At 43.1% G+C, this 144,179-nt stretch overlaps 1 protein-coding gene, 1 non-coding gene and 1 pseudogene across 3 annotated transcripts; 2 read left to right on the forward strand and 1 right to left on the reverse strand.

Annotated features, from left to right (window-relative positions):
* Nucleotides 1–4,403: 4,403 nt before the first annotated feature.
* On the reverse strand, nucleotides 4,404–96,739 carry SLC1A3 (solute carrier family 1 member 3). Of its 2 annotated transcripts, XM_047766984.1 has the most exons (10): nucleotides 96,613–96,739; nucleotides 94,735–95,006; nucleotides 70,866–71,003; nucleotides 27,382–27,586; nucleotides 23,383–23,425; nucleotides 19,649–19,941; nucleotides 16,995–17,228; nucleotides 16,286–16,480; nucleotides 9,464–9,598; nucleotides 4,404–6,732 (listed from the first exon to the last, which is right to left on the reverse strand). In XM_047766984.1, exons 2-10 carry the CDS (start codon nucleotides 94,913–94,915, stop codon nucleotides 6,528–6,530), a joined length of 1,629 nt encoding a protein of 542 aa, XP_047622940.1. In that variant the 5' UTR covers nucleotides 94,916–95,006; nucleotides 96,613–96,739; the 3' UTR covers nucleotides 4,404–6,527. The 2 variants fall into 2 exon arrangements, with proteins under 2 accessions (XP_047622940.1, XP_047622949.1); XM_047766993.1 differs by lacking the exons at nucleotides 70,866–71,003; nucleotides 94,735–95,006; nucleotides 96,613–96,739 and adding an exon at nucleotides 70,420–70,471.
* Nucleotides 83,254–83,364, forward strand: LOC125113826 (U6 spliceosomal RNA). The gene has a single exon (XR_007131614.1). It is a non-coding gene; the product is annotated as a U6 spliceosomal RNA (small nuclear RNA).
* Nucleotides 96,740–105,472: 8,733 nt separating the features above from the next.
* LOC125111846 (60S ribosomal protein L31-like) lies at nucleotides 105,473–105,878 on the forward strand (annotated as a pseudogene).
* Nucleotides 105,879–144,179: the final 38,301 nt, after the last annotated feature.

Consider the following 144,179-nt stretch of genomic DNA (forward strand, 5'->3'; position numbering starts at 1 on the left):
AGGTCAAGGTACCACACAGTTGGTTAAAAGCAAGTCAGGGACTAGAACTCCCGTTTCCTTGTCCAGGTAACCACCCGACCATACAACCAACAGGTTATTTTCCAGGATTAACCAAAACAGCCCAGGGACCTGGGAGAAACAGCTCATGAATTCAGAGGTACCAGGTGTGGATTCAGGCCGGTTTGGAGTCAACCATTACTCCGAAGCCAAAGGCCTTTAAGTTTTAGGAAGCATGAAACTATTATTAGTATAGCTGTGTTTTCTTTTTCTTTGTTTCTTTGTTTCTTTGCTTCTTTCTTTCTCTCTCTCTCTCTCTTTTTTTTTTTTTTGTCTTTTTAGGGCCACACCTGCAGCATATGGAATTTCACAGGCTAGCGACACCAGATCCGAACCACATCTGCAACTATACCGCAGCCCACGACAATGCCAGATCCTTAACCCACTGAGCCAGGCCAGGGATGGAACCCGGATCCTCGTGGATACTCGTTGGGTTCTTAACCCGCTGAGCCACAATGGGAATTCCTAGCTGTGTTAGTTTCCTACACATGTAGGAAACACATGTAGATTTTCTTGACTTTTTCTACTTTGGCTAATGGCTCACCATCAGCTTAAATGAACCAAAGTCTCCCTGAGGCCCTGTGTTGCCAAGGCCATGGAATTTGGTGACAGTTTTCAGACTTGTGTTGCTGATAGAATCTTTTGAGTGCTAAGTTCTCCCCAGGGCAGACCCATCATCAGTTCCTTTTGGGGCTAAGATGACCTTGGATGGTCTTTATTTTCTTCTGCTATGTCTACAGGCTCCTGGCTGGCTGCCTTTAGGCTTTTTTTTATGATCCCCTGAAACTACAGAGTTGGAAAGGAAATGCAAACGCTGTCATCAGACACCATTTTCTTTGAGACCCACTACTCTCTGTAACCTGGCAGCCCATGTGTGATTACTGGAAAAGAACTTATGATTCTAAGGGGCATATTTTGTGCTCCGAGCCCTGCTTTTTTTGAATCCTTCAGCCTGGGCTTAAAGAAGGGGCTCTTGTGGGAATGATGCCCATCCACGGAGGCAGATTTCTTCCAAAGACTTTGAAAAATGCCTCCTTCCCAACTTTACAATGACTGGAAAATGATGATCTTTGGGAAGTGCAATATGAAAAGAATATGGGTGCTTTTCTAAAAAGAACACCCCAAATGAAAAAAATATGTTCACATTGGAAAACAATATGTGGATGCCAAATCATTCAGCCTTGTAATGGATTACAGAAAATATTTTATGTTTGGAGTTGGGGGCAGGGAGTTCTCACAGGAGGAAGGAGTGAGAGAAGGAAAGGGGGGGGGAGAGGAGAAAAAGCAGATGTGAGTCTGAAAATATTTCAAGTGTGGATAACTGAAATGCCATTTACTTTAAGATTGTTCTGCGAAGTCTTAAAGTGATTGATCAGGCTTTTTAAATGCAGCCAAAAGATTTACAAGCACACAATGAGTGATAAGGCCCCCCAAACAAATAAATAGTAAGACATATTCTCAGATCTGAACTGCCTTTTAAAGCATGTTTTTGCCTGCAAAGAAATATTAAAAATTAGGATAGTTATTTTTAATAATCACACAAACTATTTCACCTATACTATTCATTTCCTCGAGGCAAACAAATTGTCTTGAATTTGTCCTTTTGCTTATTTGGAGGGTTGCCAAATTAAGGAAAAGGTACAGGTTGCCCCACGCAATATTTTGGGACACAGTAACACTAAAACATGATTTGTTACCTTGTTTTCAGATTTAACCTATATCTTGTATTTTACCTGACAGCGCTATTTGTATGTGTATACTCGGTAAAATGAGACTAATTCCAAACTGAAGGTTGAGACATCAGTTCTTTGGGCACAGTGAGGGAAGACCAGCTAAAAATGTTCCAGTGCCACTTTCTGAGCACCTGTTCTGAACGCAGGTAACATAAGTGATGCCACTGGAAGATAATCCAGAACAGGATGGCATCCAAAAAAAGGAGATGCGAGGGGAGAGAAGCAGAGCACAGGGAGACAAAACAAAATACCCAGAAAGGAAGGGGGAGTTCCCATAGTGGCTCAGTGGTAGAGGAACCCGACTAGCATCCATGAAGACACAGCTAGATCCCCACCCCACTCTGCTCAATTCCTGGTCCCGCTCAGTGGGTTAAGGATCTGGCGTTGCTGTGAGCTGTGGTGTAGGTCGCAGACTCCGCTCAGATCCCTGTTGCTGTGGCTCTGGCGTAGGCGGGTGGCTACAGTTCTGATTTGACCCCTAGCCTCGGAACCTCCATATGCTGCAGGAGAGGTCCTTAAAGAAAAAAAAAGAAAGGAAGGGGATTTGGGGAGAAGTAGGATAACCAGAGGGCAAAGGGAAACGGGGTGGGGGGGAATTTTAAACCCCTTGATAGCTTTCACATCTCTATCTTTTGCACTGCCAACCTTGGAATTCCGTCCTGTGCTCATTCAAGTGAGATCGCGAAGGAGTTCAGTTCCTTCCTGCGAAGCGCTCCGGGCTCCCCCCGGTGGCTATTGTGGGTATCGCTCCCCCGGACCCCGTCTCCTTTAGCCCAGACATTTCTCATCTCCCACTTTTCCCTCTGAACGCAACCCATCAGCTTCCTCCTTTCTTCCTTCCCCGCTTTTTCTGACGGCTTATTCATTCAGAGTCTGCTTTCGGTATGAGGCCTCCCAACCGCTCTGGCATCCCCGGAACAGACCACACAGAGCTGGTCATTGTTGCCCCAGTTCTGGGACCACCCGGGTGGGAGAAGGGGCAGCGCGTCGTCGCGGAGGCCGCATGACTGACAGCAGCGTCAGGTCAAGTGCCCAGCGGGCCACCAGGAAGGTCGGCGTGAGGCTCCCTCCCCGTCCCCACTCCCCTTCCAGCGGGAAATGAGCCCATCCTTCAGGCTCTCGCAATTGACAGGGCTAAAACCTCTATTTTTCAACACGCTGTATATAAATAAAAGCTTACCAAAAGGAAAAAAAAAAAAGGATCTTAATGGGAAAGTGAGACTTCTCAGCTTGGAAAGGGAGTTCTGCTTGGGGTGGAGCAGCGGTGCTGAAGGGGTAAATATGGGAAGCACGTAGACCCCCAAATCCTCACGGTGTAAGATTTTTTTAAATGTTGGGAGTGTAGCCACTCATCAAACACACACACACACGCACAAAAAGTGTTACCGGAAAATTTTTCAGTTTCATTTGTGAGCAGATCTGGGACGACCACGCAGAGGGATCTAGGCTTGCTTCCCCCTCATCTTGGCCACACCCCGACAGGGCTGCCAGGTCCCTCAACTCTAAGGGCGTCTCCAGATCTTCCACAGGCTGATGACCAGAGTCTCAAGTGAGACTGGAGGTTGGAGGGTGAGGGGAGTGAGGCGGCAAAATTCAGCTTAGGCTGTGGAAGAGAAGTAAAGTGGTGATTGCAGGAGGAAGTATTTCTTTGAGGTGGATTGACTTTTTTTTTTTTTTTTATGGCAGGTCCCTGATTGCTTCCGTATACAGATATCGGACTCTTCAGGGTGGCCAGGGCTGCTTTGATTGCCCCAGGCTGTGAGCATTTCCCCAATGAGCCGTTGAATAATAGATGCTTTGTAAAAAGTTAAATTGATCAGTGACTTGCCAATTTTTTAGTCAAAAGAACCTTTTGAGAAATTGATGGAAATTAAAGATTTCTCCCCCAGAAAGAGACAAATGAACAAAACTAAACTTTCTCCACAATTTCAAGGGCTATTTGAACCCACTGAGGTCCTCACATGGGCCATCTTGGGGTCTGTGAACCATACTTAAGTGCCACCTTCTTCTGGGTGGCTGCCACCTGTCCGCAGAGTCAGATGAAAAGGTCTCCAGATACAACTTCAATCTGGGCATCCCATGATGTTGCCTCTGGATTCTTTATTAAACAGCTTGATGGGGGAGAAAAAGCAGCCTACCAGCACACTGGCTGTTTCTGAAATATCCCTTGGGATGTCATTCAGCTCTTTTCACACATGGCAGGTGATAATCACATAGATAAATCTACCGAATTTGAAGGTCAGACAGGACATAACTTTTTTTTTGCAAGAGCCAATGGTGGCATTACACTGTTCTAATTAATCCCAACATGGAAATGATTCCATTTATCTGAGAAAGTTGAATCTGAGGTGACCAAGTAAATGCAGGCTATTAAGCAAAGTGCTTCCCACACCAGCTCTGGTTCTAGGAGTTGAGCAGGGAGAGTGTGTCCTTATTTCTTTTCTTGTGGCTGGCTGCCCCAGCCGGTCCTTCCAAGATTTTACCAGTTAAAATTGGAAAAATAAAGCCGCATGACACCCTTCCTCAGCATTGCCCTGAACTCCATTGCGACATTTCCATGAGTGAAGATTTTATTTTCCTGCGGGCAAAGAAGAATAACAACATGCCAAGGTATAATGTAAAACTAATTTGGTTTCTTTATTGAAAACACATCTACAAAGTAATGCTTCTCAGTCCACACCGGCTGCATGTAATATGCAGAGCCCGTGATGGGCTGGCGAGAGGGTCATCCCGAAGGACCTGCTTTCCGTAAGAAATGGTTAGTATATAAAAAAAAAAATCACACTGTGTAACAGAATTAACCTGACACGATTACATTTTGCTCTACTGGTGTCATAAGATCACAGCCTTGTACATTAACTTCTGTAGTGTATTTCCCAAATAGAGCCTTGACATTAAATTGTTACTCCACCACAGCCTAACGTTAACTTTTGTACACACATAATGCTCGCGATCTATATAAAAACATCTCTAATTGTGTATCAGAGGATGGAGGTCTAGATTTTCAGTCTGTTAGCATAATTAAGTCCATTCTTCACCATTTACATGAGTAATTCAAACACAGCTGGTATTGTCTGACAGCTCCCACTCTGCATCTTTGACTGGATATTCCTTAGAGTACAAATATTAATCTCCTTTAAACCTGGTAGCTGCCTCACCTGAAACTAAGGCCTCTTTTTTTCTCCCCTCTTGGAACCCCACTGATGTGGCTTCATACTGATGCTCCTTCTACCATTTCTCCCAGGGACACAAACAAAACCAAAATAATTCCCATTCCAGCTGAAGGTTTCGAAAGATTTGGTGAGTGGAATTCCAACACAAAGAAATATCCTGTTTCTCTCATTCTAAGAACTTTTGATTATAGTAAAAAAAAAAAAAAAAAAACTTTTTCAAATAAGAGACCACCCATGCAGCTCATGGGCCTCTAGTAGAGAGAGCTCATTGATTTGACTTGAAAATATATGTGACCTTATATTTTGATTTGCAGACTTCCTTAGGGAATGATTTTTGAACTGAAGAGAAAAAGTTTCAGGTTTTTTTTTTTTTTTCTTTTAAGAATCTCTCCTTCTAAAAAACTCTTCCTTAAAGATGACGTATAACCTTGGTATTCTAAAATCCTCTCTTTATCACATCAACCATGCTCCATTCTTTCCTGGCTGGCTCTTTAGTGTTCCATAGTAAGACCATGAGCATGCTGGCTAGTTGCTAGTCTTGCGTGGTATTTTCTAAAGGTCTATCATCAGTTGAGGAGTGGTGGGAGACACTCTTCCTAGCATGGTTCCCTTTAGTTTGGGAAGAGTGGGTAAGAAGGGAATGGATCCCCTGTTGGGAAGATCAAGGCAGAGTTTGGGGGAACACATCCACTCCTGGAATGGCCTCCAGCCTGCTGACTCTGCCATTCTGGACATGGAACCTGGTAAACTGCACAGCCACCCTGCCCCTCCCTAGAAATGGTCATTCCCAACAACTCTCTTCTGAAAGTCCCATGCTCTGTGGAATACTTGCCATGGGATGTTCCAAGGGGGAGTAGAGGGCAGGCTCTTCCATGGCGCCTCAGTACCTCTGGGCTAGAATCAACCATAAGGACATCTAGGCAACTCGTTCCTTTTGCAGATGAAAACACTGAGACCTAGAGATGAGACTTGCCCACAGCCACAGGGAAATTTCACTTTACATGCCTCCTCACGGCTGTGCTAGTTGTGTATTTCTATTGTCCTGCTACTGGTAAAATAAAGACACAAATCTCAAGAGAATGGGAGGAAAAAAAAAAAACCTCTTCCAATGTCCAACTGAGAACCCACTGCTTATCAGGTTGCTGTGTTCTGATACTAAAACTGAATTGTATCCTGAAGGATTTTTAAATTTTGAAGGTTGATTTAAAACTATGTCTTCAGCTTACTATTCGTTTTGACGCTTTAATTTATAAGAATAATCACATTTACAGGATTGTGTGCCACATCAACTTTTAAGATCCAAGACCATTTCTGATCGCAGGACCTTAATAGATAAGACTAGCATGACATGATGGAAACATTTCAAACGTGGGATGAGAACTACACATTTGGGCCACTGCAAATACCTCCCTTGTTTTGGGATGAATTCTTCCCAATCCTATCAGGGTAGAGAGGAAAAGGGAGGTAGGGGGCTTACTGGAGAGAATGAGTTGTAACGAGATGGAGACATGTCATAGCGGTTTTCAAACACCGGGTGCTCAAGGAAACATTTTCTTATGTCCGTCTACATCTTGGTTTCACTGTCGATGGGTTTCTCGATTTCGCTTTCCTGGGCAATCAGCTGATATGGTTTCTTCATTTCATTCTCTTCGATCACTGAGTTACCCATTTCGACATCCCGGTTCTTCAGTTCATGTCGGGACAAGTGTTCAACAATGCCGGCTCCCAGGGAGTCTCCCAGGACATTGGTTGTGGTGCGAAGCCGATCCCTGGGGAAGGGCGGGGAGGAAGGAAAAACGGGGCTCCCATGAATATCATGTGATCTCGGCTGGCATTTTGGACCAGCCAGCTAAGTCACTGGGGGCATCTCTTATAATTCTGCTTGGTGTAGTTACCAATCACATCATTCCACGATAGACACATAGCATTTAAAAATCACAGTTACTAAGAGTTATAAGGATTGAAGTTCCTGTCGTGGCTCAGTGGTTAACGAATCTGACAGTGAGGAACCATGAGGTTGAGGGTATGATCCCTGGCCTTGCTCAGTGGGTTAAGGATCCCGAGTTGCTGTGGATGTGGTGTAGGCCAGCGGCTACAGCTCCAATTCGACCCCTAGCCTGGGAACATCCATATGCCACGGGTGTGGTCCTAAAAAAGACACACACACACACAAAAAGGGTTATAAGAACATATAATTAATTTTCAGTTACTAGTTAATCAATGATAGGAATGACTCTTCCTTTTCTCCTTTTATTTAAAATTTCTCTTTGGGGAAGTTCCCGTCGTGGCTCAGCAGTTAACGAATCCGACTAGGAACCATGAGGTTGTGGGTTTGATCCCCAGCCTCGCTCATTGGGTTAAGGATCTGGTGTTGTGTGAGCTGCAGTGTAGGTCACAGATTCAGCTCGGATCTGGTGTTGCTGCGGCTCTGGAGTAGGCCGGCAGCTGTAGCTCCTATTAGACCCCTAGCCTGGGAACCTCCATATGCAACAGGTGTGGTCGTAAAAAGACAAATAATAAACTAAACTAAAATAAAATAAAATTTCTCTTTGGTTCTCTTTTCTTACCATTCACCTTCCTTTTACCTGAAATTCTCAACCCCTGGGGGTCCCTGAAATGAAAACAAGTTTCATAATAATGTTAAGATGTTGGGAGTTCCCGTCGTGGCGCAGGGGTTAACGAATCCGACTAGGAACCATGAGGTTGCGGGTTCGGTCCCTGTTCTTGCTCAGTGGGTTAATGATCCGGCGTTGCGGTGAGCTGTGGTGTAGGTCGCAGACGCGGCTCGGATCCTGCGTTGCTGTGGCTCTGGCATAGGCCGGTGGCTACAGCTCCGATTTGACCCCTAGCCTGGGAACCTCCATATGCCATGGGAGCGGCCCAAGAAATAGCAAAAAAGACAAAAAAAAAAAAAGATGTTACTTGCTCTTAACCCTTTCATTTTCTCATGAAATGTCTGGTGGAGTTTGGCAAAGACTACAACACAAGAGAAACCACAACAGACTGAATGTAGAAGCAGTTAGTTTTGTATCAAGCCAGACATTAAGATTTGCAAAAATATAAAATAGTATCATTCTTTTCCCTAAATTTTTGGTTTGGAAAATGGTATTTTTTTTTTCATAAAAATGTTATATGTGATGACATGTAATGAATTCATTATTGTAATTGCAGCATATGGAAGTTCCCAGGCTAGGGGTCAAATGAGAGCTGCAGCTGCTGGCCTGCATGGCAGCCACATCAACGCATCTGCGACCAACACCACAGCTCTTGGCAACGCCGAATTCTTAACTCACTGAGCAAGGCCAGGGATTGAACCCACATCCTCATGGATCCTAGTTGGGTTAGTTACTGGCTGAGCCACAAGGGGGAACTCCTATTATTGTAACTTCTGAATGAATTTAAGGTTAAAAAAAACCTCTGTTTTTCTAACATGATAAGTATTGATAGATATGACCTCCATAGATAAAAGCTTTTGGCGTCCTCAATAATTTTTAAATGTAAAGGGACCATGAGACTAAAACCTTTGAGAACCATAGCTTTAAACTACAAAAGTACTGACTGGGGAGCCAGACAGTAGGCTGAATGTCTTCCATGCATCACTGCATTTAATCCTTGTAGCACCATGGGGAGGGAGATGACTTTGCTGCCCTCATTTTATAGAGGAGGAAACCAGAAGGGCTGGGGTACCTTGGCCAGTGTCACACAGGGGCAAGACACAAACCCAGACCCAAGTGACTGTGGCACCCATGCTCTCCACTGACCACCCTCCCTCCACTAATCATGTCTTGAGCACAGAGTTCTTCATGGTCATTAAATCTACTTAACGGCATCTACGTGGACCCTGGCACCTGCTGTACCCTAAGCTTTCACCTTGGGCACCTTGGAGGAGAATCTGTTACTAAGTGGAAAGGAAAGAAAAGTGACAAAAGACTATCAGCTGGAAGGGTGAGGGGCCCTAGGGGTTAGGGTCGGAGCCTATTTTCTTGGAACTTTCCCCAGAGTCAAACATCAATTCCACTTAATGACGCCAGCTCTCTTCCCACTGTCTGCATGGCCACCCCTCTCCCTGTGGGGGTTCAGAGGGGACCATGTGTCTGGTATTTCGCCATCAGAATGGGAGGCACAAGGAGAAAGCCTGAGCCAGCCTGGGAGGCCTGCTGTTCTGTTCCAGCCGCTGTGGAGACGTGTTGTGCAATTCAGAAATGGCTCTGCTGATGTATGTTGACTTTACAGGCAGCGGGTTTCCCAATCCCCGACTGGCTTTATGGAGTGAGAAGTGTAGCAGCCAGATGTGCCCCACAGCCTGATAAGGCGGTGAGTGTGCACGGCATTCAGGGCTTGGTCTCCAGATAACGGCAGGGTTCGGGCAGGGAGGACAATCTAATCACACGCCGAGGTCTTTGCGGGACCATCTGGCAGGGGTGCTAGGCCGCTGGCACCCTAGGATGCCAGAGGGGGCCCCCGAGACAGCAAGCTGAAAGCAGCTTAAGTGGTACTCACAGGAACCAGTCCACCGCGATGATGAGCGTGATGTCGTCAGTGGGCAGGCCCACGGATGTCAGCACGATGACCATAGTGACCAGGCCCGCCTGAGGGATCCCAGCTGCCCCAATACTGGCCGCCGTGGCTGTGATGCTGTTACAGGAAGTCCCCAAACAGAAAACATTTGGTTACATCTCTCCCCATAGAGAGCAGACCCTTTAAAACATGCATCGTGGCAATGCCTGCCTTGCTCAATCAATGTAAGAGGATGTACTTTAGAAAAATGTAAGTGAAACCCACAGCAAATATAATACTCAATGGGGAAAAACTGAAAGCCTTCTCACTCAAATCTGGAACAAGACAGGGATGCCCACTCTCACCACTGCTCTTCAACATAGTTTTGGAAGTCCTAGCCACAGCAATTAGACAAACAAAAGAAATAAAAGGCATCCATATAGGAAGAGAAGAGATCAAACTGTCACTGTATGCAGATGACATGATACTATACGTAGAAAACCCTAAGGACTCAACCCCAAAACTCGTTGAACTGATTCATAAATTCAGCAAAGTAGCAGGATATAAGATTAACATTCAGAAGTCAGTTGCATTTCTGTATACCAGCAATGAACTATTAGAAAAGGAATACAAAAATACGATACCTTTTAAAATTGCACCTCACAAAATCAAATACCTCGGAATACACCTGACCAAGGAGGTAAAGGTTTATGCCGAGAACTATAAAACTTTAATCAAAGAAATCAAAGAAGATGTAAAGAAATGGAAAGATATTCCATGTTCCTGGATTGGAAAAATCAATATTGTAAAAATGGCCATACTACCCAAAGCAATCTACAGATTCAATTCAATCCCTTTCAAATGACCCATGACATTTTTCACAGAACTAGAACAAACAATCCAAACATTTATATGGAACCACAAAAGACCCAGAATCGCCAAAGCAATCCTGAGAAACAAAAACCAAGCAGGAGGCATCACTCTCCCAGACTTCAAGAAATACTACAAAGCCACAGTCATCAAAACAGTGTGGTACTGGTATCAAAACAGACAGACAGACCAATGGAACAGAATAGAGAACCTGGAAATAAACCCTGACACCTATGGTCAATTCATCTTTGACAAGGGAAGCAAGAACATCAAATGGGAAAAAGAAAGTCTATTCAGCAAGCATTGCTGGGAAACCTGGACAGCTGCATGCAAAGCAATGAAACTAGAACACACCCTCACACCATGCACAAAAATAAACTCAAAATAGCTGAAAGACTTAAATATACGACAGGACACCATCAAACTCCTAGAAGAAAACATAGGCAAAACACTCTCTGACATCAACATCAAGAATATTTTCTCAGGTCAGTCTCCCAAAGCAATCGAAATTAGAGCAAAAACAAACCCATGGGACCTCATCAAACTGAAAAGCTTTGGCACAGCAAAGGAAACCCAAAAGAAAACAAAAAGACAACTTTCAGAATGGGAGAAAATAGTTTCAAATGATGCAACTGACAATTATTATTATTATTATTCTGATAATCTCTAGAATATATAAACAACTTATATATACAACCCAACAGGAAAAACGCCAATCAATCAATGGAAAAATGGACAAAAGACCTGAATAGACATTTCTCCAAGGAAGATATACAGATGGCCAGCAAACACATGAAAAAATGCTCTACATCGTTGATTATAAGAGAAATGCAAATCAAAACTACCATGAGATACCACCTCACACCAGTCAGAATGGCCATCATTAATAAATCCACAAATAACAAGTGCTGGAGGGGCTGTGGAGAAAAGGGAACCCTCCTGCACTGTTGGTGGGAATGTAAACTGGTACAGCCGCTATGGAGAACAGTTTGGAGATACCTTAGAAATCTATACATAGAACTTCCATATGACCCCACGATCCCACTCTTGGGCATATATCCGGACAAAACTCTACTTAAAAGAGACACATGCACCCGCATGTTCATTGCAGCACTATTCACAATAGCCAGGACATGGAAACAACCCAAATGTCCATCGACAGATGATTGGATTCGGAAGATATGGTACATATACACAATGGAATACTACTCAGCCATAAAAAAGAATGACATAATGCCATTTGCAGCAACATGGATGGAACTAGAGAATCTCATACTGAGTGAAATAAGCCAGAGAGACAAAGACAAATACCATATGATATCACTTATAACTGGAATCTAATATCCAGCACAAATGAACATCTCCTCAGAAAAGAAAATCATAGACTTGGAGAAAAGACTTGTGGCTGCCTGATAGGAGGGGGAAGGAGTGGGAGGGATCGAGAACTTGGGCTTATCAGACACAACTTAGAATAGATTTACAAGGGGATCCTGCTGAGTAGCATTGAGAACTTTGTCTAGATACTCATGTTGCAACAGAACAAAGGGTGGGGGAAAAAAATGTAATTGTAATGTATACATGTAAGGATAACTTGATCCCCTTGCTGTACAGTGGGAAAATAAAGAAATTAAATTAAAAAAATAAAAAGAAAGAAAAATGTAAGTGAATCTGCAAAGAACACATTGAGCCAATAATCATATTAACTAGTATTTATCAAATGCCTATTATGTGCCTCCTGATATGTTATGCATGGCTTATCTCATCTGCTCATCACAACAGCACTTAGGAAGTTGGTCCGATCATTACCATTACAGCCATTTTTTTTTTTTTTCCCCTTTTTATGGCTGCACCTGCGGCATATGGAAGTTCCCTGGCTAGGGGTTGAATTGGAGCTGCAGCAGAAGCCTCCGCCACAGCCATGGCACATGGGATCCTTAACCCACTAAGCGAGGCTGGGGATCAAACTCACATCCTCACAGACACTGTCAAGTTCTTAACATGCTGAGCCACTTCTAAATGAAGGAACTTGTGCCTATGTACTTCTTTCACGTACCCCAAAGTACTCTCCAGTCTAAAATACTGTATAGTTACAGTAACAATTTGTTTCTAATAATTCCTCTCTCCCAGCAGAGACTTGTAAAGATACTGAATTTGTATGGTTAATGTGGTCAGAAAAAAAAAAAACCAAATTATTAATTCAAAAGCAACATGATTTACAAAAAGTTCTGTAGTGTGATCAATATCTTTTACAGAAGCAGCGTGCACCTGGTTCGTTTAATGCCTATTTGACAGGCTTATGTGAGAGAGTAGAAATGTTTTCTAACTAGTAAAGTATCACTTAGATACAAAGTGGTATTAATAAAGTAATAAGTCTGTGGAAGAGACTGTTTGTGGTTCCCCCAGGTGGCTTCCCTCGTACAATGCGAGAATTTTCAGCTGGTGTATGGCCATTCACAATGAAGACTGTATATATTTCCCAGGCTCCCCTGAAGCTTAGACTATGTTCTGGCCAATGAGACACATGTGGAAATGATTAAGCAACTTGCAGGCTGTGCCATTCTTCTTTTCTTCTTCTTTTTTTTTTTTAATTGATTAAAGTTAATTTTTTTATTTTCTTTATTATTTTTTATTTTATTTTATTTTTATTTTTTTGCCATTTCTTGGGCCGCTCCCGCGGCATATGGAGGTTCCCAGGCTAAGGGTCAAATCAGAGCTGTAGCCGAGGGCCTATACCACAGCCACAGCAACACCAGATCTGAGCCACATCTGCGACCTACACCACAGCTCACGGCAACACCGGATCTTTAACCCACTGAGCAAGGCCAGGGATCTAACCTGCAACCTCATGGTTCCTAGTTGGATTTGTTAACCACTGTGCCACGACAGGAACTCCAATTTTTTTATTTTTAAATTTTTTATTATAGTTGATTTACAATGTTCTGTCCATTTCTGCTGTACAGCAAAGTGACCCAGTCATACGTCTATATACATTCTCTTTTTTCACATTATCCTCCATCATGTTCCATCACAAGTGAGTAGATAGAGTTCCCTGGGCTATAGAGCAGTATCTCATCATTTACCCACTCCAAATGCAATAGTTGGCCTCTACTAACCCCAAACTCCCAGTCTCCTCTCCCCCATTCCCTCCCCTTCCCCATTCCTCCTTTCTCATTGGCTAAAATTTGGAGCTATTCTGGACCACCTGGATGATAGAAACGCAAGCTTCCGTCCCTTACATGTAGAACATCTACCAGTCTGGAAGGCTTTGTGGAGGTGAGCTGCCCCCCATGAGAGAGAAATACAGTTCTATCTTATTGAAGCCACTGTTAATTTTTGTTGTTGTTGTTGTTGTTGTTGTTGTTATTGTTGTTGTCGTTGTTGTTGCTATTTCTTGGGCCGCTCCCGCAGCATATGGAGGTTCCCAGGCTAGGGGTCGAATCGGAGTTGTAGCCACCGGCCTACACCAGAGCCACAGCAACTCGGGATCCGAGCCGCGTCTGCAACCTACACCACAGCTCACGGCAACGCTGGATCGTTAACCCACTGAGCAAGGGCAGGGACCGAACCCGCAACCTCATGGTTCCTAGTTGGATTCATTAACCACTGCGCCACGACGGGAACTCCCACTGTTAATTTTTTAAGGTTATTTTTAATTCTATCACTTGCAACCAAAACCTTTTCATAAAGCAGGGCTTTTCAACCAGTACGCCAACGTATGGTCAAGAATAGGTTGCATACAAACATAGGCTGAATTATTGATCTCCTAGCTCCAGTGTAGCAAGACCCTCCCAAGATCAGTCACCTCTGGCCATGATCAGCCTCATCTTTTTATCCCAATGCATCCTACAACTATTATTATTTTCCAATAACACAAGATATATACACAGAGTCTGACATAACTTATTTCTAAATAAACATATGTATATACACACACACAATGTGTGAGAATTGATCTATTTAAAAAGAGAGAACTCTACCCAATATTCTGTGATAACGTATGTGGGAAAAAAACCTGAAAGAGAATGTATATATATGTATGATTGTTGTACAGATATCACTTTGTTGTACAGCAGAAATTATCACCACCCTGAAAATCAACTATCTTTCAATAAAACTTTAAAAAATGAAAACGGGTCTTTCCCTATCATCAAAAAGAAGTGAAATAAATATTCCTCCTAATCTTGTCCCTTCCAAAAAAAAAAAAAAAGAGCGAGAGGCTGAGGCATAACAACCAAATATAAACTATAAATCTGGATTTGATCTTCATCTGGGGGAAAAAAAAAAGCTACAAAAGACTTTTGGGGGATGAGTGGGGAAATTTGAATATGGACTAGACACTCTGGAAGTATTATTAAGAATCTTACTCTTGTGGTTACATAGAAAACCATCCTTATCCTTAGGAGATGCATGCTGAACTATGCACAAATGAAGTATCATGAAGGTAGGTGGGTGGTGGGGGATGATGGGAGAGGAAGGAGAAGCAAAAATGGCAAAATGCTAACAACTGTTGATCTAGGCAGATGTTTATTGTAATATGCTTTCAACTTTCCTATATGTAAGACAATTTATAATAAAAAGTCATGAAAAAATCTGACTTACTTCAATCTCCGAAATAAATTGCTAGTAATTAACACACACCATAAAGAGCAGTGTCTGATCTGTATTGTGAGGCTTTGCCTCCATTATACTTATTGGTTTGCTGTGTGCACTGACTTTCATTCAGCAAAAAGAAGGGATGATATTCACGTATGCACATGGATATGCACAGACTGCCTCTAGAAGAATACGAAAAAAACTAGCGAGCAACAGTGGTTGCCTCTGTAGAAGGTGTGAGAGGGAAAATTACCTTTCACTAGACACTTAAAAAAAAACCTATTATTTTAATAAAATTTAATAATAATTTGTTTTAATATTTTTCTAATTAATTTATTTAATTGATAATTTAATATTTATTTTATTCATTTAATATTTAATTATTTATATAATATTTATATATTTATATTGTGTAGATTAAATTATCATTTAATCTATAATTAACATTATATAAATATAATTATAATATTTCTATAATATTATAAATTTATTTAATTCATTTAACATTTAAAAATAAAATTATTATTATAATAGTCCTCAAAAATAAAACTCTCAACCTCTTTGTCAGTGTGGTCTGTCAGCTACTTTATAGGGCCTAAAAATTAACTCAAGAGAAAGGTCAATCCAGTTTTCAAGTATATTTTTATTTTCTAATACTGTCAATAAAACTAATGAATAATAAAAGCTAAAGTGTTAATGCCCTTTACTGAAGGCATTAATCTAACACTTTATAAATTTAAGATTTTTTAAAAGAGAAATATTCAGAGTGTGTATGTGCAAATTTTAAAAAGAAAGAGCTAGATATATTTAGACATGCGTACTGATAAGTAAGTATATCAATAGTGCAAGCAGTACATATAGTATGACTCCACTTTAAAAAAAAAAAAAGTGTGTCTATGTCTTTGCATAGGAAAAGGTCTTTATACACAAAATAGTAACAGTAGTCACCCATAGAAGGATGGGGTGATGATAATGTACTTTATACATTTCTATATTATTAGAAATTCATTATTAATACATGTGCACATCTGTAGTCAAAAAAACGAGTAAAAAATCTCCAAATATCAAAAATAAAACTATTTATGAGTTCCCTGGTGGTCTAGTGGTTAAGACTTGCTTTCACTGCTGCAGCCCGGGTTAAAACCCTGGTCTGGGAACTTCGATCCCACATCAAGATGCTGGGCGCCATGGCCACCATAAAAATTAAAATTAAAAAACAAGACTACTCTTACAAACCCTAACCTCCTGTTTATATCTGATTTCCATCCACCCTCCATGCCCAACCAGTTTCTTCACTCAGTCCCAGATCACCATCTCTTCAAGTCATTCTTAAGACAGCGATGTGTAGAATTTTCCTTGTACCTGATGGTGATAATCTGTCCAAAGTTCAGTTCGAAGTTGTTAACTTGAGCAATAAAAATGGCAGCCAAAGCCTCATAGAGGGCGGTCCCATCCATGTTAATGGTGGCCCCCACTGGGAGCACGAATCTGGTGACACGTTTGTCCACACCATTGTTCTCTTCCAGGCACTTGAAGGTGATGGGTAGGGTGGCAGAGCTGAGCACAGTAAAACAAGGCATGTCAGCTGACCATCCTGACAGTTCAGACCCTGCCTGAACCTTTGGTATTTTGGACAGAGCGTTCCTTCCTCTCCAAATCCTAAGTTAAAGGGAACTACGTCTGCACTGGTATAAATATGGGAGCAGGATTGGGAACAGCGGGTCCCGTCACTGGGTCATTTGGCAGCTTTCCTGCTTTTGGTTCCTCCATGAAGCATTGCTTGTGATTACTCCCTGTTACAACAGCTTGAGAGTGGGCAGGAAAGGTTACAGCTGGTTTCCACTTTGTCCCCTAAAGGGGTACATATAGGGGTATATAGCCAGCCAGTCCTTGAATCCCAGCTAGATCTGATTAGCCTCAGAGTCAAAAAGCCAATTCATATGCCTGGACATTTACACTCTGGAAAAAATTCAGCCCCAACCTCCCGGCTCCTCCCAACCTGAAGGCTCTGATTCAAAGTCAAGTCTGAGATACAGGTGCTGATAGGAGTGAGCAGGGGACACATACGTACCTGGAGGAGGTGCCTAGAGCTGTGACGAGTGCTTGCAACAACCCTCCGATGAAAACCCATGGGTTTTTCCGTGTTACCAAGAAGTAGAGGAGGGGCAGGACAATGACGGCGTGGATGAGTAAGCCCACGATGACTGTCACTGTGTACATGGCCAGCTGTCCCCCAATCACTCCCATGTCTTCCATCTCAACAATTTTCCCTGCAATCAGGAAGAGGATGCCCAGAGGGGCGTACCTATGTAGAAGCAACACACGCACAGTTGGAAGTCTGATTTCCAACAAGCTATGCCACAGAAATCACCACGTGATAAGAAAAAAATCAAAAGAGTTGATTTCCAAACTTTTCTGCCCAGGATACTATAAGGACTTGCAGAAAGGGTGAACTTCCTTCTGTTTTTTTTTTTTTTTTTAATATAAATGTAAAAACAAATAGTGCATCATTAAGCTTTCTTTAAGAGTTTCTCTAGGTCACAATTTTTTTTCTCCCATCCTAAACCATGAAAAAAAAAAAAAAAGGCGGGTACCGATGTTTTGTTACTCACCTTTTTTCCTCACTAACCCTCCCTTCACTGCACCTGGGTCACTCTGGGGGTCCTAAGATGCCATCTACTCCCCCGCCCCCCTGTTCCCTTGCTAAGTACTCTGAACAGTCAGAATCCACCAAACCAAACCCCCGACTTCTGGGAGCATCTTCCACTTTGGAGCCTGATTCTCAAGCTAAAGCAAGATGCACAGGACACCATTTCAGTGTTTTAGATGTGCAATCAGCTCTTTAAATCAAGGGCCACTTTTATGGTCGTTCCCATATTACACACGACTTGCAATATTACATCGTATTCATCTTTTTTTTTTACTCTAAGTGGAAAATGTATGTTATAGGGCAAACGTGAAACTAGCATCATTTGCCATAAGTAGAAGGCAACCATAGAGTAAATTCAGAGCTATTGAAGTTAATAAGGTACGAGTATGTACCACCACAATCGGTTATAGGTGTTCTAATTAAGTACCGATTGCCCCCTGGGCTGCTACGCTATTTTTGATTGTTCCTCTGTAGGCTCGGCAAGAACAAACAACTGAGACACGAAATGGCTTGTACACAGGGAGTCAAGGCCCCTCTGGCCGGCTTTCAACTCCCTCTGTCTGATGTGTGCGCTAACCTAAAACCCGACTCACGTTACCAAAACCAGAGAAGCCAATGACCCTGCAGGAGCAACAGAAGGGTCTGCAGGAAACTGGGTGGGACGTATTTCGGACTGAAAAATACAATGGTTCTTTTAAAAGTCCTTTCAAAATCTAGGCCAGGAAATTAGAAGGGTACCTGTTTTCAGAAATGTAATAACTCAGTGTTGAATGCGTAGGAGAATGTACAGCTAGAAAAGCTGCATGTGAGGTTCATTCACCAGCCTTGTAAAGGCTTCTTTCATAAAAGAGGTGAAAGGTGGAAGCATTTTAATAATATGAAGATAAATGTCCACTTTCAGCTCTGCCAAGATTTCCACGGCGGGCCTCCAGGATTTCAACGGGGATTCCTGTGGAGACCACATTCTGACCGTGTTTGTGCCCCCAAGTTCATATCCATCTTACACAAACTCCTAAAAAATGGATTTCTCTGGGCTTTGGTGGCCATAAAGACAAAGGATATGTTTAATCATGTTGGTGAGTGCTTTTCTTAGAAATTGAGGCCTTCCTGCCTTGGGTGCCAAGACGTCCGGATTAAAACTAAAAGATAAAGGGAAAGCAACCCTCAAAGGAGGCTTAAGCCAATCATATCATTCCCTCCCTGCTAGGAAGAGTTTACTTTGCAAGGTCAGTGTTCCTCTTTGGATTTAGTGCTTTTTTTTTTTTTTTTTTGCTCTTTAGGGCCACAGCCGTGGCATATGGAGGTTCCTAGGCTAGGGGTCGAATCGGAGCTGTAGCTGCCGGTCTACACCACAGCCACAGCAACGCAGGATCTGAGCTACATCTGCAACCTATACCACAGCTCATGGCAACGCTGAATCCTTAACCCACTGAGCAAGGCCAGGGATCGAACCCGCATCCTCATGGATACTAGTCAGATTCTTAATCTGCTGAGCCACAACGGGAACTCCTAAACCTCACATTTTATTTTTTTCCACAACATCTGTGGCTAAAGCCTGTGGTTGATTTGTTTAAGAATGTAAGCTCCAAACAAGGTCCTACTGTATAACACAGGGAACTACATTAACTATCTTATTAAAAAACTGTAATGGAAAAGAATTAAAGGAAAAAAGAAGAATGTAAGACCCAGGATACCCTTGTCTGTTTTCCATTCCTATGTCCATAGTACCTGCCATCATGTATCTGGTATACAGGAGACCATCAATAAATATGTACCGAATGAATTAACTAATTCAATATAAAATGAGGGAATGAGGATGGGATCCCATCAGCGCGGGAATAAAGGGTTGAGGTGACACCTTTCAAAACCAAGGGAGCAAACTTGGGAAGAGAAACTTGCAGATATGTTCAAGGCCACCGCCAGCCCAGAGTCACTGATTTTCTTGTGCTTCCCCAAACGAGAGCCGTGCCACTGGCCATCCTGCCTGGTGGCATCTTCCTGAGTACAGAAGACATGCTGATGGCAATAAGCATCTTCCACATAGCAAAAAAAAAAAAGCAAAGAGAAATACCTACCACATTATCACGGCCACCAGACGCATGATGGCTTCGTTAAGCGAGTCAAAGAACTCTCTCAGGGCCTGCCCCTGCTCCTTCATGTTTCCAATCACGAATCCGAAGCACATGGAGAAGACAACGAGTCCCAAGGCATTCACCCCGTTCACAGACCCTGGGACTGGGACTAACTCCTCCTTGATCCTCGTCAGCGTCTCCATGGCCTCTGACACATTGTTTACCACGGCGCCCACAAGTGTGTCATTGGGTTGGATGGGCACTTTAAAGCTTTTCTTCTCATAGTTGGTTTTAAACTTGAAAATAAAAGGCACAATAGGGATTAAAGGTAATTTTTTGTTTCTTTGCAACTGCTGGAATTTTCTATAATGACATACATTACCCATATTTCAGAAAATGGTGTTGTAGAAAGTATCTATAAATCTCTATCTATCTATCCATCCATCATCAACTTATCAACAAGAAACCTTTCCTGCTTCCTCGGCACAAACACACACACACACACTCAAATACATAACAAATTTTAATAGGAAAGTGGTACCTGGTTGAAATAAACATACATGTTGGAATAAACATATACACGGGTTTTTGCTTTTTTTCTGGAACCCTAATAAAATGACTACGATGGGCTTTTAAAACACTGTAACTTCAAAGAGTCACAATAATCCCTTAACGCTCTAGGGTTCATGTTATGGGATCAGGGGCAGCTTATCTAACATCCCTTTGCTCATACTGCACAGCTGTGAAACAGGGATGGCTGTGCTGGTTCCACCTCACAGGACTGTTGCAACGACCAAATTAAACAGGATATAGGAGAACAGCTGGGAACTTCTAAAGCCCTATACTAATGTTGGCTAGTGGTGCTCAATAACAAACCACTCAGGACTAGACTTAGTTGGAGATTTCAGGGCATATGAAAAAATGTTAAATTTCCAAACAACATTCTTCAGGGCATTTCTGATAGTAGCAATTCCTGAATAGCTGATTGATTAATAGTTGACGATGAAGCACACTGCGCGTCTGTTGAGGACTTTCCTGTTACCCAAGAGATGGTCTTCCCCCCATAGCTTTTGCAGAGATCCCCCGAGACAGTAGAAGTTGAGTGTCTTACTGTTGCCATTTGAAACAACTAAGCCCATCTGCCTTGGATCTTAACAAGAACAGAATTCCTGGCCATCATGATGGTTCTAAAGCACCAGAGAGACTATAAGGTGTGGATGTTGTCTGGATCTAGTGTCTAGGAGAAGAAAGGGTGGCTCTACTCGCTGGGTCCATTCTCTACCAAGAGTATATGGGAGATGTTTTTGTCCAATGGGAAACCGCTGTTTCCAAACAAGGACATGGCCAGCTGCCATACTGTGGACACATCCCTAAGCAATCAGTGGCACTGGTGGTAATTTTAACAAAGAAATTGACCCCTCTTGGTCTTTGTTCCAGTCAACTCTCAAGTCTCTAGTCTATCGGGGTGCTTATCCACTTTATGGATCGTCTAGGGTGAATTCTCAATCCATATTAGCCTCTCCACTTTTTGGTCTTTTTAGGGCTGCACCCACAGCATATGGAGGTTCTCAGGCTAGAGGCTGAATTAGAGCTGCAGCTGCCGGCCTATGCCACAGCTCCCAGCAATGCCGGATCCTTAACCCACTGAGTAAGGCCAGGGATCGAACCTGCGTCCTCATGGATACTAGTCAGATTTGTTTCCACTGAGCATGAAAGGAACTTCCCAATTACCCTTTTCTATACCTCCAACTCTTTCCTCTTAGACACAATTTGCAGCCTACACAGAAACTGGAGCCTCATTTGCATTCTAAGACAAATAGATCTGGGAAGATACATTTGCTTCCCCTTCAAAATCCTGTAAATGCATCCAAAACCAAATACAATATATCTGCATGAGTCAGCACTTTTCCCAGCACTGCTAGAAATCAGCATTTTTTGATGGTGCCTGGTGCCAGCTGACTAACTGGAATAGTCAGCCCCATGGTGCAGGGCTTGGCTGGGTGGATTGAAAGGGGTTTATTATTTATGGTTACAGTTGTGTTGAATAAAGAGAGATTTTGCCCTCTCAGGCCTTTTTTTTTTTTTTAAAGAAAGAATTCTGTGTGAATTTTGCAGTGTGTGCATGCATTACTTATTTAAACTGGTCAATACAAATTTTAAAAAGAGAAAAATAACAAAGTGCAAAACATGGTCCTCTTATGAAGTCCGGGTTTGATTTTGTTTGTTTTATAGATCCCAAGCCCTAGGGCGAAGTGACACCATCTGGGGAAATGTTTGGGAGCTATTATTTAACAACCAGAATGCCTAATTGTTTTCCTTTTAATATTGTGGGCAACAAAACATTTTTTTTTTCAAGTGAGGTTGAATGAACTTTACTAATTTTATTGCCTAGTAGTAAAATGTATTTGTATCTCCAACATAGAGAGGGGGGCCTTTTATTTTATTTTATTTTATTTTATTTTATTTTATTTTATTTTATTGTCTTTTTAGGGCTGCACCCATGGCATAAGGAAGTTCCCAGTCTAGGGGTTGAATCGGAGCTGCAGCTGCCAACCTACACCACAGCCACAGAAAAGCCAGATCTGAGCCGTGTCTGCGATCTACATCACAGCTCATGGCAATGCTGACTCCACAACCCACTGATCGAGGCCAGGGATTGAACCTGTGTCCTCATGGATATGAGTCAGGTTCATTACCACTGAGCCATGACCAGGAACTCCGAGAGAGGGGCCTTTTAGAACTGAACCTCACTATGCCTTCCTGGAAGGTGTCTCATCAGCCTGGATACTCCCTTCCAGGAGAAGGAATAGATTGCAAAAGCAGAAAGAGGATGGAATTTGGAGTCAACACATGCATTTGAATTCTAGGTCTGCCTTACTACGTGTGAAATCTTGTGCTATACACCCCCTCTGATTTATCATAGATGAAGATGATACCCACCATATTTATGGGAGGGGTAAATAGAACATTAGTGCTTGGCTCACAGCAGACATTCAATACATGTTGGTGGCAATCCTTTCTTTTCTTTTTTTGTCTGATTTTTTTAGGGCTGCATCCATGGCATATGGAGGTTCCCAGGCTAGGGGTCCAATCGGAACTGCAGCTGCCAGCCTCCACCAGAGCCACAGCAACACCAGATCCAAGCCGCATCTGCGAACTACACCACAGCTCACGACAACACCGGATCCTTAACCCACTGAGCAAGGCCAGGGATCAAACCTGTGTCCTCATGGATACTAGTCAGATTCGTTTCCACTGAGCCATGACGGAAACCCCAGTAATCCTTTCTGATGTGCTTCCTCCTTGAATCCGTAAGGTCCTTAAATAGACTTTTTAAAAAACCCATTGATTTGTAAAACCAAACCCAGAAACTTGATAATCTCCCAATCTTTAAACCAAGTTGTAAATGTTATTTTATACTGGAGTTTGCTTGCTTGGTGAGCTTTTGTGTGGGGGGATGTGGAGGTGGGGAGAGGGAGTGTCCTGATTAGACTTCCTAAGACTAACAGGGACTTAACGATCCGTTTGTATGCAAGACATATAGTGTCTGGCAACTAATAAGCCTTCACTACAAGGGGAGACCCCACCCCTCCCAATTCCCCAGGAAACTCTAGTCATTTCCATCTGGTTGGCAAGAGAGACGTGTTTCTTATTGCAGAAAAATGGGAAAGAAGGAAAACAGAGAGCGCCACTCTGGGATGCCAAAGAAGGCGGATGAGTGGCTATAGAGTATTTACCTGTTTAAAGCAGGCTTCCACCAGATTTGGAGGGAACATATTCCTGCAAAGAAAACAATGGTCACTTGAAAAATTTCCCAGGTCATAAGTTAGGTCCCTAAATACTTTTTCATTGCGTCTAACGTAAAGATTGTATTGAATTAAGCAGCAAATAGAAAAAGAGAAAGATTTTGGTGGATTTTATGAAATGGGACATAGGTCACCCTTAAGTGTGGCCCATGAAGTTCATGTTTTCCAAGGAAGTCCCCAGTTCAACCCCTCTGTCCTTTTGTCAGATAATGGGATTTTTTAATTCAGATATCAAATTCTGCTCCTAGGAAGAACCCAAAGGAGAATGGAGATGCCTTTTATCTTAAGCCTTCTGGTTAGCTGAGGTCTTATTCAAGAGTGGCCACTTTGGTATTGTGCCATGTGTTAAGGGACCAAATATTCCAAATCAAAAGTCATGGTCAGGAGTTCCCATCATGGCTCAGTAGTTAACGAATCCGACTAGGAACCATGAGGTTTTGGGTTCGATCCCTGACCTCGCTCAGTGGGTTAAGAATCCAGCATTGCCGTGGGCTGTGGTGTAGGTTGCAGACGCGGCTCGGATCTCGCGTTGCTGTGGCTGTGATGTAGACTGGGGCTGTGGCTGTGGTGTAGACTGGCGGCTACAGCTCCGATTCGACCCCTAGCCTGGGAACCTCCATATGCCACGGGAGCGGCCCAAGAAATGGCAAAAAGACAAAAATAAAAAAGAAAAAAAGTCATGGTCAGAGTATGAGTTTGTTCTCCACAAAGTCTCCCAAAAGCCCTGTGGTGGATGAAAATAGTGACTCTGAATTACTGGAGCTTCTGAAGCTCTTTGGCGACCAACAGGGAGATGGCCCACAAAATCTGAACTTGAGGCCTATGTGGCAGGGTTTGTCACTTCCTCAGAGCAGTGTTTGAGTTCATGGTGGGGAGGAATAAGAGGCAACACTCTTGCTGGGGAATCTCTAACTAGCTGTGTGACCTTGACTAATTCATGGCACCCATTTATTTTTTTCTTTTCTTTTTCTTTTTAGGGCCACCCCTGCGACATATGGAAGTTCCCAGGCTAGGGGTGGAATAAGAGCTTCGGCTGCCGGCCTTCACCACAGCCACAGCAACACCAGATCTGAGCCGTGTCTGTGACCTATACCACAGCTCACAGCAATGCCGGATCCTTAACCCACTGAGCGAGGCCAGGGATCAAACCCGCATCCTCATGGACACTAGTCAGATTTGTAACCTGCCGAGCCAGAGGGGGGCTCCCATGGCACCCATTTAATTTTCATTTAACTCGTCTGTTACAGAGGAGATTGGATTAAAGTATCACTAGGGCTCCAAGATACAAGACTGTGGGAGAAGCCAACAGGCAGCTGGAGGGCCTGAGATTCTAGCAGTTGTATGCCAGCAACCATATTTTAAGGCTATAAGCTCTTAGCTCTTTGTTCCTACTTAGACCTTCCTGTTTCTTTGTCCTTCCTATCTATGCTTTGCAGGTCTGTTTCTACAAACCCTGATAGAAATGTGAGTTTAGGAGATTCCAGGGTAAATGCTCAAACCAGGTGATGGGGTGGGACCACAGTGGTGTCACACACTTATCACTGGGGCAAGGATGGACAGAAACACACTGTGCATTGGTGGATCAACTCGACAAGGAATGACAAGGAGTAAAAATTATACGGAAAGGGAATAATAAAATATTCCTAATCCAAACTACCTGAGGATAAAGTTCCTGAAAAAAAGAAAGTAAAAAGCCTTAATTAATTGAATGAACTAAATAAAACTATAGCCATTGGGTGACACTTTGGCATGAGATAATATAGAGTAGTTTGATTCCTTTAGATAATTGTGACTAAACTCCCTGGAAAGGACCTTCAGGAGGAACCATGGGGCCACCCTGTGCTTACCTACGGAGGGTACAAGGTCACTCATGGTAGGAATTGAGAGATGCTGTTGAAAAGAACCTTTGTTGCTCAAATCTCTCTTACTTCCCGGCTACAGATCCATTCCTTGAGATGGCATGTGAAATCAAGTCCCTAGGAGGAGTTTCTTTCTGATGATCAACGGGGAATCCTTTAGAGCAGTATTTAGGTTTGGCAAACCAGTGGCTTTGCAATTAAGTCGTGAAGAAGGGGGTTGGGGGGGTGGTTGGGGGTCTAGAGAGGACAGCCTGGGTGGGCTACTTGCTGGAGGAATGCTGAGCAGGTGGGGAATCCGGAGACCTGTGCCAGGATACGTTCCATGTGTGATCCACTCTCCATCCTGCTCTGTGTCCTGGAAGGCTGACGTCTTTCTTTCCCTCCTGGCTTCCCACTGGGTTTGTCCAGTGGGAGGCGCTGACAGGTCACAGGGCAGTGGGAGAGAGCCAGCTCTCTCTCTGGCAGGTTGGGCAACAGCTCCCTCCCTCCAAATTACAGCTAGAGCTTCTGTCCTCAGGGCTCCATCCAGTTCCAGTAATAGCGCTCATCCTTTGCCCGTCAGAGCTCCAGGTGGTAACAGAACAGCTTCCTACTGCTGTTAGTCCCCTGGTGTCTCACCAACCCTTGTGGCTTCCCTTAACCCTACCAGCAGTTCAGTGATCCTTTCAAGCTTGTCACAGCTTCCTGCCAGGACCCGAATGATGAGAGGCCAGACTCAGAGAGAGAGAGCAGGCAGAGAGGTAGGTGCCATGAGCAAACGTAAGCTTACTTCACACTTTTGGGTAAAATGGGCTCTCTCATCAAGCCTATGTCAAGTATTAGCTAAGGTTAATTTGTAATCGGTGTACAGTTTGTATATAAAACAATGCTAAAGAAGCCATCTTTTAATCTTTATTGCTGATCTGCCAAAGCCTTTCTCATAAACAAAAGGAAAACCTTGGAATAGATACGATCAGGCGGTCTCTGAAGTTTATTTATACAACAAATAAATGGTTGTATATAAGGGATGATGATACAGCTCACAAGTTCCAAACTAGACGAGGCCAATGCACAGGCTATACTTGAACCAAAACTAGCCTTAGAGGGAAAGACTTGAGAAAAGCAGGTGAAGAATTATGAAAAGGCATTATGCTAATGAAGTAAGTCAGACAGAGAGAGACAAATACTGCATGATATCATTTCTACCTGGAATCTAAAAAAATACAACAAATTAGTGAATATAACCAAAAAAAGAAGCAGATTCACAGATATAGGGAACAAACTAGTGGTCGCCGTGGGGAAAGGGTGGGGGAGGGGCAATATATTGGTAGAGAATTAAGAGGTACAAACTACCAGGTAAAAAATAAGCTACGAGGATATATTGCACAACACAGGGACTATAGCCCATATTTTATAATAACTATAAATGGAGTATAACCTGTAAAAATCGTGAACCACTATATATTGTACACCTGTAACGTATAAAATATTGTACAGCAATATACTTCAATAAGAAAAAAATCAGGAGTTCCCATCGTGGCACCATAGAAACAAACCCAACTAGGAACCATGAGGTTGCAGGTTTGATCCCTGGCCCTGCTCAGTGGGTTAAGGATCCCACTGTGAGCTGTGGTGTAGGTCACAGACGCGGCTTGGATCTGTTGTGGCTGTGGTTGTGGCTGCGGCGTAGGCTGGCGGCTACAGCTCCGATTCGACCCCTAGCCTGGGAACCTCTGTATGTCTCGGGTGTGGCCCTACAAAAGCAAAAAAAAAAAAAAGAATGATTAGTATTCCGAGGTGAGCAGCACAGTCAAGAGGACTGAGTGATCAGATTCTGAATCCTAAAGGCAGAGCTCTTAAATCTTTATCTTCTCCTTGATCTTCTCACCTCTTTCACATGAGATCAGAAAACAGATGGAGAGCAGAACACAGATCCTTACTTGAATTTCTGTTAGAAAGAAGTAACGGCGTGACCTTCATTTCAAGCCCAGCAGGGCTGGTTCAGTCCTCTTCAGGGGTCTGATCAGCTCCTCCAGGAGGAGAGGTTGGGTGGTCAGAATATACCCTAACCGATGGGCTGGCAAGGACGTACCTGATCAAGTCCAGGAAGGCGTCTGCAGCTGTCACTTGTACAATTTTGCCTTCTCTGTGCATGTTTTCCTTTGTGCCCTTCCCAGGATGGATGATGATGACAATGATTATGCCAATCACCACGGCAATGACGGTGGTAGTCATGTAATAGACTACGGCTCGCATCCCCATCTTCCCTGACGCCTTACTATCTAGGGCCGCCATTCCTGGTGAAGGCAAACAGAAGGAGAATTTCAGGAAATCAGTTCGGTGGGATTCTCCGGTGGAAGGCAATGGGAAGAGCATTTCCTTCTACACTCCCCTGCCCCCTTCCCACCCAGCCATGGCACCACATTGAATCAGGGGATCACATCAGGTGGAGGAAACAAGCCACAGAAGGGCTGGGTAGCAGCTGTGTCCGCAAAACCTGTGCTCACCCACGTTTCTGCCCCCAAGAGCTGATTTCACATGGCTTGCTAATGGTTTGAAAGCGTGGACTATCAAATTCTTTCCTAGGTTGCAATAGGTGAGGAAGCTATCAGTGTGAATCAGTGAAGTGTGTGTGTGTGTGTGTGTGTGTGTGTGTGTGTGTGTGTGTGTGTAAGAAATACTTTAAAAAGATTTCTGGCAGGATAATCTAAGCATATCTCAAGTTTCAAGCACTATGGTGACCCACACAGATTAATTGCCGTTAAATTCTTTTACAAGAATTATTTTGTGTATGTACTTGGTAGTCTTTTTTGGGGGGGGATGTTTTTATGTAAAATTTAAGCTGTTATTCTATTTACCTCCCAATTTATCTTCGATTTGCATTTAAAGTAGGCCAAAGGTCTCAAAGAGCATCTCTGTCATTTCATTTTATCTCATCTGATCAAAACATTTTTAAAAGAATCATGTCGGTGGGGTTCTTCTCATTTTTGCCCTCTGCCTTCCTCCACCTTGTCCCACAGGCCTGGGGTGGGTGCCTTATCTCCCATTTAACATTCTTCCCCTTGTTTTCAGGACATCTTCAAAGAGTACCTCGGGGAAGGTATAATCCTCAGGAATAGAGGAGTCCTGCCTTTGAAGGTTCCCTTAATTGCTCCAGCAAAGGGAACCCATCTCCATACCTCTTGGGATGGGAAAAAAAAAAAAATTGGAAAGGACGCAAAATTCTCAAAAGATTAGGTCATCTAGAATAATAGGGGCTCTTCTCTTTCATTAGCCACGTCTTCACTTCTCTTCCTTCTTTGTCCTCCCCAAATCCACTAAAACACTCTGTAGTGTGGATGTAGTTATCCAATTATGACATTATCCAAATATAACCTCATCCAATGATAGTTAAGCAAACGACTATCTTTACTATTTAAAAGTGTCATTCTATAAATATTGTTAAAGGTTACGTTGTATTTCTGTGATCAGTATCAGATTTGAATAGTGGTTCAACATGTAGGTAGCAACCCTGTTCATACAAATGTACTTAGAAGAAGGTAAAGTATTGAAAAAAATAGTGCCCATGACTGCCCAATAACTGCCCACATCTTGAGACAATGATAATGAGCTTATATGAGAACTGAAGCCACGACTTTCAAGTTATAATTTTGTGTGTCGTTGAATCATATCATTCATAATGTTCGTAATAAGCACTCAGTCCTCCATGTGTTCTTATTTTTAACAACAACCTTTAAGGCAGATTCAAGGACAATTAAGCAAGGTCTTGCTGAATACCAAGCAAAAGCGAGGGGAGCATAAATCCAGTTATTATGTTGCTGGATTTAGTGTGTGCCTTCTGCCCCCGAGAAAACCAACTGTGGCTCCCACAGTGAGGAGGCCAATTTTGGCTTTCATGCATGAACTTAGCTTCTTTCATCCTTGCCCTGGTTCTTGAAACCCAGGGCTGAAACCCACTTATTGGGGTGGCGCCACTTCCACACTCCACCGTCATTAAAAATGGGCTAATCTGTTCTCAATCCAAGTGGTCCCATTCCCCCGCCCCCAGGTTCATTCTCAGGTCTCCATCACATCTCCACATGTCTTGGCTTTCCTGTGCTTGAAATCATTTCTCCCAGAAGGGGCCCACTCTCCTTCCCATCATTGCCTGAGCTTGTCACCACTGAAGCCTGCAATTCTTCGGCGGGTGAGTGGTGTGGGCACAATAGGCCGGATATCTCTGCTGGCGGGGGGGGGGGGTACCAGGCAGCAGTATTTTCTTCCTCCGAGATGCTTTCTTTCCCTCTCGCCTTCTATTCTGTGGTGCTGTTCCGTTCTCACGCCAACTCTTCTCTGACGCTCCTGCCCACTATTCCCGACCTATAGCTATTCAGAGAGAGCGCTAAGTGGTGAAGGCAGAGCACTGGAAACCAACGGGGCAGACAAAGGAGGAGGCTTAAGTCTCCCTCCCTCCCACCACGGGGCGGCAGGGGAGGGGGGAGAAAGTTATTCCAGCATCCACAGCTACAGGGCCATCGGCTCTAGAAAACAAAGTTTATAGGTGGTTTTTTTTTATTTTTTAAAAAGAATACCAGTATGAAAGTATTTTCTCCATAATTTCTAATCCTGTAATACCTGAAGACAAACCTTGAGGCATTTTTTTTAGCAGTGAGCCTAGAAGGAGAATTAATAGTCAAATGAGAGGCCTCGCAACCTCTGATATTGGACCCTTTTCCTTTGTTTGTTTGTTTGTTTGTTTGTTTGTTTGTTTTGGCCACACCTATGGTCTGCTTAAGTTTTCGGACGGAGGATCGAACCCAAGCCACAGCAGTAACCAGAGACACGTCAATGACAACACCAGATCCTCAACCTGCTGAGCCACCAGGGAACTCCTGGTCCTTTTCCACTGAAAGAGAATAAAGCAGCAGCTGTGATTGTTTCAACCAAGGAAGGGGTGTGTGTGTGTAGGGGGTGGGTATCTTCCCTAACCATTTATCTGTTAGGTCCTTCCCCTAAAAGGGGTCTGCAGTCCACTGGGCTGCTTGCCCACTTCTGCTCTGAGTACCTCAGCACCCCCCTCCCTCCACCGCCTCGTCCTTCCACCTCGAACCACTCCCCTATTCTCTGAGACAGGCTTGTAAAATTAAAAGGGACCACCAGAAGCAAGCCCACACGCTGTCATCAGGCAACAGCAGGACGGATGAGGACACTCTGACACAACACAGCCTGAAAGAGAAGGACCTTGATGCTGATGGAAATAGGAAAATGGAGAGAGGGTTCTGGAAGGCAAAACCTCACATGAGCAGCCTGTCATGCTTCCTTTCTCGCACACAAATTCTGTGACCATCTCTCCTTTCTCCTGCCTCCCGAAATTCCAGACAAAGCTCTACACCAGAGGCTGCACACAAATGTCAGAGTGTCTGGGCATCAGGGTAAAGTACTAAATCACTTTGCAGAAAAGGGAACTTTGGCAGGAAGGGCCCTAAATGTTTGAGAGGGGGAAAGTTGGCATCGAGCCCTGTCACTTTAAGATACACGGAAGAAAAGGCACCGGGGTGAGGGGAAAAGAGGAGGTCACTTGGGTATGTAGGTACTTACGGGCGTGTGTTATGACAACTATGTGTTCATCTAAATACGGATTTGAGAAACGCATTCCAGATCAAATAGTAAAGATAATGATCTTGACCGGTCTCTTTTCTTCATTTGATCTGGGCTTAGCTAAACCAGCCCCATTTAAGACATCCTGACATCTTTATTATAAAAACAATCTGTCCTCAGAATTGAGATCCTCTTGAAACCCAAAGAAATATTATACAGTCTATTGCTACAAATGCTATGATAGTTTTCATTACAATGACATGTTTGTAAGTTTTTATGTTTTGTATATTTTGAGTTAACTTTTGTGCTGGTCCACTGACTCACTCACCACACTCTCCCTCTGATCAACGGCACGTATTCACGATGACTGTTTGTTGTACATATTATTGATATCATTCCCAAGGTAAAGATCCAAGAGACCAGAGACATTAAGTAACTTGCCCAGTGTTGCACAGCTAGTAAACAGAAGTGGCAGGATTTGAACCCACACTCTCAAGAGAGTAAGTATGCTTCCCACTATCCCTCAATTCTTACGGATGAGCCAGGAATCACCCACATTTCATTTGCTTGTTTTCCATGCTAGCGTTCTCTAATGTTCTTGCATTCGAGTTCAATGTTGAAATGAACCACCTGGCTGGAAGAAAATTCCATGGAGGGAGGTAACTGTGGAAAAACTCTGACATTACCCACCTTGAGGAGAAGTGGGAAACACTGGTCCCCAGAAGGACTAGCTAGAAAGCTGATCAGTTCAAATTTCTCACCATTTATAGAAAAATAGCCCAGAGCATGTTCTGATGGTGAGTGGAGGGCCATGGATACTTGCTGGCTTTGGGCACCTGAGTCTTACTTTCTAAAAATCAACTCATCAATAACCAGTCATCAAGAAAGTAATCAATCATTCACTTCTGCAAACCTGTAACATGCATTTTAACAAGTTCAAAATGATATTTTCTAGAATGTAAAAGATTTAGACTTTGTTTCAAATACCTGGGTATTTTAGGCAGCAGTCACTTTGAAGACAGAGGAAAAAAAAGAGAGGTATTTTTTTTTCGTTTTTTGTTTTTTCCTTCTTTTTTAGGGCCACACCCTGGGCACATGGAAGCTCCCAGGCTAGGGGTTGAATAGAAGCTACAGCTGCCAGCCTATGCCACAGCCACAGCAATGCAGGATCCGGGCCGCATATGTGACCTACACCACAGCTCACAGCAACGCTGGATCCTTAACCCACTGAGCGAGGCCAGGGATTGAACATGAATCCTAATGGATACTAGCCGGATTCCTTTCCAATGTGCCACAAGGGGAACTCCCAAGAAGAGAATTTTTTTTTGATGCACATGGGTCAATACGCATTTACCTCTTTATTTATGAAGACAGTCTTTTTTTTTATTTTAATTTTTTTCCCACTGCATTCACAGTATGTGGAAGTTCCTAGGCCAGGGACTGAATCCAAGCCATAGCTGCAACCTACACCACAGCTGCAGCAACACTGGATCCTTAACCCACTGTACAGAGCCAGGAATAGAACTGGTACTGCCAGAGAAACCAACCAGATTAACCCATTGTGCCACTGTGGGAACTCCCGTGAAGACAGTCTTTAGATAATCCGTTTACACAACAGGTAGGCACCAAATTCACATATTTTGGGGGGACTGAAGTGGGAAAGTATTTCATAAACATGTGCATGGAACTCTGTAAGTCTACTGTAAATCAGAGTGCTCTGGTATAATATTTGGTATGACTTCTTAGATACATGAAATATGTACTCAGTCAAGCATTAAAAGACAACATATAAATAATGTCATGTCCCCAAGGTATTATTTGCTTGGATTTTATTCTCCCATCTGTTAAAAATCTGTCTTATATATTCATGCATCTCAATCTATTCCCCCCATAATTTCTCCCTCTAGTTTTGAAAAATGGAATCTAAAGCCGTCTGGTATGAATTGTCTTTCCATTCATCCTCTTGGAGCTTCATTGTTCTTCTGAGACCACTGGACTAGGCCCAGAAAGAACAGAAAAGGGGGATGGCAACTGCTGACTTAAGGGTATTGTTCTGTTTCAGTTTTTATTTTATTTCAGAGGTACTCCTTCTCTGCAGTAGGCTTCTCAAAAACACTCATCTAATGAAAGCTGCCTGTTCTCAACCCACCTAGAGTTTCAAGCTGGGCAAACTTACAAGAAAATCGAGGGCGAGCTCTGGTATGTACCGTATTCATTTGAATACAAGGTGATTTTTTTTTAATAAGAAAGTCAACCTGAAAAAATATGATATGCTTCATATTTGCAGACTACAAAATAAAGCTCGTGTGTCCTAAAGCAGCAGCCCATTGCCGGAGCAAGGGTACCCCAGCACCCCCAGCGCGGACCAGGAGCAGGAGGGCAAAAAGCCCCGAGGTAGGGCTGGGAGGGGGTGGGAGTGAGCATGAAACAAATCACTTTAAACTTCTGTCTAAAAGCTTTTTTTCACTGAAATACTTTCTTCCGACTTCGTAATAGACTAGATGGGACAAAGGTAAGAGTCTCTGATTCTAGGGGTTCTGGACTGGAAGGCAAATTTTTAAAAGTTAGGTTAGAAATTACATCACAATTTTGCATCGCAATTAGCAGAATTTAATCTAAGAGACAATACTTCAAACTACTTAACGCCAACTTAAGGCATTTTTTTTTTTTAATTTTTATTTATTTTTTGTATTTTTACCTCAGTGGCATGTGGAGGTTCCCAGGCTAGGGATCCAATTGGAGCTACAGCTGCCGGCCACAGCCACAGCAACGCCAGATCCTAGCCTTGTCTGTGACCTATACGGCAGCTCACAGCAATGCCAGATCCTTAACCCACTGAGTGAGGCCGGGGATCGAACCTACATCCTCATGGATACTAGTTGGGCTCGTCACTGCTGAGCCACAATAGGAACTCTTGGCATTTTTAGAAGCACATTCTGTTTTAAAAAGTGGCACAGTGATTAAGAGTTCAGGCTCTGATGTTAGAATACCTGGATTCCACTTCTAGCTCCCAGGAACTCTGTAAGCCTGTTTCCTTATCTGTAGAATGGGAATAAGGAAAGCTCCCTCACGGAAAGGGATTTTTGTACAGAAAGCACTTAGCTTTGCACTAGTAAGCATTCAACAAATGCTGCTATTAATTCATCAGATAAATAATAAACAAGCTACTCTCTAAGTATTATTTGACCTCTCTAAGCCTCCATTTCACCCGGATAAGAAGATAAGAATACCTATATTGCACATTGAGGGGAAACTTACATAAAGAAGCCACACAGGGGAGTTCTCATCGTGGTACAGCGGTTAACGAATCCGATTAGGGACCATGAGGTTGCAGGTTCGGTCCCTGGCCTCGCTCAGTGGGTTAAGGATCCGGCATTGCCGTGAGCTGTTGTGTAGGTCTCAGACACAGCTCGGATCCCGCGTTGCTGTGGCTGTAGTGTAGGCTGGCGGCTATAGCTCCAATTTAACCCCTAGCCTGGGAGCCTCCATATGCCGCGGGGGCAGCCCTAGAAAAGGCAAAAAGACAAAAAAGAAGCCATACAGACTTCTTAACCCATGTGGTGCAGTGGGGTTGGGATCTGGCATTGTCTCTGTGGTGGCTCTGGTTGCTGCTGAGGCACAGATTTTATTCCTGGCCTGGAAAACTCCATGTTCTGTGGATGCAGCCAAAAGAAAAAAATAGAAAAAAGAAGAAGCCATACAAAGCAGGCCCTTTGTAAATGCTAGTTATGCTCCTTATACAACCCTCTCTACTTGAGTTTTAGTTCTAAGAGCAGAACCGTCTGCTTTATTCATTGACGCAGCCGCCTTGCCTAGAACAGCGTCTTCACAGGAAGGCAACCAATAAATAACTTGTCAAATAGTCATTCTTACCACTGTTGTTGTTAATATGCTGGCAGGAGGCCAGAGATTTTAAAAAACATTTAGCCTGAGTTCTTCCCTGAAGGACAAGCGCTCAAGTTGCTTGCCTTTAAAACACTCTGAAACACAGGCTCGCGCATTTTGACGGCCCTTCCCCTAAATAATCCAAGAGTGAGGTCCCTTCTATCTTGAAGAAGCAGAGACAGACTTTGCGGGGGAGTGTGTAACCCAGCATGGCCTGGGCCTTTATTTCCAGAGCTGGGAGGTCCTCAGAGAGGGTGGCAGGAGCAGAGACCCGCTTAACTTTGCTCCTCGCCGCAGGGGTGGCCCTCTCTCTTTCCTGTCCCTCCCTGCCCAACTTCTTTATTCTTTTCCCTGCTCTTTTTTTTTTGTCTTTTTGCTATTTCTCTGGGCCGCTCCCGCGGCATATGGAGGTTCCCAGGTTAGGGGTCCAATCGGAGCTGTAGCCACTGGCCTACGCCAGAGCCACAGCAACACGGGATCCGAGCCGTGTCTGCAACCTACACACACCACAGCTCACGGCAACGCCGGATCGTTAACCCACTGAGCAAGGGCAAGGACCGAACCCGCAACCTCATGGTTCCTAGTCGGATTCGTTAACCACTGCGCCACGACGGGAACTCCCCTGCTCTTTTTTTAAGGGGGGGGGGGGAGTGCCGTGCATGGGCGAAGGATCGAGATGGAGCCCACAGCTTGGCACCAACCTAAGCTGCAGCAGTGACAATGCCAGGGCCTTAACCCAGAGGCACACGAGGAACTCCTATTTCTCCCTCTTTAACAGGACTCGTTCTTGCAGACGAACCTGTGTAAGTAATTGCCAGAGTCCCATCTGTTCCCATGTTAACAGAAAAATGAGCAAATAAATGGAAAACTCAATGTAAAGAAGGGACTCCGAGAGGCAGTGCTGACGATAAAGGTCATGAGATCCATTTACTGGGTCATGACTAGTATTTTTATGCTAATGAAGGGAGAACAGAAAATGACAGACTATATACCACATGGGGTCAAGGTAGTACTGCACGCTGTTTCGTGAAACTGTTTTTAGCTGTGTGTGGCCAGGTCGCGGCTTAAAATACATTTATATCATATTTATAGGTGCTGATTTTAAAACGTTTACAAACCCTGGTATATACCCCATTCGGTTAACATCACAGGCTTTATTTATTTATTTACTCATTCATTTATTTATTTTCTTTTTAGGGCCACAGCTGCCGCATACGGAGATCTCCGGACTAGGGGAGAAATCAGAGATGCTGCTGTCAGCCTACACCACAGCTCTCTGCAACATGGGATCCATGGGATCCTTAACTCACTGAGTGAGATCAGGGATCAAACCTGCGTCCTCATGGATACTAGTTGGGTTCCTAACCTGCTGAGCCACAGTGGGAACTCCCAGTAGAGGCTTTTTTGTGTGTGTTTTGTCTTTTTAGGGCCGCCCCCATGGCATATGGAGGTTCCCAGTCTAGGGGTCCAATCGGAGCTGTAGCCGCTGGCCTACACCAGAGCCACAGCAATGTGGGATCCGAGCCGTGTCTGTGACCTACACCACAGCTCACGGCAATGCTGGATCCTTAACCCACTGATCGAGGCCAGGGATCGAACCTGCAACCTCATGGTTCCTAGTTGGATTCCTTTCTGCTACGCCATGATGGGAACTCTGTGGTTTTTCTTGGTTTGTTTTTTTGGTTTGTTTTTTTATTTTTCCAGTATTGGCTTTAAAAAGGAACCACGAGCTATGGTGCTCCCTTCCTGTCGTCTTGCCTCTGATCACCCTGACTGCCCACCCACCACACCCCAAGACCTTATCCCTCTCGCTAGCGGAGACGAAGGAACCGAGGGTGCGGATCTCTGGTATCTGGTCAACTCAACAGAAATGCTAGACATTGCAGTGAAGGAAGACGTTTAGAAAAGGTTTGTGTCATGGAAATTTGAGCAAGGAAGGCTTTTATTTGAATCTGTGATTCTTAGGGAAGAGTTAAACTATCTTCACAAAAGAGCTGAGAACCACTGTGTGGAATTCATGGTCATGACATCGCAAGTATTCGCACATGGGTTTTCACCCTGGCCAATGTTTCCTTCCCATTGTAGCTGTTCATAGAACCACAAAACTTGGCATTTCATTCGCCTATAACACCACTTAGTTTTATGAGGTTCTATTGCTTGAGCGTGACAAGGAAGCTTCCTTACAAATTTACTGCTAGTGATGGCAGATAATTTGTCAGGCCAGTTGATGTTTTAACGAGACCCTTACGACTGGTCAATGCAAGTCTTTCCTTAAGCTCAAGAGTTCACTGGCAGAACGAGGTGTGGAAAGGTAAAAGGCAAACACTCTCTTTCGAAAGACTGTTACATAGAAGAATCAGCGGAGCAGACATTATCATCAGTGGCAGAAAAAGTCCTATCATCAATCACCTTTTATTCCCACTCTGGTAGGACTGAGGCACGCCCTTTTCCCTGGCATCCTCGAAAAGGACCTTCCACAGAGGGGCGCAGGGAGGAGAATCTGAGGCTCAACTTTGTTTTTTGGTCTTTTTTTTTTTTTTTTTGGTCTTTTTGCCTTTTCTAGGGCCGCTCCTGCGGCATATGGAGGTTCCCAGGCTAGGGGTCCAATCAGAGCTGTAGCTGCTGGCCTATGCCAGAGCCACAGCGAAACAGTATCCGAGCCATGTCTGTATCCTACACCACAGCTCACGGCAACGCCGTTTCCTTAACCCACTGAGCAAGGCCAGGGATCGAACCTGCAACCTCATGGTTCCTAGTTGGATTCATTAACCACTGTGCCACGATGGGAACTCCTGAGGCTCAACTTTGACTGCTGCTCCCTCTTCACATCCAAGAGCTTCCAGACCCTTCTCCTTCACCTTGGTGGCTGGGGGGATGATGGGGGTGGGGGACGGGCGGGGAGAGACTGCTTCCCCTGGGGAACCGTCTGTGAGGTCAAGTTTGGTCTTCTCTACACTGGTCTCCAGCAGCCAATCAACCCATCCCATCAGTCTTTCTCAGCAGCATCTCGGGAAACTCTGCCAAGGGCCGGCTCCGAAATCCACTTCTCATGGGCCCCCGCTGCCGCCCGTGCGAGGCCCATGGAGAGGTGATTTAGACACCCCGTTACTCTGCACGCTGGCCCGTCTGCGCTCACGGTATTGGAATGTGCCGCACAATATGCTTTTTTGAAGAGGAACCAGGGAGTAATTCATCTTCTTTATGTGTGCTAAGCAGAGCAAGAGGGAGAGGCGAGCGGGACCCAGGACGAGCTGGGGAGTAGTGATTAGTAACAGCTGACAGCCTCAGACCAAGACCCTTTCTTTGGTTACCTCATTGTAGCCGCCGAACACAAAGGAATGACTGTCTTCTCGCCAAGACTTAGAAACCCAGCTGAAAGGAAAAGCGTGGGATGGGCATCGGGGGCCAGGGGCCCATCGGAGCCGCTCTTGGTTATACCTGGGAAGCCTGGCTTTGCAAAGAAACCTCTAGGGTGTGGAGAGATGCACCCACAGGCGGCGGACCCTCCCGCAGCACCCCCGCCAGGAGCGCCAGCTTGGATGAGGAAAGTAGGTGACTGCTCACAGCCCAAAGGGCGCGCAGGGAGCAGCAAATGGCTCTGGTTTAATGAGAGGAAGTTCTTTGAGGGCCAGAGGCTCCAGCCCCCTCTGCTCCTTTTCCCTGAAGAATCATGATTTATAACCACCCACCGGATGAGCTGCTCCACAATTTCGCCAACAGCCCTCTTTACTCGGGGTTGGCTAACTGCTCCGGAAACGACCTTTATGTTCTGGGCCCGTGCGACCTTCTTAAGAAGATGGTGATCAAGACAGCACGTTTTCTAACTGGCAGGATGCTGAATGGGATTGAGTTCTACCCCTGGGCCAGACTTGTCCCAAGTGAATCAAAGGAGGTCATCCGTTGACTGCAAAACATGTCAGACTCAAGGGGTGCTCTTTCTTCTCAGGGAAGGCCTGTCCCTCACAGCAGAAAAGGAATTGAAAGACTGACAGAAACTGAAAGCAACATATGGACATTAAAACCCAAATCCATCTGGCCCCGATTCCCAGAACAGTTGAAGCAGAAGTGTGACTCCAGGCCTTGACATGAGGCTGGACAGCAGCGGAGATTCCTGGGGCCAACGGAGGCATACACACCGTGTGACCCAGGGTCCACCCCGACCCCGCCAATTCCTCATCAGAAGATTCTGGAACCATACCCTACCTGAGAACCCTGAAAAGAACTGAGGTGAAGTCTGTGACTAGACACAGAAATGAAGATATTTTTAAAAGGTGGATTTCTTAAAAATTAAAAAAAAAAACAAAAAAAAACAAAAAACGAGCATGAAGTGTGTTCACCTCAGCTATTTTCTGAATTACATTCAGAATGTAGAATCTTATCAATGATATTAAAAAAAATAATTTCGAAAAATTTAAGTCCATGTTTTGACCAGTTTTGAGAGGGTGCAAAATTAGGTCTTTGGGGACGGAGGTGGGGGTTGAAGAAAAGGGGAAGAGAAGATTGTGGAGATAAGAGAGTTGAGGGAATGACAGATAAGAGGAGAGAGAAAAGAGAAGGAGAGAGAAAGGGAGACTTAAAAGCAGAGACGTATGGAATGGAGAAAAGGTTCAGAAGGTGCTTTTATCTCAGGCAACATATTTCTTGGGCTGTGGCCAACCCACCCCACCCCCCTTCGGTCCTGATTCGTTTTCTCAGCATTTAAAAGTTCATCAATTGTTCTTATCTAATCTATAAAGGAATAGTCGCACCCAAGGACTGGGAGATTATGCTCCCAACGACCCGACTCAAACAATAAAACACTATCACCTCACAGAGTGAAAAAGACTGTAAGCTCTGGAACTGCTTGCCTTCCCTCATCTCTGCCTTAAACCTAACTCAGAGAGCATTCTTTCCCTGGAACAGGAAAAGCTGCATTTTTTTTGCCCCCAGGCCAAGGGCGACCATGGGACTGAATTATTCCTGATATATTCCACAAGAAGTGAAGCAACCCTTTACGGCTTGTTTCCACAAATTCTACTTTAGTTTTGTAACATCAGGTGCATATTTTGATTTTTTTTTTTTTTCAATTGCCCCAAATTCTCCACAGGTCATTCTGGGCAGGCCCTTGTATCAAACTTCATGTATCCTGAATAGACTTCAGTCTTCTAAGTGGATGTCAAAGAAAAGACGTGGAAATGTTTGGTTGATTTGAGGCTGATATTACATGGGTTGGATTGGTAATATTCTTCTTTTTTTTTGTCTTTCTGTTTTTTTAGGGCCACACCCTCGGCATATGGAGGTTCCCAGGCTAGGGGTCGAATCAGAGCTGTAGCTGCCAGCCTACACCACAGCCACAGCAACGTGGGATCCAAGCCACATCTGCGACCTACACCACAGTTCACAGCAACACCAGATCCTTGATCTGCTGAGCGAGGCCAGGGATCAACCCCGAAACCTCATGGTTCCTAGTTGGATTTGTTTCCGATGCGCCATGACGGGTACTCCAGTAATATTACTCTTTAACTTGGACTTTGGGGATAGGGTGGGTAACTGCAGTTGTCAGTGTCTGGGGAAAAACCTAACTAGTGAATGAGACTATTTGGGTAAAATCTGGTCACACTAAAAGGCAGAGAAGAGAGAAAGAGCAGATGAACAGGGGACATTGCTGTTAAAAAAGAGGATGGGATAAAAGATTTTATAAATAAGGTAAAGCAAAGCAGGTACAAAACACTGATTTCAAATGACTAATTCGAAGGACTGCGACAGCCCCATCACGAATAATGGAAAGAGGCAGTAAGGTGGTAAAGTGATATTAAGGGCAATTTACTGCTTTTGAAAAAGTGGCTATATGAATTGCTTCTACAATTAAAATTTTCTCACGTATTCATTCAACTTTCTTTAAGGACCTTTTCAATGCTTTGGTCAAAGACACGATCATCAGGGCCCTTGTGTATTTAGCAATAAGTAAGACTTAAAAACAGACTATTTTTGTTTTGTTTTGTTTGTCTTTTTTGCCATTTCTTGGGCTGCTCCCGAGGCACATGGAGGTTCCCAGGCTAGGGGTCTAATCGGAGCTGCAGCCGCCGGCCTGCACCAGAGCCACAGCAACGCGGGATCCGAGCAGCGTCTGCAACCTACAACACAGCTCACAGCAACGCCTGATCCTTAACCCACTGAGCAAGGGCAGGGATCGAACCCGCAACCTCACGGTTCCTAGTCAGATTTGCTAACCACTGAGCCACGAATGGGAACTCCAAAAACAAACTGCCCTGAACAAATACAATGCAGAAAATTATCCAGCACAGTGATGTGGTTCGGAATGGGGAGGAAACACGGAAATGTGTTGGTAGATAGTGGAGGGAAATGGTTGTAATAAACAGTAGAGTTTGCTTGGTTTGAATCCTGGATCTCTCACTTACTAGCTTGTGACTGGTCAAGAGATGTCACCTCTCAGGGTCTCGGTAAATAAGGAATAATAATAGTATTTACATCATGGGCTTGTTCTGAGGATTAAATAAATGCAGCCTGTGATGGCTTCGAACAATATATGGCACGCATCTTAACCATGATGATGGTGGGGGTTTTTTGCCTTTAAAAAAATATATATATATTTCTAGGTCTGAAAGACTCCTTGGAACACCACTGTAAAATATGAGCTCTCAGGAAGTAAAATTAAACCCTATATTTCTAGGCACATGCTAAGCACGTCATCGGATTTAATCCTCCCAAACAACCTCCATGGTTGGGATTTAACAAATGCCATTTCCAGATTAGGAAACAGGAAGGCAAAATCATAAATTCAGGACACACAGCTAGTAAGTGGCTCCTGGCGGCATCTGAACTCAAGTCTTTCCACCCCCAGAACCCACTGTGTATTTAATCCCTACACCGACTGCCCTAAAGTCTTCTTTGCACCAAACTTGCATCAACTCTTGCTTTGCATTTGATTTGCCTAATGGGGAATTCTGACAAAAGTCTGTTTAAATTCATATTTGAAAGGATGCCAAGTATCATAGTAAAAAAAAGTTGTGGTGCACGTGTTGAAAAGTAAAGCAATGGTGATGACTGGCTTCTGTCAAAGCAGTGAGCAGCCTGCACTAGACTTAGTCTGATATCTTACTCAATTGGAGAGTCATGACATGATGGCTTTATTCAAAAGTTGATATGCGGATGGATATCCTAAATGAACAAAGAAAAAAAGAAACCTCAACCATGGGTGACTGAACACTGCAAGGACCTTGGGTGATTTCAGAACGCCCATGTCTCCTGGTGAAGCTGCAGCATCTCCTCTACCCTGTACCCTCCAGAGTGTCAGCTGTCAAACTTTCTCTGAGCCTGTCCAGGAGGGCACTCGCTACCTCCTAGGCTAGATTGTAATTGGATTGATTGGTAATGCTAAAGTGTGTTCGTTACCTTAATTTTGTGGTCCATGAAAAAGTCTTTCCACCACATGAACTAAATATTCTCCACAATTTGCCCACACATATGCACTTCACTTCTGATGTCATGGGGGTTTATCATTTAATCATTTGGTGAGAAGATGACTCATCTACTCAACTCATCTACTCGAGAGTAGGAACTATTATTTGTCCATTTGCATCTCAGCCCGAATTACACTGATGAGTTATAGTAAAGGTTGGGCAGCTTCAAATTTTTAAAAGATGGTGCCTAGGAGTTCCTGCTGTGGTGCAGTGGGTTAAGAATCTGATTGCAGTGGCTTGGGTTGCTGCAGAAGCCTGGGTTCAATTTCCCGGCCTAGTGCAGTGAGTTAAAAAGGATCCTGTGGTGCTGCAGCTGTGGTTCCCACTCAATCTCTGGCCTAGAAACTTCCACATGCTGTAGTGTGGCCATAAAATAAAAAAATTAGAAAACAAAGCAAGGTGCTTAGAAAGAACTGAAGTGTGTGTGTGTGTGTATGTGTATTTTAACTCCTTTCTCCTGAGATAAATTTTTGCTTCTGGAAGAACACAGAGCAAATCTGGTCCACACTTATCAGAGGGACCTTGGTCTTCTTTTCTCCAGACTAAATACACATCATTTCTCCAACTGATCGCCATGCATGATGATTTTCAGATGTTCACCGACCTGTAATCTTTCCCACTGCCCACCTGTCAGGGCCCTCTTGCTCTGAGCCAAACCTCCTTTGCTCAGCTTCACTTCCTAAGGGTTTATCCAATTCTTCCAGGCAACCTAGATGACTCAGTATTCCCTAGACATGCCTTGAACTTTCCTGTCTCTGTGTCTTCGCTTTTAAGGCTTCCTTTGCTCTCATCCTCATTTCCTGTGGAAATCCCACTTCCAGCTCCCTGAATTCTCACAGCATTTTTGTGTGTGTGTGCTCCTTAGCTTCACAGCCAACTTTGTTTTACAGTCACGTGTGTAACCTGTTGGGCTCTCCATGAACATTTTCAACTCCTCGCGGCTACAGACCGGCAGTATCTCTTCACATCTTTACTCTACACGCCACTTCGCACAGCACCTGCCCCAAACAGGAGTCCGACAAATGTGTCTTGGATGGGATTCCTCACCCTCTTAGTGGCTCCTCTGCTTCGTCAAATGTGCTCCCGAACATATTCGGTACTAAACAAACACTCCTGATGCTGCAGAGTACAGTGAACTATTAATAATTCTACTGAGGAAGCACACGGCTATATTCATTCTTTTTTAACCACCACATCCTACTGTTGGTTCACATTAAGCTTTTAGTCACATGAACAGCTGCCAAGCTCAGTTGCTCCCTATCCTGTGATTGCACAACTGCCTTTTAAATCTAAAAGCAGAAATGTGCATTTATCCCCCGCTCCACTTCGTCTTGTTGGTTTCCATCCAGCTTTGCAGCCTATTGAAGTCATTTTGAATCGTGCATATAAGCATATGGGGTAAAAGCCATTCTTTGGGGTCACTTATCATCTGAAAACACAATGGAGGTGCCTTCTAGGTCTTTAGGTTGTTGATAAAAATATGAAACAGGACAAGAGCTTTTTTAAGTACGCTAGGGTACTTTACTAGGTATCTTTCCAGACCGTCTTAAGCCACTCATTAGGTCTAAGTATTCAGTTTCAAGTCTACTTCACTGTTTCATTAGCTTCTATTTTATTGTCAAAGGTTTTACAGAGGACCCTGGATTTTCAGAATAACCAAAATAAATTGTATTAGGAATTCCACAGCCAAATGTTATTACAGGAAGGGAGTATTTTTAAATATAGGGAACTCTTACAAGATGTTCTGTGAGACTATAATAAGTCTGACTTTGTAACTTTAGGAAATAACTCTTCATAAAAGCATCAATAGTATCAATCTTGAAAATGACACATTGATAAATATCTTTATTAAATGGGCATGTCATATCATTTGGGTAGAGATGTAAATATATCAAGGATTAATACAAGTAAGTTATTCATAAGAGAAAGAAATAGCGTCATAATCATTTTAGGCTTCAGGGAAGTTCATTGAATAATTCGCTGGCAAACAATTCTGGATTGTTACATTGATTACTTAAAAAGTCCATTATTTAAAAATGTGTGCCTTTAATTTACCTTCATTTTTGCTCCTTCTGCAATAACATTATCAGCTTGTGGTTTTCCAGGTGATAGTTCTTCAATTCTAAATATACAAGACAGTCTGTATTTATCACATACTTCTAGTGGCTACCTTAACAGGGACTCAATAGATATTTTGTTGAACAAATGATGGAATGACCCATCAAGTCACAACATAAGCAGGTGAAAATAATGAAGCAATTGTACTCAATGCACAAAGCAATGAGTTATTCATGTAACTTCTTCTGTAACTCATCAGTGTAATTCGGGCTGAGATGCAAATGGACAAATAATAGTTCCTACTCTCGAGTAGATGAGTTGAGTAGATGAGTCATCTTCTCACCAAATGATTAAATGATCAACCCCCCATGACATCAGAAGTGAAGTGCGCACGTATGGGCAAATTGTGGAGAATATTTAGCTCATGTGGTAGAAAGACTTTTTCATGGACCACAAAATTAAGGTAACGAACACACTTTAGCATTACGAATCAATCCAGTTACAAATCTAGTGGTCACACCACATAAGCGGTTGCATGGCACTACAGGGAGGGGGTTTTTGTGACAAATAAATCTAACTGTGAACAGACGTTCCACCACTTGCTGGCAGGGACACCTTGGGAAGTTTCCTTGTCTGAAAATAGGGACAATAATAACAACCCTGCAGAAGGAACAACACATATTCAACGCCCAACAGGTTTTTATACTCAATAACTTCTAGCAATTATTATACAGGTGAAATTTTAAAAGGCAATGACCAGTCAAAGAATAAAGCTGCACTCAAGAGCATCATTTTGCCTCTTGAAGGTAGAAGAGAGGAAACACGACCTGAATGGCAACATCAGTGTTCTCATACATTTTCAGCTTCGGATATAAATCACATGCTAGCCAATTTTCGAGGCATTACGATGTACCTGGCTCTGTCCCAGACTAAGTAAACCATGTAGCACTGTCTCTAATTTGCACACATCTTAATGCTATGGAAGCTTGATTGTAGAGAACATAATCCCACCGGGAATCTGCTAACACCCTTGGAAACCAAGTCTGTTATCAAAAAGCCAAAATTAAATGCTTCAAACTAGGGCTAGGTCGTGGCTAAGGAGAACAAGTCCAAGAAACCAAGGGGCTCAGTAATGCACAAAATGACACCACTAGTTAGTGGTGAGGCTGGGACCGATCGAACATTTCCCCACGGCCTTTGCAAAGCAGTTTAAAGCTTTGTGTTCGTACACCGATTTGAAACCGGTTAAGAGTTGTCCCAGTCTTGGAAAAGTCAAGAGCTTTTTTAGCAGATGGGTTTTTTTATTCTAACATAGAGAGTAAAATGGTTTTCATTGTTTATTCAGGGTCCAGGTAACACTGACGAGCTGCAGTGAGCATGCCTTAGGAAGTCGCAAATCAGCTGAAAGGGGATGCAGTAACACATGCGACACGATCTCTGAAACTGGCTACAGATGACATGGGCCAAGACGGAGAAAATGATCCTCTCTGGGCAGACGTGAGATGCACAAGCAAGGAAGGGCCTTTCACAGAGTACTCTCCAGCAAGGAAGCCAAAGAAAAGGCCTATGAACATGATGTTTACAGCACTGAAGCAGAATTGCAGACTGGCAGTAAATCACTACCGCGGGTCCAGTGCCTCCAGTGCACAGAGAGCAGGCTCACAGCCACATCTCAGCTGAGCTTGCCTCCGGGTTCCCCACTTGGCAGAGATGACAAATATTTCTATTACCATCACTAACCTTAATTTCCACTTCCTTGATAAGCCTTGAATGCCAAAACCTTCCCCCATAGCAAGTCAGTGCTGCAACAGGTATAAAAACTAGTCCGACATGGAAACAGCCTAAATGGCCATTCATCTGTCAATGGACATTTATTTACACCCACACCCACACCCACACACACTGGAATACTACTCAGCCATAAAAAAGAAAATAATGCCATTTGCAGCAACATGGATAGAACTAGAGACTCTCATTACTAAGTGAAGTAAGTCAGAAAGAGAAAGACCAATACCAGGTGATATCACCTATATCTGGAATCCAATATGAGACAAAAATGGGGAGTTCCCATTGTGGCTCAACAATAACAAATCCGATTAGTAAGCACAAGGGCATGGGTTCGATTCCTGGCCTTGCTCAGTGCTTTAAGGATCCTGTGTTGCTCAGATCTGGTGTTCCTGTGGCTGTGGTGTAGGCTGGCAGCTACAGCTCCTATTTGACTCCTAGCCTGGGAATTTTCATATACTGCAGGTGTGGCCCTAAAAAGACCAAAAAAAATTTTTTTTTAAATTAAAGAACAGGAGTTCCCGTCGTGGCACAGTGGTTAACGAATCTGATTAGGAACCATGAGGTTGCAGGTTCGATCCCTGCCCTTGCTCAGTGGGTTAACGATCCGGCGTTGCCGTGAGCTGTGATGTAGGTCGCAGACGTGGCTCGGATCTTGCGTTGCTGTGGCTCTGGCGTAGGCTGGCAGCTATAGCTCCGATTCGACCCCTAGCCTGGGAACCTCCATATGCCGCAGGAGCGGCCGAAGAAATAGCAAAAAAAAAAAAAAAAAAAAAGAGAACAGTTAATATAAGGCACAAATGAACTTATCTACAGAAAACAAACTCATGGACATGGAGAACAGACTGTGGTTGCCAAGGGGGTGAGGGGAGGGAATGGGATGGACTGGGAGTTTGGGGTTATTAGATGCAAACTACTGCATTTGGAGTAGATAAGCAATGAGGTCCTGCTGTATATAGCACAGGGAACTATATCCAATCACTTATGAGGGAACATGATGGAGGATAATGTGAGAAAAAGAATATATATGTATAACTGGGTTTCTTTGCTGTACAGTAGAAATTGACAGAACATCGTAAAGTGACTATAATAAAAAAAATTAAAAAAAACAAAAACAAAAAAACTGGAGTTCCCGTCATGGCGCAGTGGTTAACGAATCTGACTAGGAACCATGAGGTTGTGGGTTCAATCCCTGCCCTCGCTCAGTGGGTTAAAGATCTGGCGTTGCCGTGAGCTGTGGTGTAGGTTGCAGACGCAGCTCGGATCCCGAGTTGCTGTGGCTCTGGCGTAGGCTGGTGGCTACAGCTCCGACTGGACTCCTAGCCTGGGAACCTCCATATGCCGTGGGAGTGGCCCAAGAAATGGCAAAAAGACAAAACAAACAAACAAACAAAAACCAAAAAAACTAGTCTGATAGCTCCAAAGAGTGTATTCCAAAGCACCAAACAGGTTCTTATCACAAATAAATGGTATATATATGTGTATGTGGGTATGTGTGTGTATAGAGTCCTATACCTGCCACTACATGGCCCCTCTTCACCTTTTCAGAATTAAATATCTCCTCTCTCTGTGGAGGAAGGACCTCGGTCCCAAGTCCCTGTGTCACAGCTCTGTGACTTCCTTCTTCAGCACCGAGCATCACTGCCTGGAGGCGCTCAAGGCTGAATGAATCAACAACCTCCACTAGACAATAGCCACTGTGTATGACTCAGAGCACAGAAGCAATGAGGACAAGGAAGGGAATGAAGCATGAAAACATATGGCAGATGCTGTCAGGACCATTTACCGCGTATCCAGTGAAAACACAGAGCTAGATGAGGTTTGACGGGAGAAATAAAAGAAGTGGTGCAGCCCAAGCTTGCTGAGCAGTGTATCGACAGCCTTATGGAGGCCACAGCACAGGAAAATGCCTCTTGAAATGCCTGGGGACTAACTTCCAGATGAGTAGAGATGTACAGTTTCTAGCAGGGAGATCAACTCTGTAAAGAAGGTGGGTGGGATCGCCATCCCTGGGGAATCAAAACGCAAGATACTCAAGTGCCCCTTAACCTACTGCTGAGCGTTCGGAAGCAGGAGGACATTTCCACGGGCTTATCCAACGCCACTGTGGATTTTTCTGGACGCACACACAGTTTAATCTATGCTCCCGAACAGCCCTTGGAGAGGCCTAAGGATCTCCTTCCGAGGAAGATTCTGACATTAAAGCAGATTAAGAAGAAAACGTGAGGGCGTTCCCATGGTGGCTCAGCAGTATCGAACCCAACTAGAATCCATGAGGATGCAGGTTTGATCCCTGGCCTTGCTGAGTGGGTTAAGGATCCAGCTTGGATCCTGCATGTCTCCGGCTGTGGTGTAGGCCAGCAGCTGTAGCTTGATTTGACCCCTAGCCTGGAAAATTCCATATGCCGTGGGTGTGGCGCTAGAAAGCAAAAAAGAAGAAGAAGAAGAAGAAAACATGACTTTTTCCTTCTTTCTTAGCGAACCATTCTTGGCTCGTTTGAAAGAAATGTATTGAGCACTTACTGCGTGCCAGGCCCAGAGCCACAGAAGAAATAACACCCAGTGCTGGCCCTCTAGGCTCACCTGCCCACAGAGCAGTGCTGGGGGCTCCACGTTCCGGGGACCTGGAGAGAAGGAAGGTGTGTATGGCAGAAGAAAAAAAGAAGAGCCCTGGGTCAGGGGGTCTGGGGTCTGGGGGGGCAGGGTCTAGGGTGGGGGTGGGGCCATAACCTAGAAGCTGGAGCTCTGGCAATGCTTGACTTTGCTGTAGGGACAACTGGAAAAGCACATTTGGGAAGAAGGAGCAATTTTAGTGCCAAATCAGAGCTGCCTGTGCATGTTACCAGACTGGACTCTGAGAGCCAAGGATTTAGTAGCGGTGTCGTCAGATCCAATAAATAGGTTAGGAGACCTTGAGAGGGCTACGTGTGGAGTCAGAGGTTAGGTATTTCTGTGACCACTGGAACACATCGAAGGCAGTGGAAGGTTTTTTTTAATTATGAGACATGAAAATATCCCAAATTTTGAAAACCAGGACCCCCTCCCTCTGCTGCCAAACACTTAGCATCTGTTCAAATCTATTAAGAACCATTTCCTCAGGGAGGAACATGAAAGAACTGCAAGCAGCTGCCGGGAGATGTGCTAACAGGGTATGCCACTTCCACGCTGCAAATTTACGTGGGTACGGATTCGTTAAGGAAGGTCATTACTGACCACGTACATGTGGCAAAGTGGCCGAGGAATAATTCACTCACAGAGCCCATGTGAGGTCAGTGCCTCTACGAGGTCATAAAGCAGCATAAGTATAGCTCAGAAAATGCATTAAAAGGCAAACTAGCCAATCAATCTGAAGTCTCACACTCAGTTTACGAAGCTGTACCTATGCTCTCCAGTGGAAGCATTACGATTGTCAGTACCCTCACGCTCACCATTCCAAAGCCTGAAATTTACTGCAGCCGGGCCAGTGGCTCTATTCCGACTTTTCCAGGTTTTAACTTCGTATTGTTTACTGGTACCTAAGAATTGTTCTTGGTGACGTTTTCGTCCACTGTGCCTCCTAGAGTCACTGTGGCGGGGGGAAGAATAATAAAGCCATGTGATAGGGCCGCGTTAGTAACACACAGCTATATTGGGTTACTTGCTTTTTACTAAAAGTTTTAGGCCAGTGCTTGCTCCCTGGGTAACTCTGGGAATTCTCTGGAGGCGAGCAGAAGACGTGAATCTAGCTCTTTGTGTCTGTAACTGTACACCTGCTATTGACGCAAAGGATGAAAAGAAAAAATGCCAAATACACATTGTTCTATTTTTAAGCTGCTGTACTCAGTTCCAGGGAAGGGAAAGATGCCTTTTCTCCCCTTGAAAGTTACCGAGCGCCAGCTATTCTGCTGAAGTATAAGTTCAATTTCCAAACTTTGAAGACAAATGATCTTAAGCACGGAGGGAGAAAGTGTGGGGGAGGGGAGGCGGTGCGCACGCGCATACCAGTTGGAGCTGTTGGTGCCAAAATAAATCTTTCCTCACATCCGGAAATGCCTATCAGGGAAGCGAACTAACTGGCAATCAAAAACTTCCATGTAATGCTCGCTGTTTTAAACAGCTCACACTCTCATGTCCTAGGGCAGAATTGCATGCTGTGGCTTTAGAAAGCACGCCACCAAATATTAACTGAAGACTGAATCCGTGAATCTTTCCAGGAAAAGCACAGCAAAGCTCTTTTTGCCTGCTTAAAAAATCCAACTGCATAAATTGGCAGTAGGGTGCAATATTTCTCTGAGTCATGAGTCCAAAATGCTGGCTTTTCTGGTCTGATGCTGTTCAAGGGAAGCAGTGAAATGGTTTCAGGAGGAGCTGGGTCACCTTGGAACTTTGACCCCTTTTGCTTCATTTATCAACCTCTTTTGATAAAAGCGTACACCACTTTTTTTACACGAACATGGAGAGTTTTGTGACATTTTCTAAAAGTAATTGGAAGACTTTCTGGGCTCTCAAAAAATGACAGTTGCAGCCCCAGGGATGGAGGGTCAAACGAAATGGTCTCTTGCTCTCATGAAACTGACAGTTGGCTGGAAGAGGTGGAGAAGGACAATGGAGCCACCTGATGACACAGCATGGGGAGGTAAGGTTTCCTGCAGCAAGTGACATCCGAAGTAAAAGCTGAGGGCAAGGTGGGGTTTCAGGTAAAGAGAAGAATCCAGGCAGACATGGGGGAAAGGCAGTGAGAAATGAGATGGAAAGAGATAAGTAGAAGCCATACAAGTCATGCTTGGAATTCTGCCCTTTATTTCAGAAACAGCATGGGGAACAGGTTCAGAGATGAGTTTTAGCAAGAACACACTGTCTTCATATAAGAAAGGAGGTCAGAAAAGGGGAAGTGGAGTTCCCGTCGTGGTGCAGCGGAAGCGAATCCGACTAGGAACCATGAGGTTGTGGGTTCGATTCCTGGCCTCGCTCAGTGGGTTAAGGATCCAGAGTGGCCGTGAACTGTGGTGTAGTTCGCAGACGTGGCTCATATCTGGCATTGCTGTTGCTGTGGACTGTGGTGTAGGTCGGCAGCTGTAGCTCGAATTCGACCCTAGTATGGGAACCTCCATATGCTGCAGGTGCAGCCCTAAAAAGCAAAACAAAAAAAAAGGGGGGGGAGTCCCTGTGGCATTGGGGGGTAGGGGGAGGCAGGGAGACTAGAGAGGGCCTTGTTGCTGTAGATTAGTATTGACATGGTGTTCTCTGGACCAGGTGGAGCAGTGGTCAAAGCTGGAAGTCAGAGTTAAGGTAGAATCAAGAGCCTGGGGGGGAGGCGGGGAGGGGAACAAGAGGAAGATCAAAGTTTCTGACTTAGCCCCAGCTTTCTACATTTCCTTTGACTGAAAAACAACAATTTTTCAATAGTTTCCTACTCTGTCTAAAATTATAATAGCTGAACTCTCCATGTTTACAGCCTTTCACTGGGAATACCTTTATTCTTCATAATAAGGAACCAGCTCTGTAAAATCTTAGTAACTTGAAAGGGACCAGTGGGTCTTTTCCAGGCAGGGAGGCGGGCTCAGCATTATGAAGTCCTTCCTGTGCCTTTGAGCTTATTTTGCAGATGATTCTAGTTTGCATACCCCTGGCAACACCTCAAGTAGCTCTCTGGCATCTTGACATAAGAATTTTTGTGAGTCTAAAAAAGTAGAGTTTGCATTGTCAGAGGCGGCCTAACTCAAGAGCCTGTGGCCAGCTGAGTTTTACCAGCACCAAAGAGCAGTGTTATGAAGCTCTTTGGGGCCTCTTTCCACTAGAGACTTCTACTGTTTATATCTATCTGTGACTCTCTTGACCCAAAAACCATGGTCTAGGGGACAGAGGAAGATGTTAAACCACAGTAGGGAGGTGTAATCAGCAAAATCCAGAATGTGGGAAAAACTCATTTTACATGACAAAGAGCATGGCCCTTTCTTTTTTTTTCTTTCTTTCTTCCCTTCCTTCCTTCCTTGCTTCTCTCTTTCTTTCTTTCTCCCATATGGAAGTTCCCAGGCTAGGAGTCGAATTGGAGCTGCAGCTGCAGGCCTACACCACAGATCACGGCAATGCTGGATCCTTAACCCACTGAGCGAGGCCAGGGATCGAAATCTCATCCTCATGGATGCTAGTCAGGTTTGTTTCCGATGCACACAACAGGAACTCCCAACATGGTCTTTTCAACAAACAAACACATTGCAAAAGAAGAGTGAGAAAGAGAAAGATAGAGAGAGGAGAGAGAGAGACAGAGACAGAGAGAGAGAGACCCCAAGACAGATGCAGAGAAAGCACCTCTAGGTTATGAGATTTAAATGATCGGCAAAACAAATTCAATTTATGAATGTGGCTTGATTCAAACCAACACATGGTAAAAAGAGAGGAAGAAAAAGAAATGGGGATTTTTGAAAACTGATTGGATGATATTAAGAGATTATTGTTCATTAAACAAATGATAATGGGCATTACGGTTTTGGCATGGGAAAAGAACTCTTCTCTTTTCAGACATAGATGACTCTAACAGAAACTAGACTTTCCCTCAGACTATAGGAAGTCCCTAGCCTGTATCCAGAAAAGATGACTTTCACTTTCATCTCAGAGCTAGAGGTCAGGGTAGAAACAGTGGACAAGGTCATCCCACACTGAATCTACTTTCCTCACCTGCCTCTTCGCTAAGAGTTGGATGCCTCCGATAAAAACAGCAAGGTAGATTGATAGTCCCAAACTCTACGTTCACATTTGCCCAGCCATTTAATCCTGAAAGCGAACTGAAAATGCAATCAATCTTCCTAAAAGTTTGAGTCAAATTTTAAAGGCACCAAAGTAATCTATGGTGCATCATTTTATGATTTATTATTTTTGGAAAACACACACTTAGGCTCAATAGGGAAGGCACATCTCCCTCAAGCGTTGGGAAGTAGGAAAAATGAGTATCAAAGCATATATCTCCAGAGAACTTTTTTTTTTGTCTTTTTGCCTTTTTCTAGGGCTGCACCCATGGCATATGCAGGTTACCAGGCTAGGGGTCTAATCAGAGCTGTAGCTGCTGGCCTACACCATAGCCACAGAAATGTGGGATCCAAGCCGCATCTGTGACCTACACCACAGCCCATGTTAACGCCAGATCCTTAACCCACTGAGTGAGGCCAGGGATCGAACCCACAACCTCATGGTTCCTAGTCAGATTCATTAACCACTGAGCCACTACGGGAACTCCTCCAGAGCACTTTTATTTGTTTTTTGTGTGTGTGCATTTTTTTATTTATTTTTTTTTTATTTTCTGACCTCCCCCATGGCAAGCAGAAGTTCCTGGGCTGGGGACTGAACTTGAACCACAACAGTGATGACACCTGATTCTTAATCCACTGAGCCACCCAGGAACTCCTTTAGAGCACTTTCACACAGTAAGTTTATAAGGCTCCTTCTGCCACCCCCTCCCCCCAATAAAAACAAAAACAAGAGATTCTATTAGTTACTCTTAATGACTACTAAGAAGAGTGATTTTTCTCTCCCACGTAAGTTGGGGTCGGAAAAATTGAGAATCATTAATCTGGACCTTCCTTTAGGGTATTTTCTCAAAATGAAGTTTGTCGTAATATTTTCAAGAGTCAGGAGTTGGTTGTAGAACAAATCTGTTGGAATAAAGCTGTGAAAAGAGATAGGAATACCTTTCTTCTTTTTTTTTTGTCTTTTGTCTTTTTAGAGCCGCACCTGCAGCATATGGAGGTTCCCATGGGTCCAATCGGAGCTGTAGCTGCTGGACTACACCAGAGCCACAGCAACACAGGATCCGAGTCTCCTCTGCAATCCACACCACAGCTCATGGCAACGCCAGATCCTTAATCTACTGAGCGAGGCCAGGGATCGAACCCACGTCCTCATGGATGCTAGTCCAGTTCGTTAACCACTGAGCCATGACGGGAACGCCACAATACCCTTCTTTTTAGCAGACAAATAACAAGCAAGGCCAGAGCCCTCCTCTTTATGTCACTTTTCTATCTTGATCTTGTCAACCAACAGAAATTAGAGGTGCATTTTTTTCTTTGAAAAGCCGAAAATTAGGAATTTAAACTATTTTTCAAGATAGAGATAATGAAATTCTCAGAGAATCTACCTGTGAGCCAATCAGATAAATTTAATCTGCTAGGATCCGACTCGTAAAGTTCATAATCCATCACACATAAAGAATATAGTATCTGAACTGTACAATTAGGACTATTTTTTATTCGTAGCCAAAAAAATGTATTTGTGGTGTTTTCTGGTTAGCACTTTTTTTTGGCCGTACCCTTGGCATGCAGAAGTTTCCTCACCAGGATTGAACCTGCACCGTGGTTGCAGCAACGCTGGACCCTTAACCCTCTGTGCCACAAGGGAACCTCTGTAGCGTTTTCTTAAAAAGATTTCTGTTTTTCTATTTTTTTCTTCTATTGAAATCTTAGCACCTCTTGAACCACAGGTCATTAATGCAGTTAGAGTCAAGAGAGAGCAAATCCTGTACTTTTTCTCCCTTGAGTCTTTTCACAATATCTGTGGTTGGAAAGAAAAACAGAGATTCATTATCTGCGAAGATCAGTCCTACAGCATAGCACAGGGAACTATACTCAGTGTCATGTAATAACCTATCATGGAAAAGGATCTGAAAAAGAATAATATATAAAACTGAATCACTTTGCTGTACACTTGAAACTAACACAACACTATAAATTAACTATATTTTCAAAAACAAGAAAAAAAGAAACTAACACAATACTATAAATTAACTATACTTTCAAAAAAAAAAAAGAAAGAAAGACCAGTCACACAGGGGGTCTACTCTCACCTAAGCAATCCTTTCCGACCCCCTCTCCTAGGGTGGCTGCACTATTTGAACGTGGCTTTTGACTATCTGTACATGTGGGAAGCTGGTATCAGCAGCTCAGTGTCACAAGAAGGCTACAAGAACACTGTGATTGTGAACAAAGCCCATCAAAGCCATAAATACCTTCCAAGGGCAGCCAAAGGTTGTAAGAGCCAAACTCAAAGTACACAGACGAGGGGACTGTATGAAATGTAGTACAGAATGCATGTGGAGGTTGTCCAGAGACCTGATTAACCGTAGGGGCAAGAATGATATATTTAAGAACTGTGTTCCAATTTATATTAGTCTCCCGTAAAAAAATTTAAAAAAAAAAAAAAGGTTTATTGGCACAAATCTCAAAAATCTCAAATTTCCTTAAAAAGTTCCAAAATTGGAGTTCCCGAGTTTCCGTCTCGGCTCAGTGGTTAACGAATCCGACTAGGAGCCATGAGGTTGCAGGTTCAATCCCTGGCCTTGCTCAGTGGGTTAAGGATCCGGTGTTGCCGTAAGCTGTGGTGTAGGCCGGCAGCAACAGCTCTGATTAGACCCCTAGCCTGGGAACCTCCATATGTCTTAGGTGTGGCCCTAAAAAGACCAAAAAAAGTTCCAAAATTAAATTTTTGAAACCTTAGCTTGTTGCTCAGAGTGGCAGAGTCCTGTCAGTAGATAAAATAATTGAACATACAAAGCTTAAAGAGATTTCCTTTTGACATTGAGATAGTGCAATCATTTTAAACAAATTAATGGAAAGGTATTCAGCAGAATAAAATATGATTTCTTGCATATGTATGTGTCTGGTCCTCAAGAAAAAAAAGATAAAAATGTAGCCAAATGTACATTTAATGCTGATTAATGCTTTAATTAAAAGAAAATCTAAGTGATCACAGAAATGCCGAATAGAATGCTCACTACAAACTCACACAGCACCCAGAACTTTAGCTTCCTCCACCTAAAGGTTGGGATAAGTTAAAAATAAGAAACCAAAAAAATCCACAAAATTACTGTGATAAATTGTGATAAAAGAAACTGCTCTCTTTTAAAGCATAATAATAGTTGGATTATTAAACAATGAAATCCTGCTGTATAGCACTGGGAACTATATCCAGTCACTTATGATGGAGCATGATAAAGTGAGAAAAGGAATGTATATATACGTGACTGGGTCACCTTGCTGTACAGTAGAAAATTGACAGAACACTGTAAACCAGCTATATGGAAAAAGCAAAAATCATTTAAAATTTTTTAAAAGTATATTAATAGTTGAAATTGCTACCTTTTCTCACAAACTGATTTCAGTTGTAAAAATAAAATGGATGATTGGAGTTTGGATATTTAAGGAAATGGCCTTTCAGTCAAAACTGGAGGAAATCTGCCTTTTTCTGGTGTTGACAAAAATCTCTTTCTATGAAAGAATCATGGATTTTATCTTATCTTTTCTATGTACCCTTGGTATAAGTAGACCAGTGGGTGGAATGGCAGGAACAATGTGCAAAAGTAAAATTAAATTTGCTTTAATATAATTGATCTCTCTCTCTCTCTTTCTCTTTTCTGAGCAGTGTTGGGAATCACTTTGAATGCCAAAGGAAATATTCTACTTAACAAAAGATATATTTGAATTTGAGTGTATCTTGACTGAATGTCAAAAATGAACCTTTATTTGGAAAGATCAAGTATGCTTTGCCCCAGAGAAATTCATGGCAGCTAATTTTGCCTTTTGTATATTGACAATAATTATTGCATTGAAATCCTCTTAATAAATTATGTTATGACCAGCATGTGGCTGAAAATAGAAACTGGTTAACAGTGAGTGTGAGTTGAGTACTCACAGGACTCATAAAAGTAGTTTAAGAGGAAAATGGTCAAATTAGATTCTTACTTGAAACTCCGAAAAAAAACCCCAAAAACAAAACAACAACAAAAATACAACCAACATATTTCCAATAGGATCATTAAGGAAAATAAATGAAAACCTAAAACTTAGGTCTGTAGAATCATGAAATTTTCTCTGTGTGTGTGAGGTGGTCAGAGTCTAATCCCATATATATAAAATATATATTTTATAATGATATGCTGTCACATGGAACTTGAATTTTATTACAACAGACACATTTTGGGTAGTGACACCAGGGCTGCGGACAGAAATGATTTCAACACAAACATCCCATGGGACCAATTCTACCTCTTACTTTCCAACAGCACAATAAACATGGGGGGATGACTTTTAATGTACCTTTAAATTCCTGCCCACGCCTCTGTTTCCCTCACATAGCAATCTCTGTACTCCACCGGGGCAGGAATGTCTTATATTTGCAAAATTTTAAAACGTGAAGAATGTTTTTTCCTCAATAATACCCCTTTGAGCATTATTTGTGTATATTTCTTGAAATAGAAATACTTAAATAGAAAGTTTTCAAAGACTTAGGAACCACTTGGAATTTCCTCCTTTAAGAGACCACAAATTGTTTTCCCTCTAATATCCAAATCCCATTTCCCAGCAGGGAGGAAAAAGTGTCATTTTCCTCGGCACAGACAGAGAGTTGCACAGCATCGCGCCAGGGGAGCACCTCTGGGGGCAGCCTGACTGCACAGCTTAATCAGAGCGGAGACGCGCTGTCTGCCTTCATGCAGCTTGCACTTGGAGAGGACACTCTGGCCCAGAGCCATCGAAAGCAAATCACAGGGCTGGAGGATAAAGCCGACACATACCAGAGTGTGGTTTGTCCAACCACAGGGGCCAGACAAGACTGAACAATGTCTAACATTCAGATTTCCAAAAAGCGTGGGGTATTTTGTTTACTTTTTGAGGGTTTTAATCTCATGCCCCTTGTGTGGATTTCAACACAGAAATGGGTAATCTGAAACAGCAAAATAAACAGAGGAAACCAACTGCTGGTGAAAAAAAGCCAGCCCTTGTTATCGAGGATAGTCCATGTAATACTCTATCAGTGTTCTTTAAAATTCCAGACTTCCCCTGGTCAGACCAATAATCCATCCTGTCTCTGGCGGCAGCACCAATGCTGCTCTCCTTGACATCAACTTCAAAAGACCCAACCATCTTTAGTTTTCCCTTAACAATATAGTTTTGTTTCTTTAAAAAGTGGTCAGTGGCTTGAATTTCCCTTACACCAAAGAGTCTTTGGGGTTTTCTTTAATGAACACAGAAGAGTGACTTGTAATTAGCCTGCACATCACTTACACCAACTGTAGGAGGATGTTACCATCAATGCGAGAAGCTGGTTGGGCTATAACCTTATTCAGGCATAAAAATTAGCAATAATCTGGAGTTCCCGTTGTGGCACAGTGGAAACGAATCCGACTAGGAACCATGAGGTTGTGGGTTCGATCCCTGGTCCAGCTCAGTGGGTTAAGGATCTGTCATTGCTGGGCGCTGTGGTGCAGGTCGAAGACACAGCTTGGATCCTGTGTTGCTGTGGCAGTGGTATAGGCCAGCAGCTATAGCTCTGATTAGACCCCTAGCCTGGGAACCTCCATATGCCATGGGTACGGCCCTAACAAGGCCAAAAAAAAAGACAAAAAAGTTTAGCAATAATCAGTGCCACCATAAACTAGCTCATTAAGCAGAAGTAAAACTCACAAATTCAAGAAATGAGAGAGAAGCTGAATGGTACCACTCCCAAATTACTGAGAATGATCATTTGGTAAGCTTCACTTTGCCAAGTGATGGTCAAAAAGCGGTAGAAGCCATTCTGCAAAGACCTAATGCAAGATTTGGATCGGAAGTCTTACTTGTGCTTTAAAAAAGGGCAGTGCCCTACAAGAATAAAACTTAAAAAAAAAAAAGGAAAAGAATGGAATTTTAGGGGCTGTTCTTGAATTACCCAAGTGCAGACCCCTAAGGAAGCAAACACTTCCTTTCTGAGTTGAAAATAACTTGGAATTATGGTTGATAATAAAAAAGAGTATAATGAATATATAATTCAATAGTATTGTAAAAGATCTGAATAGAACTTTCAGCAATGGGGGGCCATTCTGCAAATTAAGATGTACCAAGCCACTGAAGCAGCTCATAAAAGCTACTTCATACAGTGAGATTTGTATCCGCACTCCAGTCTTAGCATCCACATTCCTTGGAGGAAACTCAAGTCTGTAATCCAGAGGTCCTCTTGCTTCAGTCTCTCTCCCTCCACCCCCACCCTCATCCCGACTACCTCCTCAGGGCAACCACAGGGGCCTCTGAAGAATGTCTTGGTTTGGAGAGATTATCTGATCACTGCCCCCAAACTTATCGTTCTGGATAACCCAAGCGGCTGTATTCACACATTTCCTAAAGTAAAATCCAGGCACAGGGAGAAACCTATCTGAAACAAGCAGTCTATGACGTTCTTTGAAAGGGATGTGTAAAAAACTGTCTGTGGTAGCTTAGATCAGTAAGCAAACAAGCGTTTAGAATGCCCCTTCCACAAAGAACTGAAATGTTACACCTACCGTCTTTTTAAACATATCTTAATTGTGTTAATGATTATACAGCATAAAATTTACTGTCCTAACCAATTTCAAATGTACGGTTCAATATTGTTAAGTATATTCCCATTATTGTGTCACCTGCCTTTTTCAGCTGATTTTTATTCACTGTAACTGAAGAACTGAACACATTTTATTTGAGCACAATCAGAAGTTATAATTAATGAGTCTACATATATTTTAAAAGATGTCAACCAAAGACTTCATAAAGACTTCACATTTGAATTTTACTTTTTTTGAAATGTAAAATACACAATTATAATCCCCAGACTACGTCGTATCTTATGACTTCAAAAGTTTTGGCTAAAGCACACATCTTTTACAGGTAAAAGCACAAAAGAAAAAAGAAAAAGAAAAAAAGACATAATGATTGTTGGTGATAATGTGGAGAAATTAGGATCCTCAATACACTGCTGGTGGGGATGCAAAAGAGTGCAAAACTACTTTGGAAAATAGTCCTTGAAAAGGCTAAGCAGACTTAGCATATGTCCCAGCAATTCCACTTCAAGGTACATACCCAAGAGAAATATGTCCATGAAAGTTCATAGCATGGATGGAACTAGAGACTCTTACACTAAGTGAAGTAGGTCAGAAAGAGAAAGACAAATACCATGTGATATCACTTGTATCTGGAATCTAATAGACGGCACAAATGAAACTTTGCACAGAAGAGAAAATCATGGACATGAAGAACAGACTTGTGGTTGCCAAGGGGAGGGGGAGGGAGTGGGAGGGAGTGGGAATTTGGGGTTAATAGATGCAAACTATTGCCTTTGGAATGGATAAGCAATGAGATTCTGCTGTATAACACTGGGAACTATATCTGGTCACTTATGATGGACAATGATAATGTGAGAAAAAAGAACGTATACATGTATGTGTGACTGGGTTACGTTGCTGCATAGTGGAAAATTGACAGAACACTCTAAACCAGCTATAATGGAAAAACTAAAAAAAGAAATGAGAAAAAAAGAAAGTTCATAGCAACAGTATTCATGATAGAGCCCTGCCTAAAATGTGAACAAACTCAAAGATCCACCAACTAATGGATAAATAAAATACAGTATGTCCAAACAATGAAATATTACTTAGTCATAAAAAAGAATGAAATACTAACAAATGCAATAATGGCAATGAACCTTGAAAACATGCTAAGTGAAAGAATCCACTAACAGAGGACCATGCTTATATAGAAAGGAAATAGATCAGTATTTGCCTAGAGCTATGGGAACGGGGTAATTGGGGAGTAATGGCTAGGGAGTGTGGGTTTTGGGGGGTGATGTCCTAAAAGTTATTATGATGTACAACTCTGTGACTATACTAAAAGCAGCTTAATAAGGGTAAATTGTATGCATGTGAATTACATTTCAATAAAACTGTTAAAAAAATAAAATCTGTCTTGTAAGAAGGTAATCCTAAATCTACCAATAGCAAGAAATAATTTTAGGGACGTACTATAAATCAAAAAATCTCTCTTGCTATTGTAAAATAGGTTTCTCTCATTCCAAAGACCAAAGGGAGGTTAGTGGTAGAGAACAAAGTTTGGCAACAAGGATGTTTCTGACAGTCGAAAGTCTGATATTCATTGCTGTACGGCCATCGTTCACATAAGGAAAATGTGCTTGTGGGATGTATACAGCCCTTTTCAGGTACTTGACCTCACTTGGCACTTGTCAAGTTAGTGTTCAGATGTTTATTTAATAGGAAGTTATATAGTGACATCAGCCATGTATCCATTGAACATCTGTTTTCTGTTTAAATCAAATAATGATGCCCAAGTCAGTGGGAAAAACATGAATAAATAGATTGAATTCTTTCCATCTGAAGATTTTTCACTATACACTTTCCTTAAGCATTTCTTATTAATGTACCCATAAGAATGCGATGACTTTCCAGTTTATTATTCTTAAATATGTTTAAGAACTACTACATCCATGTCTGGCGCTGAGAGTATCTTTGGGGTCAATGCCAAAGATTCGAATACTTTCAGATTTGTCATTCAGCATAGGTCCCAAGACGAGACTACCAAATTCTCTTCTACAATTTTAAAATATGGCAAGATTCCAGAATAGAAGCTAGAATTATTTCCTTTTTTTGTTTGTTTGTTTTTGTTTTTGCTTTTTTTAGGGCTGCACCCGCAGCATATGGAGGTGCCCAGGCTAGGGGTCTAATCAGAGCTACAGCTGCTAGCCTACACCACAGCCACAGCAACAGTAACTCAAGAACTGAGCCGTGTCTGTGACCTACACACTACAGCTACAGCAATGCTGGATCCTTAACCCACTGAGCAAGGCCAGGGATTGAACTTACAACCTCATGGCTCCTAGTCAGCTTCGTTTCCACCGTGCCACAATGGGAACTCCTTCTTTTTTTTGCTTCAAGATAATATTCTTTTCTTAAAATACTTAGTATGTAGGTTGGATATGCTGATATTAAAGATTTTATGGCATGTGTTTTAACTATATTATTTCAATTTGGGAAATTTTTATGATATTCTTTTGGAAAGTTAGTTGTTTTTTTTTGTTTGTTTGTTTTGTCTTTTTGCCATTTCTTGGACCGCTCCCGCGGCATATGGAGGTTCCCAGGCTAGGGGTCTAATCGGAGCCGTAGCCACCAGCCTTCACCAGAGCCACAGCAACGCGTGATCCGAGCCGCGTCTGCAACCTGCACCACAGCTCACGGCAATGCCAGATCGTGAACCCACTGAGCAAGGGCAGGGACCGAACCTGCAACCTCATGGTTCCTAGTCGGATTCGTTAACCACTGCGCCACGACGGGAACTCCTGGAAAGTCAGTTTTAAAATAATGAAACTTCAGCTCTCAGCACCAACTCCTTTGGGAACAATACATTCAAATTACAGCTTAACTAGAAATAATCTGGTTCAGAAATCTTTAAGTATAGAAACAAATTCTGGAAAAGGTGTAAGAGTTACCAACAGTAACAGTTACCAACAGTAGAGGCACAGACAGATTATAGTACTTTTCAGAGGTGAAAGGATTTTAGAAAAAAACTGTCACACAAAGCTATGTGTGTGCTATGCATGTGCACACATACACTTGTGCTACAATGAAAACTTGTGTCACCAAATTTCATAAAATCACCATTTTACTGCATTATCTCCTACTATGGATGTATCCAGCTCTCTAACTACAGGAGATGTTGACAATTAATATAAAGCACCAGCAGAGAAGTTTGTACCTTAAAATGGAAAGAAAGTCAAGAGTTTGATAACACTCTAAGTGACTGACAGTGCTTGGTGTGTGTGTGTATGTGTGTGTGGTAGGACATTAAAGAAACATAAAACAAGTTAAGATCATCCTAATATATTACACTTATCTGTAATATCTGTTCTTTGCTTTTAGAAAGGTAATGAAGTATCTGGCATTTCATTCAAAGTAATCCAGGGACAGGAAGGTATAGGTAGGAAAGGGGATCCCAGGGTATTACAGATGAGACAAGATTGCATGTGTGTGTTGTGAGTGTGCGCGCACACATGTGCACACCTGCATATATATTTTTTTTTCTTTTTTTCTTTCCCCCCAATAACACTGACAAGTCCTGGTAGTATGAATGTCATTGCAACAGGCTGGATCTAGGGGGCCTGTAATCACCTTGCCATCTTACTCTTCTTAGCTCAAAACAATAAGCCAAGAGCTTCTTCTGACTTGTTTCCTTGCCCCCAGCATCATAGAGCTGAGACACTGGTCACCCTTAATCCAGTGCCCTGTGAGAGGAAACCCCCCCGGGTTATATAGGGGAAGTTGCTTCTCTCTGAGGAAAAGTCAGATGGAAACTCAAGCAATTGTTCAGAAAATTAAATACAAAGAAGGCAAAACCTATTTCCCCATATGAGGGAGTCCAGGAAATGGACGTCTGAAAGCGACACTCACTGATCATGTAGATGTTGATGGGTTAACAAAACAAGTGCAATCACGAGGGGTGCACTGGCTGCCAGCCTGGTGATCAGGGGTTATTGCAAAGACCTCCATGAGGAAACTGAAAACAAGTTTATCTTGCCTGGAGAAATGAATTTGCACAAACATAAGACTTGGGATTCTTCTACCCAGGCTACATCATTCCAGCAGATCAATCCCTCAGCAAAGCATATCATCACCCCAAAGCCTTCTTGGAGCTTATCATGATATACCTGCTAAACACAGAACAGATGGACGATGCAGTATTGTCCCCTGAAGATATACAATCTGTGACATTGTCTCAGAAGGCTTTGTGTGGCTATAGAACCTCTCTCTCTCTCTCTTTCTCTTTGTCTCTGTCTCTTTCTGTTGGTAGAAAGACCAGCATCTTTTTACCTGGCTTTATGAAACACACTGAAGTCTTTTATAACCATATGCAGGTGCCCAGTCATTTCCAAGGTGAACAGTTCTCCTAGCAGAAGTCCACTGAAATCAAAGTCAACATTGGGTGTCTCTGTGTCCTTGTGTCTGTGTGTCTTTAAGCCCAAATCTCCAGTCAGAATTCATCAGAATTGATCATTGCTCTACTGAAAACCATATCAGCAGAAAAGCACCTCTTTCCAACCTTGCCACAGACCTGCAGTTCCAGCAGTTCGAAAGAAATCACCAAATGGGGGGGGGGGGGCGCCTTACTTTTCTTTGAGAATAATTTAATTTATTTTTTTAACTTTTTTGGATTTTAGGGCTGCACCTGTGGCATATGGAAGTTCCCAGGCTAGGAGTTGATTGGAGCTGCAGCTGCCGGCCTACACCACAGCCACAGCAATGAAGGATCCAAGCCGTGTCTGCAACCTACACCACAGCTCACGGCAACTCTGAATTCTTAACCCACTGAGCAAGGCCAGGGACTGAACCCGCAACCTCATGGTTCCTAGTCGGATTTGTTTCCACTGCGCCACAACGGGAACTCCTCTTTTTAATTTTATTAAGGAACTTCCCCCAAAGTCTTACAAACCAGAACCAATCAAAACCACAGGCTCTCTTGAAGCTGCAGAAATTGACAGGTAAGAACTCCCAACTCACAGAGGCCGAAGCCTTCTTTCTGGAAAGCTGACTCTTACACAAAGCCTTGAGCCTGGCACTTTCTGAGCTTTCTACTCAAGAACTGCTCCATTGTTACCACAGATGTTTTCCCACAAACCCTCAGTTCTGAAAGGCTGGGGGACCACAGGCTGAAGCCCTCTGAGCCAGTGGCTGGTAGGACAGCCGACCCAACCCCAGCCGGTATGAACAGAGCCCTGGGTCCTGGTGACTATCCCTATCCAGTCATGTGACAACTAGAGCACTGAATTCAATTCTGAGAAGACAGTGGGAGGTAAGGGAGGGCAACCACGTGGGCGAAGAGCCTCGAAGAACTGTGCACAGGAGAAGAATTGGGACGGAAGTTCTAGGTTTTGCTCAGGTGTCCTCTGAGACCATCTGAAGAGCTGCCATCCTCTATTGCTCCGTGTGGCACTGTGAGGACGACTAGGGGGACCTCACGGGAGACAACTTCAGCTCAACAGTTTGGACCCTCTAAAGAGGAAACATTCAGGAGGCAGCCTTCCAGGTGCTGGCGGGGTGGATGTGGGCTCTGGGTACCAGGTGGCACAGTATTGCCTCTGTGTGACTTCCAGCCTCACTCTCCCGGCTTCTCCCCTGGAAGCCGCACAGCTCTCTGCTCTGAAAGGGAAAGTTTCCATGGCTGTGTCCCTGTCAGAAGGTGCCTCTTCTCTATGACTTCCCATCTGTGAGGTCACATTCCCTGGGGGTAATTTTTACTGGGAACCTCACAGAACCCCACCTTGGGCTCTTACTGCATTTATTTTTTTAGGTTTTAGTTGTTGGCCATGCCCCCTGGCATGCAAAAGTTCCCAGGCCAGGGACTAAACCCACATCACAGCAGCCACCCCAGCTGCTGAAGTGACAACCCCAGTCCCTTAATCACTAGGCCACAGGAAACTCCCTTATTGCGTTTAATGAAGAGTCGCATGTGAGGTAAATAAGAACAAAGCTGTTTCTTCCCTGACCAGGGAGCCTAAAAACTGGAAAACAGAAAACTTTGTCCCCGACTGGGCTCCTCCTCCCTGGGTCACCATTCCCCTGTGACACTGCAACCACAAGGTTATCTTCCAAAGAGACTCTGAAATCCTTGAGGTCAGGGGCCTTGTCTTCCTCATTTTAGTATCGCTGGGTCCTAGAAAAGCGTCTGGTACATAAAAAACTCAACCAAAGCTTATTTAGTGAAATTATCTATGATGGAAAGGTAGCCATTTATTTTCTGGGACAGCTAGACTTCAATAACTTTCTCTACATTTTCCCATAAGCCAAATCCACTAAAAATAAACACACGAAAGGCATTTACGGCTTGGATTTCCTTTCTATATGATGCAAAAAGAGCCAGGGGATCTCTTCAACCCTCTGATGGGTCTTCCCATTATATCTCACAACCGGCCTCTCTAGATGGATATTATCAAGCCTCCCTTCCCATGCCTGTAAACAGATCTAGAGAGAGGACAAAGTGGGGCCAACCCTCTGGCTTCTCCTGAATTGGGCTGGAGCTTCTTTCTGGGTGGCTTCTTTCCAGGGTGCCATCAAGAGTGCTGAGACAGACTCACTTAGTCTAAAGTTTTGATGAGCCAGAAAGGCTCCGCCCACAGCAAGTAAGCAGCATGTGGAATTTGCTGCCCTGTAGATTCCAGGGAGCCACGTGCTGGAGCTGCATTTCTCAGGAAGGACTGGGCAGTTGTATAGCCAGCGGTAATATTTACTGTCATGCAGCTATGATGAGATGGTCACACCCCAAGCTGCAGGGTAGAAAGCAGTCCTTCTAGCGCAAAGCAAGGACTTCTCCCTGGCTCCCGTGCTGTTGCTCCACTAATTTCCTGGGTTCTTTAACTGACCTTTAACAGGTAAGGGATCTTGGCAAGGATCGCAGACAAATGAGATGCGTGGGATCTGGAGCCTTAGTTATATGCCCCTGAACTGAACTCTCTTCTTGTGCTGGAATCTTCATCTACACAATGTGGACCAGGACAGCTCTCACCACTGCCACGCTTACAGCCAACAGCTGCCATTAACCGAGCACATGCTGTGTGCCAGGTGTAAATCCTCAGAACAGCCCCATGACACAGGCTCCATCTCCACCTTCCTTTTACAGAGAATGAAAGGGAAACTCAAAGAAATTCCTCCCCACCCAAGAGAAAAACATCCCTTTCTTCAATAAGATGTACATATGAGGGCAAGGAAAGAAATCTATAGTCCATTTTCTTGCACACCAATGCCTGACGAAGCCCCCAACCATACTCCAGAGCCATGACGATGAAGAGTTTAAAATACTAAACTTTCTTTTCCTTGATTTTGGCTTTCATTTTTGCAAGGCTTGAACAAATATTTCACAAGAGAAATGTCTAGCTCTTGTTTTGCTCTCTTGTAGGACATGTCCAAACTTTAGATCATTCTTATCCTAACTGGCATTTCAGTGAAGCTAAGGGCCATACTTTGAAGTACACTCTTTATCGTCTGTACTTTTTTTTTTTTTCCCTTGGCTGTGCCTGCGGCATGTTGAAGTTCCTGGGCTAGGGATTGAACTCGAGCCGTAGCAGTGACCCAAGCTGCTGCAGTGACAACACTGGATCCTTAACCCGCTGCACAAGAGAACTCCGGTTAAAAAAAATTTTGTTTTAGTTGTCTGAACTTTTATCTTTTCAGATAAGAGAGCCCTTTGCTGGTGAGGGTAGCTTGTTGGCTTCAACTATAGTTAAGTCCCATATTCCACTGAATTCATTGGTCTATAGATCTTTGGAAGACTGTCTGTCAAAAGAGAGGATTCCTCCTTCCAGGAACTGAGGACACAGAGTCTTTGAGGTGAGTGATTGAAGAGGAAGGCACACTTAGAATGAGAAAAGAAGAAAGCACTAGTTTTCTGAAAAGATTCTGAAGTAAGTAGGAGGTGATGGTTATGCCTACACAGAGCAACCTGAAATGGAGTTTAATTATTATCTGGTGCATTTAATCAGGGTAAGTCAGTCAAACCAACTCATATTTCTGACATGAACCATTGAGGTTGGCTGCCTATCCTGACCAACTCAGTACAAATTGGTGCCAACCTCTTATTTGCTTGCGTGGTATGCTGGCACCCAAACAGTCTTCTTGTTCAAAAAAAAATAGGTACTTGAGTACACATCTAGCCATTAGGCTTTCTCCCAGCTTCTCTCTGACAGCTTCTGGAATGCTACTACAGACCAAGGATGTTTGGAAGGATTGAAATGTCAAATTCGGGAAAAGAAAAACATGGCCGACAAGGGCTCTAGAGCCCAATTCACCAACAGGGATGTTCCAAGTATGAAAACCTAACTCAAATTTCTCAGCGGTTCAATGTGGTCAAACATACCGAATCTTCTAAAATGAAATGCCGAGGGCAATAAGGTTTCAGGCGTTTCAACGCTTAGTCTGCCTAGACCCTGGCACTTTTGAACTGAGTTCTTGTGTTTCTGGAGGATGCAGAAAAGGCCAGCTCAGGTAGGACCCAAGGTAGTTATCCCCAGAAGATGGATAGGAGAGGTTTCCCCACAGCTATTTGTTGAGTTGATAATAAACAAGGTGTGCAGTAGCTGTCTTCGTGTCGAGTTAAGCTTTGGCGTGGAACTGCCGACGGTGGAATAAGGCAACGTATGAAACACAGCGATGGCCCAATGAGTGCACAAGTTTATCACTGCATTTCTTCTTCTTTTTCAAATCAGTGCATGTCTTATCATTAATAGCACCGACATTGAAACCTGTTTCGATATTGGTAACCCAAGGGTTGGATTCAACATTTAAAAATCTAGGTTCTTACGAATTTTGGGGTTTCTGGATTCTCTTGAAAAATGGATTTGGCCCCTGTTGACATATGGCAGCAACTGGCTGGAGCAGAGAGTTAGCAGATCACAGCTGTCTCCTTGCCTCCCTTTGTCTGCACTATTCTGCAGAGGGTCACTTTCCATTTATCCTCACACTCATCCCTGTTGCTTCTATGGAAGAGAAATATTTCTCTGTATCCATGACTCTATCAAGTCGGGAAACAAAAAGGAGCCTGAAAGGGCAGCTTCATATATATATATATATATATATATATATCCCCTGCTTGATCACTGGAGGTATTGGAGTTTGCTTTTCCATTCTAAAATAGTGGACCCTGACTCTGTTCTCTCCCTAGACAACACATTCTCCAATAATATCGCTCAACACACACAGGGACCCTGGGGAAAGGAGGGGAGTAACTGGCAAAAGTCCCCGCACCACCTCATTTGCACTAAGTCACACTCTGCTTTGGTTTAGAATCATCGTTCTTAAAACCCCGAAGAAAATGCTTATTGCATCTATCATTCACTCCAATTGATCGTAAGTATCTAAATGACCATGTAGCTTGGAAATGATGCCTTTGAGACTAGCACCTTCAAAAGACCTTTGGCAAACTAAATCATGCCCTCTGTCTTAAACGTCCTAGAAAAGAGCGGAGTCTCTTAATGGTCCCAAGTGGCAAGATTCCCAACTTGTAATTAGGTTTTACATTTTCAACGTTCATTTTATACGGGTTGTCTACAGCTTATCATTTCTTTCTTTTTAACACCAATATTGTAAATTTGATCATTTCTCCAAGGTTTACCCACAATTTCTTTTTAACCAGGCAGAGGGATTGCATCATAATGGTTTGGGTTTTTTCCCTGAAAAATTACTCAGTGAAAATTCTTATTCCTTCAATAAAGTTGATATATTAGGTATTAGAAAATAGAGGAAATACCACTTCAAAATAACTGTTAACTAGGATTGCTTCTAAAAGGAAGTAATAGTTTCTCTCATTGTACTGAGTGAGGGCTTTCCTCTTATAAAGGGGAACATAGTGGGGTTTTTTTTTTAGTACAATTATCAGAAAGCAGAAACCTCTAAACACTGTTCTCACCCTTGAAGAGACTGTATAAAGGAACCTGGGACCCCTCGGTTTGCGTCCAGGAAAATTTACAGGTACTCAATTCAGAATCCAGCCAGTAGGGATGGAGGAAAGAAACTCCCTTCTCCACGCAATCAAATGGCAGATGTGAGTTCTGTCCTCTAAGTATTTACTTCAAGAACCTGTTTCCCAGATAAATGGCAGCATGCAGATAAAGAGGATGTGCCCTCACGTCAGCATCAATCTAGCTTCTGCGATAAGAATCGCGGCCGCTATGATTATCTCTGGTCAGCAACGGGCCAGGCCAGCTTCAAAAACAAGTGGCCCCAATCATCCTGTCTACATGATTGTTTTATGGGCAGTTCATCCCCCAATGGAAGCTTTATGTACATGCAATCACTCGTTTAAAGACCTGGACAAGTAGAAGCCAGCACAGATCTGCAAGGCACTGGGGGGAAAATAAAAATCCTGACATAGTTTCTGTCCACGTAATGGCCAGCCCTCCAAGGCACGGAATAGTCAGATTCTTGCCCCAAGACTTTTGAGTTGTTCCATGAAGTTCTTATGACACAGAGATGGTGAAAAGAGATTATAAATCTCCCTGAGAATTCCCTGGGAGGGGAAAAGATGCCTGAGCCAGCTCACGAAGGATCTGCCTAAGGGTGGACAGTAAGCCAAGGATGGAAAAGAAAATAGGGCCAGTAATACCTGAGGTCTGGGCTTTAGCTACAAACCCAGAAACCATCCTGCCGGGGCAGTGTCTACGGACATTCCTTCTCCAAGTCAGAGATGTGCTGCGGGGAAAGAGAAGAGTGGGCAGGAAGGAGGGCACACCAATAGTTCTCTAAACCTTCTTGGCTCTCTTTGTAGTCACCAATCACGTGTACCAGGACCTCGTCAACCACTTCCCATGCAAGGGTAAATCATTTATTTCGCTGTCACGGAAAATAAGAATCTTATCCTGCAAAGCTTCCACGCCTTGAAAATCCAAGTGTCAACTGACAAAATCTTTGGATGGGGAAATCTCCCACCCCCTCCCCATTCTCCCACCAGCGTAAAAGGCAACGGGGGTGGGGGGACAATGGAGAAGGGAACGAAATCATGCGGGTTCACCAGGAAAAGATACAGTGTTGGTGGCAACAGAGTTGGTGAGTGTGTTGTGGGCATTACCTCTTGATGAGGCTTCCAAGAAGGCTCCCGCTCAAGTCGTGGTGGCTCTGAGAACAAGCATTCTTGCATCAATAGCTAATAGGCTGTCCAACCAGATGTTATCTGGGTGGGATAAGAGGGTGAGAAAACAGACCTGTTGTACGCTGTTGTCAACTACATCGCTGTGGTCAGAGAAGGCTGGTTGTGTAGTGTTTAGCAGGGCGCCTCTTTCGTAGTGAGGCAGACCAGATTACGTGGCGGTTCAAATCCGTTTCCTCTTGTGATTGGTAAAATACGAAAGTTATAATCATTCATGCATTACTAAAGCCTCCTTTCCATCATTTTGAAGGGACTTTTATTTTCTAGAACAGAGCATGCATCCAGCAGAAACCTAAAAGCGTTTGTTTTTCTAAGCGATCTTTGGCAGTAAGCACACATGAAAAACAAAACAAAACTGCAGAGGGTACCTGTGACAAGACTGGAGATGATGAGTGGTAACACCAGCATCTGTAGCATCCTCATCAGAAGCTCCCCAGGAAAGGAGAAGTACTTGACTTCCCGGTAGCTCATTTTGTATGGTCGCAGGGCAAACCCAAGGATTGTACCTGAAAAGGGGAGGGGGGAAGGGAGAAAGGTTGAGTCTTTCCGGAAACCGAAGGAACAATCCCAGAAAAATAAGCAAGTATTTGGCTGGTGTCAAACAAGAGTAAATTTATTTAAGCAGCAAATATTTGTGGTGCTTTGCAGCGAAGGGTGCACCTATCTTTTCAATCACAGTTTGGAAGGGTCTGGCTGAATCCAAGGTTTCAAGTAGAACTTATAGAAAAATGTTCTTGGTCTTGGCAAATGAGACATTACTTGGTCTAACTTGAATGCAGTGAAACCAATTTTGATATGGCTCAGTAGAGAGTTATAAAGATCGGGGCCTAACTAGGAAACAAATCATGAATCCATGCACCAGGCAATTAGAGGGGGAAAAAAAAAGCCTTATTATAATGAAGTTCCTTCGTAACAACAGATGTTAGAACTGCTAACATAACCATTTATAAAGAGGAGTGTATATGCACACTGTGGTATACGGAGTGACGGGCCAACGGGGACCTGCTGCAGAGCACAGGGGACTCTATCCAATATTCTGTGATAATCTATGTGGGAAAAGACTCTGAAAGAGAATGGATGTGTGTACATGTATTACCGAATCACCCTGTCGTACAGCAGAAATGATCACAATCTTGTAAATCAGCTATACTTCCATAAAACTTGAAAAAAATGAAAAGAAATAAGCCGTGTAATTTTATTTTTTACAATAAAAAAACTTCTTCACATTGTTAATCCATTTTCATCAGCTCCCTGTCTGCACACCACACTTTTTTTTTTTTTTTTTTTGTGGTCGCACCCTGGGCATACAGAAATTCCCAGGCTAGGGATCCAGCCTGTGTTACAGCAGTGACCTGAGCCTCTGCAGTGACAGTGCTGGATCCCTAACACACTGTGCCACCAGGGAACCCACGCACACAACACTTGCTGTCTACAGGGTCCCAGTGTTACCTTGAAAACTATATTGTACAGACATGCAAACTGCTAGCAGGAGAAGACTCTAAAACTAGCAGACAATTTTTCCAAAAATCTTCCCTGAACACTTAGGGAAAAGAGGAGAAAGAGAAAGCAATTTTCCCCTTAATTTGATTCTGCTCTTGGAACCTTAAAAACTATTCTTTTTTTTAAATATTAACTTTATGGGAGTTCCTGTTGTGGCACAGTGGAAACGAATCTGACTAGGAACAATTAGGTTGCAGGTTTGATCCCAGGCCTCACTCAGTGGGTCATGGATCCCGCGTTGCTGTGGCTGTGGCGTAGGCTGGCACTGTAGCTCGGATTTGACCCCTAGCCTGGGAACTTCCACATGCTGCAGGTGCGACCCTAAAAAAAAGCAAAAAAAAAAATATTATTAACTTTATGTGTAAATCGAATTATGCATGGTACCCTTTGAAATGTTCAGAAATTAACAAATATATTGAATAAATTTACTTCTACTCCCCTTTCCCTAATTAACTTTATTTGCCCCCCCTCCAAATTTGCTTATTCCATTGTTCTAACTATTTTCAAAAATTTGGCCCTGCTATTACTAAACCTTGTGAGTTATAGAGAAGTACTGAGTAGTCTAGAGGCTAGTGGTTGGAGGAGGGGAGAGAATACTGTGTAGATACAACTTTTTCCAAAGGAAGCAAACAGTCCTTTAGGGAAGCTGAACCATCCTGACTTCTTATGAAATGGGACACAAAGTTCATTTCAATTGTCACTGCAACGCTAACTTCAATTCATGGAATCCAGCAACATGAAGTATCCATTCTTTGATTACATACCATGATATCCCAATTATGAATTGAATCTATGTGACTCGATAATCCAGCTGACCCTGTTTTCAGGACCTTTAGAAAAACATTTATTGCTTTTTTTCCCCAGTGTAACAGTAATATGTTCAAGACAGAAGAGCAGATTTGGAAAACATAGAAAAGTCGATGCAAAAGCCTGCCTTTATTGGTTGTACCATTTAAACAGCAAATAGCTAAGGCTTACTGAACTTTTACTATTTGCCAGACATTGTTGCTAGCACTCTACCTAAATATTTAATCCTCACACAAAAAATGCCGAGGACATAGGTACTAATTTACCACCAATTTACTGATGGAGAAATCTAATCATAATGAACCTAAAACTTGCTCCCAATTCCAATGGCTCTTCCATATCAAAATCAAATAACTATTCAAGGGGCAGAACTGGAATGGAAATCCAAGAGGTTTGGCCTCTGATCTCACATTCTTTTTTTTTTCTTTGTCTTTTTGTCTTTTCGCCTTTTCTAGGGCCACTCCCGCAGCACATGGAGGTTCCCAGGCAAGGGGTCTAATTGGAGCTATAGCCACCAGCTTACGCCAGAGCCACAGCAACTCGGGATCCAAGCTGGGTCTGCGACCTACACCACAGTTTACGGCAACGCCGGATCCTTAACCCACTGAACAAGGCCAGGGACCGAACCCGCAACCTCATGGTTCCTAGTCGGATTCATTAACCACTGTGCCATGATGGGAACTCCTGATCTCATATTCTTGACTCCCTTTCATACTTCTGCCTCTTCAGTAGGGCAAAGACAGCCACTATTAGTGCTTCTGTTCATTTCTTTCCAGGATGTTCTCATACAGAGTTAAATACGTGGAAATCACGCAGGCCATGCTTTTCTGCATATGGTCACCGTAAACATTACTTTGAAGCCTTCTATCAGATCCAATGATTGTATCAAAATTTGTTCAATAGATTTTTGGTGTTGAACCCTTGGTTGTTCAGTATTTTTTACTTTTATGAAAAACTCTACTATGAATGTATGAAGGCTGTTTTTTACCTAGAAATATTTAGTGTAGTGTAGTTTAGAGAAAGGGAACCAGAGCATTAAAGAATCTGACTACCGGGTGAGGGAAGGGGGGAAATAGGTGAGGGAGATTAAGAGGTATAAACTTTCAGTTACAAAATAAATGAGTCATGGGTATGAAATGTGCAATGTGGGGAATATAGTTAATTACATAATATCTCGGTAGAATGTCAGATGGTAACAGAATGAAGAGACTTATGGCGATCATTTTGAAATGCACAGAAACATCGAATCACTACGTCGTGACCCAGAACGAACAGAGTAATGGAGGCCAATTATACTTTAAAAACAAACAAACCAACAAACCAACAAACTCACAGAAAACAAGGTCAGAAGGGGAGGGGGAGGAAGCCAGTCAAAAGGTACAAACTTCCAGTTATAAGGCAAAGAAGCACTAGGGATGTCACGTACAACATGATACCTTAAAATTGCCGTATCTTATAGATGAAAGTTGTTAAGAGTAAATCCTGGGGGTTCATCACAAGGACAAAATTTTTTTTCAATTTCTTTAGTTTTGTATCTATAAGATGATGGATGTTGGCTAAACTTATGATATCATTTCATGATGTATGTAAATAAGACCAGTATGCTGTACATCTTAAAGTGCTACAGTGCTATATGTTGATGAAATCTCAGTAAAATTGGAAGAAGAAAATAAACTATATGACTACCTCAATTTATGCCATCAAACTGCTTTCCGAGTGAGTTGGCCAAGCAGTTTAATGCCCCCCTGGTCACTGAGGAGGCTTTATTTCCTTATACCTCTAGGAACAGAGTATTATCAAAAAAATGTGTTCAAAGAAGTGAATTTTGGAATGAGATGAGTAAATAGTATGTATATTTGTTTTCTTTTGAATTTACTTGATATCTAATGAGGTTGCCCCTTTCTCTTGAAATTTCATTTCTTAGAGAAACCATTTTCCTCCAAGCACTTAGAAAATCTTAGTAGTTTAAGGATTTATGTATGTATGTGTATATTTGGTATGGATTCTAAAATATAATAGAGATAATTGCCCTTTGCCTATGTTTAAAAATGTTTGCTCTAAGCATTTTTCTAATTTTATTGCCATTTATTAGTACTTAAGATATAAGTGTTCTCCAATCTTATAAAATAATGTCTACATATCTTTTTTATAAGGTGATGTCTTTAAGAATTATAAGCCTTCATTCCCTTTACCCTTCCAAGTTTGATAAATCTTTTCTTTTTTCCTTTGTCTTTTGTCCTTTTAGGGCCGCACTTGTGGTATATGGAGGTTCCCAGGCTAGGGATCTAATCAGAGCTGTTGCTACCAGCCTATGACACAGCAACAGCCACATCAGATCTGAGCCGCTTCTGCGACCTACACCACAGTTCACAGCAACGCCAGATCCTTAACCCACTGAGCGAGGCCAGGGATCAAACCCACAACTTCATGGTTCCTAGTCGGATTCGTTTCTGCTGCACCACGACAGGAACTCCGAGAAGTCTTTAATAGTTGTCCTTTTTTGCTAGTTTGCTTGGTTTTAAAATATTGAACTTTTACTCTCCCTGAAACTCAGTTTGGGATAAGGTATTTATTTAATTGCAATTTTCACTGTGCACTATTCATAGAGAATATTAACACCACATAGGAATTATAAAAAGCTTGAGTTATATCTGGTTCTTTCCTACTTGTTCATATTTATTTATTTACTTACATAATTATCAAATGACTAAAATAAGTGCTTCATTTTATAATACGTAAATAAATAAATATAAATTGCACTTGCGATAGAATGTATTTTCGCTGGAATTGATTATGTTTTGTAACTTTTATTTAAATGCATTTAAACCCTGGCCATTCTAACGAAAAATATGCACAGTAAACACAAGAAACTCATTTTGTTCATCTGGAATTTGCCCATACCAAGGTAGTAGGAATGTTAGATATCCTTCAAATAACAATTTAAGAACAGGCTTGGTTTTGCGAGTTCATTTCTAAGGTCATTTCTAAATACATTTGTAGAAATGTATTTACTCATATGCAACAATATTTCCAAGGGTGGGTAGGATCCTGGCTAACTCCAGAAATGCCTATTTAAGTTGTAATTTGAAAAAAATTGATAATAGCTGCTCTATTAATGACAGGGTTTCTAGGAGCAAGATGCAAGCCAGTGTGGGTGAAGGAAGGGATTGCTCTTTCTAAATAACAGGTGCACTTGATCGCATTTCCCAAAGTCTAACCCTGGCCAGCATTGATTCTGCTCCCCTCTCTGCAGGAGAGCTTCTTTCTCTTCGTGATGTTCCATGTACCTTCTCTTTCCTTCCTCCATCAAATTCCCCATTTATGTAGTGCTACCAGTTTTCATATAGGTGTTAGGAGGAAAAGCAAGCCAGCTCAGTGAATAAAGTCTCAATTCTCCAATATGCCAAACAGAGCAACAGAAAGACAGTCTAGGAGGCAAAGTCTCAAGAGGTGGTACTTTTCATCTTTCTTCTTCCAGTCAAGCTGGTCCTGCTTTTAAGTGCAGTCGTGGCATGAGCTACCCTAGAATGTCTCCTTTTCTTTACCTTCTCCAACGTGGAATCCATATTTTCTAAAAACTCTTTATGTATCATAAGAGCAGTAGAAAGGCATTATAATTTTTTCAATGATTTTTATTTTTTCCATTTTAGCTGGTTTACAGTGTTCTGTCAAGTTCCTACTATACAACAAAAGTGACCCAGTCCCCTATACATATATATGCTTTTTTCTCACTTTATCCTCTATTATGCTCCATCATAGGTGACTAGATATAGTTCCCAGTGTTATACAGCAGGATCTCATTGCTTATCCGCATTATAATTTATTTATAAGGACTAGTTTTAGGTCAAATGCTTTGAAAAGAGAAGTTGTTTAGCGTGACAGTCCATTGCAAACGCATTTTGAATGAGTTTTGTTCTTGACTTATGCTTTGGTCTATTTACCATCTCTGGGTTTACCAAATGAGCCACCGCTTCTCTTGAGAAAGAGGTTATGCTGGGAAAGGGCAAAGTTTATCGAGCTCTTACTGTGTGTGAATGGTGGTGTGATCTCCATCACAACTTTATGAGACAGGTATTATCATATCTATTTTTAAAGACGAATACGGAGTTCCCGTCGTGGCTTAGTGCTTAACGAATCCAACTAGGAACCATGAGGTTGCAGGTTCGATCCCTGGCCTCGCTCAGTGGGTTAAGGATCCGGCGTTGCCGTGAGCTGTGGTGTAGGTCACAGATGCGGCTCAGATCCCGTGTTGCTGTGGCTCTGGCATAGGCTGGTGGCTACAGCTCTGATTCGACCCCTAGCCTGGGAACCTCCATATGCTACGAGAGCAGCCCAAGAAATGGCAAAAAGACACACACACACACAAAAAAGAATATGCTGATGCTCAGAAGTTAGTTAACATGCTCAAGGTTACAGAACTAGTAAGTGGTGGACCTGGGGGCTTCTCAACAAAAGCTAGTGCTCTTTCTACTAGCCTGCTTGAGGACAGTACTCAAATGCACCTGGCCTGAGTCTTCAGCATCTCTAACCCCTCTAAATTGTAGAAGCACCTGAGTATTCATGGTGGATCTGCTGGCGATGTCCCAGAGGCACCCAGCAGAGCCTGCAACCCTTCACAGGTCCTCCTATTGAGGACCTCACAATATGGTATCAAGGCACCATTCGAAGTGGTTACCCTAAGTCCCTTTTTCTGGAATGACTTAACTACACTTATATAGAACTTATTAATTAAAGCTGCCTGTCTTTCCCCTCCACGGCACACATTTTAATTCTTGGACATCATCAGTAACAAAGGTGGGAAAGACCCTGAATGAAAATATAGCTAATGCGAGGGGTTCTAGGAGCAAGATACAAGCCAAGAAACAAGATACATGCTTTAGGTTCTCATGCTCACAGACAACAGCTAATAGTCTTCAGCACATGCAGGATGCCAAGTCCTACAAGCAGACACCACAGAGGCCCAGACTAGTACTACTTGTATCTCACAGATGAAGAACCAGTCATTGAAAAAAATGGGTAAACTGCCCAAACCACAAAACTATATTGGTCGGAGCCATGGTCAATGTAGAAAGGGCTTAATTTCGTTCCAAGGACAGCTAAGCGGCTGAGGCAGACTTCATGCCCGGGCTGTCGAGCTTCAGGGCTCAGTCCTCACCCACTATGCTGTACTCATGGCCTTTCAATAGTCACGATACTAATTTAAAGAGCCTAAGTTAAGGAGTTTCCATTGTGGCATAGTGGAAACGAATCCCACTAGTGACCATGAGGTTGTGGGTTGGATCCCTGGCCTTGCTCAGTGGGTTAAGGATCTGGCATTGCCGTGAGCTGTGGTGTAGGTCAGAGACTCGGCTCGGATCCTGCATTACTGTGGCTGTGACACAGGACAGCAGCTGTAGCTCCAATTCAACCCCTAGCCTGGGAACTTCCATATGCCACAGGTGTGGCCCCAAAAAGCAAAAAAAAAAAAAAAAAATTCTAAAGAGCCTAAATTAGTACCTGATATTTTATCTATCTCTTCATTTTATGTTGAACTAGGTTAAGTGTAGAGCATAAGCTGAGGAAAGACTTTGTTGATTTTACCTAATGAAGTCAACATGGAGCTTTTTTCAATTCATTTGTTGAATGAATAAACAAAAGACAGTTTTTTTTCTTCAGCTCTCTGCTGGGACAGGCAGCGTTAGCGGTGAAGCCAGCGTGGTTGAAGTCAGCCAGCTCTCAGCATCAAATCAAGAGGAAATGCTATGAATGCAAAGACTGCTTTTTGGGGTAAGCAATACAGGTTTCTGATTACAGAGTCCAGCAAGGAAAAGAGCCTTCTGTGAAACACATTCTCACAGGATGATGCATGGAGTTCTCAGAGCCCTCTCCACTCTGCCCTTCTGACCAGCTGGGGGTACGGGGAGCTTGTTTCCCTTCAGTAAAGTAGCTCACTGCCTCTGCAGGGCTGAGTTCCATTAATGGGCACTTATTTAACCACATCGATTGATATTCCCAGAACTAATAAAAGCCTTTATGGCCACCAGATCTTTAGTGCAAAAGAACAGATCTTTTGTTATTGATTACTCGGCAAAAATAACAACAAAAGCCAAAAGAACGTTCCAACAGGATTTGTTAGAGCCAAAGCAAACTTTGCAAAGTTGGCATCTTGGTGACATTATGTAATACAGAGATGTCACAAGCAATGTCAAGACAGCTCATGCTCAGCCAGCAGCCTTATAGCAGTGCTGTTTTAGTACTGTGACAAGATTTCTAGAATCTAGGAATTATCTTAACAAAAATGTTTAGGATCAAAATGAACTGTGCTGGTTGAATGCTATCAACAAAGATGCATTTTAAAAATCCAACTTGGAGTTCCCGTCGTGGCGCAGTGGTTAACGAATCTGACTAGGAACCATGAGGTTGCAGGTTCAGACCCTGCCCTTGCTCAGTGGGTTAACGATCCGGCGTTGCAGATATGGCTCGGAACCTGAGTTGCTGTGTCTCTGTTGTGGCTCAGTGGTAATGAACCCAACTAGTATCCATGAGGACACGGGTTCAATCCCTGGCCTTGCTCAGTGGGTTAAGGATCCGGTGCTGCCATGAGCTGTGGTGTAGGTCACAGATGTGGCTCAGATCTGGCGTTGCTGTGGCTGTGGCATAGGCTGGCAGCTGCAGCTCCAATTCAACCCCTGGCCTAGGAACCTCCATATACCTCGGGAGCGGCCCTAGAAAGACAAAAAAAAAAAGAGTAAAAAACCCAAAAAAAGAAAAAGAAAAATCTTTTCTCTTCAAGAAGGGAATTCTTCAGAGGTTCACTTTTTCCCCTGGAGAGTCTATACAACAAATACTTCTTCGGAAGATTAAATATCACTTCACTTTCTAAACTAAAACACAATGTACACACTGGAGCCTCAGAAAGAACACATCACTGGACAAACACACACAAATTAAAGCTAAGGTCCTGTTTCCCGATATGGACCTGTTTGGTCGGTATCTAATCTGAAAAAATTACTGAATAGTAAAAAGCCAGGAAATATCTAAGAGGAAAAGAATGAGATACCATTTGAAATGAACTTTAGACGAAATCACCCAGTTTAACTTTGGTGGATGCTGGAGTTTGAAATCATCAATTTTCACTAAGGTTCCTACCCCATCTCCAAACTCTGCCATGAATTGTTACTAACAATACAAAATTCTCCAGAAAAAGAAATGATGCCTCCAAAGAGCTGAGGTGGCGAAAGAGAATCTAAAATAGTGGCCCAAGAAAAACCCCACTTTCTGCGGTTGGCTATAAGAAAAGACCCCCAACCGCCCACCTAAGATGAGTCAGCTACCTCTTGAAACATTTACATTGCAAACCAGTCAAAACGCATTCAAACTCTTTCCCAGGAAAAGCTTGTAGATCTTTGACCAGAAAGGAGATCATGCTTGTATGCAAGATAGCTCAAGGATATGACAGTATCGAATGTTTTTGTGGATTTCGTTTGGCGGGGAGGCATGCTGATGGCATGCAGAAATTCCCAGGTCAGGGAGCGATCCTGAGCCACAGCAATGACAATGCTGAACCCTTAACTGCTAGGCTACCAGGGAACTCCTCAAATATTTTTGTTGACAGTGCACCGCTGTTTCTCCATGACAAAACACTACTATTTCCCAGCAAGGATCTTTTCATTTTTGTAGCAAAAGAACAAACACACAAACACAAAACCAGCACTGGTTTGCCCCAAGGTTACAACTATCTAATGTAGGGTGTATAACAAAATCAATGGGGTGGCATCCATGACCTTGGCCATATTCTACTGGTTAAAAGCAAGGTTGCAGTTCCATCCACACACCAACAAGTGAGCGCATGGGGCGGGGGTGGGGGGGGTTAGGGGTTTGGCCTGCAAAGTCTCTCAGCCTGGCCCCCCAGCTGCTGTTGAATGGTGTTTTTGTTTTGTTTTGCTTTGCTTTTTGGCCTTTTCTAAGGCCGCTCTTGCAGCAATATGGAGGTTCCCAGGCTAGGGATCTAATTGGAGCTGTTGCCGCCAGCCTACACCAGAGCCACAGCAACGTGGGATCCGAGCTGCGGTCTGCGACCTACACCACAGCTCACGGCAACGCCGGATCGTTAACCCACTGAGCAAGGTCAGGGATCGAACCTGCAACCTCATGGTTCCTAGTCGGATTCGTTAACCACTGCACCACAATGGGAACTCCTACTGAATGGTTTTCTGAGTATAGGAAATCACGTAACTTCTAAGTGAATCTGATTCCCTACTGAGTTCCATGCACATAGGGGCCTACTCTTAGAAAGATCCCCTCTCTTCCAAACTGTGATTTTACCCACAATTTGGGAAACTGATTCTTGACTCAACTATGATTTCTCATATGCTTAGACTCACAAAGAGTGACAGCTCTTGATCCCTAATTCTCTCACAAGGTGGGTTTTTTTGAGGGTGAGGGATGTCAGGTGTGATGCTGTAGAAAGATCACGGATTAAGAGTTAAAGGTGAGGGTTCCAGATGTGATGCTGCCAATTAATTATACTAGTAAATACTTCACTTAAATGACAAAGCAAACCTATAGGACTTAATATTGCCATGTTATAGATGAGGAGACTGAGCCCTAGAAAGAATAAGCCATTTGTCCAAGATGACATGGCCAGTAAGTGATGGCGGCAAAAATGGGATTTTGAATTTAGATCTATGTCCATAGCTCTTATCTTTAAATCACATAATCTCTTTATCTCTCCGCCTTTTAATCTGAAAAATGGGAAAACAGATCAGAAAGGCAGTATCGAAGATCTTTTTGAATTTTTAATATTCTCAGCTAAATGTTCTGAACATTATCTTATTTAAATAAACCCATCTTGTTTCTTCTAATGAATTCTAAGTCCTTGATAATGCACATGAAAGCTTATAATAAGTCATAAAGTGCTTTATCAATTTAGTCCTTACAGTTCTTATGGCAGGTATGCAATAAATAATTGTTAGATCGAAATGTTTCTATTTCAGAACTTGGTTAGATTGTGGCCCAATGTGGAGCTATCAAAGGCCCGTCTCATGACAGCCTGATGAAGCTGCTGGACATAAAGTTCCATTACCTCGTTTTAATAAAGAGGGCAAGGGCCTAATGGCGAATTTACCTGCTCAACTGGTCCGCTGGCTCCTGGTCTTTTGTTTCAGCCCAAACTTCCAGGCATTTCCTGGTGAGAAGCTACTCTGGGTTTGAGGCAACCTTTCAACCCTCCCCCACTCTTCTGTTCCCATATCCTTCAGAGATTTGGGCCCTGGCTTGGCTCATTCTTTTGTCCTTTGGTATTTCCTGTTGCTGGAGGTGGGAAATACCTGTTGCAGCCTTGTCCACCACTGGTGCCCAGATAACCAGCCTGGGTGACTGATGACCAAGCAGGGTGCAGATGCAGACTCAAATCCGCATGGCAATTGCATGGGAAGAACCCTGGAGTTCTGAAAAGCTTGCGGCTCTCTTCTTAAAACTGCACTAACATAGGCTATGTGAAATAATAATTTAACTTATAAGTAATCCTACAGGTCTTTTAAATGTCCACTCCAATGGCATTTTAAAAAATCTAAAAAAAAAAATCTATTTTAGGAGTTCCTGTCATGGCACAGCGGAAACAATCCGACTAGGAACCAACCATGAGGTTTTGGGTTCGATCCCTGGCCTCACTCAGTGGGTTAAGGATCCGGCGTTGCTGTGAGCTGTGGTGTAGGTCAAGACGCAGCTTGGATGTGGCATTGCTGTGGCTGTGGTGTAGGCTGGCAGCTGTAGCTCCAATTCGACCCTAGCATGGGAACTTCCATACGCCATGAGTGAGGCCCTAAAAAGAAAAAAAAATGTTTTAGAACTAGTAACTAAAAACACCAGAATCTGTTATCTGTTGCCTTCTTTTCTGGTTAAAAATAGATAGATAGATGGATAGATGGATAGATGGATAGATAGAGATATAGAGAGATAGAGAGATAGATAGAGATATCTATCAATCTCTCTATATATAGATGTGAATAGAAATTGGAAATTAAATCTATTTTAAAATGTCCAAGTTCTCCTGTGCCTTTTTGTGTGTGTTCTATGCCTGCCAGCCCCCACAAACTGTAAAGTTCACTCATCTTTATCTGTAGCAGCAGCAGCATTGGGGCAAACTCTTTTAAATCTCACAATATGGGAGAGTAAATTACTACAACCTCTACAGGGTCCAAATTAGCAATATTTATCAAAATCACAAATGCATATTCCCTTAGTTTCAGCAATTTCACTTTTAGAGATGGATTCCAGAGGTATACTTTACTGGGGTGAAATAACTTTTTCCAAGATTATTCATTATACCATTTGAAAAATGATATCAAAAGGTTGAAAACAACTCAAGTGTCCATCAATTGGGAATTGCTTAAATATTATAGTTCATCCATACAATGCACCCACAAGAGAAGGAGGAGGCCCTGTATGTGTTAGTAAGAAATGACATCTGTGCTCGCTTTGGCAGCACACATACTAAAATTGGAACGATACAGAGAAGATTAATTAGCATGGTCCCTGCGCAAGGAGGACATGCAAATTCGTGAAGCATTCCATATTTTTGGGGACCTCCACATGCCGCAGGTGCGGCCCTAGAAAAGACAAAAAAGACAAAAAAAAAAGGGAAATGACAACTAAGGAATACTGTAAAGTGTAAAAAGCAAAGCATGAAGGGGGTTATATATACTGTGCTATCATTTGCTTTTAAAAAAAAACAAGTACGAATTTATTTTTACGCTCATAAAAGACACAGAAGAAAACTGATACAAAGTTAACTAAATCCCCGGGGACATTGGTGGGTGGGACACTTTCATTTTATACCATTTTGTTCCTTTTTTTTTTTTTTTTTTTGCTGCCCCCCTGGCATGTGGAAGATCTGGGGCCAGGGATCCAACCTGAGCCACAGCAGGGACCCAAGCTACAGCCACTGACAAAGCTGGATCCTTAACCCACTTGGGAGATACCAGCTGTACTCAGATGTATAGTAAGTGGATAGTTTTCTGACCAAAAGACTCTTTCTGAAGACAAGAAAGTGGCTGAAAAAACTTTGACCTTAGTCGTTACAGGCTCATATGCTGCTTCCACCAGTTACCTACCCCACAGAGGTACAGGTGTATCAAAGCTGAAAATGCACATGAGCCACTTGGCAAAGGTATGCTCTTTCCTCATCCATCATATTGTGTAAAGCATCCCAATGCCAGAACTTACAAAACCCTGGTAAAATTGAGTCTCAGCTCTATGTACATGACTACTTCCTTTGCCTTCAAAAAGCAAATCTAAGACAAGAATAAATAAATGAGAAAAAATAGAGAAAACAACTTGGGTCAGAGGCAGTTTCTTAAAAGACTCGTCATTTCCTGGAGTTCCCATGATGGCGCGGCAGAAATGAATCCAACTAGGAACCATGAGGTGGCAGGTTCGATCCCCGGCCTTGCTCAGTGAGTTAAAGATCCGGTGTTGCCGTGAGCTGTGATGTAGGTCACAGACACGGCTCGGATCTGGCATTGCTGTGGCTCTGGCGTAGGCCGGCGGCTACTGCTCTGAATAGACCCCTAGCCTGGGAACCTCCATATGCCGCAGGTGCGGCCCTGAAAAGACAAAAAGACAAAAAGGACTCATCGTTTCCTTCTTGTTGGCTTGGCCTTCCTTCATCAACACACTGAAGACAGCAGCAAGCACATGGACCCCTAGGGTTTTGCCTTCCTTGTTTTAAAGATGGAATGTCCAGTGATGCAACATGTCAGAGGATGGCAGAGGCCATCTTTTCAGGGTGAGAAGGGCAGCAATTGTCCATCTGTGCTCTCATTAGGGACAAATGAGCTTCGTCTTACAAGATTCTGAACAGAAAGTCTCTCACTAATAGCCCACTGTTTTCTCTCAGGGAAGCAGTCGCTGCTTGTAGCCTGGAATCATTGCTGGAGAACTGGAGAAGTCTCTTTGGGGACCAGAAGAATGAAGCTGTCCTCTCTGGAGACAGGAACTCAGTCTTGAAATTCAAAACTTAAGTGTGTCTTTTGACTGCTGCTCCTAAATTTATCTCCAACTCTTGATACGACACACAGAGAGGAAAAAAGGAGTGGCTTTCTTCTACCTTATCTTAGTTCAGCCAGGGTATATCTCCCTTTATCTAGTTTTGGGGGTTTTAGTGTTCTCTTTTTGGTTTTCAAAACCACTTAAGTGCATCCTTTTTTTTTTTTTGGGTGTGCCGCAGGCATGTGGAAGTTCCTGGGCCAGGGATCAAACCCTCGCCACAGCAGTGACTTGAGCCACCGCAGCGACAATGACAAGGCCAGGTCATCAAGGGGCTGCACCACAAGAGAACTCTTTTTAGGGGCATTTTTTTTTTTTGCCTTTTTGCCTTTTTGCCTTTTCTAGGGCCGCTCCCATGGCAAATGGAGGTTCCCAGGCTAGGGGTCGAATCGGAGCTGTAGCCGCTGACCTACACCAGAGCCAAAGCAACGTGGGATCCGAGCCACGTCTGCAACCTACACCACAGCTTACGGCAACACCAGATCGTTAACCCACTGAGCGAGGCCAGGGATCGAACCTGCAACCTCATGGTTCCTCGTTGGATTCGTTAACCACTGCGCCACGACGGGAACTCCTTTAAGGGCATCTTTTGACTGAGCGTCATGTTGGCACTATTCCTGGTCTGGGGAATAAGCTCTGTGCCCTTGTGAGAGCACTGACGCTTGACATCAAACTCACAATTTTTAATCTTTGATGAGCACAGTGGCTAAACTCTGTGCCCTGAAGTGATCTGCGTGTTTCCACATCTCACAGCAACGATACAGCTGACCTAACTGCCAGACCAAATACTTGATGAATGACGGCACCCCGGTGTTCCATAAATATCAAGAACTCGTAACACCTGGAATGTCCAGCTTGGAAAAGACGGTGCTTAGATTCCCATTACCTCTTCCAAATAGTGTAGGCTCTTCCCAACCTTGCAGAGCAGAAACAACAACGCGCAACTTTCTGCCCTCTGATTTCTGAGACGGGGAGAAGACAGAAGGGCAGAAGTGGCTTCTGCGAAGTGTGCCTCCCTTTGTCCTCAAACATGGCTTAGAAAGCACAGGTCATCACACCCAGAGTCAGGAACTTGACAGTCACAAGAATCCAGAGCCAGAGAAGGCGATGCTTGTTAGATTAGAGACCGGCTAGAATGGGTCCGGAGATCATGAATTCAGGGAAAAGGTCCCTGCAATTGTATAGCATCTTGGACTGGAAAGAAAGCATTCCTCTATCTTGCTCCAAATATTCAGCTTCAGAGGAAGGCAAACATGATAGAATTTGAGTTGGAAGCAGATATTAGCCCAAATGTACTTTGCTGATGAAGAAACAGGAGGCCCAGAGATTTGTCTTAAATCATAAAGGAGCTGATGGCAGAGCTGAGTCTGGAAGCAGGACCTTTAGACTCTCAGGGCTTTCTCAGCTGTGTTTCAGACCTTCACAGATGCTAATCAGAAGAGGGGAGAGTTCTCCGGTGGTGCAGTGGGTTAAGGATAGAGTTGTCACTGCAACAGCTTGGGTTGCTGCTGTGACGCAGGTTCGCTCCCTAGCCTGGGAACTTCCATATGCTGAGGGCGTGGACCAAAAATAAATAAATGAAAAGAAATAGGGATGAATGGGCCGCAGACCTGCTCTGTTACAAAGTGCAATGGGAAAGCACTGTTATCTGTAACACTGCATCAATGGAAGGTATTATTATTGCAGGTAACTATTCTGAACACACCTGCTTATTGATTTCCGGCTTGAAAGAGAAATACACTTGAAATGGCCTGCTCAGTTTTTTTCATTATCAGAATTAACAGGAAGAAAAAAAGAGAAAAAAAAAAATCCAGAGATCCTCTTAGAACATTAAGCCTTCTGCCTCCTACTTCAAAATAAGCTTTACAAACTCAGTTAGAAACCAACACCATTATTTTCCCCAAGTTTCCAGAACCCCTCATCTCACTTGCCCCCATTCTGATGGGGGGGGGGGTGACAGTGCATGAACAGAAGACATCAAAATGCTGGGGCAAAGGAGGAGAACTCTGATTGGTCCCAAGTGGTATGAACAAAAATGCACCACTGAGGAGCTCCCGTTGTGGCACAGTGGGTAACGAATCCGACTAGGAACCATGAGGTTGAGGGTTCGATCCCTGCCCTTGCTCAGTGGGTTAAGGATCTGGCATTGCCTTGAGCTGTGGTGTAGGTTGCAGACGTGGCTCGGATCCCACATTGCTGTGGCTCTGGCGTAGGCTGGCGGCTACAGCTCTGATTGGACCCCTAGCCTGGGAACCTCCATATGCCAAGGGAGCAGCCCTAGAAATGGCAAAAAGACAAAAAGACAAAAAACACATCCACTGAAAACATTTGCTCAGCCATTTCCCATTTTCCTGAGAGAGACCTCCGGCTGTCAGACCCTCCCTCCACTGAGCAGCCTGTGTGGTGATAACGAGCTGCCTGGGGATTACCCTCTGCTTTGCCTCAAAAAGCCAGGTAGGGAAGGGACAGATAATGCCAGTATCACTTACTCTGAGGCTTTCATCTCTGCCTCTCAAAGCCCTTTACAACTATTAAGTCTCTTTCTACAACTCTTTGCCTCTCCTGTCTCGGCAAAGAAACAGAAGCCACTTCCAGACCTAAACCAGGTGATTCTCCTCTGTCCTTCCTGCCAGCGGTCCTCCCTCTTCCCCGGGTCCCAGATCAGCACCATCCATCAAGTGTATTTTCACTTGATGCCACAGCACAGACAGAAGCCAAAAGACGGAGGGTGGGTGTATAGTTTCTATGGGCACTTTGCCTGCCACGCATGTGAGGAAATTATTTCAGATTACATAGTTGTAAGTGGCAGAACTGGGATATAAGTCTCGGGAGAGAGGTGTTATAATTATTCGATTTTGCACACGAAGAAATGGAGGCTCGGTTCCAGAACTGGGATAGAAACCTAAATGCCTAACTCCAGAATCTGAAACTCTGATCCACTCCCTATCGGGTCCTGGACTCTGTCCAGGAGATAGGAGGCAGCTCCCTGGAATGCTTTTTTTTTTTTTTTGCTTTTTTTAGGGCCGCATTCGTGGCATATGTTGGTTCCCAGGCTAGGGCTCAAATCGGAGCTGTAGCCGCCGGCCTACACCAGAGCCACAGCAACACCGGATCCGAGTCGCATCTGCGACCTACACCGCAGCTCATGGCAACCCAGATCCTTAACCCACTGAGCGAGGCCAGGGATCAAACCCTCAGCCTCGTGGTTCCTAGTTGGATTTGTTTCCACTGCCCCACGATGGGAACTCCTCCCTGGAATGCTTTTAAGAAGGTGGGAGGGAGGGCTGGGATCTAATGCAGGTTGGGTATTTGCTCTTGCTGTCCCTGACAATTTTTCTACAGTTCTGCTCCATGGGAGGGATGATTAAGTAGGGAGAGAAAAAAAACAAAAAACAAAACAAACAGATTCTAGTCCCTAACACTCTATCCCTGTGTCACTTCTCTAGAGCAGGGCATTGCGGATCCACTCCTTCTCAGCTTTGAGCCTTCCAGCCCAGCCCAGAGCCTCTGTGCGTGACAGCAAATAGCTGGGCTCTGATATGACCAGCGGAGGGCCTGCTTCAGAAGCCACCCTTCCCCCACCTTCCTGAAGCTCCCTCTCTCCTTCTCATTTCCAGGAAATGCTGAAGACATTGGCAATCTCAACTGGAAATCTGTTTACCATTCTTCGGATTCCTATTGTTCAACCTCAGAAGATTGCCCTCCTTTCAGTAAGCTAAAAGATGTCAGCATGAGGGCCACAAACGCAGGCAGTTGGCTAGTTGGGTCCCACTCCTGGCACTGTTGTGCAGCAGCTGATAAGTCTGCATTGATGAACCTTCTGGTTGAGCTAACTGACTCAGCGAGATATTGCGTTACACGTCCGAGGCTCAGAACAGCACTACAGCATTTCTGAAGATTACTGCTTCTAGTCAGAAAGAAGTGTCCTGGAGTTAATACTGCTCCGGGAATAGACTCACTGACAGAGTAGCTTATGCAGTAGGATAACCTGATTCATCGATCATTATTCATTTATGTTCAAAGACAGACCCTGTCCTCGTTCAGTTTGGAAATGGTAAGACTGTCTTCCAAGTTTCTATTTGGGGTGAACCTCCTGCCCTGCATGTCCACTGCAGTGCAACCTGCATCTCAAGTTCAACACGTCCAAAACTGACTTACTCATCCACCTTCACTGGTGGCATCATTGCCACTTAGCCACCCAAGCCAGAAATCAGATAAGACCATCAGCCTGCAGCACACCTTCTCTGTCAACTCACACGCAATCACACACCAGGACTCAAGAGTGACCCTTGTTCTGAATCCTCAATTCAATCTCTCCCTTCTACCCCTCCTGTTGATGCATCACTGCACATCCTTAGCTAATTGCTGTAATAAAACAAGAATGAACATTTCCTGGGAGCAGGGTCCAGCGCCCAGAACACCATGGTATGAACCTGGAGCCAGAATGGTGGATGTGAATCCTAGTCAAACTGCATCAACTGTGGGATAAGTATCTGAGCTTCAGTTCCCTCATGTATAAAATGAGAATAGAAATACCTCCCACCCGGGGAGTGAGGATGAAATAAAGCTAACACACTAACAATACTTGCAACACTGCTTGGCACCATGCGTGTGTTCACAATATATATATATATATTATACATGAAATGACAAATGAGGAAACTGAGACTTCAGAACAGTTAAACACCTTTAGGATCACATGGTGATTAAGTATACCTGGCATATGAGTCCAGATCTATCCTTCATCAAAAGCCACATTTAAAATTTTCTTCCACATGGCACATCTCGGGCTCCAAATGTGGTTATTAATAACAAAGTAGAGGAGTTCCCGTCGTGGCGCAGTGGTTAACGAATCCGACTAGGAACCATGAGGTTGCAGGTTCGGTCCCTGCCCTTGCTCAGTGGGTTAACGATCCCGCGTTGCCGGGAGCTGTGGTGTAGGTTGCAGACGCGGCTCGGATCCCGCGTTGCTGTGGCTCTGGCGTAGGCCGGTGGCTACAGCTCGGATTAGACCCCTAGCCTGGGAACCTCATGCCGCGGGAGCAGCCCAAGAAATAGCAACAACAACAACAACAACAAAAAAGACAAAAGACAAAAGACAAAAAAAACCCCAAAAAAAACAAAGTAGAACCTCTAAAGTACCAACATAGAAAGGCATCACATCTGATATAGAATGTATACACAATATGATCTCATTTCCAAAAATGTTGCAATCAACAATAATAAAAAGAATTTAAAAACAAAACAAAAAGCCAAAAAATGCTGCAAACTTCTCTATTACTACCTCTGAACCTCGTGTATTCTTTCATCATCTCATTTTTCATCCATCTCCCTTACTAAACAACCTGAGGGCAGACAGTCCCTATTGTGTAGCAGATACACAATATCTAATATTTTTGAAATTGCTGAGTAGCATTGAATCTTTTTTAAAAATTATCTGACTTATTTAGCAGATAATAGATAACAGTGGGTAATATGTAAACATGTAAAAAGCACTCAAATTATACAAAGAGTAGGGAGTTACCATCGTGGTGCAGCAGAAACAAATCTGGCTAGGAACCATGAGGTTTCAGGTTTGATCCCTGGCCTCGCTCAGTGGGTTAAGGATCCGGCGTTGCTGTGAGCTGTGGTGGATGGCAGATATGGCTTGGATCCATTGTTGCTGTGGCTGTGGTGTAGGCCAGGAGCTGTAGCTCCAATTAGACCCCTAGCCTAGGAACCTCCATATGCTGCGGGTGCGACTCTAAAAAGATTAAAAAAAAAAATTAAACTATACAAAGAGATATTTAAGGGAAAGTAATATTCCTTCCATTGCATTCTCCAGATACAGATCCCAAGAGGCAGTCACAGTGACCAGTTTCTTGGATATCTTTTCAGATATTATCTGACTGCATTGAATTGAATGCAATTTAAATTTATTACCAGAGTATTAGGAAATGGTGGAACTGTTTTATATACTTTTAGTCAACATGTTTTCTCTCTTGAAAAGTCATCAGTTTCTTTCAAGGCCATATAAATAATAACCTAAACATTAATTGTGTGTGCATGTGTGTGTGTGTGTGCATGTGTCCTAAGACCAACAGCAGAGAAAGGTGTTAGTTGCTATGCTTGTGAACTCCCTCAGGTAAAATCATCTAATTCTATGCAATGATATTTATAGATTCCCTTCCCTTGATGCTGACCTTGCGACCCATTTCTTCACAATTCTTTGGCCTGAGATTTCATTTTGATTTGCTCTTTGTTCCCTGCACATGGAAAGAGTGACATTCTGTGACTTGACCATGATAAAGGACTTTCCTTTCTTTCAGGGAGCTGTCTGCGGTCACCCTAACACAACCGGCCACAGTTTGAAATGAGAAAGTGCTTCCTGGAGGAAGAAAGACAGGAACCACTCTTCTTGGTGTGGTTTTTGTCAGACCAATGTCTGCAACAGCCCTGCAAGTCACTTCATCTAATGCCCTCCCCCCTTTTTTTTTTTGCTTTTTAGGGCATATGGAACTTCCCAGGCTAGGGGTGGAATTGGAGCTACAGCTGCTGGCCTACACCACGGACCACAGCAATGCTGGATCCGAGGGCACTGCCAGATCCCTGACTACTGAGCGAGGCCAGGGATCGAACCCGCACCTTCATGGATACTAGTTGGACTTGTTTCTGCTGAGCCACAATGGTAACGGAACTCCTCGTCTAATGCTTCAATGATGAATTATCCTCTGGGAACGCAGCACATGGCACTGCCTTCCCTCAGGTTGCTAACCTGCTCCTGTTACTTGGGCTGTGCAGCCTGGCACTTTCAGATTATTTTTGATATTGCTTAGAGACGCCATTAGAAATGTCATTGCAGAGAAATGGCATCAAACTGCACATGTGGTTCTATGCCTGTGTTTGTAGAGCAAACGGGACTGAAATATTTATACATTTCTCTGCTTTCTTTTAAATATATAAATTCAAGTGTCTCTACTCCTCTTCCATTATTTTCCTAGTTTCTACTTCCACATATTAAACGCACTTATTTTACTTCAAAAAGACAAAATAAAACAGATTGAGCCCCAAAATGCACCAATATGGAGATTCTTCCCAGTCTTTTTTTAGTAAAAGTGATCAAAACCTAAGAATTCAAGGAGTTCCCCAGTGGCACAGGGGGTTAAGGATCCAGCATTGTCTTGACAGCAGCTCAGGTCACTGCTGCAGCACAGGGTGGATCCCTGGAGAAGGAACATATGCATACCACCGACGGAGCCAAAAAAAAAAAAAAAAAACCCTGAGAAACGCAGTTATAGCTGTAGTTCTTTCTTCTCATTTCATCTTTGGGGAAAATAACTATTATCTAGCATCTCCAGTTTGTCCTTATGCTGAAGCAAATAAATTACAGAGCTGATATCCCCCATGTCCTTTCCCCACTATTTCTTGTAGGATTGACATACATAGGGTCCTCAGTGACAAGCTAAAGGAACCCTTGTTTTCTCTGGGCCCTCAGTGGAAGAGGAACCAAGAGACAACTGGGGGGTTCTTCCTCCGCTCCTAAATCTGTTTGCTACTAAGTTGCGATTCTAAGTCTTTGGTGTAGACTTGGTGTGGACCCAGTGGTCTCTCTGACTGTCAATGAGCTCTTTGCTTTGTTAGGACCTTCTTCTCTTACTTCTACCTCCTCAGTTTCCATTAGGAAAGCCAATCCTGAGGGCATCCTGCCAAGTTCTCTATCCCAGCTCAGCCAACTCATCACAGTTCTCACAAATCTTAAGAAAGTCTTCACTGGACTAGGAAATGATCCCAGAACGCCCTCGGAAAATGGTCTCTGAAATCCCAGCATTAACTTCCTCCTCTTAGTGATGTTATTTCTTGGTAATCACTTCCGAACTTCCTTCCCGATCAATCTGCTTTCCATGGTCAGGTTTTATCACTTTCCAAATTCTCTATTCTTTAACCGAAACATTTCTCTCCTAGAAATTGAACCCTTGTGCTTAGAACACCATGTCGAATACACGTTTCTGCATCTTTCCCAAACATACTCCATCCAGTATCACTGAGCTCTATTATTATATCTATAGGGTTGCAAAATAAATGGATATTTGTTCAATGAATGAGAGGGATGCGGCTTAATCATTTGTAGGAGAATTACACCTTTTTGGCTGAGTTTAACTAAGTCAATCATATAGCAAAATGACAATGCTGTGTGAATGCATCTAGCATTGCTTGGTAATTGGCCTCTGCCAGGACATAGCAACATTTTTCTTCCTGGCATCTCTCATAGGATGTCAGCTAGTCAGGAGAGCAGAGAGGCGGGAAGACAGAGGGGTTGAGAGAATGGCTTCTGGCACTGGACAGCCTAAGTTTACCTTCCAGCTCTAGCATTTACTAGCTGTGTATCTTTGAGCAAGTTGCTTGAACTCTCTGTGCTCTGTCTCCTCAGCCATAAAATGAAGATCAGAGTAATCATACCAACCCACTGCCTTCATAGGCCTGTTTAAGGAGTGAGCTAATACATGCAAAATACCTAGAAAGTAGCTAGAATAGTGCTATATATAAACACGCACGATTATTATACCGCAGCTATTATTTGGCTTCACAACAACTAATTCAAAGCAAAAATGAGGTGAGAATACCGCAGTTTCTATCAACTTCCAAGACAAGGATACAGTATGGAAACACTTCTTCCAGGAAGATATTTAAACCTGGGAGCCTAAAGAAAGCATTACTTCTCAAGTCAATCAGGACATTTTCTCTGAAAATCAGGTCACGTTTCTAAAAGTAACTGAACAGTCATTAATCACCAACAGTTATTAAGAGGAGCCAAAGTGGAATATATCTTAAGTCTTACAACAACTCTTCTGCCATATTCCTATTTGTCTGCAATCTAAGAATCCTATTTTGCGGGATAAAGTTATAATTATATTCACATGCTATAGAATTTTCTTTGTTTTTATTATTGCCTCTTCCATTTGATGGAGATCTTGGCAAACTCCAAAGTAGAGATTAAAGGCTTTTTTTTTTTTTTTGAGGCAGATTAGTAAAAATTTAAGTTATAGCATTTTTTACTACGTGACCTTGGCTTACGTGTTTACCAGCTGAAGGATTTCTGCATTGGGTCCGTCAAAAAACCAAGTAAGCAGTTTTTTCAGCTATATTTTAAAGGAGGACTAATGCTACCCATCAGTAATGAACTATCATTTCGGCTACCAAGGAGTCAAACAAAACAGGAACGTTTTGTTTGTACAGACTGCTGTCAACAATGCTACATTAGTAAGAGACTGAGATGTTTCAAAAACAGGTATAGCTATTTATGGCAGGCGCTTGGGGGCAATGATGAGAGATCTATCTGTGTTAACATCTTCCCCAATTTACCTTTCCCAGGCACTGGATGAGAGAGTGCGCAAACAAAAAAGATTCAGCCTCTGTGTCTAAGTGCTGATACTTCAAGTCATCATCAGTTAGAATATAATTACTACCAGAGACATGCGTCTCATTTTGGGTATACTAATTGCATAAATTAGTTTTAAGTGAAAGTGACATTGTATAATGATCACATTTTGGCCAAATCTTGCATGCTTGCTGGTTTTTATTGTTACTTAACTGCTCAGGCCTAACGATTAAATTATCCTGTTATCGTCACATGAGATGGAAAAACATTTATTTCCCTTCTCCACACAATCAACTGATTTGCATAATGCCTAAGGATGCTTCTCTCAGATTCCCATGTGTTTACCATATATTGTTCCAAATATGCCAACAGACTGTCATTTAATGGGGGGAAAAAATAACAATCATCTGATCCAGAGGAAAACCTAGGCTATCCTTTGGAATACCAACAATAAGTTCATCTGATAATATTCCCAGGCAGTCAGATGCCCCAGAGAAACAAGATCCAGGTTTGTTTTTTGGTTTTTTGGTGGTTATCAAATGACTTACCCACAATGACGGCGGTGACAGTGAGCAGCACAAAAGCATTCCGAAATAGGTAACTTTTAACATCCTCCTTTGTGATGTTCTGCACTTTCTTCTTAGCCAAGAGTGTGCGTTTACGGACTCCTTGCTGGAATCTCTCCATCCTGCCCCCCATCCTGGCCTCTTCTCCATTGCTTTTAGTCATAGCGTATTTCTCTGGAGCGTCTCTTCTTTGAATTCCAATGTCACAGAATCAGCCCCAGAAAGCCAGTCCTCTTTGGTGTTAAAGAACACAACTGAACAGGAGAGAGAGAGAGAGACAAGGGTTAAAAAACCTCCAGGGGTGAGAAATCAGTGCTGCCCAGCACCAGGGGAAGCTGTTGGCAAACTGCACAATCCCAGTAGGAATCAAGGGCTGGAGAGCAGCGATGCCAGTGACTCAAGGCTAGAATGTGCATATTTTTCTGGACCACGTGTGAGACATGTGCACAAATCCAGAATATAGGAGCAGAAACTTAGGTTATGGTTCTAAAAACTTGCCCTTCTCTCTCCAGTGAAGGTATAAAAGAGTTCACCAGGGCTGGGGGTGAACTGACTGAGCACCCCCAATCCCCACCTGATCCCCTAGAACCTAGCAAAGAGCTTTGCACAACGTTCACCCTCAATTAATGTCCAACCGAATGCCCAGGAAACGCTCAATAGCTACTTAATGGCTTATGATGTATACACTGTGAAGTCATATCCAGGTCAATAAAATGAACTCAGATATTGAGATTTCACAGTCAGCGGTTTCTGTTATGTAAAATAAAGTATTTTCTTCATGAAGGGAAAAAAAACCCATGATAATATCAACTAGTAGCTGTGCTTATGAAAAAGAACACAGATACCCATGGGACCTGAGAAAGACATTTGACTCTTTCACATGGTAACTATGAAATGTTTTTCATGAAATAAGCAAACTACCACTGGGCATATTTATAAGCTATCAGAAATCATAATCCCTTTTCATTTTTGTCACAACTAGAAGTACAAAGTGACATTTGTCTTGTGGCACACATGCTGGCGTCGTCTGAGGAAACTATCACTGACTTCCCAGGATGTGAAAATTTAGAATTTCTAAAACAGATGAGGAGATGAATCTCATTTTCATTCCAAACTTTGCAGCATATGGTTTCTAGTTTCTTTAAAGTGCTCCGAGGTTATTCGAATATATCTAAGTAAATCTCTCCTAGGTAGAAATCAGCTGTTTGGAAAGATCAAGGGATTCCTCCTGCTGTTTTACAAGATTTCTAATCCATAATCTTTCCCATGATAGATAAATCCAAGGAAAAGTCAGTGGTGCCTGTGGACGTGTGTATCTGGCAACGCGAACAGCCAGCGTGTGCGTCCGTGGGGGAGGTAACTAGAAAGCAAGAGCTTCCTTGGAAGCCTTCGGCAAACCCAAGTGCGGAAAAAAGGACTTGCTTTAACAGTTTTGACTTTTAAATAAAATTGCAGGTTGGGGGGCAGTGACAATAAGACCCCCAACTTGCTTAAGACTTCGCAGCAGATTAGAAGTTTGGGGAGACATAAAGAAGAGCAGACGCGAGAGACCAGATTTTGTTTCCCCTACGACTCTCTGATTCCCTTCACCAGCCACTTTTAAACAGACCAGTTCAGTTGTCTAGAGCTCGAACCACAGGCTGCCCCCAATCCACCCTGAATGACTCAACTCCAAATTAAGAGAGGACACGGCGTAAATAGACACCACACGCTCATTGCATTAAATTACTAACGTGAACTTTATCTACCAAAATGGCTAGCTTTTACTCTCGCTACTCCTCGGCTTGGGAAACGAAATACACGGGCAGAGAAAAAGAGTGAGAAATTAAGCTGAGCAGGAATACAGGACGTCAGACCTACCTTTTCTGATTTTGTGGCGGGTGGAAGATACCCCAGGCAATGACAAGGTAAATTCCCAGCAGGTACAGCGGAGCAACAAAACGCAGCGAGCAAGGCGTGCATGTGCTCTGAAACTGCAAATTACTATGAGGGCAACTTAAGAAAGGGGGCGGAGTCTGTGCCCGGGAAAGGGGGAGTGGGGAAAAATGAAAACACCACGGAGCAGGAGGGGGGAAACCCGAGGTTTCTGGAATATTGATTAATCTTGGCGCACCAGAAGCATGCTTGCTGGCTTTGTTTTGCTTCTTAGACCTCTTTCCCGCTTTGTCAGTTCACTTTCATTAGAAATGCAAAACCAAGACCAGGAAGAATGGGAGAATAAAGCGCGCACACACACTCCAGAAAGCTTGAAGTCTTGATTAGAACGTTTCAAAGATTTTTCTAGGGCTAAATTTAATTATCTCACATTATTGCAGCTTTCCTCCCCTTAAGGAAACACGAGTGTGTGCTCTTTTGCCTGGTTGTACAACTGTTATGAAAGAGTCCCTCTTTTTAGAATTGGGGAAATAACTGACATTACTTGGGAAGACCCGGAACGCAATCAAGAATGGAGAAAAATAATACTTAACTACAATTCTCTAAACTTGCCTAAACTTACTCAAAACACAAGATGAGACATGCCTCTATTTTAGCAGTTTAAACTCTATTATAACAAGCCTAATTTAGCTCAAACTGTCTGCGTTGCAAAGATTTTAAAAAATAAGAAACATAAAGAGACCAGGATCTTTGCTAAACTACTAAAGTAAAAAACATTTTAAGACCAAGAGTGTAAATGCACGCTTGAAGTTTCGTCATTTGAAGAGATAAGTTACTGTGCCGAAAGATGCCTCCGTTTTAAAGGTTAAAGGTCCCTCATACTCCTCCCCCTGCCCTGTCATTTTTAGGAATTAGAAAATTCTCTTTGCCTTGACAATATAACTTGCACTCTAGTCCACCTCTTTTAAGAAGGAAAGTAGATTGTGAAAATAGATTTTTTAAAATGAAAAACAAAACAAAAACTGTTGAGCCTGACTCAACTCCAAAACTTAGAATTTATTTAGCATGAAGAAAAATGTTTAATAGAAACAAAAACCCTTACCGAAAATTACAACCAGAGTTCTATATTCCTGTTTATTAAATCTCATATTCCCCATGCCAAATCTGCTTAATTCTTGGGTCTGTTTTCCAACAAGAAAATATGTCTTTTCCCTTCATTAGCAAATCCTGGGAGATTCTAAAGATATGTCTCCTGCCAAGCTTCAACTCTTGCATGTATATATTCTTTGGAACAGCTACTGGTTGGAAAGCAACTGGGTGAAAGATGTAAATGCTAAAGTTATAAATTAGCAGGGATTGTAACAACTTTAAAATTGCACCATTTTAAGAGGTTACTGAAAATGTATACTCTTGACGGTCCCCAAACTCAGCAATCTTCCTCTTCCTCTGATCTCCTAGATCACTTAGCATCTGTATCACGTTGTTTAACACTTAATTACACTGTCTCCTACTGCGCCTGTCTTTTTTTGTGTTAAATTTTGACCTCGCAGCTAAATTGTAAGTTCTTTGAGGGCAAGAAGGGAATCTTATACCTGATACATAATAAACATTACATAACACCTATAAATGAGTGGCAGACTGTAAGGGTACTCAACAAAACACTTTGCAAACTTCTGTGTTAAAACAAAATCGCTTGTTTTTGTGTTGGCGCTTCTGGCCTAGGTACATGGAGCAGATGTCATTTCTCAACCCCATGACTACATTTTAAAGCATTTATTTACTACACTAAGTCCTCTCTGAGCCATGGGTTTAAGACTAATTTGTCCACATTTCTTGTGGAAGTGACTTGTGTTTCAAGAGAACTTAAAAGTGAAATCTTTACATGATTTTAAAGGGGGTTTCAAGCCAAGTGGAATTTCCGTTTCCTAATTCTGTTTTTTTTTAGAGACAAGAAGAAGGACTAGAAAAACCACACTTTGGTTAGCATAAGAGATGAGAAGGCCCTAGCGCCCCTTCCTTTTTTCTTTTTTTCTAATCCCCAAAGCTTGGTGAAAAACCATTTCATTATTTCAGTTTGCACAGACATTATGGGAGCCTGGTGAACCCTGGAGAAGGGAAGTCATTCGCCACTGAAAGTTTTGTTGGCTGTAATAAAAACCTAATGAGAAAATGAGATGCAAAGAGTCTCGGTTCAGACTTTTAGTTTGAAGGAAATATTGGGAGTGACTTTTAAGTACCACTTTCTCTGCAGTTATGCCCTTGGGACAACCTGGGTTTACTCAGCACATATTTCTTCCTTTTCCTCTTTTTTTTTTTTTTAATAAGACCCTTGAACATTAAAACATCTTTTCCTTCATAGAAATACTAAATAAGTGAAATGGCAAGAAGTTATAAACAAACCTCTATATGCTGCATTACATTGAAAGCTACTCTGGGTAGGAGACACAGAGCCAGGAAATCATATTAATAGTGATATTCCTGAGATTAAAAAAAAATGCTGCAGGAGTTCCCGTCGTGGCGCAGTGGTTAACAAATCCGACTAGGAACCATGAGGTTGCGGGTTCGATCCCTGCCCTTGCTCGGTGGGTTAACGATCCGGCGTTGCCATGAGCTGTGGTGTAGGTTGCAGACACGGCTCGGATCCCGTGTTGCTGTGGCTCTGGCGTAGGCTGGCGGCCACAGCTTCGATTAGACCCCTAGCCTGGGAACCTCCATATGCCGCAGGAACAGCCCAAGAAATAGCAAAAAGACAAAAAAAAATGCTGCAAATGTTGTTGCTTTTGAAAAATTTACCAAGAATTTTCTTTGACCATGCTATTATGACGTATGTTGTAGGTTACTTCATTTGGGGGAGGGACGGGGGAATGTCACTCTAGCAAGAAACAATGGGATCCAACCTATCCTTAAATGGACTATTCCCATTCATTAGGTTGAAGTATGAGGGTGAAGAACAAGTACGTTTTGTAACATAGTACCGAACAGTCACATTTCAGCACTGAAGATAAGGGAATTCTGGAATTTGAGGAACAATGTGATTAGAAACCCTGTTAACCTTTATTGAATATTTTCCACTTTCATTTTTAATTTCATGGGAGATTTCGTCCTTCCTTGTTCACGTCGTTTACATTTTAGAATTGCTGTAAGGAGTGCTGATTTTTCCTTCTGCAATATGGAAATTGTAGAATGTTGAGACAGTGAAGGGGGAGTGACTTAATCCCGGTGGAAGTAGCAGAGGTAGTAGGCGTAGTAGAGATAGTACTTGTGGTAGTTGATCTTTTGTCTGAAATTCTTTCCTTCTTAGGTTTGAATGGAGAAAGCAACACAGCAAAAAATCAGTGGTGAGTTCTGGTTAGGTTTTTAACTGATCGGGTTTATCTTAAGCCCTTATGGGAAGCCTGAAAAACCCAACTATAAAGGTGAACTATAATTAATCTTTACTGTATTCACTCATTCAACAAACCTTGAACAATACTGTATCTCCAAGACTAGTCCCTTTCCTTAAGGATCCCACAAAGGCGGCTGTAATTATTAGGCAGCGGTCATGGGAGGCCCCCATGAGAGTTTTGGGAGACGTGAGACTGAGAGCTCCTTGGAGGAGCTGTGCCTGGCCCAACACTGTACACTGTATATACAGAGGATCCAAAACACTACATTAAAAAAATTTGAAGTCAGAGTTCCCCTTGTGGCTCAGTAGGAACAAACCTGACTAGTATCCCTGGCCTCGATCAGTGGGTTAAGGATCCGGCATTGCCATGAGCTTCGTGTAGGTCGCTTGGGTGGATCTGGTGTTTCTGTGGCTGTGGTGCAGGCTGGCAGCTGCAGCTCTGATTTGATCCCTAGCCTCGAACATCCATGTGCAGAGGGTGTGGCCCTAAAAAGAAAAAAAACAAACAAACACCAACTTGAACTCTACTCCAAGGGGAGAGGGATTAAGCGCTGGAGTGATTTGATTTGATTTTTTTATTTTTATTTTTTTGTCTTTTTTGCTTTTTCTAGGGCCACTCCTGCGGCATATGGAGGTTCCCAGGCTAGGGGTCTAATCAGAGCTGTAGCTGCTGGCCTATGCCAGCAGCCACAGCAACGCAGGATCCGAGCTGCGTCTACAACCTACACCACAGCTCAAAGCAACGCCGGATCCCCAACCCACTGAGCAAGGGCAGGGATCGAACCCGCAACCTCATGATTCCTAGTTGGATTCGTTAACCACTGCGCCATGACAGGAACTCCTGGAGTGATGTTAATTTTAGGTTGATGCAAACCCTTTAAGAGCATAATAAACTTGAGTTCAGAAGCCAAGGGGGAAGAGGCACATGTACAAACTGGGATATTCACACTTGCATTTTAAAAAATTGATTCCAGGAGTTCTCATCATGGCTCAGTGGAAATGAATCTGACTAGGAACCATAAGGACAAAGGTTCAAGCCCTGGCCTTGCTCAGTGGGTTAAGGATCTAGCATTGCTGTGGCTGTGGTGTAGGTCAGCAGCTACAGCTCTGATTTGACCCCTATCCTGGGAATGTCCATATGCTGCAGGTGAGGCTAAAAAAAGACAAAAAATACTTAAAGTTTTTTTAAAATTAAAAAATTAAAAATCGATTCCATCGAATAATTCAGACAACTTCACGGCACTGAGGGCCTCAGGCAGCTGGCATTGAGTTGGGACCACCTCTTGAGGTTCTTCCTCTCCAGGTACTTGCCTCCACACCCCCAACTTCACTTGCTTAGTTACCAGTGTGCTCCTCTAGCACATTACAATGTTTTGACTTCTAAAGGGGTTTTAAGAAGTAGCTTAAAGGGAGTTCCTGTCATGGCGCAGTGGAAACGAATCCAGCTAGGAACCATGAAGTTGCGGGTTCGATCCCTGGCTCAGCGGGTTGAGGATCAGGGGTTGCCATGAGGTGTGGTGTAGGTCACAGACGAGGCTTGGATCTGGCATCGCTGTGGCTGTGGCAGTGGTGTAGGTCTACCTCTGATTAGACCCCTAGCCTGGGAACCTCCATAAAAAGAAAATGAAAAAAAAGAAGCAGTCTAAGGGGAAAGGCCTGGGGAACCCAGTTTAAGAGGGACAGAGAGGGAGTTCCCTGGTGGCCTAGTGATTAAAGATCTGGCATTGTCACTGCTGTGGCTCAGGTTTGATCCCTGGCCTGGGAACTTCTGCATGCCCAAAGTGTGGCCAGGAAAAAAAAAAAAAAAAAGAGGAGCAGAGAACAACAGGAGCCTCCTCAATAGATCAACAGGTGGTGAGAAATTATACCAATCAAATTTTACTCTAAGTTTTTTTTTTTTTGTCTTTTCTAGGGCTGCACCAGTGGCATATGGAGGTTCCCAGGCTAGGGGTCTAATCGGAGCTGTAGCCGCTGGCCTACGCCAGAGCCACAGCAACGCCAGATCTGAGCTGCGTCTTCGACCTACACCACAGCTCCTTAACCCACTGAGCAAGGCCAGGGATCGAATGCGCAACCTCATGGTTCCCAGTCGGATTCGTTAACCGCTGAGCCACAACAGGGACTCCTCTTGCAGGTTAACTAAAAGTTGAACATAATGGTGGTTTACAGAAATCTAACACATTTTCTCCATACTCAGACTAAAGAGGGTCTGCTTTTTAATGGTGATTTCACAAGTGTTATTGCTATTAATTATGACTCATACTGTGAAATGGCTCTTTTCCCAGCCAAACATCCACAGGACCAGAATCACCAGAATCTTAGCATAGTTGGGAAAGATAGGGGACATTAGCTGGAATTAAAGCGTTTGGCAGAGTGTTAGCAATAATGATAGTCAACATTTTTATAGTGCTTTCTAGTTTTGTAAACACTTTGACACACATTATCTAATTTGATCTTTGGGACAGTGCTTTGCGGTACATTCTATCATTACCAGTCCTGGATATCCAGATGTTGACATACAGTTTCATAGCGATGAAGCAATGTGCCCAGGCTTACAGGCAGTGAGTGACAAGAGTTCTTAACACTTCTCGGAACTTTGTTTTCTCATCTTTTTCCAAAAGAAGTCCCCGGTAGTTTCTGTTAAGACAAGAGAGAAAAGAAAGTAAAGACCATTAAAAGGAAGGCCTACCATCTGTTACTTCTTCTGGAAAGTCAACCATAAACTTCTCCTCTTCCCTCTGCTCCTCCTCCAGTCCCTGACAGGGTTGAATGTCCCTCCTGTGTGCTCCCAAGACTCCCTGGGCTTCAGTTTCATCTTGCTCTGTAATTCTGCCTTTCTAGACTGTAGGCTCTTTCAGAGCAGAGCCTGTCTTTATAGCCACTGCATACCCAGGCCCCAGTGCAGAGGGTGCTGCTAAGAGTTGCTGCGTGAGTACTATTCACAATAGCTAAGACATGGAAACAATCTAAACCTCCATAGACAGATGAATGGATAAAGAAGATATGTACATAGATATACAATGGAATGCTACTCAGCCATAAAAAAAGAATGAAATAAGGCCATTTACAGCAACAGAGACCTAGAGATTACCATAGTAAGTAAAGTAAGTCAGAAAGAGAAAGACAAATACCGTAGGATATCATTTATATGTGGAATCTAAAATATGACACAAATGAACTTATCTGCAAAACAGAAACAGGCTCAGACTCATAGATACAGAGAACAGACATGTGGTTGCCAAGGGAGAGGTGGGTGGGATAAGGATGGATTGAGAGTTTGGGATTAGCAGATGCGAACTATTATATATAGAGTGAATAAACAACAGGGTCCTACTGAATAGCACGGGGAACTATATTCTATGTAGATATATATACACACACACACACAATGTAACTGAAGCTTTCTTTGCTGTACAGCAGAAATTAACACAATACTGCAAATCAACTATACCTCAATAAAATACATTTTCAAAAAAGAGTTGCTGCATGAATAAATGGACACAACACAGCCACAAATATGAGAAATTATATCAATCTGTCTCCAATCCTAAAACTTGGGAGAAAGAACATCAGTAAGCATCAAACCTGAAAAGGGGGAAAAGCCAATGAATTCCCTTGTCAATCATTACAATATAAAATAGATTCAAGTGGAGTTCACATTGTGGCACAATGGGATCGACAGTATCTCAGGGGTACTGTGATGCAGTTCGATCCTAGGCCGGGCAAAGTGGGTTAAGGATCCAGCATTGCCGCATCTGTGGTATAGGTCGCAACTGTGACTCAGATCTGATCCCTGGCCTGGGAACTCCATATGCTGCAGGGCAGTCAAAAAAATAAAATAAAACAATTTCAAAATAGATTCAAGTGAAACCGCTCTAATGGAATGGGTGGGAGGTGGTGGGGGTCAGACCCTATCTCAGTGTCCCCTTCTCTCTCTCAGGGAGACCTTTCATCAATCCATGGATTCCACCCATCATCCTTGAGAACAAGGATGAATGAAGAATCAGGTCAGCTTGTGCCAGATTCCTTAGTGCCAGGTTCAGGTTTAGAACTTGTGTCCATTTCTGCTCCCAGCATGTTTTCTTTTTCTTTCTTTCTTTCTTTTTTTTTTTTTTTGGCTTTTTTGTCTTTTCAGGGCCGCATCTGCGGCATATGGAGGTTCACAGACTAGGGATCTAATTGGAGCTGTTGCTGCTGGCCTATGCCAGAGCCACAGCAACACGAGATCCTTTGACCTACACCATAGCTCACAGCAACACAGGATCCTTAACCCACTGAGCGAGGCCAGGGATTGAACCTGCAACCTCATGGTTCCTAGTCAGATTTGTTTCTGCTGCACCACGACAGGAACTCCCCATCATGTTTTCAATCACTCAACCACAAGTTCTTCCTCTTTCAATTTTGAATGTCATCTGTAAAATGAGGTTAGACTACGTTACTTTGCTCATGTTGCTTTCCCTCCTCACATTCTATGATTCTAAATCATGTCATGCCAATAACGGGCTTGCCCCATCCACTTTGGTCTATTTAGTTAAGGGCACAAATTTTTATATGCACGCAGTGATGAATGGCTTCTCATTAGATTTTTCTGCCACAAATTAAACACAAACATATAAACAGTTACCAAAAGAAGCATATTGAAGGGCATGGATTTTATGAAGCATAGCAATGACATGAGTCTTTTATAAGTGTTTGCTGGTATAGAATCATAATTACAGCAATCAAGACAGATACACTTCTTTTGTAAGAAAAAAAAGTAATTATAATTTAAAAGCACACAGCTCAAAGTTGCCATCACAAAACGACTATTATAGCAACTATTTCGCGTTTGGACATTTTTTTGGCAGGAGGTCTGGGCATTGTTTATTGTGAGTCAGAAACAGGCACTGAGAAAATATGCAAATTTTTTAAGCAAGAGAAAATGCAGCTTTGACTTGAGAAAACAGGGTGAATGGTGAAAACCGTCTGGGTCTTGCACACAAATCAATCTCAGCAGCTAAAATAATTTTTGGTCATCAGAAACTGTGAGAGTAACTTGGGGTAAATCTGAATAACGTTAGTTTACGCTTTCAAGCTTACATTCAAGATCTGTGGAGTTCGCGTCGTGGTGCAGTGGTTAACGAATCCAACTAGGAACCATGAGGTTGCGGGTTCAATCCCTGCCCTTGCTCAGTGGGTTAACGATCCGGCGTTGCCATGAGCTGTGGTGTAGGTTGCAGACGTGGCCCTGGTGTAGGCCAGCGGCTTCAGCTCCGATTCGACCCCTAGCCTGGGAACTTCCATATGCTGAGGGATCGGCCCAAGAAATGGCAAAAAAAAGACCAAAAAAAAAAAAAAAAGATCTGTGCTGTGCTCCAGAGTTAAACTCCACCTTCTGCTAGTGCCACAGCTATAGGCTGACTCTAAATTGAAAGACCAAGGAAGACAAGGCCTTGGGCTCTTCCTTTGCAACCAGGGCCTGGGAAGATGGCTCCAGCAAAGAAGGGAGAAGGCGAGAAGAAGAAGGGCCAGTCCTCCATCAATGACGTGGTGATCAGGGAGTATGCGATCCCCCTTCACAAGCAAATCCACTGCGTGGGTTTTAAGAAGTGTGCCCCTCAGGCACTCAAAGGCATCCGGAAATTTGCCATCAAGGAGATGGGAACTCCGGATGTGTGCAGCGACCCCAGGCTCAACAAAGGCATCTGGGCCAAAGGAATAAAAAATGTCCCATAAAGGATCCGTGCGCGGTTGCCCAGAAAACGTAATGAAGATGAAGACTCACCGAACAACATGGGTCACCTATGTACCTGTCACCACTTTCAAAAGTCTACAGACAGTTAACGTGGATGAGAACTAACTGCTGATTGTCAAATAAAAATTGGTTGTCGAGGCAAAAAAAAAAAGGCCAAGGAAAAAACCTCCAGAATGCTACCAATCCCATATTCCTTGGCTGGGCAGAGGAATTGCTGTGGCCTCCTGAGGCAGGTCACCTCTGGGTCACAGAAGTGGCCTAGTTAAGCCTCCATCTTTACCTGCTGCCCCTCACACAGGATCACATCTGGCAAAATGAAATTCACTCAGGGTGACCAGTTCACTCCTATCCACAGGCCCCCGTTGTAAAAGAGCATTTTTACAAAGAAGCTTGGGCAAACTTTATGAGCCTTCCCTCCAAGGAAAAGATGAGAAGAGGAGTTCCCGTCGTGGCTCAGTGGTTAACGAATCTGACTAGGAGCCATGAGGTTGCAGGTTCGATCCCTGGCCTCACTCAGTGGGTTAAGGATCCGGCGTTGCTGTGAGCTGTGGTGTAGGTTGCAAACGCAGCTCGGATCTGGCGTTGTTGCTGTGGCTGTGGCTGTGGCTGTGGCCTGCAGCTACAGCTCCAATTGGACCCCTAGCCTGGGAACCTCCACATGTTGCGGGTGCAGCCCTAGAAAAAGAAAAAGAAAAAAAAAAAAGATGAGACCAGAACTATATTTCAAACTTTTTTAACCGGATAAAGTTAATTTGTCTATTAGTCCATGTCACAAGTCTAAACCTAGGTCAGCCTGCCCTGTCAAGGAAAACTAACACACCAACTCCAATCCTCCAGCTCAGCTTTAGCCAGCTTGCTTTACCCTAGGAAATAGGACCTGCCAGCCTTATAATGACCTCCTAGCCAATCATGCCCTGTTTCAGTGTGGCTTCTTTTAAAGCTCTGTCAACTCACTCTGTGCTCCCCTCATGCATGGAATGTTTTCCCTTGAGTAAAGAAACACATTTCTTTCTATTTTCTTTTTTTCGCTGTTTAGGGCCGCACCTGCAGCATATGGAGATTCCCAGGCTAGGGGTCTAAATCAGAACCACAGCTGCCGGCCTACACCACAGCCACAGCAATGCTGGATCCTTAACCCACTGATCAAGCCCAGGGATCAAACTGCATTCTCATAGATACTAGTCGGGTTCGTTACCACTGAGCCACAATGGGAACGCCTAAGCCTTATTTCTAAATCGTATTATTTTTGTCATTTTGGTAAGCCCTTTATTCAAATAAATGCTCATGATGAAACAACTGGTAATATGGCACAGCAGGGATAAGCCTAAAGTGGAGGTGGATTGCCCAGAGCCATGGGGTTTGCCCTTCCTCTGGCTTCCCCTCCCTTGGCCCCACCACCAGCATCTGGACCCTGAGTGGGTTGCCAGGGCAAGATACAGAAATGACTGGGTCAGGTAACCCGAAGTGCTCAAATTCTAAGAATAACATTCTCATAAGCTGGAATAACCTCAAAGGGAAAGACAAAGTTTTAAAGTAAACTCTAAGGACCGCACAGTGTTAGTGATGCCTCAATTAAGAAATCTTGGCGTTCCTGGAGTTCCTGTCATGGCACAGTGGTTAACGAATCCAACTAGGAACGATGAGGTTGCGGGTTTGATCCCTGGCCTCACTCAGTGGATCCGGAGTTGCCGTGAACTGTGGTGTAGGTGGCAGACTTGGCTTGGATCCCTAGTTGCTATGGCTGTGGTGTAGGCCAGAAGCTGCACCTCCAATTTGACCCCTGACCTGGGAACCTCCATATGTCGCAGGTGCATGGTGATGAGACAGACTGGACTGAGGGCCAGGTCATAGTTTTTATGGCTTTGTGACCTAACTAAGCCCCAGGATATATGCAGGAAATGAAACAGAGCCAAATCGAGCAAGGCAAGCACATGTCAATGTCAGCACCCAAACCTGGTGTTCACACCCCCAGCCGTGATCATTTTCAAAGAAACCTAGAACGAAACCTGGTGAGACTTGATTCACTTATGAGGCAGATACTTTCAAACCCAATGTTATTAAAGCTGTGTTGTCCAGTATGGTAGCTGCTAGCTGCATGGCCCTAGGGAGTACTTGAATGCAGGCAATGCGAATTGAGCCGGTCTGTATGCATTGGATCTTGAAAATAATCCGAAAAATAATAATAATAATTCATATTGATTAGATGTTTGTAATGATAATATTTTAGATAGTGGGTTAAGCAAAATATATTAAAAATATATTCAATACAATTTTGCCAATTTCTTTTTTCTTTCTTTTTTTTCTTTTTTTTTTAGGGTTGCACCTGCAGAATATGGAAGTTCTCAGGCTAGGGATCAAATCAGAGCTGCAGCTGCTGGTCTACACCACATCTTATAGTCATGCCGGATCCTTAATCCTTTGAGCAAGGCTGGAGCTTGTACCTGCATCCTCATAGATACTAGTTACTAGTTGTGTTCTCACTGAGCCACAATGGGAAATTCTCTTTTTGCTTCTTTCTTTTTTTTTTTCTGGTCTTTTGTCTTTTTAGGGCTGCACCTGAGGCATATGGATATTCCCAGGCTATGGATTGAATCAGAGCTACAGCTGCCATCCTATGCCACAACCACACCAATGCTGGATCCAAGCCACATCTGCGACCTATACCACAGCTCACAGCAATGCCAGATCCTTAACCCACCGAGTGAAGCCAGGGATGGAACCTGCAATCTCATGGTTCCTAGTCGGATTGATATCCACTGTGCCACAACAGGAACTCCTCTTTTTGCTTTTAATGTGACTAATAGAAAATTAAAAATGACAGATGTGACTTGCATTTTCTCTCTATTGGCTAGCACTGCTATAAAGCGATAACTCTTCACAGAGGAACACTCGGAATTGGCAGATGGCAAGGTCCCCTCTCCAAACCATTCTCTCTCAATTTATTTAAATAGATTAGCGTGTGGTGAGAATGTTTTGGTCTCTGCACGAGGTTTAATGCTAGTGGTAATAGTAATCATAATAAAAATAGCTACTATGTATTAAATCTTTTCTATGTGCCAGGCACAGTGCCAAGCGCTTTACATTTGCCTCATTTACTTGTCACAACAACCCTATTGTTACTAAGTTTTATTATTCCCACTTGACCAATGAAGGAATAGAGATTCTGAGAGAATTAGCAATCAGCCAAGGTCATGAGCTGGTTAAGTGGTTGGACTGAGATTCCACCCCAGGCCACTTGCTCTCAAAGCTCTGGCACTTGAGTGCCGCACAATTGTACTTCACGGCAATGAACATTCCCGATGAAAACACTGCCTTCCAAAATCTACAAATTCCCACGAGGTGGGAAGTCTCTGGAGGGAAGGTGGGATGCACCGAGACAGGCAAGGTAGCTGCAGTCCTCGAGGCTCTTACAATACTGTAGGGAAAACCTATGCACAGTGAGGGAGGTGACAAGTAAGACCCGAGGAGATTGAAAAGGAAACTCTCTAGACAGACAGCAAAGAGATTCATTCCAGTCTCCGGGGAGGGGGAGGGTTGCATGGAAGGGGTCTTATTTCAGATGGAACTCTGCAGAACTTTTTTCCACACTTAGAAAGAGCTAGGGAGAATCCTCCAAGTGGAGAGCCCCCAGAGCAAAGGCACAGCATGGACTCCAGAGCAGCTGTTAAAACAAGGCACAGCTGAAAAACCAGAGGTTGAGCACAGTGTATATTGGACAGGTAGAGACTAAGAATATGGCCACAGCGTGGATGCCTTTCTTTCTTTGTTTTGTTTTTTGTTTTTTGCTTTTTAGGGCTGCACCCGCAGCATATGGAGGTGCCCAGGCTAGGGGTCTAATTGGAGCTACAGCTGCCAGCCTACACCAGAGCCACAGCCACATCAGATCTGAGCCACGTCTGCAACCTACACCGAAGCTCATGGCAACCCGGATCCTTAACCCACTGATCGAGGCCAGGGATCAAACCCACAACCTCATGGTTCCTAGTCGAATTTGTTCCCGCTGCGCCACGACGGGAACTCCTCTTTGTTTTTTGTTGACGTATGGGTGATTTACAATATTTTGTTAGTTTCAGACATATAACAAATTGATTCAGCTATCTATATATTCTTTTTTCTATTCTTTTCCATTATGTTATTATAAGATACTGAATATAGTTCCCTGTGCCATACAATAAACCCTCGTTGTTATTTTGTATGTGGAAGTATATATCTAACCCCAAGCTCCTAATTTATCTATCCTTCTCTGTCTTTTTCTTTCTTGACAAGCATTTCTTGGGTTGCAAAAAAGTCTTTAGGTGTGACTTTTAAAATCAAAGGGAGTTCCATCTTTGGGCGGGTGCAGTCCTAAAAAGACAAAAAAAAAAATCGAAGATATTTTTGTATTGATGCCTTTTGTAAAATGCTCAATCTTTTTCTCTAGAATCTGGCCAAACAAGCAATAGTCCCAACAGATGCAAAATCAGCTCTTAAGGCCTTCTGAGAACCACCAATCTTCATGAACCAAAAGGAACAGTTTATCCAAATGTAATATAGACACAGCAGGAGGGACCCCCTGGAGGCCAACACTCTTTCATAGTTCAAGATTTTTATCAGCAGAAACAATATGCCTTCTCACCTACACTCCTGCCACAGCCCCACCCCAGTCTAATCGAGTCAAAATACTGGCTTTCTTTGACTCCATTACAGGAGATTTGTCTCAGGGGCAATAGATCCACAAAAGAATAATAATTGCTAACATTTTCTCTTTTTTTCTAGGGCCACACCTGTGGCGTATGGAAGTTCCCAGGCTAGGGGTCAATCGGAGCTGCAGTTGCTAGCCTACAACACAGCCACAGCAATGTGGGATCCAAGCCAAGTGTGCGACCTACACCTCAGCTCCCCCAAAGCTGGATCCTTAACCCACTGAGCGAGGCTGGGGATCAAACCCGCCTCCTCATGGATACTAGCTGGATTCTTTTCCACAGTACCACAAGAGGACCTCCAATGATTGCTAACATTTTCTAAAAGGCTAGAAAAAAAGCAGCTTTCAGCAGTATGTAGAAGAGAGTAAAGAATTTCATTAGATAGTCTGTTGGAATCCCATTTATTATTGTTTGTTTATTTATTTGTTTGTTTATTTATTTAGTCTTTTGTCCTTTCAGAGCTGCACCCGCGGCATATGGAGGTTCCCAGGCTAGAAGTCTAATCAGAGCTATAGCTGCTGGCCTACGCCAGAGACATAGCAACGTGGGATCCTAGCGGCATCTGCAACCTACACCACAGCTCACGGCAACACCGGATCCTTAACCCTCTAAGCAAGGCCAGGGATCAAACCCACAACCACATGGTTCCTGGTTGGATTCGTTAACCACTGAGCCACTACGGGAACTCCTATATTTTTTATTTTTTAATTAATTAATTAATTAATTTTGCTTTTTAGGGCCACACCTGCGGCATATGGAGGTTCTCGGGCTAGGGGTCGAATCGGAGATACAGCTGCTAGTCTACACCACAGCCACAGCAATGCCAGATCCTTAACCCACTGAGCGAGCACAGGGATTGATCCTGTGTCCTCCTGGGTGCTAGTCAGATTCGTTAACCACTGAGCCATGACAGGAACTCCTGGAATCCCTTTTTAAATATCAAAGTTTTCAAATGTAATTTTAAAGACAGAACTCACTCCTCACATCCTTGAGTTTCCCCTTCCTTGGCATATGCCCTTTTTTTTTTACCAAATTCATTGTGACTCAGAGCTGCCCATCAGCTTTCAAATTCTTCCAGGAAATTGGAGCCACCAGGTGAGGTCTATTGTTATGGAAGAGTCAAGTGATAAAAATGTAGTCCCAACCTAATTTCAGCGCAGGGTTTGTCTCCAGGTTAAAATGTGTGGGGGTGAAACTAAGGAAAGGAGGCAAGCTGGAGGGTAAATTTACTCCAGGTTAACTACCCTTTGCACCAGTCTTTTACTATGAATTCAATACTGTAGACAGGACTGAGTAAAATCTATCTGGAAAAAGGTCCATACGTCAATCCTGCAGCTTCATCTCTGGCCTCCCCTTAATCCACCTAGGATGTCTGGTCTTCCCAACATTCTTTTTTTTTTTTTTTTTGGTCTTTTGTCTTTTGAGGGCCACACCCTCGGCATATGGAGGTTCCCAGGCTAGGCGTCTAATCGGAGTTCTGGCTGCCAGCCTACGCCAGAGCCACAGCCACAGCAATGCCAGATCTGAGCCGCGCCTGTGACCTACACCACAGCTCATGGCAACGCCAGATCCTTAACCCACTGAGCAAAGCCAGGGATCGAACCCTCAACCTCATGGTTCCTAGTCAGATTTGTTTCTGCTGAGCCACAGCAAGAACTCCCCAACTCCTTATCACAGAAAATTTCATTGCTTCCTTGCTGGCCCTTTAGAACTATTCTTCTGGGTCTTCTGGATGAGACTTCAATCTTTATTTGAGATACTGGGGCTTTATGGAAGGAAGTCCATCCTCCAGGCTAGCCTTGAGTTGCTGAGAGCTTAAATATGCACATTGAGCAGCTCCTATTGTGGCTCAGCAGGTTAAGAATCTGACATATTGTCCATGAGGATGCAGGTTCCATCCCTGTCCTCACTCAGTGGGTTAAGCATCCGGCGTTGCCATAGCTGCAGTGTAGGTCTCAGATGTGGCTGGGATCTGGCATGGCTGTGACTGTGGCCTAGGCCTGCAGTTGCAGCTCCAATTTAATCCCTAGCCTGGGAACTTCCACATGCCATGGGTGTGGCCATAAAAGGGGAAAAAAATGCACATTGACTGTATGAATTAAAATTGGTATGATTAGGGTGAGAAAAAGGAAAAGAACAAACAGTGAGCAAGGGCACAAGTATTCTCCAAAAGGATAGCAACAGGCTATGGTGAAAGCTGGGATTTTGATTCTCTTTAGGAAGTCAGTGTGGACTAGAGGAAGGCTCCTTTCTGACCTTTCAGTTGATGTGACATTTCCAGATTCCTTAGCCCTGAAAGCATGGGCTCTGGAGTTTTCTCCATCTTATTCTAGGGCCTCTTCCATCCTTACAGAGAGTTCAGACTCGCTACCATGTTTTCCCTCTAAAAATTTTGAGCTTTTAGGTCTCCAAAAATGTTTTTTGTTTTTTTTTTTTTGACAAGAGTAAAAATTATAAAGTGAAATGTGAGCATTGCCCTTCTCCACTCCTTCATGCCCCCAGCCTACGCTGGACATTCAGCTGTTTATTACTCTTTTTTTTGTGTGTCTTTTTGCCTTTTCTAGGGCCGCTTCCTTGGCATATGGAGGTTCCCAGGCTAGGAGTCTAATTGGAGCTATAGCCACCAGCCTATGCCAGAGCCACAGCAATGCGGGATCCGAGCCACGTCTGAGACCTAGACCACAGCTCACGGCAACGCCGGATCCTTAACCCACTGAGCAAGGCCAGGGATCGAACCCAAAACCTCATGGTTCCTAGTCGGATTCGTTAACCACTGCGCCACGACTGGAACTCCTTAGCTGTTTATTACTCTTCGTGCAACAAGTTTCTATTGAGTCCCTGTGGGGAAGAAAGGAGAGAGGGTCTGGATGCTCCTAGAGCTTACTTGTTCATGAAGGAGACAGACCCTAACCAAAGAGATGTTGTCTTTCCATTAGGAAAGTGTTCTGGAGTTCCCTCCGAGTAGAACTGGAAGCCGCTGTAATGCTTAGCTTAGCACAGAGAGGAGGAAGTGGCCTATTAAAGAAGCAAACTCTAGCTGCTACATGGAGAATGGTTAAGGTGAGCAACTAGTTAAGGAGGCTGCTGGAAAAGCCCCAAGGAGAGCTGTTAGGGGCTTGATTTAAAGTGACAAACCAGAGGAGTTCCCGTCATGGAACAGTGAAAATGAATCCGACTAGCAACCATGAGGTTGCAGGTTCAATACCTGGCCTTGCTTAGTGGGTTAAGGATCTGGCATTGTCACGAGCTGTGGTGTAGGTCACAGACCTGGCTCAGATCCTGAGTTGCTGTGGCTCTGGCATAGCTCCGATTAGACCCCTAGCCTGGGAATCTCCATAAGCCACAGGCGCAGCCCTAAAACTCAAAAAAAAAAAAAAAAGAAAAAAAAAGAAAAAAGAAAAGAAAAGAAAAGAAAGAAAAAAGCGACTAACCAGAAAAGTGACAAGTAGTAATCCTATCAGGGAATGTGTTTTGCAAGAATTGTCAGAATTGGATAATATTTGGACAAAAGGTGTGAAGGAAAGAGAGCAGTGAAGGATGGAACTACAGTTTTAAGCTTGAGTAACTCGGTAAATAGAATTTAACTGAAATGGGGTGGAAAGCCTGAGGTTCAGGTTAGCTCTAAGAAAATGAAAAGCTCTGATTTAGATTCTCTCAGATCTCCAAGTGGAGATGGTCAGGTGACAATGGCATTTACGAGAGACTGAGAGCTCAAATTCCATATTTGGGACTTGTCCTTCATGTGAAATTAAAAGCTCCAGCTGTGGAGTTCCCATCGTGGCGCAGCGGAAATGAATCCATGAGGATGAGGATGCCGTTTGATCCCTTGCCTATCTCAGTAGGTTAAGGATCCGGCGTTGCTGGGAGCTGTGGTATAGGTCGCAGATGCGGCTTGGATCCCATGTTGCTGTGGCTGTGGCACAGGCTGGCAGCTATAGCTCCGATTCTACCCCTAGCCTGGGAACCTCCATATGCTGCGGGTATGGTCCTAAAAGGCAGGAAAAAAAAAGACAAAAAAGATAAATAAAATAAAAGCTCCAGCTCTGCATGAGCGTGTCAAGAGAGTGCGTGAGTGTGCACAGAGACAAAGCAGAAGGTTTGTAATGGAAATGGAATGAAATTACTGAAAACCAAAGAGTCCAGTTGGTTTTGTTTAACATTATACAGGCTCGACGCCAAACACTTTTATAAGGGCTGAAATGATATCTAATGAAATCTCTATTATCCTGCTCCCAAATGTTAGCCAAATTTCTGATAAGAATTTATTGGCTTGAAAAGGATGACACCAAGACTTTTGGCCTGAGAAACTGGAAGACTGTGATTGTAATTTACTGATTGGGGAAGACCAGGAAGCGTCTAGTGCTGGGTGTGGGCAGGACCGGAAATCAGATGATAATCAAGTGGAGAGGTTGAAAAGGCTGCTAGATGTAAGCGAAGGAAATCAGGGCAGAGGTCTGGTTGGAGATTAGATTTGGTATTATGAACCTCTAGATAGTGTTTAAAGCTATTGCAGAGATTAATATTAAAAACGTGGATTTCCTAATACCTAGAGGTGGAAAAGATATGGAGGAATTGGGAGGGAGACCTGTGGTAAGGCAGGATAAAGCAGAAGGGTTATTTAATATGCCAAATTATTTCAAACCTGACAGGAACTTACAATTATCAAATAGAGAATTTCTTGAAATGTAAAACAAGCATAGAATATCATGGGTTTTATTTAGGTCTCTGTAGTTGATTCTGAGTCTTCTCAGGATTGTATATATACTTGCTATACATTTCCAGCTAATCAGTGTGGCACACCGACCAGGGATTTTGGCAGGAATGATACGTGAAGCGGCGAACTGGCTTCTCAACTCCTGACGGCCCTGCTCTTTAAGTCTCTCTGTCGTGAACTCGGAGGGTATCCCTGCTCTTTAAGTCTCTCTGTCGTGAACTCGGAGGGTATAGAATGGCGTGGTTACATAATTCAACTCCCAGGGTTGAGAGGACTTGGAGGTTGGAGTCTTTAAGTAACCCCACAAAGGAGCTACAACACTTCACTGGATGTTGTATTTCTTTATTTTATTTTTTGGCCTTGCCCGCGGCATACAGAAGTTCCCGGGCCAGGGGTTGAACCCTAGCCATCTCAGTGACAACACTGAATCCTTAACCCCGAGGCCCCCAGGGAACTCTTTGCAATCCTTTATTTTTTGAGATTATGCCGAGACTTTTTTCTGGAGTTCTGAACCTGAGGTTGGAGGAGATGTCCGGAGGGTCTTCTATAGACAGAGCCCAGGCAGCTGTGAACTTGGATGTGAAAAATACTACAACTTCACGTTTGTTAAATTTTAGTTGAAATATAGCAATTCCTTCACTGAAGAATGTAGGCAAAAATCATGTTAACATTAGCAGTACTTGGACTTTGTCACCAGGAGAAAGAACAGATATTACTACATATTACAGATATGCCTTAAAATTGTTCCCAATCTCTCAACACATCGTCTATGTGCCTCGCTACTTGAAAACTGCAATAGCTATTAAGCCTGATGCTGTATCTTTTTTATTGTGTTAGTAGCTAAGCATATGTACATATAAATATGTTAGTGATTAAGCATATATACATATAACTGTATTTTGAGACAATTGGTTCCTTTTGTAATTTTTGCACTATATTTAATGTACTTATATTTTTAATTTTATTCTGAGAGAGGACTTAGATTGTCAAAGGGGACAATGGTGCACTGTTTCTGTACTTGTGACCTGAATTTTTTCTTTCCTTTTTTGGGGGCGGGGGGCTGCACCCTGGGGCATATGGAAGTTCCCAAGCTAGGGAATATGGAGCATATGGAAGTTCCCAGGCTAAGTCATTATAGGGTTATTTACATGTTTCTTCTCCTTCTCCTTCTTCTCCTTCTTCTTTTTTTCAGGGCTGCACTCTGGGGCATATGGAAGTTCCCAGGCTAGGAGTCAAATTGGAGCTGCTGCTGCCGACCCACACCACAGCTTATGGCGATGCCACATCCTTAATCCACTGAGCAGGGTTAGGAATTGAACCTGCATCCTCATGGATACTAGTCAGGTTCATTTCCACTGAGCCAACACAATAGGAACTCCCTATGTTTTTCTTCTGATGGATGATACTGGACATCTTTTCATGTCCTTAAGAGCCATTTCTATTTCATATTCTTTGCCTGTTTTCCTGTCAAGTTGTTAGTCTCTTCTTGCATACATAGAATGTGTATATTAAGAAAATTTGGCCTTTTTCCCTGTGATTTAAGTTTCTAATATTTTGACCAGTTTGTTTTTTATCTTTGATACTTGATGGGTTTTGCTTTAAGTATATTTTTATTTATTTTTATTTTTATTTTTTTGCTTTTCTGGGCCACACCTGCGGCATATGGAGGTTCACACACTAGGGGTCCATTCAGAGCAATGTCAGATCCTTAACCCACTCAGTGAGGCCAGGGATTGAACCGGCAACCTCATGGTTCCTAGTCAGATTTTTTTCCCATGTGCCATGATGGGAACTCCATACATATATTTTGATTTTTATGTAATTGAGATGATCAATCTTTCCTTTTATGGTTTCTGGGAAATTTTATGGTACTTAAGATTATAAAAAGACTCCAGTGATTTCTGCCCTCTCTTTTTTTTTTTCTTTTTCTTTTTTCTTTTTAGGGCTGCAGGTACAGCATATGGAAGTTCCCAGGATAGGCATTGAATTGGAGCTGTAGCTGCCAGCCTACACCACAGCCACAGCCATGCCAGATCCAAGCTGCGCCTGTGACCTACACCACTGCTGGATCTTTAACCCTGTGAGACGAGGCCAGGGCTCAAACTTGGGTCCTTATGGACACTAGTTGGGTTTGTTTCTGCTGAGCCACAATGGCAATGCCTTTGGCTTGGTTTCTTTTCCAGATGATTGTTCCAACACATTTTATTAAATAATTTTTATTTTCTCTATTGATGTCTTTAATATTTTATTTTTTTTAGAGTATAGTTGATTTACAGTGTTGTGTCAATTTCTGCTGTTCAGCACAGTGATCCAGTCATACATATATATATATTATTTTTCTCATACTATCTTCTATCATGTTCTATCCCAAGAGATTGTACATAGTTCCCTGTGCTGTACAGTAGGAGTCAATGCTTATCCATTCTAAATGTTATAGTTTGTATCTACCAACCCCAAACCCCGTCCATCCCACTTCCTCCCACCTCTCTCTATTGATATTAAATACCATCTCCATAACTACTAAATTTCCACATATATTTATGTCTATTTATTGCCTTTCTACATTGATTCATTTATCTGTCTGCACATTCAGTGTGCCAAGACCACAGTGTTATAATATAAAGACATTCATTCAGTGCTTTTGTTTTTCTCAATTATCCTAACTACTCTTGAATGCTTATTTTTCCACATGTACTTTATTTTAAAGCCAGCTTATACATTCCCATATCTCACTATTTTATTGAGATTTCCCAGAGAGCCCAAAAATAGCATTTCTTTTCTCTGTCCGGGTTATGAACAAAGTAAGAAAAAATGGTAAAGAATTAGGCATACAGGAGATAAAAATACAAGCTTTATTAGAGACTATGGCTTAGTTGGATAGCTAAGCACACCTCCAAATGGCCTTGTGACCCGAATCTCAGGATCAGGCACATATGTCCTGGAGCCACGGACACCATGGTCTGGGGGTGGCCTCTCGAGGTTCGAGCTGACTAGGTGAGATTCTTGGAACCATGATCCTTGAAAAAGGAAGGAATAGAGCCAAGAAAGCCTACTTTATTTTTCCCAAATTTGCCAGAGAAGGAGAAGGAGGAGTGAGTGAGTGGGGGCTGGGGAGGGGGCGGTGACGAGAAAGAGGCCTTGAAAAATTAATCCTCTGCAAGAAAGAAAACTGAAGCTTTCCCGTCTAACAAATTGATGTTGGGGAGAGTCAACTATTATTCCACTTTTTTTTTTAAAGTAAGATACGTAGGACACAGAGATGTTAGGAAGAAACTCAGGAACTTCCGGGATTTCCCGTCGTGGTGCAAGGGTTAACAAATCCGACTAGGAACCGTGAGTTGCAGGTTCAACCCTTGGCCTTGCTCAGTGGGTTAATGATCCGGCGTTGCCGTGAGCTGTGGTGTAGGTCGCAGACCGCAGCTCGGATCCCACGTTGCTGTGGCTCTGGCGTAGTCCGGTAGCAACAGTTCCCATTAGACCCCTAGCCTGGGAACCCTCATATTCCATGTACAGACTTTGTTGCCATCAACAAATCTACATTAATTACATTGGTATCTCCTCTCACCCCAGTGTAAACAGGATAGAAATCATAAAGATAAATTTCTCCGTTGATCTTTTTCTGCTTGGTTTACATGATTTACAAATAATGCTCAATTCAGTCTCACAGGCAAATAATCCTCAATCCAACCTTGAACTGTTTCTGTTTGGAATGTTGACATCGAGGTCAACTTTTTGCAGTGCAGGACAGCGTCTTCCATCTTTCTTGGCGTCTCTCATGTAGCTTGCCTCTGACTCTTATCTCAAATTGATTAACCCTGAAAGGATGCCAACTTCCACGCACAGTTCCCTCTACAGAGTATGGCTTTCATATCCTTGATGGTTTCTATAAGGTTATTGCTGTGGACCCTAATGAAGGAGAAAGACCTAGAAATCCTCTCTGATTTTCTGAAGTTGAAGCTAGAATTACCCAGGGCCAACCATCTGCCCTATACCCATTCTATTCCTATCCCGTGGCATTGGCCGCTCTACAGCTGATCAGACATGGTGGGCCCAACATATCTTTTCAATGATCACTTAGCTCTTCCTAATCCACATGGTCTTTTAGGTGGTAGATCCATCTTAGCTTTCCAACCCCTGTCCCCCCACCCCTAAGACCTATGGCTCTATCAAATTTCAAAGCAGGACATTATACCTACCCAAGCATATGTTCTGAAACCATACGGTACTTATTTTTTTGTTTGGTTTGGTTTTTTTAGGACTGCATTCGTGGCATAGGGAGGTTCCCAGGCAAGGGGTCGAATCAGAGCTGTAGCCAATGGCCTATACCACAGCCATGCTGGATCCTTAACCCACTGCTCAAGGCCAGGCATGGAATCTGCGTCCTCATGGATGCTAGTCAGATTCACTTCAGCTGAGCCACGATGGGAATTCCGGTACTTACTTTTAAATAGATATGTTCATATGGTAGAAAGAATCTTTTTTTTTTTTTTTGTCTTTATGCCTTTTCTAGGGCCACTCCCTCGGCATATGGAAGTTCCTAGGCTAGGGGTCGAATCAGAGCTGTAGCCACCGGCCTACACCAGAGCCACAGCAACGTGGGATCCGAGCTGCCTCTGCGACCTACACCACAGCTCACGGCAACGCCGGATCCTTAACCCACTGAGCAAGGCCAGGGATCGAACCCACATCCTCATGATTCCTAGTCGGATTCGTTAACCACTGCGCCACGATGGGAACTCCTAGAAAGAATCATCTTAAATGTACATTATTATTGGAATCAGAAGAGAAGAATGTATTTACTTTTGAATGGATGGTTGAAAAAGAATTCCGTTTTATTGCATAACTTGCTAAAGAACTAACGCAAATCATGAGTACAACAAGTTTTTATGGTCTTCCTTTCTGTGTGTGGTGGTTGGTGTTTTTTTTTGTTTTGTTTTGTTTTAGTTTTAAAAAATCAATTTCTGTCTTAGAGCTATTGATGAAGCTTAAGCTCACTCCACTGAAGAGCTTGTTAGTGTTCGTCACAGCATCTGTGCTGTATTTTGGGAGGTCCATGGAACTTAATTGGAAAGAAAGTTGGCTTTAATTTCTTCTTTTAGTCCCCTCTACTTGAACAAATAAAGTCTGGCTCTTTGAAGACCCATTGCAAAAAAAAAAAAAAATCATTCTTCAGTTTCCTCTTGATTTCTGTTTATTGCTAAAAGTTTTCCCAGAGGAGGGCTACAGGCAATCCTAGAACAGTTCAGGCGTTCTCTTCTATTCCTTTTCTATCGCAGGGCTCCAGATAAGAGCCCTGAAGAAGGGAACATATTCAGCCCTCACAGCAGGACGTCAGTAATTTATAATAACCTCTCCCACAGCCCCCAGGTCTCAGCACTGTTCACTTTATCCCAGGACCCTTAGCATAGCACAAAGGAAGACTTTGAACATCCCTGGACTCCACATCCCTGCTGAGAGCCCAGGATGCAGGATACTGCACAGCGGTCTTCAAAAAGCCCCCTGATTTTATTTCTGCCTCTGATTTCTGAGCTGGAGTCTTCTGCTTGAACAAGGGGAAGAACAGCTGTGTAAATAAATACACATGACTGCAACTGGCTGCATGCTTTCCCCGATTGCCTGCTGCACTCACATGGGCTCTCTGTTGATTGTGTGTAGGATGGATAAAGACATGTGTCCCAAAGTGCAGCAATATATGGTATAGTTCAGAGAGAAAATTGTCTGGTATTAAGCACCTGGGAGAGTGTTCTGTATAAAAGAGGGAGGCGAGGCTGCAGGCTAACCAGAAACAGTTACCTCTATCATATGACTGTACTCAGGAACTTCGAGAAAGCCCATTTTCCTAAAAAGCCATCGATCGTTCATTCAACAAACATTAATCGAGCATCTACTACATAGAAAGAATTTTTCCAAGTGTTTATGGGAACACTTGGCAAACGTCAGTGAGGACTGTCTATGCCTTTAAAGCCGTAGATCAGAGCAAAAAGATAAAGCAGTGAATAACGGTATAATTTCTGAAAGTGACCAGCCTATGTTTGAGTTTAAATTCATTACCTACTGGCTGTGTGGCTTTGGGCAAGTTGTCAACCCTTTCTGAGCCTCAGTTTGCCCATCTCTCATACTGTCTTCTTCATTGTGAGGATTAAATGATGTGATGCGCAGTGTCTGCTGCAGGATAAATTCTCAGTAAAAAGATTTGCTAAGTCAGAAAGAGAAAGACAAATACCATCTGATATCACTTATATCTGGAATCTAATATAAGGCACAAATGAACCTTTCCACAGAAAAGAAAATGATGGACTTGAAGAATAGACTTGTAGTTGCCAAGGGGGAGGGCGAAGGGGGGAGGGAAGCAGGTGGTTGGGGAGCTTGGGGTTAATAGATGCAAACTATTGCCTTTGGAATGGATTAGCAATGAGATCCTGCTGTGTGTGTAGCACTGGGAACTATGTCTAGTCACTTATGATGGAGCATGATAATGTGTGAAAATAGAATGTGTACATGTATGTATAACTGGTCACCACGCTGTACAGTAGAAAAAAAGTTGTATTGGGGAAATAACAATTAAGAAAAAAGATTTGCGGAGTTCCCATCGTGGCGCAGTGGTTAACGAATCCGACTAGGAACCATGAGGTTGCAGGTTCGGTCCCTGCTCTTAACGATCCGGCGTTGCCATGAACTGTGGTGTAGGTTGCAGATGTGGCTTGGATCCCGCATTGCTGTGACTCTGGCATAGGCCCGTGGCTACAGCTCCGATTTGACCCCTAGCCTGGGAACCTCCACATGCCATGGGAGCGGCCCAAGAAATAGCAAAAAGACAAAAAGAAAAAAAAATAAAAAAGATTTGCTATCATATTACATAAGATGTGGACTGAAGTTCTCTTGTGGCACAGCAGGTTAGGGATCCGATGTTGTCACTGCAGCAGCTTAGGTCACTGCTATGGCACAGGTATGATCTCTGGCCCAGAAACTTCCACATGCCTCTGGTGTGACCAAAAAAAAAAAAAAGCATATATATATATATATATATGAACTACGCTACTGTAACAGAGACTTCGACCCCCCAAAAAACTAGTAGCATAGCATAATAGAAACTACTTTTCTCTGTTAGAGCTAAGAAGTCTGGGGCTGTAAGAATATCTTTGCCTTTTTCAAAATGTACTTTCATTTCTAAGACCAAGATGGTTGCTCCAGGCTTATCACATCCTTGCCAGCAAGAAAGGGAAAAGGCCAGCAGGGGCACACTTATTGCTTTTAAGGGAATAACCCAGAAGTGGTGTGTTCTCTTTCTGGTTCCATCCCATGGGCCACAGCTAAGTCACATGATTGTATCAAGCTGCATCAGGAGGGCAGGAATTGTGTCTAGCTGGCCATGTGCTCAGCTAAAACTCATAACTTCTGCTGTGTGAAAGGGATGGCTATGGGAGTTCCCATTGTGGAGCAGCGGAAACCAATCTGACTAGGAACCATGAGGTTGCGGGTTCGGTCCCTGGCCTTGCCCAGTGGGTTAAGGATCCGGCGTTGCTGTGAGCTATGGTGTGGGTCGCAGATGCGGCTTAGATCCCACGTTGTGTCTCTAGCATAGGCCGGTGGCTACAGCTCTGATTGGGCCCCTGGCCTGGGAACCTCCATATGCCGAGAGTGAGGCCCTAAAATGCAAAAAAAAAAAAAAAAAAAATTCCGATGGCTAGCAGCACATCATAAAGAGCCTGAGATATTTGGACTGTACTTTTCAGGTGATGAAGAGGTAGAATATCTTTTTTTTTTTTTTTTTTTTAAACAGCTGCATCCAGGGCATATGGAAGTTCCTGGGCTAGGGGTTGAATTGGAGCTGCAGCTGCTAGCCTACACCACAGCTTGTGGTAATGCTGGATCCTTGACCAACTTAGCAAGGCCAGGGATCAAACCTGCATCCTCACAGATACTATGTTGAGGTCTTAACCTGCTGAGCCACAGTAGGAACTCCTAGCATAGCTTTTTTCAGTAGGGGAGGGGAAGACAGGGGGTGTGGTTTAAGAACATATATCTGACAGTGGTGAGTAGGCTAGGAGGTGAATGACCAATCTGGGAAATCATTTCAATAAACCAGGAATGAGATTTTGAGGGCCTGAACTGGGCCAAGGTGGTGGGGAGACTGGTCCAGGAGAGCCAGATGGGAGAAACTTTTGGAAATAGAATCAACAAGATGTGATAACCCATTGAGCATGAGTAGGAAGAAAATGGGTCAAGAATGACTTAAATTTTTCAGGTTTGGCTTTTTCTTTCTTTTTTAAAATTTTATTTATTTATTTATTTATTTATTTATTTATTGTCTTTTTGCCATTTCTTGGGCCACTCCCTCGGCATATGCAGGTTCCCAGGCTAGGGGTCGAATCAGAGCTGTAGCCACCGGAGCCTACGCCACAGCCATAGCAATGCGGGATCAAAGCTGCGTCTGCAACCTACACCACAGCTCACAGCAACGCTGGATCCTTAATCCACTGAGCAAGGACAGGGATTGAACCAACAACCTCATAGTTCCTAGTCGGATTCGTTAACCACTGAGCCAACGATGGGAACTCCCTCTTTCTTTTTTTTAGTATTACTTACTCAATGAATTTATTACATTTATAGTTGTGCAAGCTTTGGCTTTTTCAAGGCCTCCTCTAATTGCGTTGATCTTTTTGGATAATTGTTTACTGTCTGCTCCAGACATTAGAACATGTGACTATAAACTCATCTATAGCTGCATAACAAACCATCCTCAACTTCGTGGCATAAAAAGAAAAATTATTATTATTATTTCTCATGATTGTAAAGGTTGACGGGGCTCAGTGAGGTGGTTATCACTCAGGATCTTTCACTTAGCCAGACAAGGGCTGGAGGTGGAATCATCTCAAAAACACACATGTCTGGTGCTTGATGATGTTGGTTACTGACTGAGCTTTCAGCTGAACCTGTTGGCCAGAACACCTGTGGGTCACCGTGATCTCTCCACGTGGCCTGGGTTCCTCACAGCATGGTGACTGGGCTTCCAGAACACACTTCGTAGAAAATGTCAAAGGAGCAGCTGTATTGCTGCTTAGGACGGAGACCCACAGCGATATTTCCACTGTATTCAGTTCATTGGACGTGAATCACGAAGGCCAGCCTGTGTTAAGGGCTTGATGGAGGGACTGTTGAAGTGCCACAGAGGATGTAGACGAAGGACAAGGAAATGCTGGCGCCTATTGATCATTCCTAGCCATGTGGCCATCATTACTACCTGTGTGGCCATCACTTCTACATGGGGAACTTGATTTTTTTTTTTAATTTTTAAAAATTTATTTATTTATTTATTTATTATTATTTTTGCTTTTTAGGCATGCACCTATGGCATATGGAGGTTCCCAGGCTAGGGGTCCCATCGGAGCTATAGCTGCTGGCCTACAACACAGCTCACAGCAACGTTGGATCCTTAACCCACTGAGCAAGGTCAGGGATCGAACCCACAACCTCATGGTTCCTAGTCGAATTTGTTTCCACTGCACCACAATGGGAACTCCAGGACCTTGATTTTTAGCAGCTGCCACTAATACCACTGGGAGAGAGAACATCACAATCCCTTTTCATTGGGCCAGTGGCTCCTGAGTAGGGTGTAAGTGGACTTGAGTTAAAAGATAAAATCGAAGCATATTTTAAAATAAAAGAGTTTATTTGAGCAAGAATTGATTCAAATCAGGCAGCATTCAATTTAGCAGATTGAGAGGAGCTCTAATTAGTTGTACAAAAGACTTTTACAGGCAAAGGGAAGTAGGAAGAAGGAAGTTATGAGGTGCCCCCCCAAAAAAGGAGTAGGTTGGTTATTGCAAAATTGCTTTCTTTAAAGGGATGGCAGAAGTCTAGGAGCCAGATTACCTGACGGTGCTGATCAGGTGATTCCTGGTGGACTGGCTAAAGATTTCACTTCTGGGAGAATCTAAGTTTCGGGACATGGGTAAGCTTGTGTTCAGTGGTTAATGTTTCAGTATTTTTTTTAGAAATGATCTAAAAAGAACAAAATAATGTCATTTGCATCAACTTGGATAGAACTAGAGACTCTCATATTAAGTGAAGTAAGTCAGAAAGAGAAAGACAAATACCATGTGATATCACTTATATCTGCAATCCAGTATATGGCACAAATGAAACTTTCCACAGAAAAGGAAGTTACAGACTTGGAGAAGAGACTTGTGGTTGCCAAGAGGGGGTGGGGGTGGGGGGTGGGGGGTGGGTGGAGGGAGTGATACGACCTGGGAGTTTGGAGCTAATAGATGCAACCTATTGCATTTGAAGTGGATAAGCAATAAGATCTTGCCGTATAGCACAGAGAACTATATCTAGTCACTTGTGATGGAATATGATGGAGGATAATGTGAGATGGAAGCTAATGTGAGTCATATATGTGTGACTGAGTCACTTTGCTGTACAGTTGAAGTTGACAGAACACTGTAAATCAACTATAATGGAAAAACTAAAAATCATGTGAAAAAGAAAAGGTTGGCACTTGCCGTCAGCCTCTACGTGGATTAAATCATGAATCAGCTGCCGACCCACAGCACCTCCTGAGCTCAGGGTGAAAATCTGGAGTGAGGCACTCTGTGCTTTGGGAAAACTGGCAGAACAGGTCTTCAGAGAGTCAGTCAGGTATTTTTAGAAGATTTTAAGTGCCCAATTCTTGCATCGCCTCATATCTAGAAAAACCCTAAAATCCTTCATGGTGATGTCTGCTCCCCGTGACTGGTAGTCACCTTCAGATAAGCCACCAACTTTGGTAAAATATGTGCCTGGCTGCACGCCCCTCCCCCTCCCCTTTATCACATCCTGATGTTCCTCCTTTTCCTCCTTGGGTGGTATTTCAGCCCGGTCTCTAGTTTAGGATAAAACAAAGAATGTCACAGTCATCTGATTTGTGAATGCAATCACCTCCAAGGGTGAGAGCCGGTGAGTCCTCCCGCTGTGAAAACTCAGAATACTGGTCCTGATAGCGGAGCTGCATATCAAAGGAATTACTTCAACCAGCTCAGACCTCTTTTCCCTGCTACCTGCCCTTTGTTGCAAAAACTCCTATATATCTTAGCTCCCCTCTTGCCTCCTTGCCTCCTTGGAGAGGTTTCTCCGGGCTACCTGAGATGCTCTCTCTGGGGCTTAAGCCCTAATTTTGCTCCCAATAAAACTTAATTCTCAACTTTCAGGTTGTGCATTTTTTTTAAGTTGCCCAAACAAAATGTTTACTCACTTGGGGCCTCACATGGGATCCTGCTCCATTTCTAAGTTGGACCCCAGTCTGAACTTGAACCCAGTCCGGTTTCTAAGTCAGACCTAGTCTGACCTAGATAGGTTTCTGAATTGAACTCCTATCAATTTCCACTTTAGTCAGTAAAAAGAAAACTCCTAACTCAAAAACTGCGGAGCTGGGATCTGAGAGGGATTTACCTACCACTCCAGAGGCAGCAAGAAAGCAGCAGGGTCAAGGGGTGCCACAGGTGGTTATGTTTGGTGGCTCTCTGCTCCTGGGGGGGCTCCTCACAGGGAGGGGGTCTCCTTTGATTCCCTCTTCTGATTTCAGAACTATTAAAACAGAAACTGAGGCATATCAAAAACTTTACAAGTTTATTTGAGCAAAAATCGATTCGAATAGGGCAGCCTCCCATCTAGCAGATTGAAAGAACCTCCCAGGAGCTGTACAAAATGAGACTTTATAGGCAGAAGAGAGGCAGGAAAAAGGAAGTTGTATGAGGCAAAAAAAAAAAGGAGGTTGGTTATGGTAGTTACTTTCCTTTAGGAAATGGAGGGGTCTATCAGGCAGATTGCCAATCAAGTGATTCCTGATTCTGAAACCAAGCTGGGACCAATGGGGTCCTCCTGGGCACAGAAGCCTTTCCAAGTCCCCAGTTTCTGATTTGCAGGATAAAGGCTTTCAGAAAAGCAAAGGGCAGATTCAAACTGTTCCTCATCAGGAAAATAAGGGACTGCAGAAACAAAGGAGGAGCCATCAAGAAACAATTCGTACAGTGATTAAAGCTGATCCCAGTTCCTTTTTAAGGAATATACATAACAATCTGTTTGAGGGCTTCGGCAGGAATTAACGCCCCCGCCCAGGTGGAGGCTGGTAACTTCAGATTGAGCACGATTCCTGGGACATTTCCTGCTACCCCACCAACCAATCAAAAGAAAGTCACATGCCCTACAGCCCTCGCCCCCAATTTTGTTCATTAAAAACGCCCCCCAAACCCTTGGGGAGTTTGGGTTTTTTGAGCAGCAGTCACCTGTTCTCCTTGCTTGGCTCTGCAATAAACCTTCTGCTCCAAACTATTGAGGCTGTGGTGCAGCTGAAACGAATCCGACTAGGAAGCATGAGGTTGCGGGTTCGATCCCTGGCCTCGCTCAGTGGGTTAAGGTTCTGGTGTTGCTGTGAGTTGTGGTGTAGGTCGAAGATGTGGCTCGGATTTGGCATTGCTGTGGCTTTGTCGTGAGCCAGCAGCAACAGCTCCAATTGAATCCTAGCCTGGGAACCTCCATATGCCCCTAAAAAAAGACAAAAAATATTGAGGCAGAACACTAACTCAGGTAGTCAGTGTAGGAGCACGGGTTTCAATGCATTCTTTGATATGGCCATTGATTAACATTTGTGGCTTAAGGGCTCCAGGGAGTAACATCCCCACAGGCCTTGTTTACTTTAGGGAGTGTATCTTCACCCAGTTGGACATTAATCCCTAACCCCCTGTGACTCAGTTTACGGGAAGAAAAGGGCAAAGAAACTATGAGACTTACGGGACATTTCCACCCCTAAGACTCTACTGGATAAGGACTCAGGGGTAATTGAGCAAGGCCAATGGGAGAAAACCACATCTTTCTGGACCCCACATTGGTACCCCTCCCAATCTTTAAGGGGTAAAACCCCCTATAGGACAATAAAGATGGGGGCTTTTCTTCCACCTCCCAGCAGCCCTGGGGGCTATTTGCTTTCCTGTAATAAAGCCCTTGCTTACTCGCTGCCAGTGTGTTTGTGGAGTTCCTTCTTCCCCTGTGTGAACTAGAACCCGGATTCCAGTAACATCTTTCTGGCATCACTATGGCATTTCAGTTTGTTTGGCCTCACAGTGTGTGTGTTTCTGAGAGAGCTATGATTATGTGTTAGTTTGGTGACATGGGGCTAAGCATAAATGGCTCTGTTTGGGGGCTCTTGTCTTGTTTTTAACAGAGGTAAACCTAAACCTTACGCCTTCATCCTGCAACAGACTGGTTTCTGCTTTTATCCAAAAGTAAAAGGTAAGGATAGTAGTTTCTTTTTGCTGAGTAACAAATTACCACAGACTTGATGGTTTAAAACAACACTCGTGGGGTTGCCGCTGTGACCCAGTGGGTTAAGAATCTGACTGCAGCGGCTTGGGTTGCTGTGGAGGCGTGGGTTTGATCCCTGGCCAGAGGCAGAACGTTAAAGCGTTAAAGGATCTTGTGTTGCTGCAGCTGTGGTGTAGGTAGAGGCAGTGGCTCAGATTCAGTTCCTGGCCTGGGGAAATTAATATTTCTGTGGGTGTGGCTAAAAAAGAAAAAAAAAGTTTTTAGGTAGTTGGAACAATCTATGAAGTCGTGCGTCTGATTTTTAAAGCCTAACCTTTTAAAGAAAACATTTTTTCCCCCTGAAATTTCTAGCTCTGCCTTTACTTGCTATGTTAACATGGGTGAGTGAGTTAGCTTCTATAAATCTGAAGATCCTCATCTGTAAAACACAGATAATCGTAGTACCTCCTGGAGTTCCCGTCTCGGCGCAGTGGTTAACCAATCCAACTAGGAACCATGAGGTTGCGGGTTCGATCCCTGGCTTTGCTCAGTGGGTTAAGGAACTGGCATTGCTGTGAGTTGTGGTGCAGGTCACAGATGCAGCTCAGATCCCACGTGGCTGTGGCTGTGACGTAGGCCTGAGGCTACAGCTCCAATTCGCCCCCTAGCCTGGGAACCTCCATATGCTGCCGGAGCGGCCCTAGAAAAGGCAAAAAAGGACAAAAAAAAAAAAAAAGTACCTCCTGCACAAGATTGCTGCCAGGAATAAATAAGATAATATATGTAAAACTCTTAACTAGTGCCCTGCATATTGTAAGCACTCATTAACTTGTTAGCTAATATTAACATTTCCATGTGATATTATCAAAGTATCAAAAGTATGATTTTTCATTATATTATCAAAGTAGCATCTGTCAGTGAGGGCATATGCCATCATTGTACAACTATAGTAAAACTTATTTAACTATTCCTCCATTTTGGACATTTATATTGGGGGAAAATTTCGCTGTTATGAATAATTTGCGATGAAAGGTACTTGAATATAAAATTTTGTGCACCTTTCAAGTGAAGGTAAATTCCTGCAAGGGGAAGAAATCACTGGGGAAAAGGAAGAGACGACAGCGGGGGGAGAGTCTTCCTCATCCATCTCAGCCCAGACTTCATCACCTCCTGTGACTGCGTCAGATACGAGGCCTCTGAGAAAGGATAGCAGCCTGGGTCTGCCTTCTGTCGAGCCTGGGCCAAAGGAAGAACAAGGACACTTTGGGAAGTTTCTGTCCTCCTCCTTTCTCTTTTTTTTGTCTTTTTTTTGGTCTTTTCTAGGGCCGCTTCTGCGGCATATGGAGGTTCCCCTGCTAGGGGTCGAATCGGAGCTGTTGCTGCTGGCCTACGCCACAGCTACAGCAACGCGGGATCCAAGCCGTGTCTGCCACCTACACCACAGCTCACGGCAACGCGGGATCCTTAACCCACTGAGCAAGGCCAGGGATCGAACCCGCAACCTCATGGTTCCTAGTCGGATTCGTTAACCACTGAGCCATGACGGGAACTCCTGTCTTCCTTCTTTCTCATTTCAAATTCTCAAAGGGTGGAGCCTTGCTGACCTGGGAAGACCTGAGATCTAGTTTCAGCTGAATGGCTGAGTGTGTGAGTTTGGGCAAATTGCTCAATGTCCCTGGGCTTCCTCTTGGATCGAATGAGGAGTTGGGCTTCACCTCTAAAGCTGGCATTCTACAGACCAAAGACTCTGACAACTTCATATCAAATATCAAGCTACCCAACTTCCTACTTCGAGTGGAAAACCTAGTCCATGCATTCTTCAATTCATTCATTCATTCAAGAAGCATTTATCCAGCACCTACTATTCATCTATCACAGAGGGGAACTACATGATCTCATGTCCTTGAGAACTCCCCGTCTAGTGAGGAAATAGGACAAGGAAAAATTATATTGGTACACATGATAAGTGCCCTTATAGAGGTGATGACTAAATCCCATAGAGGGACAGGAGGTGCTACCTGTTGAATTTGTAATAGTGCTGGGGGTGGGTGGGTCGGATTAGAAGATCACCTAGAAAAAGAGGCTAGCAGTCCCCCTCCCCTGATCCTGAGTATGAATGAAATCTCTCTGTACGTCAGGCCCTTGTCTGTCTCAGAATAACTCCATAAAGCAGATGTTGTTGAGAATCTCCAAGATGGGAGAGAAGGAGCTGGCTATAAGGATGAGCAAAAGACATTGGCTTCTCCCAGGCAGTGATGGAGAAGGGCAGCTATGAAAGTGACTGAGGCTGTGGGAGGTGGGAGTGATTTTCACAACTGCTGTGGGAGAGCTGAAGAGGGAGCAATTTACTTCTGGAGAGATCTGGGGAAAGTGCTTTCTCTGGCTTCATGGAAAGAACGCTGGGTTCAGAGCTGGAGGCGCAGGTTCAGTTCCAGGGTCAAGGATGAGTCGCCTGATAGCTGTGAGCATCAGTAAACAGCCCCAGGGAACTCTCACCTGGACAGAACGTACTATGGCCTTTTCTCCCTTCCTCCAGCTGCTAATCTTTCCAGGTCTGGGTTTACACACCCTGAAGGTCTGAAAGTATTTCCTCCCAAAGGCGTATAGATGAAGTAAGAGTAGGGAGGACTTTGGCACACGCCAGAGCGTTGCAGGAGGATGCGAGCTGGGATCTTAAAGATCGGACGTCTCTGCCAGGCTTTTAAAGGAAGGTTCTGGACTCCCCAGGCAGCTGTGGCTCTTTGGCAGAGGGCAGCACGCAGCATCAGTTGCTGGAAGGGGACGTGATGCTGTGGTGGTGGCGGCGGCGAAAGCACTCAGAGGAAAGGGAAATGGAGCAAAGGGGCTGGGGACAGGCCAGCTGACTCCATTGAAGTCCCACTGGCCCAAGGGCCACCAGGGAAGGAGCGCTCTAGCAGGGTGGGTGTGGGGATAGGCTGCCTGTTCAGGAAGGGCTGGCCACCTAGGGTCACAGAGAAGGGACAAGGAGCAGCCATTGCTGCTCCACCTCTGTACTTCCTTGTTATACTCTTAAGGGAAATGTCGTGATGAAACATCTTTAAAAAAAAGTAGGGCAAGGGAAAGATAAACTGTGCAAGGGTTTCCTCAATTCTAGTGAACGGACAGCTGGGTTGAGTGTCCAGCCTGTGTGGGAGGGAGAAGTGCCCGGAGAAGTGCCCCGCTTGGTTCCATGTTCAAAACTGATGCACAGGTAATTCCCGTTGTGGTGCTGCGGAGATGAGTCTGACCAGGAACCATGAGGGTTTGGGTTTGATCCCTGGCCTCGCTCAGTGGGTTAAGGATCTAGCATTGCCATGACCTGTGGTGTAGGTCACAGATGTGGCTAGGATCTGGTGTTGCCGTGGCTGTGGCTGGGGTGTAGGCCGGCAGCTGTAGCTCTGATTAGACCCCTAGGCTGGGAACCCACATATGCCACGGGTGTGGCCCTAAAAAAGGCAAAACAAAACAAAACAAAAAAACAAAAATATGAAAGTGATGCATAAGAACCAATGGGACCTGCCCCACTGTGCCTCCTCCCGAGAGGGAGCGAGAAGGGCGAAGGGGTATAGGGTGGATAGAAGACAATGTAGAAGAGAGAGAAAGTGGGCTCAAAGAGGGAAAATGTAGGGTCATATTCTCAGGTAGCTTTGTGGGGCTCCAGGACAGCAGGGGGACCCCGCAAAGCAGCACAGTGCGCAATAGTGCCCTGTGTATGGAGGGCCTGCTCTGTGTATGGGCCTTTTGGGAAGAAAGAGCAATGAATTTGCAGCATTTGCAGCATTTGGGGATGTGTCACCTTGGAATGAGTTCCGGTGCAAGATCTCCAGGGTAGCAGGTTTTGGCCCTCGTCTGCTCCCTCCAGGGTGGTGTGGGTGCCTGGTTAGATCACTGGGGAAGGCGGGAGAGAGGCAGCATAGCCTGAGGTGAAAAACACAACTCTGGCACTACATTTTCCGGTTTTGTAGCCCAGCTCTGCCACTGGGATGGGATGGAATGGAATCTTCCTGGGACTCAGTTAACTCATTTGTAAAGTGGGATAATAGTATATCAACTGTACAATTAGATTATTACAGGATTAGGTCGGTTTATACATGTGAAACAGCAAGAAGACAGCCTGGCACGTGGTAAGAGCTCAGCAGTATTGGCTTTCCTTATTATCAAGTCTCTGTGCTGGGTGTTCCCATCGTGTCTCAGTGGAAACGAACCTGACTAGTATCCGTGAGGACAAAGGTTCGATCCCTGGCCTTGCTCAGTAGTTAAGGATCCAGCATTGCTGTGAGCTGTGGTGTGGATCACAGAGGAAACTCAGATCTGGCATTTCTGCGGCTGTGCTATAGACTAGCGACTACACCTCCGATTTGACCCCTAGCCTGGGAACTTCCATATGCCTTGGGTGTGGCCCTAAAAAGACCAAAAAAAAAAAAAAAATCTATGCTTAGAAGATATTAGATATTCTATAAATGTTAACTGCTGTCAGAAGGCTCATCATATCGAATACTTCCTTAACCCCCACGTGTCCACGATGCTATGTTCTATGCTTATTTTCAGTACTGAATTGAGGATACGTTTTCTGCCCTGAAATTTACTTTCTGAGGTAGACACACTGATTTAGACATACCTAAAGCATGGAAGAATAAAATGGGAATAAGGCACAAAAGTAATGCACAAAAGTAAGGCACAAAAGAAAGATCTGGGCGTAGGACAACAAGAATTTATGTTGACTGTCTTAACAAAGTAGTCATCTCAGGAGTTCCCACTGTGATGCTGTTGGTTAATGATCTGGCTTGTTTTGGTATAGGTCACAGCTCTGATTGGATCCTAGTCTTGGTCCTGGGAATTCATATGCCACATTGTGCTGAAAAATAAAGGGAAAAAACCCTAGTAATCCCATTTCTTACTGGTAGGCTTTTTTTTTTTTTTTTTTGGTCTTTTTAGAGCCACACCCAGCACATGGAGGCTCCTAGGTGAGGGTTCGAATTGGAGATGTAGCCAATGGCCTACACCACAACCACAGCAACATTAGATCCAAGCTGAATCTTTGACCTACACCACAGCTCACAGCAAGGCTGAACCCTTAGCCCACTGAATGAAGCCAGGGATTGAACCTGAGTTCTCATGGATACTAGTTGGGGTCGTTACCAACGAGGTGTAACGGGAACTCCTTTTTCTGGTTTTGTAGCCCAGCTCTGCCACTGGGATGGGATGGAATGGAATCTTCCTGGGACTTTTAAAGCTTTTAAAGCTGGTTAAGAGATCAGTTTGTAGTTGCTAAACAGTCATATACCTACCTAGAAGGAGGTGTCTACTGACTACCACAGGGATCATTCACATCTAGGTAACAGTTTTCCGTAATAATATTTCATTAATTATTATGATAAATAATAAATATTTAACGTTCTCTTGGTGAATAGTTTTCCATAATAGTACTTATCACAATAAATAATTAATAAAAAATATAATGTATGTTGTTTTAATAAATATATTAACAATATTTTATTTCTATAATAAGATATTTTAGGGCATATACCAATTATGCCATTTCTTCATCCCAAGAATCTTGTGATGCAAAATATTTGTTATTATCCCATTTGACAGATTAAAAAAGTAAGATTTAGGTTGAAATTGCCCAAGTCCACATAGTTAATAAAGGGTAGAGCTGGTATTTAAGCCTATGACTATTTGAATCCAAACTTATTCTCTTTTTTGTTTGGTTGGTTGGCTTTTGTTGGCCACACCTGCGACACTTGGAAATTCTTGGGCTATGGATCAAACCCCTACCACAGCTGTAACCAGAGCCACTGTAGTATCAACATTGGGTCCTTACCCCTCTGAGCCCTGAGGGAACTCACCCCACACTATTCTTAATAACAAGTAATTCAGAGCTAATAATATGGATAATCAGAAAGATCTCAGAGTTCCCGTCTTGGCGCAGCGGAAATGAATCTGACTAGGAAACATGAAGTTGAGGGTTCGATCCCTGGCCCCACTCAGTGGGTTAAGGATCCGGTGTTCCCACGAGCTGTGGCATAGCTGTGGCCATGGATGCCACTCGGATCTGGTGTTGCTGTGGCTCTGGCGTAGGCCGGCAGCAACAGCTTCGATTAGACCCCTAGACTGGGAACCTCCATATGCCATGAGTGCAGCTCTAAAAAGACAAAAAGACAAAAAAAAAAAAAGAAAGATCTCAAAGGAAACAGAGCTATGGACTGAAACAGACATGATTAAATAAAATGGAGATAGATGGAGATTTCTGAATGTACCTTCATAAAACCAGCTGAGTTCAAAATGGAGAGACTACGGCTTACAATTGACATGGAATACACTTAGGTTTACTTTTCTTTTAAAATTTACATTTCATATGAGCCAGCAAATTGTAAACAGCTGCCCATGAAAGCAAACTGCTGCAGTTGTGCAACAGAAGCATGATCTCCAGAAATACAACCATAACACAATTGGCAAAGAGGACACTAAGAGAGCAAGTATGATGGAAGTATCTGGAAAATACATTGGTTTCTAAAAACCTCAACAATGAGGACTCATAGTGGGTTTTTTTTCCTCCCTCAAAAGTGCTAATAATAATAATAACCTAATTCTGATAAAACAGTTCCTTTGATCTGGGCATATTTTATTTATCTATTTATTTATTTATTGGCCACTCCCATGGCATGCAGAAGTCCCCAGGCTAGGGACTAAACCCTCACCACAGCTGTGACCCAAGCCACAGCAGCGACAATGCTGAATCCTTAGTTAGTAGGCCACCAGGGAACTCATGAGTAATATTTGTACATATTAGTCTTTTATTCCTTACAACAACTTCATAAATAGACCTATTATTATTTCTATTTTATGGATGAAGAAAATTTGTTAGCAGCATAGAAAGCTAATATACTAGCCTTCTACCTTGTGCTTTTAGCTTCTGCCGTAGTCACGTGTAAGACCCATGTGAGTGAATAGTTTTTAACATATGGTTAAATCTGAAAGAGGACTAATGATAACTTATATATCTTTTCTTAACTGTTTCCAGATGCAATGTTCTTAACCCCTCCTTTTCAAAGGTAGTATGCAGAGTGCTGGCTGTGAAAAGGTAGTGCATCCACACTTAAGCTAACTCCTTTTTTTCTCTGACAAGTGGCTGCCTCTGCCAACCATTTGGTCTATTAGCCAATTGTGCCAGGGCCAGAGAAGTGCACAAAACCATGAGATTGTCCATCAGTGGGAAACGTAGGGAATTACACATTAGCTATATTTGAATTGTACACTGGATGTAAAGTCTGAGTGGCCGCGACACAAACAGATAAACAGAAAATAGTATGAACTTTATAGCTATTATGTTTTTTTCGTTTTGGGTTTTTTTTTGTTTGATTTGGTTTGGTTTGGTTTGGTTTTTTTTGGCCATACCCATGGCATATGGAAGTTTCCAGGCCAGAGATTGAACCTGTGCCTTAGCAGTGACCCGAGCCATCTCAGAGGCAGCACTGGATCCTTAACCCACTTGCACCACAGTGGGAGCTCCTAGCTATAATGATTTTGTCATTTGTTACTTGATAACTGTATTCAAAACTTCTGCAATATTTGCTTTTAGCAGCAACAAGCTAAAAAACAAAAGCAACAACACGAAACCAAATCAAAAACCTAAAGAGCATATTTAATGAAAAGTAAGGTTCTGAATGCTCATTTATCAAGAAAGTTGATGATGAATATAAAACTTGCATAAAATGTTGGTTGACATCAGGGGTGTTAGTGATATCACTAAACATAAAAAGCAAAGTCATACATGTGCTGAAGAAAGAGCCTACTTTAAAGTTAGACATTGTTTTGATAGGATTGATCCCAAAACAAACAATTAAATATGTGCAGCTGTAGAAAGGAATGTTTACACATTCCTCTTTGAAGTGTGACTTTTCATTTGGATCAAATGCCCTTCTTCTACATTAATTTCAATCATTTTCACTTTCAGGATTTCTTGTGCATGTACGAAGCAATGTTAAAACATTGACCCCATTGGCAGTAGAATTTTGCAAACTGTTAAGTAATCCTAGTTTTATGTCAAGGTCATCAGATACTTCACATAGGAAATCAGTTAATTCTGGTTAGTGATTGGTTTCTTTTTCCATCTGACGATTCATGAAATCAAGGTAAAGTCTCCAGAGGTGCATCTGTTGAAGGTGAAACTTTTGATATCATTGTCAATACCGTGATAAATTTAGTTAAAAATTCAACATTGAGGGGTCCCCTTATGGCGCAGTGGGTTAAAGGTCTGATCACTGAGACTTGGATTGCTGCTGTGCTGCCGGTTCGATCCCTGGCCTGGGAACTTCCACATGCTGTGGGCGTGATAAGAATACATTTCAACATTGAAGATGAAGTTACTTGTTGCTCTGGTGATATTATGAGTGCAAATTTTGGCAGAGCATAGCATCATGGTAAAAACTATGTTCTAATCACGCTATGGAGCAGAAATATACTTAGAATTGATTTTGATGCACATACCACTCTGAATTGCATCCAAATTTCAATACTTTACTAATTGAAATAGAAGCTGATAGTGGTTAAATTTTAGAAGTATGCAGAGTAGCTGAATTATTGTTTTTGTGTGTGTGTGTGATGAAGTTGATCTTAAAAATCAAACACAAACTGCAGCATGGCAGTATGTACTTCTTTGTCATGCATCATAAACTGAATTTTACAAATGTTTGAGCTTTCTGAAGAATTGTTTGGAGAATCAACTTAAATGTCACCTACGGGTAAGAAATCCTCTAAATTTATCTGGATTTGATTCAAAATCATTTGGAAACATTTAATCAAATTATTCGACCACAGGAACAACCAGATCTTTAGCTTTAAAGTTTATAGCAAACTGCAATTATTAAAATCAAAGTTTGCAAACAGATAAGATATTGATAGTTATCCTTACAAAAGCAAGGGAAGAAGCGACCAAATTAATAAGTGCTCAAATAGTGGAATAGCTAAACGTGTGGAAAAGAACCTTTGAAAAGATTTTCATCTTCAATTTGGTAAGTTTTTATTCTATTCTGAAATAGATTGAAATTAAGAACTGTGATCTTCATAATCTAAATTTGTTAACTAGAAGAATTATAAATGACACCTTTTTAAAGGAATTTTAGCTTGTAAAAAGTATTTGTTGAAGAAAGTACTCTGGGATTTTTTAAAAAAAGTACCTGTAAAATATTTGGGTTAAAATATTTACAGATCTCGGAGTTCCCATTGTGGTTCAGTGGTAATGAACCTGACTAGGATCCATAAGGACCTGGGTTTGATCCCAGGCCCTGCTCAGTGGGTTAAGGATCTGGCGTTGCTATGAGTTTCGGTGTAGGTCACACTTGCAGCTCGGATCTGGCGTTGCTATGGCTGTGGCTGGCAGCTGCAGCTCTGATTGGACTCCTAGCCTTGGAGCTGCCATATGCTGTGGGTGCAGCCCTGAAAAAAAAAATACCAAAAACAATTTACATATCTCAATTTAAAACTTAAAATTTGAAGGTAGGCTTTGTTTTGCTCAGAGCTGCTTGTGGAGTGCTCAGCACCAGTAGAGAGTACAGTTTCCCTTCTTTTCTTTTCTGGTGGTGTAGTTTCTTTTTTAAAACATTTCATTATATTTATTTCTTAATTTAACTTTTCAGTTTTATTGTGATATAACTGACATATAACATTGCATTTTAAAGGTGCATAACATAATGATTTAATATGCATATATATTGTGAAATAATTACAATAGATTTATTTATTTATTTATTTATGTCTCTTATCGGGCTGCACTTGCAGCATATGGAGGTTCCCAGGCTAAGGGTTAAATCGGAGCTGCAGCTGCCGGTCTCCGCCACAGCCACAGCAGTTCATGGCAACCCCAGGTCCTTAACCCACTGAGCAGGGTCAGCGATCTTACCCTTGTCCTCAGGGATACTAGTCAGGTTCGTTACCTCTGAGACACAATGGGAACTCCCCATAATAGATTTAATTACTATCTATCATAATTAAGATGTACATAAGAGAATATCGTTTCTTGAATAAAAACATTATGGCCAAAGGAAGAAGTCAAAAAAGCTGTCATGAATTTCAAATTTATTAATCACAAAATCCAGCTACAAAGAATACTGCTGGAGGAGTTCCTGAAGTGGCTCAGTGGAAATGAATCCGACTAGTATCCGTGAGGATAAAGGTTGGATCCCAGGCCTTGCTCAGTGGGCTAAGGATCCAGGGTTGCTGTGAGCTGTGGTGTAGGTCTCAGACACGGCTCGGATCTGGTGTTGCTGTGGCTGTGACTGGCAGCTGTATCTCTGATTTGACCCCTAGCCTGGGAACCTCCACATGCTGTAGGTGTGGCCCTAAAAAGACAGAAAAAAAAAAATACTGAAGGCAATTTTATGAGAAAATTAAAAGTAATTCCAAAATTAAAAAAATTTTTTACGCGACACTGGTCACATTGTTTTATAGACAGATAAAGCTAAGAAATTGATTAAATACATAAGCATTTAATAAGATTAAAACATTATTTTTAATGTTTAGATAATTATAAGGACTTGAAAAGCTTTGTCCTAATATACTCAGATACATTATCTTAACTTTTTCACAAAGAATTTTATTTTTGAAAATAATTTTTACTAAAATCATGTATAAGTTATCCAATAATGGAATGCCATTTTGTTGGTCACTTAATACATATTTCAAAATGTTATACACACACACACATATATATATATATATTTTTGCTTTTAAGAGCCACACCTGTGGCATATGGAAGTGCTCAGGCTATGGGTCGACTCGGAGCTGCAGCTGCTGGCCTACCCCACAGCCACAGCAACTCCAGATCAGACCCACATCTATGACCTTAGAGCAATGCCAGATCCTTAGCCCACTGAGCGAGGCCAGGGATAGAACCTGTTCGAATTCTCATGGATACTACTCCCGGTATATAACCTGCTGAGCCACAACGGGAACTCCCCAATATTATATAATTTAACTACTTGTTTTAAGTCTTTATTTTGATGCAATCTCAAACTCACAGAAAAATTGCAAACCTATTACAAGTAGCTCCTGGATTCTTTCATGAGGGTCCATTTTGCTCCATTTACTTTAACATTTTCCTTTCTCTTTCTCTCTCGCATGTCAGTGTGTTTATGTATACAAAACCTTTTTTTTCTGAACCATTTCTGTGTCAGTGTAAGACTTCATGCCATGCCCATTTTCTACGAAATCATTTCATGTGAATTTTCTGAAAATAAGGATAATGAATTCAGGAAACTTAACATTACTATAGCCCAATTATCTAACCCATAGTTCATATTCAGATTTTATCTCTTGGCTCAATAATATCCCTTACGGCTACCTTTTTCCTGGTCCAGGATCCAATCCATTTATCACATGTAGTGGTGGTTGTCAGGTGCCTTTGGCAGCCTTTAAGCTGAAAGAGTTCCTCAGCGTTTCTTTGTCTTACTTAATCCTGATATTTCTTAAAAGAACAAGCCAGTTGTTTTGCAAAATGCTTCTCATTCTGGGTGTGACTAATTTGAGGCCATGTGTTTTTGGCAGGGATAAACTGATATGTTCTTCTTGGAGCATCACATCTGGAGGCACCCAGTGTCATTTGCCCCAATGTTAATGACACTGACACAGATCTGTTGGATGAGGTGGTGTCCACCAGATATCTTCTCTGAAGGAGGAAGATGTATTTTGTGAGACTTTCTTGGAGAGCACATAAATCAATGTCCAAGATGGGACCAATGGGAGCTCCTTCAGACTGGCTCCTTGTTCTGTGGATAGGATCTCTTATTCCTTAAGTATTTCCTTAATTTTCAGCACAAGATATTGAAGGATCATCTTGTGCTTCTTCTTCTTCTTCTTTTATTTTTTAAGGGCTGCACTCGCGGCACATGGAGGTTCCCAGGCTAAGGGTCTAATCAGAGCTGTAGCTGCCGGGCTATACTAGCCATAGCCACAGCCCCATCAATGCAGGATCTGAGTCGTGTTTGTGACCTAAACCACAGCTCACGTCAATGCCAGATCCTTAACCCACTGAGCAAGGGCAGGGATTGAACCAGCATCCTCATGGTTCCTAGTCGGATTTGTTTCTGCTGCACCATGACAGGAACTCCCATCTTGTGCTTCTATTGCTCCAAGCCTGGAATTAGCCTTGGGAACCAGCCTTTTCTCCAAGCAGCCCTATTTTTTTTTAAAATAAAAAATGATATTCATAAACCAAGATCTGAGAACTTAGTGTGCCTATTGTTATATGTATGTCATTGCTTACAGACCCTCTCTATGGTAGCTAACACACACACACACAAACATGTACGTATACAAATTTCTCTCTCTGTATGTCTGTATATAGAACCATGCATTTATGCTGATACTTATAATTCCATCCAATACCACAGGATACATTCTTGTCTTCTCCCTCTCCATATCTACAATATATAATTAGTTACTCATTTCCTCATTCTTAGAATACCCAAAAATACCTTCAGAATTGCTCAACCATACCACTGTGAAGAGCAAATTTACTAATAAGAGTTTAATGTATATTAACAGTTTTACTAGGTAAAAATTACATAGAGTGAAGTGTAGAATCTTGAGTGTACAATGTGATGGAATTTTTCAAATGGACATACTTGTTTGCCTTTTATTTCATTTGTTTGTCTTATTATGATTAGGGTTTTTATTTTTATTTTTTTTAGGGCTGCACCTGTGGCATTTGGAAGTTCCTCAGCTAGCGGTCAAATCAGAGCTGCAGCTGCCGGCCTACGCCAGAGCCACAGCAATGCCAGATCCGAGCCATGTCTGCGACCTACACCACAGCTCACGGCAACACCGGGCCCTTAACCCACTGAGTAAGGCCAGGGATCGAATCTGCATCCACATCGTTACTAGTCGGGTTTATAACCCACTGAGCCACAATAGGAATTCCTGATTACATAAGTTTTTGACAGTAGCAGGTTGAGGATCTGGTGTTGTCACTGCTGTGAAGTGAGTTCAATCCCTGTTTCAGGAACTTCAGTATGCCGTGGGCTTGGCCAAAAAAAATTAAATAGTTTTTGATAGAGTTTGTGTAATGTTACTATTCTTTTTTTTTCTTTTTGTCTTTTTACCATTTCTTGGGCTGCTCCCACAGCATATGGAGGTTCCCAGGCTAGGAGTCGAATCAGAGCTGTAGCCACTGGCCTACGCCAGAGCCACAGCAATGCCAGATCCGAGCCACGTCTGCAACCTACCCCACAGCTCACGGCAACGTGCATCCTTAACCTGCTGAGCCAGGCCAGGGATCGAACCCGCAACCTCACGGTTCCTAGTTGGATTCGTTAACCACTGAGCCACGACGGGACCTCCAAGGTTACCATTCTTACCTCCATTGTTCCTGATGAGTAGTCTATCATCAGCCACGTCGTTGTTCTCTTTTTAGGAACATGTTTCTTTTCTCTTAATGCTTACAAGGTTTTCTTTTTATCTCTGATTTTCAGCTGTTAGATTATCACATGCCCAAGTGTATTTTTCTTTGTGTTTATCTTGCGGTGTGTTTGCTAAGGTTTTTGGATCTTTATGCTGTTTTTCATAACGTTTGGGCAGCATTTGGCCATTGGGTAACGTTGGCCATTTGGCCAAGTAGTTTCTCTTCCTTATTCTTTCTCTTCTCTTCTTCTGGGGTCTAACTGTAAGTATATTAGTCTTATTGACATTGTTTTATACATCTCTGAAGATTTGTTCATTATTTTTCAATTGTTTTTTTTCTCTTTTTATATTAGATACTTCCTATTGACACATTATTAAATTCATTGACCTTTTCTTTGAACTTCATATTTTTGGTTCCTCAAACCAGTAACACTGGGGCTTTCTGCTTAAGTTCTAATTAACTTCTACCTGTGTGGACTAGGAAATATCTTCAGACTGAAAAAGTTATATAAACACAAATATATCCAATTTAATTCTCTTTCAAAAATTGTTCCGTTTCTGCTGCTTTTGATTGATCTCCAGAGACTTCAAATGTTGAAGTATTTTTTTCAGAGTTCCCATCGTGGCTCAGTGATTAACAAATCTGACTAGGAACCATGAGGTTGTGGGTTCCATCCCTGGCTTCGCACAGTGGGTTAAGGATCCCACTGTTTCTGTGAGCTGGGGTGTAGGTGGCAGATGTGACTCTGGTCCCCCGTTTCTGTCCGGTCCCTCATTGCTGTGGCTGTGGTGTAAGCTGGCAGCTACAGCTCCGACCAGACCCCTAGTCTGGGAACCTCCATATGCTGCAAGTGCAGCCCTAGAAAAGACAAAAAACATGTTTTTTTTTTTTTTTCAGTATTAACTGCAGAAAATACAAGCTGTTTTGCCAATGTCATATGGAAATTGTAATACAAATATTATTCTGTAATTTACCTAATAATTGAAGAATATGTCATATATAAAAATATGTATACAGGAGTTCCCGTCTTGGCTCAGTTGTTAACGAATCCTACTAGGAACCATGAGGTTGAGGGTTTGATCCCTGGCCTTGCTCAGTGGGTTAAGGATCCGGTGTTGCTGTGAGCTGTGGTGTAGGTTGCAGACGCGGCTCGGATTCTGCTTTGCTGTGGCTCTGGCGTAGGCCGGAGGCTACACCTCTGATTCGACTCCTAGCCTGGGAACCTCCATATGCCGTGGGAGTAGCCCAAGAAATGGCAAAAAGACAAAAAAAAAAAAAAAAGGTATACAAAACAAATGCAGTGGTAAAACAATAAATTTTAAATATGTCCAGATGAATATTGGGGTTACAGTTGACAAAGTTACCTTAAAATATCTCATGTATTAACTGAGCCTATTTGTGCATCTCTAGAATGTAGCTCATGCCACATGCTCTTCACATCCCAAGTCAACAGCCCCTGAATGGCTATACTTACTACCTAATGAGCTGAGTCCATGGTTACGTATTTGAGGGTTATGGCAGCATCTGATTGTGCTATCAAGTTTTCTAAAGGCATACTCTCCAATTCAGGGCTTATTTCACGGCTGTTGGCCACAAACATCTCACAGACTGGCACCCCTTTGGGAAGCATCCCATGAAGAATACGGATATACATGACTTTCTCCCCCCACCACCCTGGCTCTCTGGGTGGAATTTTTCACCCTTGCTGCTCTGCTTTGTCCTCAGGAGTTTGACATGTATCTCATGAATCTCATGTATTTCTGTTTCATTTGGCCGATGGAGACAAGAGAAGGAAATGGAGGGGCAGAAAAGAGTGAGGTTGGCGTATTTGTTCCTGTAGCTCTTTCTTTCTTTCTTTCTTTTTTTTTTTTGTGGCATATGGAGGTTCCCAGGCTAGGGGTCTAATCAGAGCCGTAGCTGCCGGCCTACACTGGAGCCACAGCAATGCCATATTGGAGTCAGGTCTGCAACCTACGCCAGATCCTTAACCGGCTAAGCAAGGCCAGGGATCGAACCTGCAACCTCATGGTTCCTAGTCGGATTTGTTAACCACTGTGCCATGATGGGAACTCCTTTTTTTTTTTTCCCCTGTAACTCTTTCTTAATGGGTCACTGAGGATTGGTTGTGTCTCTGTCTCTCAATTAAAGGCTCCAGACCCTGTCGGGTAGCTCTCTCATTACAGTTGCCTTCGTTAGGTTCTGGTATCTACTCTGAGCCCTTGCCCTTCAGGCCTTTGTTATTAGCATGCTATTGCATTTTCCTGCCCACACGGGAAACAGTAAACAGTCCCTTTGTTGACTATCCTCAAATGACATGTGGGCCATCTATTTGCTGTCAGGACTCTGAGACACTCCCTTCA

This window comes from Phacochoerus africanus, chromosome 1 (assembly GCF_016906955.1).
Source record: "Phacochoerus africanus isolate WHEZ1 chromosome 1, ROS_Pafr_v1, whole genome shotgun sequence".
Taxonomy (NCBI): domain Eukaryota; kingdom Metazoa; phylum Chordata; class Mammalia; order Artiodactyla; family Suidae; genus Phacochoerus; species Phacochoerus africanus.

What these genes read in the sequence shown, in the direction of transcription:
- SLC1A3 (XM_047766984.1), bottom strand. Translation starts at nt 94,915, where the DNA reads ATGACTAAAAGCAATGGAGAAGAGGCCAGGATGGGGGGCAGGATGGAG. An exon ending in CATCTCCAGTCTTGTCACAG is followed by an intron (nt 27,587 to 70,865) that starts GTACCCTCTGCA and finishes TGCCTTCACCAG; the next exon opens with GAATGGCGGCCCTAGATAGT. An exon ending in TGGAAGCCTGCTTTAAACAG is followed by an intron (nt 19,942 to 23,382) that starts GTAAATACTCTA and finishes TTTATTTTCAAG; the next exon opens with TTTAAAACCAACTATGAGAA.